This window comes from Dromaius novaehollandiae, chromosome 1 (assembly GCF_036370855.1).
Source record: "Dromaius novaehollandiae isolate bDroNov1 chromosome 1, bDroNov1.hap1, whole genome shotgun sequence".
NCBI lineage: Eukaryota > Metazoa > Chordata > Aves > Casuariiformes > Dromaiidae > Dromaius > Dromaius novaehollandiae.
In genome coordinates this window covers 62,712,976-62,834,871 of record NC_088098.1, presented here as the reverse complement: position 1 = coordinate 62,834,871, position 121,896 = coordinate 62,712,976, and the positions used below count along the sequence as shown (strand labels likewise).

Sequence of the window (121,896 nt, the reverse complement as noted above, 5' to 3'; positions counted from 1 at the left end):
GATAACTTAGTACTATCAGGTCTTTGAAGAAGAACCAGAACAAGTTCAGATAAAGATTTAAATATGCACCAGCGATCTGGAAGAAGATTTTTATCTGAACAAGTTAATGATTGTTCCTGCGCCATGACCTAACCTTCATACACACCCAATTAACTGTTTATATCTCAGTTTACAAGAACTTGTAGCTGTCCTGTTGCAATAAAGTGAGCAGGTACTCATGCAGTTACTCATGCTCTTCATAACATAAGTATATTCATCTTCATACGCCCAAGTCAGCTCAGCTGACTGCAGTCAGGAAATAAATTTATGTCTTTTACCTCCAAGTCACAGCCTTTTTGTTAGTTTGCAGAAGTAAATTCTACTGTTTGAATTCTACTCTTAGAAAGAACACAAATAAAATCCAGGTGGTGATCTGAATACTTCATTTTTAATGGGAAATGAAATGAAAGAGGGGTCTGTAAGACATTGACCTTCTCCTGAAAAAGAACAATATCACAAAAAGACCGAAAGAATGAGAGCCTTGGCACATGGTGGTAGATGGCCTATCTGTAACCATGTTAGTTCACTGCCAGCTCCCACTTAGCTAGCTGCTGACCTCCTTAAAGCAGGAGATCCACTCAGTTAGGTTCCACCTCATCTCATAATTCCTTGCTGCTGCATGTGCTACATGCAGTAGCACCATGGCCTCTCTGCCTTCATGTCTCCCATGGGCCAGACCCCATGTGTGCCCCACACAGTCCCTTGGCATCAGGAGGAGGGGTGTTACTCTGTGGAGTCCTGCACTCCAAGGAAGCCCACTTGAGATGACACAGCAGGAGCCTTACACCATAGCCAAATTACCACCTGATTTGACATCTGGGGGGGAAGGTGATGCCCCGTCACATGATTCAGTGTGCTGCTGTGGCCACATCCCATGCAGGACTCTGTGCACGCTGATGAAAGTTGCAATGCAACAAGATAGTTGCAAAGCCAACAGCTTGCCTGAGCGGTCCATAAATTCATAGTACTGAAGATGTAAGAATGTAGGAATGGGTTAGGTCAAACGGTACAGGTCACACCAAAGGTCTCTCTTGCCCACTTCCTGTCTCTGACAGTGGCCAAGGAAGATATGAGAGCAGTGCAAGTGTAGAGTAATACTTCCCCAGGACAGTCTTGTTCCAGCAATTTCTGCGCTTCACTAAGGGTTGTTGCACTGGACCATCACCAAGAGGAGGACATCCCAGAGTGTACTCTGGCTGCACTCCCTCTCTTTTATCATCAAACGGTTCAAGCTTTGCTGGTGGCAAATGAGGCAGCATGGTACAGAGAAGGGAGTCATCTCTTAAAGAAACTCTAAAATCTGGGTTTTCCAAACCCAGGGAAATCCCAGCAGTGCCAGACCACCGCCTCACAAGTGGTTTACCACTGACTGTATCACATTAGGCTCCCTGATAAATTCACAGGCTCTCATCCTGTACACAGCAGACTGCGGTTTCCAGGTCTCATGGTGGCAAAGGTGCAGATGTCCTGCCTCTAAATATCATGTCTCAATTAAGCAGGTAAATAGGTGCTTTCACAAGCTGTTGCTATGTAAGTCACCCTAATCCCAGGTCCCACAGCAGCATAGCCATCTGATTGCCTTCCTCAGTTAACATTAATTAAAATTTAGAGGGAGAAACAACAGCTCTGGTCTGAAAGAATCATCTTAGCTTGGATTATTATTGATGCAAGTATTGCAGCTCCATCCCTGGCATCAGAACTCACTTTCAAGTGAGCACTTTCAAGTGCTAGGACTCAGACGCCTTTGCGAATTTCCTTGTTGGAAGAGGAGTAGTACGTTACATTCAATTTCTTTTACATAGTCAGATAGATCCTAAAGGAATTTGGCCTCCTTCCAGGGAAGATGCTTCAAGAGGTGAATGATGACAGCAGCATATTGCAAGGAGAAACACACAGATTTAACGTGGGGGTGGGGGGGGGGCGGGGGGAGCCCCTGTTACGGACGTGGGAAGGTGCAGGGGTGAGGCCCTGTGGCGCTCGCCCCTCGCCGGACCGCTCTCTGCCCCTCTGTGAGCGCGGTGGGGCCGCGGCACCCCCGGGCTGCCGGCAGGGAGCGGGGCAGGTACTGCGGCTGCAGCGCCGGCCCCTCCCTCCAGGCTGGGACCGGGACAGAGGCGCGGCCTCCTCCCCACCCGGCCCCGGGCGGCGGGGAGACGCCCGCGCCGCGAGGTGCCTGCGGGGGGAGGAAGGGGCGGGGACGGCCGGGCAGGTGAGGGGACGGCCGGGAGGCGGCCGGAGTCGCAGCGCGGGCCGGGGACAGAGGCGCCGCCGGGCCGCTGCCCTCGGGGCTACGCCAGCCCCAGGCGCGGGGGGCGCTGACGGGCGGCGGGGCCCCAGCGGGTCGGCGCTGACCCCCGTCTCCCTCCGCCGCCCCGAGGATGAGCGGAGCCGAGGGCATCCCGTTAAGGCGGGCGGCCATCCGCAGGAAGTCCAGCCCTAGCCTGCCCGCCGCCCTCGCTGCCCATGGAGCAGCGGGCCCCCCGCCGTGGACCCCCTCAGGAAATGGCCGCCCCCCTGCCCCTTGGGCCCCCACAGGTAATGGCCGCCCCGCGGGCACGCGCACGTTAACAGCCGCCCCGGGGGCGCTGCTAAGAAGTTGCCCCCTCGCCCCGGCCCTTCCCTGGCGTGGGGGCGGCTGGTTTCCCACCACCCCGCCCCCCCCAGCGCCGGGCGCCCGCGGGAGCCGAGGCCGGAGCGGGCCCTTTTCCAGGGTTGTTTGTGTGAACTATAGGGGCGGGCGGTGGCGTTTCCTTCTCCCAGTCCGCCAGGGCAGTTACTTAGGAAGCTCTGGCCAGGCTCGCCCGTGCGGTGCAGCCGGGGGCTTGCCCAAATGCCCCCGCGTTGGCAGGTGGCGGCCGCTCCTCGGGGCGTGCGCCGACCCCCTGACTGGGTAGGAAATGCTGGCGTGATAAACCTGGTTATCCGTGTTTATTACCTAATATTCCCAACAGCTCTTAGGCTCGTGGGAAAGCAGTCTCCCTGCTGTGACAGGCATAACAGTGCCCTATGCCTGTCCCTCCCTGCTGCCTCTTTCCTTGCCTCTTTCTGCAACCAACCTGTGCTAGACTTGTTTGACATGTCATGCTTCAGAAGGCAGCTGCCATAAAGTTGAAGCATTGCTATTAAAAGGTGCAGTCAAGTTGAACCGGTTACGTGTGTTACCTTGGCCACCCTGAAAAATAAGCTATCATAAATTCCAGGCTTACTGTGGTGCCCTGGAGTTTCAGAAAGTTGTTGCTTTGTGAACAAGTTAACCCCCCACCCCATATATGTACATATCTGTAAAAAAAATGTTAAAAATATGTATGTATATAAACCCTCATGATTCTGTGGTATGACAGCAGTGAAAACTCCAGCAAGTATGACGTGCTCTGCTCATGCTTGTGCTATCACAGGAGCTTGGTTTAGTGGATAGAGAAGGAGAAAATGGTAATGATAACGTCTGAAATGTCTGAGGTGTTCTTGTTAAATTGTTGGGAATGAGTACATGCCAAATGAAGGAGAGAGGATGTTTTGCTCTGGGATTGTCTCTTCATGAATTTCCAAGCAAGAGGCACGCTTAATTTAAAGATGGGTATGCACAGATAAGAATATATCCTCATGATGCCATCCATAGTGTGCTTTATTTTAGTGTTAATGTGTAGTGACTTTGGTTCTGTGCATGAATCCACAATTTTTTATTAATGTGTGTCCCCCCCCCCCCCCCAAGGCTTCACTTGCATATTATACAGCTGGAAAGAGGAATGTTCAGCTGTTTTTGTAGTCTGTAGGCTTAACGGATGTCATCCTTGCTCACCAGAGAAGCAGTTAGAACAGGGACCCTGTGTTTGCTGTTACTACTTTTCTCTCATTAGACTTCTGCAGTCGCTCTCCCTTACTCCATACTCCTGGGTAACAGTTTCATGCTCATCCACTGTTCTCTGTTGTAGCCTCCTGTTCTTTGTGCACAATGCACACACCAAACCCGCAAGGTGATTAGTATTTACTAAATGTATATGCAATGCATAGCTTTTCTGTGTGAGCATTCGTTCAGTGTTCTGGCGGCTTTTCGTAGTAGGAAGATGATGATGGCCATGATAAGAGCAACGTGCTGCTTATCAAATGGCTCTGCCCTGCAGTAGCCAACTTCATAGTACTTTCTCGCACTGTGATTGCTAAATATGATTGTAATATGAGAAACGCATACTGAAGATGAAGAAGTCAAGAGATTTGGGAAATAGAAGGGAGACTCAGAGATTATGTTTTGGCTTTTCTCTTGTAGGTACCTAAATTCTTCCCTTTTTTCATTCATAATCCTTTTCTCGTAGAAAATGATGTGTAGAAACTTAATTTTCTCAGAGTAGGGCTCTAGCTCCCTATCTGCTCCTCCCGTTGGCAGTGGCTGCTGTGACATGTGCTTCTGTATCCCGTAACATGAAGATAGCTTCATAGCCTTGCTCTCTCTCCTCTGTAGTCAGCACTTCCTTCTGTTGCTGATAAGTGATTTATGATTCAGACTGCTTCGATTCTGCAAGCATAAACTTAATCCCCAGGTGCAAACTTGGGTGTGCTATTTCTCCTATCATGCAAAAAAAAAAAAAACAAAAAAAAACAAAAAAACAAAAAAAAACCCAAAAAAAAAAAGAAACCTATTTTTCCAGGTGGTTTATGTTTCTGTTTCCGGCTCATGAAATGCTAACTCGGTCTTCTAATGATGGGATATGCCTTTGACCTGTTTGAGTTTATTTCTGGGCGAAGGGAGAAAGCATTAACATAGCCCATGCATCTACAATACTTGTCTCTGACAAGTGTTATGAAATGTGCTAGTTATTTACATTACTGTTTGGGGACAGAACAGCTCTTATGATTGTCTCAGATCTGTATCTGGCAAGCAACTGAAGAAACTAGACATATTATATGACCTATTTTTCCTTAAATATACATTAGAAAAAAATCTGGATTTTGTATATGGCAGGTATATCAGAATTCTTCTTAGACTAGTAAATTGTATATTACTTATGAGAAAACTTAATAAGACCTACTGTAATTTCTGTACATTCAGTAGTTCCCTCACAACCTTTGACATCAGCCTGTTGAATTAGGGAAGACAACAGGTTTTATCTAGGTTGGCAGACATAAGATTGCTGATGGATGTCTAGCAGTCTGGGAGTATTCAGTTCTTGGTGTTGCTTGATATAAACTTGTAATACCGAAATAGGCTACTTCAGGATTATGTTATTGTATCAGTCTTTGCTGTGCACTGGAAACCAGCAGCATGACTCTTAATGGAAAATCTTTCTGCTCGTAAACATACTATAGTCCAAACCATCAGAGTCATTTTCATGTGTAAAATTGCAGTCAAATTCTGTTAATGTTTAAGCATGAAACAGTGTGCTGTGTTTAACTATCTACAGGAACAAGCAGAAATAACTTCCTATTAGAAGCTAATGTTAATTTGAAGGCTTGGACAAAAGAGTGCTTTCAGAGATACTTTGAAATGGCTGGAAAATGTCAGGGCTGGAGACAGTTTAGAGAAGAGATTTCAGTGGAGCAGCATGATTAATCAGTTGTATGAATGGAATAACTAATGAGGACTTGTTTTTCCTGCTGTTAAGTTAGAATTCAGTGTTGATACCAACTCAAGCCCTGTCCATGCATGCAAATCCTTAATTCAAATGCAAGTATGCTCTTTAACTCAAAATTAGCTTGTGTGCCAAGAAGTCGGGGTAGGCTACTTCTTGTTCTGCACCTTTCACAAGCCAATAGCTCTGCAAAGTGTGAGTGCTGACAGTGCTGTGATTCTGCACCAGGTTAATCTATCCTAGAAGGCTGTATCCTCCAACTAGTTGACTTGGTTTAGCTGTGTAGTGAAGGCATCATTCAGGACATGCAGGCACAGTAACTTGCTTTCATAGCAATCAATAAATAGCTTCCTGAACATATAATTATGTTCAACTCTCTCCTTCCTACATGTAGACTGGGTTAACCTTTTGTGAAAAATTCAAACCTTGCAGAGGTTCCTTGGCTTTGTTCCTTTAAAGGCAAGTTACACCCTTTCCAAACTGTTCTCCCCTGCTCCCTTTTTCCCAAATATATGTCTTCTGCCCTTGTACTGTATGTTGGCAGTCTCAGACATTGCAGTGTGGCTTGTAGAGAGTTGAGGTAATTTGCATTCAAGACAGCATTCACTGCAGCAAGGTATCTGCAAACACTAACAGGAAAATAAAATCCCCTCTGCTGCTGCTGCTGCTGCATCTCTGCCTGTTAAATGGATATGATTTTATGGGTTTATGCAAACAGCAGTTTTTTTGGGTTTGCTTCTTGTAGTGGGAGATAAATTAGATTAGACTCTAATACCATGCCTCTGTGGTCTTTGAAAAATGTCTTTATTGTCCAGGATTTTTCTTATTTTTTTGAAACCTTCAACAAGAACTATGCCCTGCCTGTTTTTCTTTGTTGTTGGTGATTTTTTTTTTTTGGTTTGGTTTGGTTTTGGAAATCAGTAAAGTCATTCACTTCAGGGTGTAGCTGTCCTTGTTCCTGGCTTTGCATCACCAGCTGCATTTTGCTGACTGGACCATAGTGATTGAATATCTGATTGCTATATAGTGTATTAGGGGAAAACCTATATGACTATTAGGGCTAATCTAGGCAGCAGTGGGAACCTTGAGATGCAATAGAGACCACTGTGAAAGAAAACTGGTTGCCTTGCTGATTTTCCTAGTGAAGGCAATGTTTTTGATATTTTTCTGAAGTTGCAGTTTATCTAAGAGTGCTGAAACTTGAAAATATTGAGGAAGGAGGCTGAGCATATAGGAACTTACTTCTAAATATTCCTCTCACTTCACAAATGAGGGAATGTAAGGTATAAACAGCTCTTTTATGAGGATCTTGCATGGAAATATATTAGCTGTTAAATTTCCCTGTCTGTTATTATTAGATGATTTACTGTTTCTGTGGGCCAAATTAATCCCATGTGCCTTCTATTGAAACAAATGTGTTGTTGGAAAAATGCCAGGAAATGAAACTTAGCTTTCTGAATATAATTTTTCTATTTCTTTATTCCTTTTTCTCCCTCTTCCAAATATTTAGGATCAAAACAATATCCTTGAAGCCAGTAAGAAGGTACTATTTGGTTCATCGATTATCTAGGAAAGCCCCTTGTGTGTGTATATCTTGGGCTGGCTTGGCTATTTAGCCCTTGTCACACAACATCTGTTTTACCCAATAATTTTCATTGGTCTTGGAACATTGACTCCATGGAGATCAGGATGGTAATTTCCTTAAAGAAATTAGAATTTGTATTCATAACTGCTTGTCTTGCTAATGATAATACACAAAGGGTTACAAAGAAAGGTTACGATCGGACACAGATGTGCCAAAATAGTATAAATATGCTCTTTGCTGAAGAGGCTTCTTTAGAATACCCCACAAGAAAGCAAAAATGCTTTCTGGTGCTGGTAACTGTCATTTCTGAGGTGCTTTTAAGCGTAGCTGAAATTGGACTGTGTGTGCAAGCTGTTACTTTTTCTAATTAGTTTTTATGCAAAATCATAGGAGTAGGTTGCTTTTGCAGATAAATAGGCTTGAGAGATTTTTGGATTGGAGAGAAAGAACATGCTCAGGGAATGTGTCACTTTTGGCAACTAATGAAACACAAATATTGAAAAAGAAAGCTGTTCATGCAAAAAAGTAATGATTTTTCACTTGGGCTCTTATTTGTTCTTTGTCATATGTCCGTCAATATCTGTGTTTCTTAAAATTGCAGTTGTCAGACTTTACCCACTTCTTAAGTCATGGTGATGGACTACTTCATGTCGCACCATTTCAGTCAAAATCCTGTTTATAACTGGGCAGTGTTTTTATCTGATGCTCTTTGTCAGTATGTCTTGAGTACTGTGATAAAATATTTTAACTGCTGTATTTTGCACTGCTATGTCTCTAAGTAGTGGTATATTTCTGGTGTATAAGGCAAATTATCTTCCCAAGAGGAAAGATTTGTCAGAGGGAAAGCAAAAATATGAAGCAAATTTTAAAATGAGATGTTTGGGTTTTGTTCTCTATTAACTCTGGGTAGATTTTCTTCTAGTCTTTGATGTGAGAGAAAAACAGTATTGTCACAGTATTGTCAAATAATTTGATTTGATTAATTTGATTAATCAAATTATTGACTGCAAATCTTGTACGTGGCACTCCTTTTCTATGAGGAAAAAACAGGCATCCTATTTCATTATTAGATACTGTATGTAATATCTCTCCTGACTGTAAGTCGATACAGGGCGTATAGTTACACTTATATGATCATAGTGATCCCTTCCATCATGTAAAATCTATGAATAAACTTTTGCCTCCAGCTCTTGATGGTAGAAACCTTTTAATCACCTGTGTGGCTGTGGACATCTCTATAATTTCAACAAACTTATCAACAAACTTAGATACTTCAGACAACCAGAGGCGGAATTCTGCTTTGAGAGGGCATCCCCAGAGCTGTAGTTTTGTCAATAACCCAAGTGAGTGGAGGAGATTGAAAGAGGAAATTCTAATGGTTTCTTGAACTAGCTGCCTTGCAAGTGCTATTTTTACGGAAATGGCTTTAGCAGAAGAAACTGCTTCTGAAATTATTGTGGAGAGGGAGGATGGGGCTGTGCTGAGTTGTTAATGAATGAAATAAGTAAACCTTAAAATCAGAAATGTCTTCTCTGACACAAATATACAACAGTTAAGGCAATATCAGAAGATATGGAAAAATCTGTAAAAGCAGAAAAGGGAAAAAAAAATTATACAGTAGTTTGCAAAGTGAGACCTCTAAAGAAAAAAAAGATTTAATGCACTTCAAAGCAATTTTGCTGATGCCTTTGATTGCACTGAACGCAATAACATGGAGCATATAATGGATTACAATTGGAGGCAAGAGCAGAGCTATGAAATGGTGTTAGTTACTAGGTATTAATGCTAAGTGTGTCACAGATGTTAATGTAAAATATGTTAAATAGCCTGGAAAGGAGGAAAAATGGGGCGGAACTCAAAATTTCATCTGAGACATGAAATCCTGGGATTTATTCTTGACTTCTGAACAGAATAGACATTAATGCGTCAGACTTACAGGTCTAGCCTTCCCCTCATTAATAATTGCAGGCGCATACCTCCCTTTCAAATTGTTGCCAGCGTGCCCAGATGTAGATGAATACTGGGGAGAGAAAATGTTGGCTGTTGCTAAAGTAATTCTGACTGAATTAGATGCTGGATTTCCTCTGGCCTTTGTGAAGATTCGGCTTTTTGTTAGTTGGACACATGATGTTTTGATGCTAGGCTATTTGATTCTGTTAGTTACAGTTGTGACCAAGTCCTCAGGTTTTGACTTTCAGCTGTTGTAAATAATACCCAGCTTTATAACTGTAATTATGTTGTGACTATATTCCTGCATGCTTCAAACCAGCTGGGTTTGAACTGTCTCTGAGGGCTACCCCTAGTGCTGCAATACTAGGCCTCTCTCGGGGTTGCTGGTGGCCTAGTTGTGGGCAGTTGTCCTAGGCCTGATATTAACAGCGCAACCTCTCCCTTTTAATCTGTACATTAACTTTGTTTGCTTTCTCTGGACCAACTGGATTTTTGTTTGAGCTTCTGTGTGATCTCTTTGAGGACCTTGCAGCAATTTGAAGCAAGAGTTGTCTAAACTAATTTTTGGTGCACATATCCTCTGCCTCTATGAAGCAGGAGAGGTATAGATTTAGACAAATCTGCAAACCTGGGAGCAGTTTTGCACTCCTGACAGCACTCAGTGACTTCTGGAGGTAGAGGGAGGCAGAAGGTATAGCACTCTGCCACTCCTCCTGGTCCTGGCTGCAGGGCCTGTCTGACTACTCTTTAAGCCCCAGCTAGTATGGTGGAGGAAGGGTGGCTTTTTATTCATTTACTTAAGTTAATGATTACACAGGTAGCCTTTATTTGTCTGCTAGGCTGAGGCAGTAGTTAACACTGTTTCAGATTCCTAGGCTTGCTTCCACTGTAAAACAGGTATTTTAAATCCAAAACCAAAGTTTGAGTCTAAAATAGACTTAAAAAAAAATTGCCTATAAATGACCTGAATTGTCACATTGTTAAAGCAGATAATATTACTGTAAGAAAAATTTCTGTTTAAATGCTTTCTCTTGTATCAGAAGGGCTTGATGGTATCTTCTCGAAGTGAGTAATCAGAATATTCTTCCTCTGTGCCCTCGCGTACTGCAGTTCACTGTCTTGTGTGGTGATGCTTCAGTTTATTAATTGAATATTAAGATAGTCATTATTTGTATTAATATTTGTAAATGATTAGGAAATAAAACTATTTGGCTAATTACATTCATCTTCAGAACTGGGGAGAACCATCTTCAGAATCTGAGAATCGCAACAGAGCCACTGATATAGAAAAGTAAATTGTTTTGGATTGAATTGAAACCTTTTTGTAGTTTTATGGAGTTACACTTCTAGACTTTCTTCAGCTGAGTCTTGCCAAAACACCCGTATCTTCATATAGACATACTTTACATTCCCCTTTTTCAGTCTGACATCCCATCACTAAGAAATTACATTTCTGACTGTAAAGGCAGAATCCTTCCTACTTCAGCCGTTCTCCTGTGGACTAGCTGCACTATGGCATTCCAGAAAGCTATGTAGGATGACTGCTACTTGAGGATGGTTTTCAAGATTTGTTGGGGATCCTTTTTATTTGCCCTTTGAATATCTGTAACTTTTTAATTCTAAAAAAGGCTTTTTTTCTGTTTAAAACAAAAGCTCAGAAATTCTCAGGTAAAGACATGTTTGTAGGGGAGGCATTGTGAAACACCAGATTTTGTGGTATATACAATAAAAGGAGAGTTGTTATTGGTGTGTGAGGTCATTCAAGGTTTGTATCTCAGTTTAAACTTTTAAATACAGAACTGTATGAATTTTATTAAAATGCAGATAACTTGCATCTATTTAGCAATGAAAATAATTATCCCTACTAGAAAATAAAGTGGTCATTAATACATAAGGTTTTAAGTTGACTTTCATAAGGTTCTCTTGGTAATCTGAGTCAACTGTTGCTCTATAATTACCTTTGCACTCTCTTGAGTAATGAATGATAATGTAGTAAACAGTGTTCCTTATAATTTATTAATCTATATCTCATCCAGTGAACAAATATGCTCACCAAGCTTACAAATGAAGGACATGCTAACAACTGAGCTCATTGTTAACATGCTGTTTAGAGCTAGGTCAGGTAGCAGAAGCTAGTTACAGTAGGACTCCGTGGTGGTTTTGTGGTCAGGTTGTGTGAAATTCATGTAGGCAAGTCGAAACACAACAGTCTGAGTTTAGTGGTTGGCTGTGCAGGTAGTCTGTTTCTGAAACTTCCTTAAATCCTGTTCTGTATAAAGTATAGAAGATACCTTCAGAATAACATTGCTAACGTGCAATCAAATAGAAGGGGGCGGGGGGAGGGGGGAAGAGAAAAAGAAAAAGTCATCGCATCTGCTGTTAATAGCTAGCAAGAGATCTAGCCATTATGGGCATGAGCTGCTCTTGGTATTCAACTTCAGTGCTGAGAATGCCACTTTAAGTGCTTGTCTTATGTTAGTTTCTGTATAAGGATGTTACTGCTGGTGTGTGAGAGATATTAAAAGCCTTTTTTTCGTGGCAGTGAGAACAATACTCACATTGTGTATATTAATAAGAAATTTAAAGGAACTTCAGAACCCAAATGAACCAGTTACCTTTTCCAAGGACTTTTATATAGCTTAAAGACTTTATCTTGTTCAAGTGCCTGTTCATCTTAATTGTGGAGAATTATAACTTCCTGATTTTAACAACTGGTAACTTTTAATAGTAACTGTATAATCTCTGCTTTTCTTACGTGGCTAATGCCAACTGTGTAGTTAGCTGGTATTATATGCTTTTCTGTTTTCTGCAAATGTAGTTGAGTTGCAACAGAAAAGTAGGCTTACCTTTTGACACTGATTCTCAGCTATATGCTGAAATGTGATACATAAAATGTGAATCTTACCATCATCAATTGCCATCTTCATTATTTCCTAAATACCATTCAGCAGTTGTGTTGGACTGAATCCTGATGGAAGCTAATTTTTTTTTAAATGTCTGACATAACTTACAGAAATGTTGAGGTAGGAAGGTTTTTAGGTACTAAATATGAAAAAGAGAAAAACTTCAGTTTTCTAAATGAGGTAAATATTTAAATCAGCAAGTCATTAAAACCTGTGCAATGACATCACTTAAGCCCTTTTCCTGAATTTGTTTCCTGTGTCTCAAATTATCAGATTATTTTTTTGTTCCCACGCACTTAAACAGTGATGTCAAAGGGCATTTGCCAAGCTCTAATTCATTGCTTCTGTTCTGTTGATTTGGTTAAAGGTGTATGTGTTCAGCATTTATGTGGAATAACATGCGGTTTACGCTGACTGAGAGCAGGACCATGATCCTCTTTAGATGAGACATCAGAAAGCCATCTTAGTCTTCTAGAATTTCTTTGATACATCTAGTTCCGACTCTCATTCTGTAAAACTCACGACTTTCGCTGTTGCTTTGTGGAAGAATATTGAAGTGCTCGTTTCAAAAAGGCAAATGGCTTTAAAGCTGACACTGAGAAAAATTGCCAGACTGGTACTTCATGCTGCTGAAGTATCTGCAGGGGGAAGGGATCTGGGATCTAGCAGTTCAGCATAACTCTTTTCCAGATAATGTGTCTAGGCATAATGTCAAGAATAGTTAAGTATGGTGAAATTGCAGAATCCAAACTCTCACTTGTGGAGAAGTGGATTTACAGCACTGCAAATGAAAACTCAAGTTACGTTGCTCATGCCTAGTTAGTGCCACTTTGCAGCCATCTCTGCCTGGTTTTCTGATTGTTTTCTTTTACCTGGAGGTGCTTAGGAGATGGACTACAGGTCATAAAAACTATAGGAGTTCTCCATTATAGTGACATTTTGGAGAGAGTTTGCTGCAGAAGAAAATTCAGCTTCCCTCTGCTGCCCTGAGGTGTAGAGTACTTTTGCTCACACCAATGCTGGCCTAAAATTAAAACAAAAAACCCCCCAAACCAAAAAGCTTTTTCACTGTTTCCTTCCTTTGGTCCTAAGGAAGGAGATTAGAGAACTGAGCAGAAGTAGATGACTTGCGCTCTTTGTAGGCTATCAAAGTGCTTGTGTTTAGTAGTCTTCTATCTTGCACACTGCTCTGTTCACCTCTGCTAGTTAAAAGTACACCTCAGAAGGAAGAAACATGCCTGCCCCTTCTCTGCTTCCCATACATTTGCTTTTAGGCACACTTTCATGGCACTAGTATTTGGGCTGGCTTTGCACCCGCCTACGACCCTGAATCCGTAGCTTGGGATGGAAAGGGGGGAAGTCCGATTGTATGTCTCCAAGCACCTTTCCTCCTCAAGAAACCCAACAAGGTAGCTGTTCACTGCCAAATGTTACCTTCAGCACAGAGAAGGAAAAAATGCTTAAATATCGAAAGTGCAGGCATGCTATCCTTGCTTAGATTGATTAGTACTGTATACTTTCTCTTACAGTCAGTGAGATGACAGACATCACTAAGTGTGGGTAAGGCCAGCAGAACTGGACATGGAAATACACAGAACTGAAACGTCTAAAATATTGCAGCTGGAAAGGTTTTCTTCTAAGTGTGGAAAAGCAGCTTGTTTGGAGTTAAAACGTAACATTGTTTACAGTGGCAATGGGTGTAGAAGCAGGGTCAGCTTTCTGATAAGGGGATTTTTCCAGGTATACAAGGGGTTAGAAAGCAGGAAGAAAGGAGAGGGGACTGTAAGCTGACTGCATGGTGCTGAAAGAACTCTTTTTATACTGAGAATTTTTTCTTTTTTATTTCTTGGTGCGTGGGTTCACATTTGAAGATATTTCTGAGGGGAGACAGGAGAATTTTGGTAACTGGTAAGCATGTTAAACCTCAAATGTAAGCTATCAAACAGGTTTACAGCAGCTGCTAACAAGCCACACTTACCAAACTAGGTAATCTAGTGCTAGTGAAGAAGAATCTCTGTTTTTACCATAAACTTTTGAATGATGCATATTCAAGTGCATATGAGCAAATGATGCATGTTTCTATGGGCATATATACTCTCAAATCTTTGTACTAGCTTTTAAGTATCTTAACCTTTATCTTGTTCCTTTATATGGATGTTAGAACACTGAATGATCTGCTGTGTAAATCATATTTGAGTGTGATCTTTAACTGTAGCGTGGTTTCTGTTAGTATAAAAAGAATAATTATTCCTGTATATAAAACAATTTTTTTAAAGTTGATTTAAAATCTTTTAGCAAATGGACCTTGCAGGAGCAGAGAATATGCAGCGTAGATGTAGGTAGTACTTTACCATTTTAAGAGAGAGAGAGGTTTAATATATATATATATATAATATATATATATATATATATATATAATATATATATATATATATATAAAAAAAAATAAAGAATACTGTTCTGTAAACACATGCCTTTTGCATGGACACCACTGTGTAGGTTGAAACAAAAGCTTGTGTTTTAGTGGTCCTTGTGTTAAGTGAAATGAAAGCTCCTGCTTTTATTAAAATATATTGCTGAAGCATAGTGAGATTCTATAACATCTTCAGTATTGTATAAAATAAGGCAGTATGATATCTGTATTTTCCCTTAGAAGACTGGAAGTGACTTCCCATGGACACAGAACTACTGTAGACAAAAACCTGTGTTCTTTTTCTTTTTTAAACACTGCATCAGTGTTTAACCATTTGTGATATAAAGGCAATGTACACAGATGTTAGCTAATAACTGTTCCTGGGCAATAAAGAACACCTTTAAAACTTAAAGTAGAAAATAAGGCACTAAAAGCCATGAATAAGAAAATGTGAACCTCTCTGAGGAGAATGTTTCCAATGCTAGGTGTCGGCCAGCGCTCATTGCTCTTATCGCCCAGGCTGCTTCAGCGAGCTGCTGCGCTGCCTTGTTGTAGCAAACGGGGTGATTTCTTAGTGTGCTGCCTTTGTCAAAGGCATTGCAGTTCAGGCAGTTCTTCTAAGCAGCTTTTTTCAGTAATCTGAAAAAATGCCCTGTGTTTAAAATGACAGTGGGCCAATCTAATCCATGCTGTAATTTGGTAGACTAAACTTGACCTAAGCATTTGGATGTGGTGGGATATGGCTACAGTTTAGATTTATGCATTTGGATATGGTTAATACCTTCAAGTATTAACCTTTAAGTGTATAGCATGCGATTTTCGTACATTAATCATGGCTTACTCTCCTTCATATTAACAAGGAAAGATCAGGAGCAATGCTTCTTAGCCACATTTTACATGATCTTAACTGCAGATCGTTCAGAGGCTTTCAGCGAATGCTTTTTGTCTTGTATTGGCTTCTAAAATTAATGTTAAATGTAATCATGTCTGCCATATGTTTATAGAGTAACAGGGAAAAGGGTACAGAGACTGATTGGAATTTTAGGATTATCTGCATTCATGTATGTTTGAGTAATGTTGTCTGTCCACCCTGCTGGCAGTGCGGCTTTCATAAGCATTAGGCCAAAAGTAACAGACAATGTCACAGTGACCTGGATTCTGTTCTAATTCACTCATCAGTTTTTTAGTATAGGCTTTCAAAGATTTTCTGTTGATGACAATGTGAAAGACAGACCAATTTTTCTTTTATGTACCATATTGAATTTGACTAGAAAATGTGTGTGCTTGTCTATGCAATGTAAACAGAATGAATATTGAAGTTAATAGATGATGCGTATCTGATATTGTACGATAACTTACTAGATTTTAGGAAAGTTCCCAGCAGTCAGATTTTTCATGTCTGTTTTGTGGGGTGTGTTTTTTCCACGCACTTTATTAGTAATGTTTGTCATAACTCAGCAGACAGACTTGTATTTATTTATAACTACAGAAATCAAATATAGGAATATTTCTGGAGCCTTTAATGTTGTCCAAAGTTGAAGTTTTCCCATTTTCAAATGATAATTTTAACAGTGCTTTTATCAGCATAGTGCAGTACACAGTATACTCTTTGGCTGTTTTTATGTAGGCGTCCTGAACAGCAGTATCTGCGGGAGCTGTTGCCTTCCCCAGGGTCCCAAGGAAGCAGCACGTGAGGCAGCAGTTCTTTTTTCACCGGAGCCTTGTCCACTGCAATTGGCTTTCTGCCTCATCTTTCTGCTCTGACTGCTCAGCACTATTTAGAAAAAAACCAAGCTCTTTCTGTTCCCAACAAATGGAATGAATAATGAAAACACTGCAGAAAACTCTGCAGAATGATCTCCTCTTACTTTGTTTATATGGTGTGTAGCATGATGAGGTGCAAATCTGTCTGGGTGCAATAGGACATGATCAAAGAATTCACTACTAAGAATTTACTTTAGCAGTAAACTACTACAGGCTGCTTTTGTTGATCCTGGTATTGTTGTTCCTACAATGATTATTATGTAAAATAAATCTGTTGAAGATCTGTACAGCATATCAAGTCAGTGAAAGATTTTCCTTGATGTTACCTTAGACTGGTTTGCTTATTCCTTTAACTGATCACTCCCTGTGGTTACTTTTCCTTAGCAAAAAGCACCATATGAGGAGTAAATCCAACTCTACTCTTTGCTCCTTACTAACCTGGAAAGTGATTTTTTTTCCCCTCTATCCTATTCCTTAGTTAAGACTTGTCAGGGACACTTAGTAATGCACAGACAAAATAACTTTCTGAAAAGATGCATAATGTTTGTTTCCAGATTAGTGGATTGTGGAGAAAGTATGCGTGTCCTTGCAGATTCACTGCTTATTATCTGCATTATCTGCATTATCTGATGCTAAATAGGAGACAGGTATGTACTTGTTCTACTTATTTAGGTGTTTATAAAAACAAAAACTGTGTTTTGTGAATCCTCAGAGCCTAAAATGAAGGTAAGTTTATATTTTAACTTTATGCTTATGACAAAAAATCTGATTTTGAAGTCTGAAGTTGAGTTTTATTCAATTTAAGATTACCAGTTTCTTTCCGAACTTTAACTACTTTGGAAACACATAGAGCTCTATGTTGTTATGCTGAAAATTTGAAAATTCCTTGTTAGTACATAATACCTATGGAGACTTAAAATATGAGCAGTCGAATATTGTTCTTTATTGATGAACATCAATAGAACGTTGTATGAGGTCCAATGATATAAGAGCAAGTTTTGAAAGATAAATATTTAACTCGGATCCAGTACATGGGCATAGGTAGGGATCCTGCACTATTAGACTCAGAACAGGCAGACACAGCTGATAGAATAGTTTCCTCGACTTCATATTTGAATTTAAAACAGCTTTATTTCCCTCACAACAGCTTACTGAATTCTTCACTAACTTCTATAAAAACATTGCTTCCTTATTGAAACTAGAATGCAGAGGCTGTAACCTTTTTTCTTATCTTTTCACTATTTTCACCATAGTGGTTATATACACATGAAAAACAGGAAGGTGAACTTAAAAAGTCATGCTCTTCATATTCTTTAACTTCGTGGCATTACAGGCAGTGGTCCATTCCCATCACTGGGAGACCTGGGAGGGTTGTGCTAAATATTGCCACTAGGGGCTACTGCTGTATTTGCAGCTAGCTCTGATTTAGCAAAGTTGATCTTTTTTTTTTTTTTTTTTTTTACTTCTGCTAGTCTTATGTTCCTGGACTACAGATTGCATTTTGTGTAGTACTGATTTAGCGATTTCTACGGGTGTACTTTAAAAGCCAGAAAAGCTCCTCTGGGGTTATAAGCTTTTCATACCTGGTGGAAAAGGTACAGTGATGACAGTGCTGGTCATATGCAAAGTACTCGTGACTGTACTGAGGAACACATGGACCTGTAGTAATCCATTACAGAATATATCTCTGAGCACTGTGGTCATCCCGTCTGTTTGTTATGAAGGGAGACTGTTTTGCACACTTCCCCATACCTTCTTTTTTCCATGTGTAACAGCCAAGCTCCTTACTCAGTTCAGTTTTAACAAATCAAAAAATTAACTGGCATAGACAAGAGTCATATCCAAGACCGGTATTCATACGTTAAACTATTTTTGAACTCTGAACCTTTTGAGTAGTGATCCACAATGAGTAAATCGAGTTTAGTTTCTCTGCGGTTTAGTTTAACTGTGACTCACTTGCAAATATTCTGTGCCTGGTAATGCTATGATTCTATAGAAATGATTGTGTTGAGTTTGTTGGCCATGTGATATGAAAGGCAAGGGGATTTCTGCTTAATCTGCTGTATATTTATATCTAATCAAACCTGGTCTTTTTTGTGTTCAAGGTGAAAGAAGTGTGAACAAGGTGGAACATAGATCTGTTTCCTAAAGGCTTCTCCCCCCCCTCCCCCCCAAATCCCTCTTTCTAGAGGAATCTGCTTGGACTGCATTTTTGTAAAAGGTTGTAGTTGCATCATAAAATGGTTATACTAAGCTGTTGCTTAGCATGTAGTTTTCTGTCCTTATTTCAAGGGACAGGACAGCAACAAAAATTTGGAATTGAAAATGAACTTTCTGTGGAATTGGATAAAGATAATGACATGCTTGTAAAAGACCCTTAACCTTTTAACATTCGGCATTACTGTACTGTCCTTTTCATGTGTGGATTGCAGTTACCGATGCCAGAATGGTAAAACCTTTCAAAAACTTATTTTTGCTTTCTGCTTCCGTGGCAGTAGATGACTTTACACAAAACTAGTGAGAGCACAACCTTCCTCTCATGTTCCCAGGTTTTAAGTAATTTAGGACTTCCCATGTATTCACTGAAAGTTTTAGTGAACCCTGCTCTGAACTGCTGACGGTTGGTGGAGTGCATTTTTTCACGCAGTCTCAGCAACTCTCTCTCCTGTCCTTCCTTCTTATTGGCGAGCAGCATCGAAAGGAATAACATGCGTGTTAATGGCTGTGTTTTCAACTTAAGAAGCAGATGTTGTGCTTGTCAAGTGGTCTTTCCCCTAAATGAGAATGAATGGTCCATAGGACTGTTTTGTAGGCCAAAACATTGGATCCTTCACTGTATCATGTCCACTGTTAGTAAAAACATCTGGTCACCTGTGGTTTTGAATTAGTTGCTAGCTATGCCACCATACTAAAGCCTCTTAAAAGTAATACTTCATCTTTCCCAACTATATCTTGTTGCTCACTTCAAATCATTGACCTGACTGGGAAAGTCAATCCTAATTTTACTAAATTATTACACTGAGTGATCAGCAGTAGCCCTCTGTACAGTCACCATGATTCTCAAGGTGACATGGAGCTGTGTGAGACATGGTATCACAAGGTACCGTAAGATGGAGGATGTTGTTGGACTGACCATTTCAGAAGACTGAAATCTTATGTCCGCAGAATGTAGATGCAGCTTGAGGTTGTCAGGCTGCTTTTAAATTTCTGGGATTTTAAGTAAACACTATTGGGTATTTTTCAAGTGAAATGTTTTCATGGAAAATGGTAATTTTTTAGTTCTCATTAAAGTAAAAACCTTGATATTTCCAGCAGAAAATGATTCATGTTTTAAGCATTTTTTTCTTTCTTAAAAGAAAAAAACAGTCCAGCCTATTACACAAATTCAGGATTTGGGCCGGATATTGGGTCTGTTTTAAACACTTGTGTTAATAATACAATTTCTAAACTTTGAATATATTTCCAAGCAGCTCTGTATAGCAGATAATACAATTTTGAAAAGATAAAGACTCTTTAGAACTTATGTCTTCAAAAATAGGGTCATTTCCATCTTGAATGTTCTCATTTGTATGTGTATTTTTCATCTCAGAAGCAAGTTACCAGCCTTCAAAGGTTTTGCAAATACTTCTTTTTATAAAATATTCTGACCCATTTACTATAGTATGTATGAAGGGTATTGTTTACCTCCAGAGCTGTCTTCCAAGTCAATGTTATATGAGAGGATCAGATGCAAAGTCTACTTGCTGAAAGAAAAAGCTGAACCTCTCTCTACTCTCAAAAAAACCAGAAATATGTTACTATGTTTCATTTGATTGATACATCCATTTAATTGGACAAATAGGTGCTGAAGCTGCATGTTGCTGCATAAACCACTCCAAAAGAGTATGGTGTACTAGATTAAAGGTGGTGTTTCTCTATACATACATAGCCTGTTTTCACATCACAGACTATAGGTTAGAGAAAACCAGAGCTGCCTAGCTAGTTACTACGCTGAGAGTGCTGCTGGTGTTCAGAACGGTTGGGCAGCGCTTTGGCGAAGGTGTCCTTGAGAAGCAGCTACATTGTGTAACATAAATACAAAATGTTCCAGATGTAGGGCTACACCAGAATGATTTGATATGGTCCTCTTACTCTGTTTGTGAAACTGAGCAGAAACTACTGGAAGCTGTGATGTCTTTTATTATGGATCTCCTACAGAAATGATATCTCCCTCCAGCCAAACAATTTGAGTAAGCTAGAGAGTATTTACACCAATCCTGCATGTATTTTCAGTGTAGACGCCTTGTTTTAAAGATAAACTGGCTATGTATGTTGGCAGCTTAGCATGATGGTTTGCATTTCGCTCATCAGTACTAGTTTTATATACACGTAGGTGGGTTGCCATTTCCAAAAATGTCTTTTTAAGATGTATGATGGCCCTCAGGCATGAGTGACAAAAATTCACCGTTGCTACTGATGTTGAGTCAGGCTTTCGTATAGAAATAATATGGAGTCCTTAGTAGGCAACCACATTACTCTGTAAGGAATGAAGTGCAGTCTAACAGCGTATTCTTCTGGTAGCTGCAATAATGTGCTTTCCATTCATCTAGACAGACTTTTAATATTCACTTGAGTGAATATACTGAATAAGTACTTTCTTGACTGCAATTTAAACATGCAGTATGCAACAGCAGGGATGCAGGGAAAGCAGTCTGATCTCATGTTAAATCTTGCCATCCTGGTACTTGTCCCTGGTAGGAGCAAATTAGTCTGAGAGCACTGGGAGACTAGATCTCTGGGAAATACTAACTGAGTTTGAACATATAAAATTCAGATGTTCGTTCATATCTGACAAAGTCTCTGTTGCTCTATAGGGTGTTAGTCACCTGTTAATCATGTGGTTCACTGTCAGTCAGCTTAACTGTTAACTGAAGGTTAACAAATAGTTGTTCCCTACATGTGTTCTTTAAAATTAGATGGCCACTTTACTGTTACAGATACCAGAAGGTAGAAAAGAGGCCCTCGCTTTACTTGGCTTTTGTGCAAATGTGTTTGGTCAGTTGTTTTATAAATGTGCTGGCTTTTTATAACTGTGGTATTCTGGTGAACAACAGCTCTCCCTCTTTTTTTTTTTTTTTTTTCTTTCTTTTTGGTCTTGCAAGCCTCAAAAGGAAGTGAAAGACAGTTAGCCCTTCAGAACTGCACAGCCTTCTTGGGTGTCAATATTGAGGATATGAACAGGAAGTGAGCTTGTCAAAGAAATAAATATATTTTGGCTTTAAGCAGAAGAAATGAATCCATAGATTTCTTAACAAATGCTTTAGATCTCTTCCCTGGTAAGTTAATAAATTACTTCAGTTAGACAAAAATGCTTCAGAATAATAAGGGAACAGAAGATCACAATTTTCTATAGAGCTTTCTTTTTAAGGTAGATATTTAATGTGGTAAAAATTTAAAAGAAACAGTAGTCAGAGATTTATCTACTTGGGAACATCAATGGGGAAAAACAGAAAAATATTTAAACTGTATTCTATCCTGCCAACAATGTTATTCAGAATTAAAGGCTTTAAATTCCCACCTGTAGTTAATTAGGGTTGAGTGTCTGTTTCTAAATAAGTCATGCATAAGGAAAGCAAAAGTATTGCTCAGTGCGATTAATTAGAGAGTTATGGGAACAAGGCTGAAAGTGCTCACATCTATAGCCAGGATTTTCTTTACAGCTTTAATAGCTAAATAGGCTGGTTTTCCAAGGTACTGAGTTTGCTCACTCTTCTGAAAACCTGTTCACTAATTTGCAAGTCTGAATATTGGATTTGTATTTTCTAACTTTAGGCATGCAAATCAGCAGATTCTGGGAACTTAATTTAATGGGTATCAGTAACTACATTCCTAGGTCTTATGGCTATTTTTGGAAATTTGACAAATATGTATCTTCTAGAAAAAAAGTTTACCTGCTCCTTTTTGGAGTGTTAAATTGTCAGTAAGAGCAAAATCTAACCTGGGCAAGTGGCGTCTGCAGACTGCTGAGTTTCATGGTCCACTAAAATTGTGAAGTCTAGAATGCAGTAATTAGAGAGGGGAGTCAATACTTATTAACAAAGCCAGTGCTTGTGATCTCTCTTTAAAGGGAGCAAAGCAACACCGTCCTTTTGCGGTGCCCTTACTGACCTGCTCCAGCAGCTTCTGTCTGCTTGCATGGCTCATCCAGAAAAGCATTGGCATGCTTCCTTTAAGAATAAATAATCTGTTTTCCAAGAGAGCTATAATTATTTCAGGAAAAATGTAAGACTTTTGTGACTGCATGGGGTAAATCCGGGTATTAATCTGTGTGCACAATTGTGAGGGTTTTTACAGGCTCCAGTGGCTATCTTTTAAGAATAATTTTTACCTTTTTTTGGATGTAGTTTTGTGTTTTGTTCAATAGATCAGTTTAACACAGGGTTTTTATACCTCATAACTTTAGAGAGGGACACAGTCTGTGAACTGCTTGCTGCTGCTGAATGATGAATGACAGATGAGGTCTTTGTCAGACAAATTTTAGAGATTCTTCTTTGAGTGATTTAAAGGCCCTCCCTGCCTCTGGAAGATCCCCTAATTTTATCAACAGTATGGGATGTCTCTGTAGCAGCCAGGCGTGTTATCGCACTTAATTTTGCATTGTGTCCACTCCTTCATTTGTGCAGTTCCCATGAGCTGTTTTACTGCTTTTGCTTGGGATGCCAACTTCTAGGAGGTGATCAGAACAGACAGATGATGGAAGTAACCTCTTTGTTACTGCAGTTGTCAGAGTAAGTTTGCCAGGATCAAAGCTGGTGAATAGTTTTTATTAGAAAATGAGTCTTTGCATAGTGTTTCTGTTAAAGCTCTTCTAAATCATGAAGAACATGTCATTGAGGTCTTTGTTATCCTATTTAATTCCACAGTTACAAGAGAAAGTACCAAAGATAAATAGCCCTTCCTTTTTTCTAAGAGGTAAGCTATTACTTTTTCCTTTTGGAGCCACGTGATGAAATAGAAAGATAACTTTTGGGAATTCCTCTGTGCAACACTAATAGCTCATTTTAATCAGTTTTATTCAAGGTAGGTGCACTGCCATGAGCAAGAAAAACTAGTTCAAAAAAATAATTCTGCTTCTTCAGTTTATCATGTATGTTATGCATGACTTGGAAATGATCAAGGCTGTTCTCAGGAACTCTTGCAGCAGCCTTAAAGCATGCTGAGTAAGCTCATCACGTAGTGCTGTATTCCCAAAGTGGCTACGCAAGAAGGAAAATGTTCCTCGCCTCTGACTCCTGGGCTTACAGTATTCTTGATTCCTGAATCTGGCATTTGCAAGCCTACACTGAAAACACTGAAAACAATGACCATTTAAAATCTTACTAATATTTTAATGGAAAAGACTTTTTGGGTATAACTTCTGTCAGGATTGCTCTAACTTAATAGTTGCAAGATGATAAAGTGACAGACCACTGGTGCTAATGGTGGTCTTTAGATTGTCAGCCTAATCCTACAGACGTTTAAAACTGCTTTGCTGTGGTGTTTTACAAGATGCCTACATAAACTTCCTAGTGGGTCAAGCTGCTGGTAAGTAGAAACCAGTTCTGGATCTGTGTTTATCAGTTGCTTTCTTTGTAGCTGTTTTTTTGTGTTCTAGAGTTTACAATCCGTTATTCTTTCTCTGCTAACCTTAGTGCAGTGTGGTCTTGACTTTAAGGTGGAGGCTATTGCCAGTGATGTTTCCATGTTCATAAACACAAGTTTATGAATCGAACCAGACCTGGTCATAGGAGAGGTAATATCTTTTACACTGATAGTCCCGGGGAAAGAAGAGAGGGCAGGAACTCAAGCTTTTGAGTAGACCTGACTCCACTGAGAGAATCCAAACCAAAGCTGTATGTTGCCATTTAGGCCTATCGTTTTTTCTTTAAATCCTCCTCTCTCTGGTAAAACTTCTCACAGTATGTAACTTGAAATGAAGCTGAGGCCTTTTTTGGAAAAGCTTAATGTCAGAGCATAAGTTTTGTATGCCTAAAGAATGAGCTATATTGGATCTGTCTGTTTGTACTATGTCTGACAGATGAAAGAACTTGTTTAAATTTAGATGCTTCCTCTGTGCTGCATTGATGGAGCCATGAAACATTTTCCTGTAGAAGAAACTGCGTAGGCTTTGAAGTAAGCAAAGAAGAAAATGATGCTTTAAACAAAGTATTTGTGTTCTTGTAGGAGTTCTGGGAACACAGCAGAAAGAACTGATGTTCTGAGTAGGAAATATCCATGCATTTTTTCAAGGGAAAATGTTTGCTTAGAAGAAAATATATTAAAATTATATTGCTAATTCCAGTTCTGTAAATCTTATGGAACCCAGGCACAGGGATAAGAGAGAGAGTTCAGTTTTGCCATTTTAAAATCCAAAGAACAAAGCATAGCTGACTGATATATTTATCATCATTTCTAAATGAAGTGTTGTCTGTCACCCAAAAAACCTTCCAATCTCCCTAAGCTGCTTCTCATGTGTCTAATGTAACCAGGACAAACCAAACCACCTGTGTTCAGAAAACTGCAAAAATGTTAATTTGTACCAGTCCTGTACTCGCTTCTTTCATAAACTTTATCAAATGGGAATTTCAAAATTCCTAATAAAAAGCACCCATTATCTACATATTAGTTTTTGAGAGATAACCAGAAATGTTCAGTTTTGGTATTAACAGATATATGACTCCCAGGGTCTGTAATGGTCTCAATAAAACTGTAAACACCACAGTTGTCAACTGTAATTTGCAGCCATAATATGCCTAAAGGAGGAAAGGGAGAGGGAAGAGGAAAAATGCAAGTTCTTTGCAAAGGCAGATTTCAGGTTTTAAGAAACTAGTAAATTAAGGATGCTGCACTGGATTGGGGGTGGTGCTATCTGTAATCTGCTGAGCAAGGTCTTCCTGAGAGGCTTGAGTGTTGCTTTTTGCCATACTTCTGCCCTTTCTTCCATTGAACTGCTGAGGGTAGAGTAGGAGGGGTGCGTGGGATCATATAGTGCAAGTTGTATATAGTGGGTGTGTGTCCATGTGCATGTATTTGTATGAGACTGACACTCATACAGGCCCATCGTAAGGGTTATTGAGGTAGACTGGGTTGAAGGAAAAGATGAAAGAGGACAGAAGAGGTTGTGAGAGGTGATAGGGTAAGCGCGATGGGTAAGGAGGTGGACAGTATGTCAGAGAAAAAAGTGGGGAAATACCTTTACTTTACAGGAGAATACTAGAAAAAAGAGAAGACATTGCAAAAGTCAAGGAAGAAAGGACATATTTGTGAAAGGGTTTTTTGTTTTGAATTGGCTGTTCTTTATAAAACAAGTTTTCCTCTTTGAAGTTTGGTTTGGATGTGAACATGTCTACCCTGTTTTCACTAAATTGAGCTAAATCAGCTAAATGTTTTTGCACACTGCCACCAGAACCCAAATGACTGTCATGTGGAGTTTAAAAATTCTTATATTTCTAGATAATTTACACCCAATGATAAACATGCCAAGTTTGCTTGGTAATACGAAGTACTGTAGAATTTTGTTTCTAGACTTGCTTACAGCACAAAACCTTTTCAGTTTCCATATCCCCCTCAGCTTTCACTAAGCTTTTCCCCAAACTGTTGCAGAATCCATTAGAGCAGCTTGATTGTTCTTTTGTGCAGCTGAATCACTTGCATAAAGATAGGCCTGGTATCCTATAGGTTTGCATCCTTTGCTGAAAGGTTGTATCCTCTTATGGTCAGTCTACTAAGGCGAAGAGCTTTAGGCCTAAAATATTAATGATTCCTCAGTATGAAAAGACATGAGAAACCAAAATTCTTGAATAGACTCTGACTTGAGTAAAAACAGAACACGATAGTAATACCTTGTAGAATGCGATCTTCTAGATCTTCCAGATTTTTTTCTTTTGATTTCTTTAACAATCTGGTTCAGGGCTGGCCAGACATTGCTTTGTGCAGGGCACTAGCTCACTTAAGGTTACAGTTCTTTCCTGTCATCCTGGGGCTATTAGAAGTTCTTTTACCCAAGTTGCCTGCCATGGTTTGCAAAGTCCCAGCCCTCTCTTGTTTTGCCCATTCCCATGTTACATGAGCCTCCTGTGAATTTTATTCCTTGCTCTTAGGATCCTGTTTGCCTTGAAATAGCTCCTTTTTTTTATTATTTTTTTTTCATTGGACTGCACTGTAACAGTAAGATTTGTGCAGCAGAAAGATTACAATAGTATGCAAAATGGTTCTGATGAAACACACTTCTTTTAAGACTTTTAAAACTGCTGTTGCATTCAGTCCAATGATTCTACACTTTTCAAAATCTTTGTGACAAACCTCTTTGGTCTTCTGTTCACAGTCTTCAGTTTTCCTCTCTCCTACTAAATGTGCTGTGTCCCTTAATGTGATTCTTGAGACTCAAATAGGATTTTGAAGTTCCTGTTTTGTGGGCCAGTTTGTTCTGTAAGCACAAAAATAAATGGCTGTCTGGCTGCTTTTTCAGCAGGAAGTATATGCAACATTAGAGTTTTGTCTGACCGCTGCTGGAAGTATCAGTCATGCTGAGCAATCTGAAAAGGCAGTGAAATCCAATAACCATGGTTTAATTGCTTCTGTTGTGGTGATGGTGGAGAGGAATCCTTTAAAACAATGAAGTGTTGGGTAGCAGACTTCTCCTGCCTTTTTCTTTTAGATAAGGTCGTGTGGTTCTAAGTGTCTTCTTGCTTGTAATACATGTTACATAGATATTTAAGCTTTTATAACAATAACTGAAGCTAGTCATATAGTCTTCCTGGCACATAATTACCTCCTCCCCACCCTTTTATGTCCTAAACATGCGTAGCGGTATGCTCATCACCAACGCTTCCCTAAAATTTCAAGAGATGCATTGCAGTGAGTGCTGAACTAGTGTCATTAATGGAAGGTTTTGCCACTTCTAAAATGCCATGAAGTGTCTTAACATACTAATTACACCACCTGTCTGAAAAATCAGTTGTTGCTATTACTTTACTGAAAAGGAAACGAAAGTGAATAATACTAAAATGTTGAGGGAAAAATTAATATCCATCGTCTTCCCAGCAGCACCATGCATTTCACAGTAAAAACAGGTTTGTGCTGATGTAGTTGTAGCAACATTCTCAGTGTAGAAGTTGTTTCCTTTGGAGTGGAATGTGCAGAAGTAAATTTAGATGGGCATGTGGGGGACTGGCAACCCTGTCAGTAGGGATGTAAGCAAAAAAAAGCAACATTGTTTGGATTTTTGGAATAGCTGTTTTGATGTTGAACCTGGGAAATCTCAAGATGACTCTTAACCAAATTCCCAGTATCCTGTAAATTCAGTCTTCTCCATGGAACTTTTCCTTACAAGGTCAGTACATAACTCCCTAGTGGCCTCTTTCTAGTATACTTTTAGAACAGCTAACTCTATAAACTTGGCAGACACAAGCAGCTGCAACCCAAAAGTGATCCTTGGCAGTTGATTACTGCCTTCCCCAGCTGGCAAGTTTTCCTGTTGTTTTCCTTTTCCCCTTTGTGTCAGCTCCTTGATGATATTTGTTTGTTCTGTAATGGGGAAGCAGTTTCCTCCATCCCATATTAGAACAAAGTCTAATTTTATTTTGATTTCTGGGTCACTTCTTTTTTTTTCTCGTGTAGCTGCTTATAAATACCATGGGTGCCATCCAGAACTGCATGTTTGTTTTCCTTCATTTGTATTCCCTGCTTTAAAATATCTGCATAACCTCAAGTAATTAATGAGTGTTACCTCCTAATACTCTCAAAGTCAGTGAGATTATTAACTCTGTGGTTACCTGTGCAGAAGTCTGCATGGAGAATTAAGGAATGAGTTGAGGCCAAAGAATCCATTGTAGAGTCAGTGAATTTGAACTGAAATGTCTTAAAGGGATTCAGTAGTTCACCATCAGACTGTTCTCCTTCACCATGCAATTTTGGTATGTTAAATCTGTCATTTGGGAGATAACTTAGTAATTCCTTCAGTACTTCCTGTTTCATTACAGTGTTACCCTGTTTCGTCATGGATAACTTTCTGTTTTCTTGATCTAAAGCATCTCTAACACAAATGCAGATTTCCATACGCTGCTTGTGCCCTTGAATAGGAGGAGGACGCAGTGTTGTGGTGAGCTTTCTTCTTAGGGATTAAGATGTCTTATGTTCCACTTTAGTTTTTAAAGGAGCTCACTTAGAGAAAGTGAAGCCACCTTTCTGAATTGATAAGTTCATCAAAGTAACTTTTTTTTTATATATATGGTATGGTCTTGATCTTCTGTGATCTCTTGTTTAGGCTTTAGGTCTATTGCCCCATATTACTCCTAGAAGTTATTTCTCTCTACCCAAAATAAACTATCTAATCATTAGTAGTTAGACATAGGGAAAAATTGCGGAAGTGAAGAAAGGTACAAAAGTAGTTTTTCTTTTTCTTATTTTTTCTTTTTTTTTCCCCCTGAGGTATGAACTGCTATGTTCTGTGGGATATTTTAGCAGATACAGGTATTGCTAGTTTCCAAACTGATGTCACGTGTGTTATCCCAGAGAATTTGCTAGTGACTTTAGCTATGGTCCAAGGTTGTGGTGTATTTCATCCATGGAACTTGTTTGCAAACTCATTTGCTGTGAATAATGATAAATTGGTATTGTTAAATTTACTCTTTCCTGTTTCTTCCTGTTTTCTCCTTCCCCCACCCTACAAATGAACAAAAATGAAAGATCCCAAAACTAAAATGTCAATCTGACCTTTAGCATGGCCATTTACTTGTCATACAGATAGTTGTTGTGTCATGTCTTCATATGTCAAACCTGTAAAAATCCTTGCCCTTCTATAAGGTTACTGAACTCTAAAACTTTTCAAATGACCTTTTGGGAAATAAAACCACCACAACAGTTTTGTAAGGTTCTTCTTCACTCTTTCTTGTTTATCTTTTTCTTCCTGTCACGTACATAAACAGTTCAGGGTAGGGAAAGACTTAGAACCCTTGCAGCTCAGCAGATGAAGGAAGGTAATGCCTAACAGTTGCAGTTGACATTCCTGCGATACTTTAAATTATGCTCAGGGTAAAGCAGTTTGCACAGTGTTAACCTACTGTGGTATTCAAGTTTGGAGAACTCACCTTGTCCTGTTATGTTTTTGAAATGTTGCTTAGGAAGGGAGAAAATGGTCAGCCAGTGATTTCTGGGGATGGTTCTGGCCTCCAAAGCAATTTTATTAATCCTCTGGAGGACACTGGTCAATTGACAGGCCAGCAAAATTATGGTTACTACCTAGGAGCCAGGAGAAGAGGAGGGACTCCATTTTCCTGGGTTGGTACTGGAGTTGATGCTGTTTAATGTTGTCATTAACTACTAGGACAGTGGAATGGAGTGCACCCGAAGCAAGTTCACGGATAATACCAACTGGGAGAAGCAGGTGATATAGGTACAGCAGGGATACTGTTCAGCAGGACCTTGCCAGGCTGGAAAAATGGATCGACCGAAAGCTCATAAAGTTCAACACGAGCAAATCAAAGTTTGGCATCTGAGCTGGAACATCACTATGCAGTGGTACAGGCTGGCAGCTAGAAAGCAAAACTGCAGAGGACGCAGGGAGCTAATAGACGATGTGAGTCAGCAGTGTGCTCTTGTGGTGAAGCAGAACTAACTGCATACTGGGCTGTATTAGCAAAAGTTTAGCCAGCAGGTCAAGGAGAGTGATTATTCTCTCTGTTCTGCACCTGACAGACCACATCTGGGTTACTGAGTTCAGTGCTGGGCTCCCTGGTACAGGCAAGACACTGACAAACTGCAACAAGTCCAGCAGAGGGCCACTAAGATGACTGGGGACTAGAGCATATCACATAAGAGCCTGAGAGATCTGGGTTTGTCCAGAAGGGAAGTCTAAGGGAGACTTCTCTTAGGATGAGGTGGAGAAGTCTTACTACTGTTTTCTCTTATCTAATTGGGAGGGTTTGGAGAAGACAGAGCCAGAAGAGATGCACAATGATAACACAAGAGGCAACAGACATGACTTACCACAAGGGAAATTCCCACTATGAGGAAGAAAACTGTAGCCATGAGGATGATCAAACGCTGGCAGAGGTGCCCAGAGAGGCTGGGGAGTCTCCATCCTTGGGGGTATCAAAACTCAACTGGACGAGGCCCTGAGCAGCTTGATCTAAACTGACCCTATTATGTGGGGGTTGGACCAGATGACCTCCAGAGGGCTCTTCAAACCTAAGTTACTCTAGGAGCTGCTGGAGGGTGGATTGAAGCAGATTTGTTGGATCGGCTGATTTGCAGCCATTCCTGTAACAGTATAGATGCCTGAATGCTTTGGTGGAAATAAAAGTGGCCCTACACATAGAGAAAGTTTCCCCCTCTTTCCCTTTTCTTACTGCACACATTATGCAGTAACACTTTCAGCAATCACTGTCTTATAGCAGTAAGAGAGGAAGAATATGCAATACAATAGGGGCTGGACTGAAATAAAGCTAATCCTGAGATAGTGTTTGCCATTTGGCTGCTGGTTTAGGTAAGATGGATAAAGTAGCTCTATTAACTCCTACCAACAAGAAAGAAGTGCAGACTCCTTTGTCTTGGATTGCAAAGAAATCTTAGAAGAGCATGTGGTCATGGACCAAGGCCCCTTTGATCCAACACCTTAGCTGCCAGAACTTTTCTCCTGTGGATGATGATTTTTTTTTTCCCCTCCCACATCTTCATTTCTAAGAAAGGCATTCAGTGATTATATTTGAAGAGATGTTCCTTGGCTTTTTAATTGGTGTGATCATCCCTCCTGAATGGAACCATAGACTTTTCTTCTTGAAAAATCATTTTTTCATTTTGCCTCCTAGATGTCCAGGTACACAGTAGAATGCTAGACAAGATGATAGCAAGCTCTTCTGTGAGCCAAAATTTGCAAAAGATGATTCCTCAGTGGGGAGCAGCAAATACTCATGTCTGCTAAAATCTTTCTGCTGAATGCCCAGCTATGACTCGATTGCCCAACTACAAGCATCTGCTTTAGAAATCTTTTATGAGTATCATCATACAGGCAAATAATAGAAGTTCTGGAAGAACGTAAAAGTCATCATCTTTTTTTCCCCTCAGACTCCAGTCAGTCATAGTACTTTATAGAAAAGATCAACAATCTGTTCTGACCAATGCCTAGGACATATTGAGTTACCATAAACATATTTGAGTTCCATACAGAAAAGGTTAACGAAATTCTTGAAGAGAGGCAAAGCTGTCATGTTTTTTGTGGGTTGTTTTGGGGTTTTTTTGTTCTTTTTTTGGCATTAGCATAGAAGGTGCAGCTCTTCTAGACTGGAATATTGCTTTTTACATGTACCTGGTTTCAGAGTTATGATGAGATGTCTTAAATCGTAAAGACATGGTAGGAAGTAGCTAAAGAATAAGTAATAATGTTTGTACTCTAAAATAGTGAGTCAGAGTCATGGGTGTATGCGGCTAAGGGCTTGGCAAAAGTTGGGACTTCTGTTTAGAATTTGGAGTAGAGAGGAACCCAAATGAAAGTGTGTGGGTTGGGGGGGGGGGTTGTTATTTTGGGGGCTTTTTGTGGTATTGATCACCTAGATGCTTCTGTATTTAAAAGCAAATTAAAAAAAATCTTCCCAGTATGTATTTACTAAATAGTAGCATGGATAGCATGAAGGTTTTGGCATGAAGTAAACTTTGACAGAGCTTTTGTGCTTGTTCAGCTCTGCAAGCTGTTCTCCAGTTTACTTAGCTCTTGTCACATGAAGAAGTTGTCTTGTGTGGGGCCACTGCTGATAATTTACTGTTTTAATTCAGAAGGACACGTACAGGAGGTAAAAGTCTAAAGACAGGTGTTGGCAACCTGGTGTGATTTGAACATGATTAGTGATATCAGACCTGGCTTGTTTTCAGATTTGGGGGGGGAAATTACCCTCTGAAACAAAAACAAACTTGTGTGCTTACAAGCATGTCAGTGTACCTATACCAGCTGCTCTTCTTCTTTAGCTTTCTCACTTATATTAGCGAAATGGTAGACTGAGTGAATGTCAGTTTTTATATTACCGAAATTTTCTGTTTCACAGAGTTCATATTTTCTTCCTATGGCTATTCTACTTAAATTGGATGTTGAGGAGATGAGTCCATAATTCTGCAAAGCCACTGTTTCCAGAATACCTGAGGCTTTGTCTTCTGGCTGCAGGGTAATGCATGAGCAGCAGAAGCTAAAAAAGGAAATGCTCATTTTTGTTGTTTTTTCCAAAAGATGTTTATTGAATATAATCAAATATGGCTTTTGTTTTGTTATGTGGTATGAACAGGGAAAATTCCACTGAACATTTGTAACTTATTTGTTTGTTTTGTATTAGAGGTTGGTAGTCTTTCTAAAATATAGTTCCTTGGCACACTACAGTTTCGATGTTCAGTGAAGATGTATGCTATCAAAAGGGAGGGGAAAATAGCAGAGATGTACAGTACAGAATGGTAAACTACTTGCATATCCCAAGAGAATTTCCCAGATCTTTCTGCTCGCAAATCTAAATGTATAATCCCTCAAATCTCCTGAGAGATTGTGGAGGAAGATGGTAAGGCTTCTTGTGGTTTACAGTGTCTTCATAGTCTAAGTAACTATGACTAGAGTCCCTTTCAACTATTTCTTTAATATTTCCTGGGTTCTTAGTGAAAACAAAATGGTTGAATTTTCCTCTTTAGAAGAAAATATTGAACAGTCTCTCCCTCTGTTCAACAAGCAATAGAGGCGTTTCCAGCTGCTTGTTTATAGGGATGTGGTAAACGTATGGGATGTATATTGTCTTCAGGGAAATAAACTGATAGTCAATTTGGCAGTACCTTCCACTGCTTTTATATTGCGTCAAGTCAACTGAAGTGTGTATGTGCAATTTTAGCATTGCTTTTGACCAGTCTCAAGTGTAGATGTCTTGGGTTTGACAACTGAGTGTCTTAAATTTTGATGTGCTAAATCTTTGTTGAACTGAGGAGTGAATTCATTTTGGAGATTAGTTTGTTTTGCATTGTGTAGGATTGAATTAAAAATGTAGTTGGGGGTGCTCTGCCTCAGTTTTCTAGCTAGCTTTCAGGTATAAATGTCACAAGTTTAATAAAGTCTCTATTTGTAACAGAATAGACTCACTGATTAATAGGTCAATCTGAAACCTCTAAGACTAGAATTAAAGATTTTGCTACATTGCATCCCATCATAATGTGGGAATGCCTTAAAATTAGATTTTTTTCTTACAGAAGCAATAAAAATGGACTACTTGATGGTCACATCTTACAGTGCAGCCTTAATTATTTAAATGTCATAGAAAGTTTAATATAAGTTTAAATAAAATGTACTAGCAGTGTAATAGATAATGTATTATTACTCTATTCTAGGTAATTGTGGTCCAGATGAGTGAGTGCTCTGTAGATTGTAAGATACAGTCAATCTTCCTGTTACTGATGACAGCAGTCACTCCTAATTGTTAGTGCTGGAATCAACTGCAAAATGAAAAGTGGAATTTTTGTGGTGGTTTCGTTCATATCTCTTCAGATATCACTTCTTTCTATAACTTGAAATTGTAGGAAGGAATAGAGAGTAAACATTCGCTGTCTCTGCTCTATAAGGGGCAGGAGGTTGGCAGAACTAACATGACCAAAATGGTAGTTATAATTCCTACAGTTTTCAAATACTAGCCTTGGGGCTTGAGGGAAAGAGTGGGGGGTGTTTCTAGGTGAGAAACTGGACAGCAATAGGAAAAATAGTCTTTAAACTCCATTTTTCTAGGAGTGCTGTGGATCTTAGCCCAACTAGTAGTAGAGAAAACAAGTTAATGTGTGAACAGCATCAAATGGCTTTCATTGTGAGGAAGCATTAAAAAACAATTTGCAAATTCATCAGCTGAACTGTGTGGTTGTGCTATACTGTTTTTTTTTTCTTCTGTTAGTCTGAGATAAGTACGGTACATGAATGTGGATGTCGTCTTGTCATGGCCATCTTCCCCGGATGGATTAGGTATACCGATTGTGCTTCAGGGCTGACCATTGAATTGTGCAGTCTCCTATGTTCTCTTCCAGTCATTTATTTCTGTAATAGTTGCCGTGTTGATTATGAAATGACAATTTTCTGAGATCTAAATTTTCACACTTAATAGAGCAGTAGTGCAATAGACATGCACTCAGCTTTTTGTTTTAGCTCATGGTGCTGCCTGTTCTCAAAGAACCATTTGAGAAGGAGGTAATGACAGTGGGAATCACTGGAGTCTTCCTAGTTCAGCTTTACCTGAAGTACACTGTTTTGCAGAGACCCTTAGCATGTATAGGGCAATTCGCCTTGAGTTCTCAAGCATTCATCCATTTGGTTTTCTGCTTTGCACTCTGCGTGTATCTTACTGTTGCTAAAGTCAAGGGAACCTTCAGCCCAAAAACAAAAAGAAATGTAAAAGATTTCTTCATATTTGCTTTATGTTGTCACCTTTTTATGATTCCAAACTTTTCCCAACTGTGATGGCTGAGAAACTGTTGTTTTATGTGGAACGTGAGATTTGCTGTTAATTATCCTTCTATTGCCAGGAATTAGGACTGCTGAAAATACTGTCGTTCCCCCCCACCACCACCCCAGTAATTCTTTACTATAGCTATTGCTTTTAAGATGTGCTTGTGAAGAGATTCACACATTACAATTTCAAGGGAAGACGACTGTTTAAAAGAAGCAGTTAGTTACACACAGTGGTTTGTATGACATACCTTACTCCTTATTTATTAAGAGATCTGTTGAAATAGATTTTTCTTTCTGTATGTACTGTACCTAAAAAGAGGTACAGAGTATTTAATAGACTTCTAAAGAAGCTGTATAATGGATAGTGTGATAGATGACTACCTGGCTGCCTAGAACAATTACTAAAGAAAGCTGCTGGCATCATCTCTGCCTAATTCTATAGGATTTTATAAGGGTTTGCTCTTTTAGCATGTCAGGGATACATCAAGTCATTCAGTCTGCTTGAAAATTTTCTAGTACAACTTTAGTAATGTAATAGTCTACACAGAAAAGAGTCAGGAGGTGCTGGCAGTCACTGCTTATTTGTTTCTGTGCTGAGTTTTGTATGACTGGGACATGTAGCAGTAGAGGGTTTGGATGGCTTCCGTTGAAGTTAGGTGCAGCTCTCATACAAATGAAAAGCTAGAATGGAGGAGTACAAAATGCAGATTATACGATTATCATTTTTACAAGTTTCTTGGCATTGAAAGACAACACTTGATTTACTACCAGAGACTTTAATGCTAAAAAAGAGTAGTAAAACTACAAGTGGAAACAACTTGCACAAATTCTTTTTCTGAATTCATTCAGATGTTTCACGTTCTTCACAAACTAAAACACAGAACCACTCTTTTATTCTGAGTGACAGTCACTCTGCGTTGCCGGAGTTGCCCATCATTTTCTTAAGAAATAGAGGCTTTACAGGGCTCTTAAAGATACAGCTAGAATTATAATGTGGAATGGAACATAGCTATTGAATTCTGATTATTGGTGGTACCGAGTCCAGTGAATCTTCTCCTATAAGAATGTATTTTCTCTTTTTAAAGAAACATTTACTTCAGTTTATATGCCCACCCATACAATCTTCTGTTAGTATGTGTTGAAATATTTGTTGCTGCGTATTTCCTGAGATACATCAGTGAGTTATGAAATTCAGAACTTCCTTTTTTTACATGGTGAGTTGATAATGCTCACTCTATGCCCAGTTTAAGGACTACCTAGATGTGCAGAGTTACTTCCCTGAAAACAGTGGTATGTAAGGAGTTCTGCTCACAGTAATGGCATTCCGATATGAGGCATGGGTGGCTGTAAGTAGACCTCTCTTTTTTTTTTGCCTGACTTTTTTAATAGTTCGCTATTTTTGAAGTAAATTAATGACCTGTGGAAGAGTCTCCTAATGATTTGAAAATAAAGATAATAACTGTTTTCTCATCCTGGTCTGTAGCTGATATGCTTATACATCTCAGAGAATTAGAAGAAAGCAAGAGTCAAATAAATTTATTAGCCTGTGGTCAAACTTGTCTATGCAGGAGTGCATTCTGTAGTCTAGATTTAGTTCCTCTGCTATGCCAACAAGAAAAAATGTTTCTTACTGTAGTTGAAGAAGCAGACGTCATCTGTCAGCCCCCAAGGGCTTTGAATATCAAGGCACTTGCACTGAATTGCTTCTTACTGCTTGAATGACCGGCGGAGGAGGTAGGACGTGGGTTCGTTGATCAAAGACAGTTAGCCCTGCAAAGAGAGGTAGAATCTTGAGACTTTTCTCACAACACGCTGGGGATTTGTGTTCAAAATTGAGCCAGTTCTCTGGCATTTTCCTAACTTTTCCTTCCTATTTTTCTGTCACGTACAGTCTGAGAATAGTGATTACCTTTGTTAGACTATGCATGGTGTGGGAGTGGTGCATGTAACTAGAGCACACATCATAAGCTAGCAGTGCCTTCTCAAATATCCTGTATTTTCTTGAAAGTGAAGTTTAGACAATACTTGTATCTACTAGAGAGCCTATATTCTGGCTGTTTAAAATGTAAGCATAGACAGACTGGATGGAGAGTATAACACTACAGTGTATATGGTGTACATACACAACACTTGCACTATACTGTATTACCTGAAGGTCATAGAAATGCTGTTAAATATACATCCCTGTTTGTACTGCACGGTCTTTTGATTCAGTGAGCTCATCAGTGTTACAGTGTTACAGCAAAGAAAATTAACACTCCAGAAATGTTTCAAAAACTGTTTTTAGTGAGTGAAGTCACTATGCAATTTCTCTGAATGTATGTATATGTATGTGTAGTAAGTACTTCTGCTATTAAAGGCAAGCTATAAGAAGTCTAGATCATATGCAATGTTGGAATGGCCCATGTGCTATCTTTTTTTATTTTTCATTTTGTAGCAAAAGAATAAAATCGTTGAAAGCCATGGCTCCCTTTTTGTTGCACTTGCACGTTAATAATAATATAAATCTCCACAATATCCTTTCAAGTAAGCAAAATGCTGTGCTGTAATAGCCTGTACCGAGCCTGTTAGTTGTATTGAAAATAATTTGAAAAAGAGATGACCTGTATTTTCATGCTGTATGCCTCTAATGCTATATATCTATCATGGGTTCTCCTGGAAGTCCCAGCTGTGATCAAGACCCCAAGTATTTATCAGACTTGTCTAAACAGACTTGACCAAAACCTTGATTTTTGCAGCTGTGGAATTGGTTCCTCACCCTCTTGGGAGGAGGTACACTGCAAAGGGAAGTTTGAGCCATTGAAATAAATACAAATTAAAAACATGGAGGTATTTTGGGTGACTCCAATGTAACACATAATTACTGTGTGTATAAACAATACTCTAGAGTGGGGTTTTAAAAAAGCTAACTCACTTGCAGAAACTGGCACAGGATGTAGGTGGAATTTTGAGCATTCATTCATTGGTGTGGCCTTGGCAGCTACCAGTAAATCTTGTGATACTGCTTTTCCTTCTATTCAGCAATAGAGGTAGTATCTGTAGGCATGGATGGGGCACACTCCACAACTGTGTGATCAAATGCCAGAAGCTAGTTTCTTCTACAGCTTACTTCTGGCTGATCTGTTGACCTGAAGGAGCTTCAGGCTAGTGAAAAAGGAAGATGTTTTGCAAAGTTAATCTGTCACTTTGGCAGAGCGCTGTTGTAGACTGCGCAGAAAAGTGTTTGTGTTGGATGTAACACAGGTGTTTATAAATCTTAGAAATATTTGGCAAAGTGGTGCCTGCTGAGCTTGGAGAGGAATGTGAATTGAATCAGTATATAATGTGAGTGGGTCTGCAAAATGCATTTTAAGTATTTTTCTGGGTTCTTTGCCACTAATATGTTAGCCACCTGTAATGGCCTAAGCACAAGGATGCTGAGTTAATATTCAGTGCAACTCAAAATACCACCACTTCTGCTGTACCTTAGATTACCTCTACGAAGTATCAGCTGAAGTTCTTGAGTTACAACAATCTTTTTTTTCCCAAGTTTAAGTTTTAAAGAACATCCCATATCTGCACTGAGGCAACTAGCACACTTAATATTCTTAACATCTTGAATTATTTTACAGTAGCATGGTTTCTCTAGGGTTTCTTGCTCTTTTATGTGTCATGGTTTTTATCAAAGGATATTTTATAGGGAGGCTGTGCGTCTTCCAGCATACCTTTCCGTTTGTATCTTTGCCTACAAATTTTGACTGGAGTTCTCAAAGCCAGAGTAGCATAGAAGTCCTCTGGTTGCCATCCAGACTTCTCAATCTCTTTCGTGAAGCCTGAAGAGAGAGGAAAGCTCCATGGCCATGGTTCCCACCTATGTGCTACTTTGATGTCTGCTCTGCTTTCATTGGGATTTTAACTGGTAAATAAAGAGTACAGGGCAGAGCCCCTGGGGTTCGTCCCTCCCGCAGAACTTGTTTTCCTCTTGCGTTGTTCAGAACAATGTCCAAAGAGCTGTATGTGATCTCTGAGCCTTTTGCCACTGAACGCTGGGTGGATCAGCTGTCAGACATTGAATGTGTCAAACCTAGAAGGCTGCCTCCTTTCCATGGAAACGCTCTGTGCAACTGCAGAAATAATTGAGCATGTCTGGTGGTTGCTGTGCCCTATTGTTGGATGCTTTGAGGCACTGAATTGAATTGTCTTACTTTCATAAGCAGAGGTTTCAACTGAAATCCAACTCTGCTTTTGTCATCCCTCTTGCTTTTTTTGAATGTAAGTGGGTTAACAAATGTATTAGTGTCACAGTTTACCCTGCTATTGGAATGTAAGCCCCTCAGTGTTTACTGTCTCTTTCTCTCTGTTCATGCACATCTTGCAAAGCCAGAGCCAGACCTCTTATTTCTGGGTGCTACCAATATGTGCTGTCTTGTACCTTACAGGCTGTTTGTGCAAGGCCTGAGCTTTGGTGTCCACTTAAGGGAAGCTATGCTATCATGCATCCTCCTTAACACCTCTACATTGCACCACTTTCTGTTGACGTAAAAATAATTCAGTGTTTAAAAATATATGTATATCCTATTAAAGTAACTGTTTCTTTGTGCCCACTATTTCCAAGAGGTTTTCCTTTATCATGGAAAGGAGTTGCAGTTTAGGGCCTTGGACTGATGGATTTTATTCTAATTAAATTTTACTTAATCCACTTCCCATAATATTTTAAAATGACATTAATCAGTACGGTTGGCCAGCTCTGTAGATATGCTCTACTGTTGGCTTTAAACAGAAAGCACTATCTCTCCCTGCAGGCGTTACTAACCTGATGATACTGCTGATACAGCTCAGTAGGAGAGGTACAAGAAAGGATTTGGAAACGGAAGTAATTCCAGTTTATGAAATAAGTGTTTCAGTGTATTGAGGTGGTACTGCTTCTAATTTGAAAATGACTATTTTTGGAGATGTAACAGTGCAAGTCTTATTTTTCTCCTTCTGTAAGGTGTTTAATTCCACTTGAAATTGATTCTGGAGGAGAGCCTACGAAAGAAGAATAACTTTCAGACTTATATACCAAATGTTTGTAACTCTCTAAGACACCTTAGTATGAAATCTGTCCATGTTTCTCTGACAACTATCGTTAAGGGACAACAAAGATGGACATCTACACAGACAGCTGTTTTAATCATTGGAAGAATGATTTGCTGCAAAGAAGAGAGTGTCCATGTCATTGAACTGATGAGAAGGAGATAGCTTATCTTCATATTGTGAATCCTGTTTTTACAAGCGGTAAGACTTTGGAGGGGCTTTTGCTCATAGTGTTAATATCGCTTAATCAAACAGTGGCCTTAAGAACAATAACAAGACAGTCACTCTGCCCCTTCTCCCACACCCAGCATGCACACACTCCCAGCTTACAGGAGCATAGTGTGAAAGGAGAAGTAACTCAGTCTTGTTTCTTGCAAAGGAAGCATCCTTCTTTGAGGAAGTGTCAGTCAGTTGAAGGTCACTGGCTTTGAAACCATGTGGCAAGTCCACCTGCTTCATACCTGCAGAGGTGCTGCTGAGGAGGTTCTTCCTGACTGCAGATTTAATTCATTGCTCTCTCTCTGTGAAGTCACTTAATTTGGGGGAAAAATGGATAGTACTGGAAGAGCACAGCTGTCATACAAAGGGATCTTTGAGGATGAGTGTGGAAGCCTTAACCCCTCTATGGTGATCATGGAAAACTTAAATTCTTGGAAGTTTTTACATTCTAGACAAGTACAAGGAAATGTGATGAGTTTCAGCCCTTGCAGTTGCCTACAGAATGTTTTTTATACTCTTAAAAAATTAGACATCCTGTTTCCCTTGAAGTGAACTTCCTCATTACCAGGTGGTGTCAAGTTACAAGAAATATACACATATTATATTGAAACTGTTACTGATAATAGATTATGAGTCTGTCCCACCTTGTTTATGAAGCCCTGGAGAAATACTTCTCCCCTTTGGAAACAAGCATCTGAATTTAATGTATCCTTATGTCCTATGTCACATTCTGGTATCTTTTTGTTTTGTTTTGTGGGGTCTTTTGGTCCAATGATACAAATGTTAGTGAGATGCACAGCTTTTACACCTGATTAGAAACTTCAACTAAAAACGTAGGCTCATGTTGAAACGTTAATAATGCTTTTCGTTTAGAAAACAAAGGTGATACCATAATAGAACAAAGCAATGGTATATTTTATTGCTATATCTCTGGCAGTAACATACACTTGATATAACTTTCATGAATTACTAGGCTGTTCTAGTAAAACTATAAAAACAGATATGAGAAATTGGCAGAAGTTCAAAACCATGCATATGTGAGGCCTGTTATTTAGATGCTGTTACTGGCTTTATAAATGAAACATTTAAATCTTACACAGAAAATGGAGACTAACTTCTACTGTTTTTCACAGACTAGTAATATGCATTATTCTAAACTCATGTGACTGCTTTTGGATGAATAGATTTTAAGCAGTCACCACAAAAAAAGACTAATTTAAATGGCATACTCTGAAGTCCAGTTTGATAGTATCCATCAACTTGAGCAAAATACCAGAGTCTTAGCTTGTCAGATAGCAGCTGAGGCTGGTAAAAGGTGAAGTATGGTATCATAATTAAAAAAGACATTGCCTTTACTCTTGTAAGGGAATCAAGTCAGGAGATGTCAATGCGTTGTTTATTTTTCATTAATATCTTCCAACTAAAACCAGTTTAGTACTACATTCCCTTCTGGGTCAGTTTAGGCCAAAGAATTAGGGGAGATGGTTAACTTTTCTTTCCCTTTACCATTCCTCTTCAAAAGCATTTTGGATATGCTGTTTTCCTTTCTCCCCTTCAAGAAGGTCTAATAAAATATTTGTGTCTAATATACGTAGGATTCTTTTATAATGTTGCTCCATGTAACGTATCTGTTACTTCTGCCAAAATTTGTAGTGCATCCCGTTCTCCTTTTGTGTGATGGGTGCTGCATGTGGTTTATTAAAAACTGTATGTAGGTATGTATACATGTAAAAAATGAATGTAAAATCAGACTCAAAATTACTCCAAGTAAGAAGCTGAAATTGATGCTAACTGCCACTGCCCTTTATTCTGCTAGCAGTCTTTTTGTAATGAGTACAGCTAGTACCTGTAGAAAAACAGATGGTCTAAGGGTTTTTGTCAGTGTTTGGAACAGGTTTTCTGACGCCAACTTGAATTGTAATATTTCATTAAAGTGCATCATTTTTATACAAAGTTAAAATTAATGTAAATGTAGAAAATTCCTCTGTAGGTGGTCTCTTTCATGAAAGAAAAAGACTGAAACTGAACTTGAATCCCTCTAATTTCGAAGTCAATCTGTTTGCCGAGAATTATAATTGCTACAGACAGTTTGTTCCAGAAACTCATAAATACATAAGATATATAAATATATAAAACTCACTTCTGAGCCATGGTCTTTATTTTTAAGAGACAAAACAAGAAGTGCTATCTGCGTATCTTTCATAATGCTTAAATGCTGAACAGTGGTTTTTTTTATTATTATTATTATTATAAACGTTTGGCAAGTTGAATAGGAAATTGGTTTCCCTCCTTACATTATTTTACCTTTATTGCTGATGGATGATTAGGTTTGGTGTGCATGGTTGTTTAAGAAATTCTCAGTGATGCAAAGATTCCTTATTTGAAGGAAGAAAATATTTTGAGGGTTCCCCCCCCCCCGCCCTTACTAAGAATGTGAGACTAAATGAAAAACTGCATGTACAGAACTGAGTGCACACAGGCATGCTAGGAGACCATGGAAGTAGTGCTCCTTGGTGAGCACTGGGATTGAAATTGGCCCTGTGAGGCAGATTGATCCAACAGCCATAGGGTAGAAGCCCGAAGACCTGAGTTTGCATCCCACCTCTGTCGCTGGTGCGCCCCAGTGCCCTGTGCGAGCTGCGGGTGAGTGCCTTCCTGCACCCGTGTCCCCTTTAGTGGCTGAGGCTGTCTTGTACAACTTGCAGGTGCAGCACCCCAAGCCCTGGGGTGCTGTCAGTGATGATCCAAGGGGCTCCCAGTGCTAAGGAGGTATCAGTTTAATAGTGATGTCTCTTATCAATATGAGATAAACTTAACTGCACTTGCTGTGAAACAAAACTAAGTTGCTAATGTAGTGAGGATGAGGGAAGCTGAAGATTCAGGAGGGAAGAAAGTTGTTGAACCCTATGCACAAATCACCTATGGGTAAAGATGGGCGTTTTTGTGTGGCTAGGTTCCAGTACAGGGTTTTTCATTCTGTTACAGGAGCAGATGCTGCCCTGCAGGACCAGCTACAAGGAGATCAAAGGTGTCATTAAGGGAGAAAGGAAAACGTTTTACCTACCACCAAAAAAAAAAAAAAAAAAAAAAAAAAAAATCCCCAGACTTAAGTTAGCATGTAGGAGCTTGAGCTCCAAATTTGGCTCAGCTTTAAACAAAATTACCCACAGTTTTTTGACACAGTGTTAGACGTGAATGATTCATGGCATTTTGAGAGTAAGGGAGAAAGAGGCTGAATGTGTCAACAGATTCAGGCCATGAAATACTATGCTGTATGATTTTTTTCCCCCCTCCTCACCTCGCAATTTAGTGGGTATTTTGAGAAATGGTCCTGGGCATCTCGTTAGCATTTAAATCCCAAATATGTTATTTCAAAGCTTTTCTGCCAGCAAGCTCGTAAGCAATTGGTGTTGAAGACCACCTTCCTTCTTCTTGTCTCCAGCTGCTGCCTGTGGGAATTGCACTTTGTGCTGGGCTGAGCGGGTGCACCGCAGCGGTGTGGGTGCAGATCTGGGCCGGGGAGAGCTGTGGGTTTGGGCACAGCATCCAGGCGAAAAGCCTTTCCCGACACGCCCCCCCCCCCCCCCCCCCCCCCCGGCAGCCTCCACCTACAGCCCAGAGAAGCAGCAGCTCCTGCCTGCTGAATCAGCAGCAGTCCCAGCAGATGCAGGAACAGATATGCCTAACAAGCTCTAAGAGCAAAGGCAAGGAATTGCAAGATTCTTGTTAGCTAAAACCCTAGATTAGGAGATTATAGTATTGCGAGGGAGGACAATTTGAGGGTACAGGAGCCGGGGAATGTGCAGCAAATGTTCCAGTAGCACTGCAGCAAAGCCCTGTTGGGGGGATAAGCCTGCCTTCAGAAAATCAGTTTGTTGGGGAAAAGCGGTCCTCAGCTAATTTCCCCGCACCCTTTTGTGTGGTATAAGTAAATGAAAATTCCGAATATCTTCGCCTCCATTTTAGAGGGGGTGATTTAAACCCCTTTCTCCCCTCTGTGACGCCGGAGCAGGCAGCGTCAAGGTTAAACCTGGCTGCGAGCTTTTGTGAAGGTGCTCTGCCGGCTGCCACCAGCAAAGCACCTGCTAGGCATGCCCAGTGAGTGCTAGGGGCTGCCTGTCCCCGCGGCAAGGATTTGCGAGGCCGAAGCACAAAGAGCGCTTGTTGCCCAGTCGCGGGTAGCGTCCCAGTGCTGCCAGTAGCCGGGGAGGACTGGTTACCATGGAGCCTGCCATCTGTTCGCTCCCCGCTGGAATGTGATTATCCTGGCGGGGTTGGGAGCCAGCGAAAGCCGGGGAGCGGGTGCTGCCTGCAGGCGTCTGCAATGGAGGGTGGTAATGGAAGGCTGGAATTAGCTGGCTGGAGGAGCACATAAAAGGATTTCACCCAAACTCTTAATGATTTCTAGCGAAGAGGAGCAAACGCGGCTTTCGTAAGGTCAGTACAAAATGCATGATGCACGCAGAATGATTTTTAATTGAAGCGAGGTATTTGTGATTTAAAGACGGTAGTGCCACGGTAATTCATTTCTTAAACCATTGTTAAGGGGGGGGGATTTCATTTTAGAGATTTTGTTTGTTTTAGTTCAAGCAGTTTAATTTGGGATCATTATAGTAGTAAGTCAGAACAATAACTGGCCAAACTGACACAAATGGAGCAATTCAGATCCCTTGTCTCTGTGAAATACCGTTCACTGCCAAATCTATTTGATTTACGTGCCTTTTTGTGTTGATTGCTTTTTATTTGAGTGGGTTTTGGATGTGATACATGTTTGTTTTTCGTACTGGAATGAAGGCTGAGATGAGCTGATAGCGTTCAAACAGACCTAGTGATACAATAGATGCATAAGGTTTTTTTATGCAGTTAGTTCAGAGAAAGCAATATATGGTAGACAGAATGCAGTATCAGGTTTTTCACTCTTCCTTCTCACTCTCTGTCCCTGTTCCCAACTCGCCCACTGACCAAACATTTTGGAATCTTCCTCCTATGTAGCTTAATTGTATACAGACTTTACACAAGTTTTCAGGATGCTGTGTAAATATGGTGAGTGTTTTGATGGCAGGATTTCATTTATAGGGAAGAATAAAATTAGGACTATATACTTGCAAGGCTTTCATGTCCTATAAAAGACATTTTTGTTGTGCTGTACGAGGTAGGATTGTTTAAAAAGATTTCATTACCAATGCATGATTAATGTTTATATGCAATTTGAATTACAGCTGACTTAAATGAGGGGCACTAAAATTTGTTTCTAAAGCACTGTTGTACCCCAAATAGTAAGCTAAAATGTTACTTCTGCAGGTGTTTTCAGTCATGTATGGGCTTTCCCTTTCAAATAAAGCTCTTACGTTGCATCTCTCTTGCCAGGACTGCCATTTTTATTTGGTACAGGGGAAGACAGTGCTAGAGGCTTTTAATTAAAGCTGTGTCAGTCCTAATTCCACCGACCTGCCTTCTGCTTTTATGCACTAAAATGTCAGTATGTAAGAGTCTGGGAGGAAAGTTTGCAAATGTGGTTAATAGGTCACTATTGCAACATATGTGACTATGATAAATTTTTAATCTGCAAGATGTTTTGCAAGCCTTACTGACTAACAAAAGTGTGCATGTGGGTTGAGGGGGTTTTATTTCTTTGAGTACTTAAATTGTCAGTGGTATATGAGCTTTTCTTATGCTTGTGGGAGCCCAGTATACATGCCTGAAGTCTTTTCAGACGTCATGTCACGCTCGCACATTGGTGGAACTGGACGAGTATTCTTAATGGAAGCTTGTATCATCTTTGTAATTAAATACTTTTTTTTTAACCCCTTCCTTCTCCAAAATGTAAATATTCTGTTGCTGTTGAAATGGGTGAGTTATGTGAAGCTTGTTTTTAATGGACTGCAGTGGACTTGTTCACACGTGCCGGTGGCATGTCTGTAGTTGTGCTGTTCGAAGTGCAGGAAACAGATTGGCTCTTGTCCTTGAAAAGCAATTAGACTTTCTCCATTCAGACACCACCTTGAACCTAGCTGAAAGCCACAGCAAAGGAAGGGTAGCCACCCCGAGGTTATTCTGTAGCTCATGTGGGATGTGTGCTGCTCTCTGATCTGTTCCTAGTAAGGCAGCTGTTGACTACAGAATTCATAGTCACTGTGGATGTGAATTACTGTCTTATTGACAAGTCTTGACAGAAAGCAACAATCATATTGACATAAAGGTAATGTCTTGTATACTCCTTCTTCCAGAGGTGATTTCTCCAGATTGCTAGTGGGCATTGTGTTGGGAAGCTTGCTTTTCCGCTGCCTCTGCTAAACCTGTTTCAAGGATAAATAGGGGACTCCACATTTGGCATTCTGCAGCTCTTCTCGTTATATCCCCTAATGAGCACTGTCTATATGTCCAAATAGGCTTTGAACAAACAATTTTTATTGCTTTTTTGAATGATCGATATGTGGCTGTTAAGCACGTATTTATTATTAAATTTTACTTTAGGTCACTGGGTCAGTCTTGATTTACAGATACAGGATTTAAAGGCTAAACACTGTTTAATCCATTTGAGCATCTGGCCATTCATAGTAGACATTTCATTACCATGTAACAGAGGAACTGTTAAATGCCTGTTTGAAATTAATGATTTTTTAAAGATATTTTTTGTCTGTGGTAGAGTATTACAAGTGGCCATGGATCTTATGCTTAATGCACACAAATGAGGGTCAGTGTAATCTTCTACATGATCTCATGAAGAGGATTTATTCTAGAATATTGTCTTTTGGGGGCCAGCAGAGGTGCTTGTTTGTACTGACTGGGTATTCTTTGTATTTTTTTTTTTTTTTAAAGGTAAGCTCAATTTTGGTACTTCATCTCCCAAAAGAGATGCTTTGAATGAACTCCCACTTAAACAGCATCTAGAAATACAAACTTGTATACAGTGGGCTCTTCATTGTCCAGTTTGTAGTATCTGTACATACCGAGCTTTCAGGGGGACATGTCATTAAATGGTAAAATCCTGAGTTAATGTATAGAAGACTGGCTTGCATATGAATGAACACAATTGTTTTCTTCAAACAGACAAGTCTTTTTGCTTTTCATTTGACACATTACTGTGGAATGCTGTTTGACATTACTTGGATTTATTTATACATTGTGTTCAGGCTACTAGCTTGCAGAGCTTATAAACATGCTAAGTTTTAGATACACTTTTTTCCTGCAATCTACTGCTGTATTTTGAATTAAAAATACCAAATAAAAACAAAAGCAAGCCCAGCTTCTGTACTGTGTCCTTAGAGAAGCATGGCTGTTTTGAGGTGAAAAGCTCTAGTTCACCCTGAACAGCTAACTGGTTTGGAAAGTCTGGCTGCCTGTTTACAAACTGTTCTGCTTGCAACTCGCATGAAATAATGGAGTCCTCGGGACACTGGATGTGGGAGGATAAACCTGCTGACACAGGCGCCGCTACTGATGGTCTGTTTGCAAGGCCTTGGTAATGTAAAATTGCTTGTGTCTTTTATGCTTTGTATGGGCGTGGACAAATGCAGGCCTTAACACTTTTTTCGATGGTACTAGAAATTGCTGTACCAGATTTTAGAAAACGTGAAATTGTTTAATGTGTTTTAAAGCAGATCGCTGTGTTAAACTGGTGCAGTGAGATTATGCATAATTAAATGTGAGGAAGTGGCAATATAAAGATTAATGATTTATCTATGAATTGTGACAGGTTTCTTTTAGTCTTTTCCAGAGGGGGTTACATTTAGTAGAGAAGTGCTTTTGTCCTTCATTATTGCAATGTCTAGCTGAGGAATCTGAAGACTCAGAGCTGTTCTGCAAATGAATTCAGAAAACATTCCTCCAAGGTGATCATTGTTCAGGCTTCACAGTTAGGAGAAGAATAGAGTGGGGGTAAATGACTTAAAGGAGCTAGCAGCAGGATATCTTGAAGTGCAATTATTTTTAAGAAGTTTTCCATTTCCTCCGGTTGCTCTTATTATACACAATAATTACCTGTTATTTTAAGTATAGGAGTATTACTCGGACTGGTAGAGACATGGGAATTGTTTACTTTGTCATGAATATATGAGCAAAGCAAGAACTTGGGTACATTTGGGAAAGTGGAACTTGGGATTGGAAGGAGCTATTTGGTCACTGAGTTTCCTTCTCACAGCAGAGATATTTATGTCTCATTTAGATGTTCAGTGGACTTTTCTTTTGGCACACTGAGAAACACAGATTGTTACAAGCTATTGGAAACAAACTTTAAACTATAGTAAATGACCCAAAGCCAATGTTAGTGTGCTTCAGAAACTGAGCAAGAGAGACTGAAGTCATTGCCTGTGTCATGAGCTTGCTGTTAGCAGGATATGTAAGCAGGCACTTGAGAAATGAATTCCACTAGCTGCATGATGCTTACCTGAAGTCAGTAGCCATGGCCAGTCTCCAGTGCTTCAGAGGAAAAGGTGCCCAAAACAGCTGAATTTTGGATCAGAGGGAAAAAAGTCCTCAAGTCCTGAAAGACGCCTAGTAGAAGCCCTGAGGCATGGGCTCTGCTGACTTTTGCCAGCACCTGCGCAAAGTTTTCATTGTATGGTCCTGCTACCGTTGGGGAGGAGGGAAGGGTGTATTTGCAGGCCAAGGGTACTGCTTAAAGTTTTTGTGTCGAGGTTAAAGAATGCCTTTATAAGCCACATGCACTGCAAATACTGTTTGTGAGGTGATTGCTTTCCTATTGATCAGTGTTGTACATTATGAACAACTGATGTCGTGTCTTTTGACTGGATCTGGTTAACTTGTAACAAGAGAACTGAAAATACAAATAAATTCAATAGAGAAATTCGCTGTCTCATTAGTGTAACTGTTAAATATTTGAGATACATTTAGGTAAGTTGCTTATGAATATTTCTATTTGCGATGTACAGTTCTCCCTTGGTATTGCTGCTGACTGACTGGATGGCCAAAGTCTATCGTCAAACTGAAGAGAGTCTAGCAGAGGGTCGCGTCAGTAGTTGGAAGGGCCAGAGCATACGATGTCCTCAAAGAGAGACTGAGAACTGAGCTTGTTTAGCCTGTAGAAGAGAAGGCTATGGGGGCATTTAATTACAATCTTCAAGTATCTATTGGAGGCTTTAAAGAAGACAGAGCTGGAGTCTTCTTGGAGTCAGACAAAGGAAGGGCAAGAAGCAACAGGAACAAGCTGCAATTGGGAAAATTTTTTTTGGACAAAAGGAAAAAAAGTCTTCCCTCTAAGATTGGTGCAACATGGGAAAAGGTGCCCAGAGAGGTTGGGGAATCTCGATCTGCAGAGATATTTAACACTTGACAAGATCCAGATCCAACTTTGAAGTTAGCTCCACTTTGGGTAAGGGGTTCAAGTAGATAACCTTCAGAGCTCCCAAACTAATTTTTTGTTTTTGTTTTTGTTTTTGTTTTTAATCAGTGGGGGTTTTCTGACACAGTACTGGGTTGTAAAAAATCAGGGTCTTGAGACTGTTTCTGTGAAGTCTTGGTATTTATCTTAAAACTTTTGAATAATTAATACTATAACTCTACACACAGCAGGAAATATAATTGAGTTAGTTCACAAATCTAAGTGTGTCCGTTATTGGACATGCATACTTTATGGACGTTTTGCTAGAGGGCGAGTAATTTTATTAACTCGAGCGGTAAAGTGTGAGACAATTTTTTTTGTTCCAGATTTGATTAAAGCTACCATCTTGTGTGTTACTAGTTAATAACTAGGAGTAAAGGAGTAGTTCTTTATATTAGGCATCCACTTTTACAAAGGAATTCTTGTGGAACATTTTTGCAAGACATGTCTGTGCTTTCAGGCAAGAGATTTGTACTTAAATTGTAAATGCTTTTCCAGCTACTGATCTTCTGAGAATCCTTTGCTGCAATTTTTTATGCTTCTTGTTGTTGTTTATGCACTGTGTGGACATCTGCTGGCTTGTGCATGCTTTTGACTAGTGCTTTGATTCTGTGGCTTTCTAGGGAGCAGCACTCACCTTCATGAAGACTTCATATAGATGCAGCTAACCTTGGTGTTAAAGTATTCCAGCTTGTTGGTTCCATTTGTACTTGTAATAACACTTTTTGAAAAAGATCCATATTCAACTGCCCAAATAAGTAGAAGTTGTGGCTGTGGCTCTGAGTATCTGGTTTACTTGGACTTCATAGATTTGGTAGCTAAGATTGAAACAAAGTACCCAAGCAGACCTTCTCAACAAAGGCTCCTGAACTCTGCCTGAAATGGGGATGGGGCTTCGGAAGACCTGAATTCCAGTCTCTTCTACAGTTAGGATTTTTGTTTTGCATGCTTAAGGTAGTGTGATGTGCCGTTCCCAGGAGTTCGGTAGATCACAGCTGCTGTTTGAATGGTAGAGAAAATAGGCTCAAGACCTTCTGATACTCTTTCCAAGAACAAGTTGATCTTGTAATGAGGCATTCCTGCAGGGCAGGACTTGAACTTCTAACTTGAATTTTTCCTTCTTAGTGTTTCTTCCTCAGTCCCTGCATCTCTTTTGTGCTTCTGTCCCATCTCCTACAGATGAGTTAATCTTTTTGTCTTTGTCATCTTAAAAAGGTCACTGATGAGTGAAAGCACAAAATATCTTACCTATAATTCAGCATAGCTAGTGAAGGTCTCCCATGTCATGCTTGCAGCAGTTACACTGAGACTGAGACAAATGTATTACCTGGAAGAAATATTTTGATGCTGTTCTTACCTGCGTTCAACATGGTGAACAACCAAAGGTAGCTAAAACATCAGAAGGCTTCACAGGTTAGATGAGATTACCTTTTTAATTTTTTAAAGTTCCTGTGCCACTTTTCTTTACAGCTCTAATAGTTCTTTGGCAACTGTGGGCACCAAATCAGTTTCCATGAGTATTTTCCATGAGTATATTTTATGTCAGTTCTCTTCAGTAACTCTTACTCATGTCATTGCTTGGAGCCATATTTTGCTGTTATGACTTGGACGCCCACTGTAAGGCATCTGGCAGGTCTTTTTGTCCTTTGGCTTGTCAAGATTTCTGTGTGACTCAGTTTTAAATGTGTAAGCTGCTACAAACAAGCTCTTAGAGATGAAGATAGTTACTAAGTCAAACTAAAATAGAAGACTTAGTGGTAGAGCTTTATCTAAGAACTGAAACTCAACACTTAAATTCTAATAAGGATGAAATATTCACATTTAGCAATGTGAGCATTGTCTGCACTCATTAATAGAGTTGGCAATACTGTACTGCTGTCTGTTAGCATCTTGTTGCTTTGGTAAGTCAACTTGTTTTAAAACCTGGTCCAAGACACTATAGTTAAAAACCCTGCACACCAATTTTTCCTCATTTAACTGCATGTTCTGCAAACTGGTCTGGCTTCTGGCATAACAGGATGTTTACTTGAGTTTTGATTTTTGTGTGGACATGTATGAAGGTGCTTTTATCAAGTATAAAATCTAGTCCTTCTAGACAATAGACTTTTCTAGACTTGTCTTATTGTTGATGTTATTTTGGTATGACTGGAAATTTCAGAATTTTCCAACAGGAAAATTTTGGAATAACTGTGGAATGCTTTTTGCTTGCTATTTAACAAAGACTAAAACTTCCTTTGGTAGCTGAGATTTTTGTATGTGCGTATGTCTTCTATTTAATGCCCTTTGCTTGTGTGAATCATCCATGAAGCTAAAAGAAATGTGATGTTACTGCCATTTAGTATTAGATCTCTTTCAGTGCAAATGTTAACGTTAGAACTAAGCAGCCAGGAACCAATACTGTATGATACAGAAAAACAATGCACAGGACACAGTCATTATGAAAAGGAAAAGCTGCTCAATCTAACATGTTTTACCTGTAGTACTTCAATATTGTAGTCTATTCATCATGTTTCAATGTATGAAGATTCTTTTCTTTGTAGGTCACTGAAACTGCTTTAGTCCGGCTTTTCTCAAAATCATGTGGAATTTTAAAATCTTTTTCCATAAGAAAGACAACAGTGAAATTTAACTGTGTGTCTTGTTGCTGGCACCTTTTCTAATTCTAGGTGTTTAGACTTCATAGATAGCAGTAAAATAACTGTAGGGAAAAGCTTATTGATTGCTTTCGTATTAAAGTAAATGATGAACAGCTATTACTGGCTGGCTTATGAGGGCTGGGGTGTGAATAGCAGTAATTTAAAGGAAATTATAGTTTCATTAGTTCTGATGGGGTCTCTGAGAAGGCTGTGTTTAACCATCAGTGTAACATTTTTTTGTAAGTAAAAAGTCAAAGCTGTCTTTTGTCTTGCACCTTCATGGCACCAAGAGGTGAAATACGCTTCTTAAACTTCTGTTATTTGTTGCCACACTCATTACCACTTATTACCTTCCCCTTCTGAAAGGATTTGACCTGCGGAATTCCTTCTGATGATTTTTCTCTAGACACTTGAGTTTAGCAAGGTTAGATGGACTGGAGGAAAACAGTAATATGTATTAATGGCAGGCCTAAAGGCTCTGTAAAGAAGGTCCCAGTTTGCTGACTATCCTGGAAATACCAAATTATATTGGTCCTAATAGCGCCAAGCCAAAAGACTAAAGCTGTTTGTATATTTGAGGCAAGAGGAAATAGGCACAAACAGATAGTGGATTTTTTTTTTTTTTCCTGTTATGAAACATTTTTAGGAGCTGATGTGCTTTGGAGAAGGTTAGTCTGAGACTTTTTATAAAGTGATGGAGACAGTGCTGAAGGGTAGAAGGGGAAGGGCAACAGCATTGTGCCATCAAGTTTCTCTTCCCCAAAAAGCATACAATCAGAGTTAAGGTAGCATAGGTTAAAAAAAAAAAAAGCTTATGTTGTCCCATATTATGTGCCAGAAATATAAATGGGATTGAGGAAGAGATTAAACTAATTCATGCAGAATATGTCAGCGGCTGGTAGACACAGTGGCACAAATGCATCTGTTGACTCAGGTGATCCCTAAAGAGCTGGTGCTGGAAGTTGTGGGACAGAGGGAAGGATCACCATGTATTTGCTGCCTTCTGCCATAGGTTATCTAAGCATTTGCTGCTGATTCTTTTCAGACACAGAATATTTTATTGGATGGTCATTTTTCTAACCCTGTTTAATAGTTCATGTGCTCTGGAGCTGTACTCTGGAAATGTACTGATGTGTCCCACTGGTGTTTGTTTTTTCATGCTGTTTTTTAATTAACTCAAAGCAAGAATAATTTGCTCCTTATTTTTAATATCTGTCACTGCACAAACTTGCTTTTTCATTAATATTTGTATATGGAAAGAAAATCATTGTCACTGTGTTCTGACCTGTTTCACTTTCGAGTCTTTCTGCCATCTTTGATTTCCAGCATGGCACATGTAATTTTTAAGTTGTGGAGGCAGCCATTCACTAAACTGCATTTAAGTAAAATCCTAATTCTTTTTGGTGACCAAAAGCAAAATTAACTGGAAAGTGGCAGTCTGTGTTCTTAAGCTGTTTTGTGAAGATGTTAAATAAGCAATATATTGAATCTGTGAAGGTGAATAAAGATGGGTGGCACAACACTATTAGTAGGTCATAGCTTTCCTTTTTTCTTTCTTTTTTTTTTTCTTTTGCCTTCTGTTTCTTCTTTTTTTCCCCACCCCCCTTTAAAATGTATGGGTCTTTTTGTGGTGACAACTGAAACCTTGCTCCCTACTGGGGAGGCACCAGAGCTGCTCTACTGGCCTAGCTCCACTGGGCTTTATTAGTTTAGCCTTATATCCTGGCTGGCAGGAGAGTGCAGTGTCAAGGGGGAGCATCACTGTTAGTAATGCTGTAATACAGTAATACTGCCGCCTGGGAGGAGGCAGCAGCTGTGGAGGAGGCAGGAGGCAGCCTGAAGAAGCAGCTGTCTTGAGGGGGAAGGAATGCGGGGGAGAAAGCAGTAGAGACAACATGAGACGAGGCAGAGCTACTGGGTCATGGGTTCTTCTCTTTGGGTTTATTTGCAAAATGTGTGTGAGTGCAATAGGATGGACAGCACTATAAATAGTAATTTCCTTTTTGGTAAATCATGACAGCATGAAGCTTTTCTCTCAATTCTGTAAAAGCTAGAAAAATGTGACTTTAAAAAAAAAGTAAGCATAAGACATGTTGAACTTCTAAGGCTTTTTTTTAAACGGGAAATTGGCAAGTCAAGCCCAAGCTGATAAAGGCAAAGTCAGTGAATACATCCCACATTAAAAATAAAAATCCTTTAACAATTGCCGATCTTTCTTTGTTAGAGAAGATTAGTTAACAAATGAACCACAGGCTCCTGGATATTCTTTCGAGCACTGGAAATAGTTTAAGCTACAAAAAAACAGCTTTGTAAAGTTAGACTAAATCATATAGTTGCAATCACAAGTGCACCCCTTCTGTAAATGCTAATAGTTTATATGTCACTGACTTGGCATGCAGAGGTGTTTAGTATAGTTCTTTGATTTTGTAGAGCTATGACCATTGAATTATTCGTTTGGAGGGTTTTTTAATTGCTTGTATTGCTGTAATGCTGGGACGAAATTACAGACCAAGATTCTACAGTGACAAGTGCTGCACAAACCTAGGACAAGAAGGTAGACTTTTCCCCAGAGAACTGCCATTACAAGTCTTCTGGGTTTTTGCACCGCTAGTGTGGTTGTCTCTTTGGGGCACATGATACGGTGCTTAACAGCTGAGCTGGAAAGAAACAAACAAAACAATGCGATGCAAAAATACTGCTCTTTGCTTTGTAATTATGGCATAGTAATTGTACATCACACCTGCCTGGAGACTGCTTGTCTTAAAGCCTTGCATGTGAACCAGGAGAGCTGAGGAAAGAATAGTTTTTGATTTCAGACCTGGGAGGGAAATGTCCTTATAACAAACTTGTTTCTGACTGGGCTTCAGATCTGGGATCTCTCCTCTGTTTCTCACCTAGATGGGAGCTAGTAACCCTTTTTTAAAAGGCTCTGTTGTAACTCTGACTTTCGTTGTTGTAACAGTACCTGAATTCCCATTCCTAAACTTTTTTTTTTTCCCCTCCTGCTATTCCGTCTGGTTGTTGTACCTTGAGTTGTACCACTGCTTCTTCCTTTCTCTCTTATATGCCTGTGTGGCAAAGCTTGAAGGATGGAGCTTAATGAGACAGCAAACAACTTGCTCTGCTGTTGGAAGGGATCCTTCTCTCTCTGCTGACACTGATGCTCCTCTGAGCTCGTGGGTCAGTTCAGCTTGCTAGATTAACAGAATAATCTAAAAGAAAATGGATACGTTTCTGGCAGGTTAGTGAGCTGGACTGGCTTGCTGCACTGCCAGACAAGACCCATGGTGAGGAGAGGAGGAGCAGGGTGTTCCTGCACCGGCAGCCAGCCAGCAGCTTGGCAAGGCTGTCCTGTTGGGCTGCACGCCGATTCTCACGCCTTGCTTCTCTTCAGGATGTTGGGCAACGGAGTGACTGTCATCCTTCATGTACCCATGCAAGAGCCCTTGTCAACGCCTCGCAGCTACCGCGGTCAATCACCATTAACCTCTTCAGTGGTCAGGGTGTGCCCCGTTGCCATCCCTGGGTGTGGTGTCAGAGCTGAGCTGACCCGACCGTCTGGCAGGGGGACGGGCGGTTGTGCTCTGAGCTGAGCAGCCCTGCAGTCCCCACTGCACACCTGGAGCTTGTCATTTCCTACAAAACACTGGCGCAGCTTGCTAGCCCAAGAGAAAACTGCTCACTTTGCCTGCGGGAGGTGTTCCTGCTGGGCTAGCAGCTTGCGTTAGCTTATCATGGGCTGGACGTTTTTTTAAGGGAGGACATGACTGTAGCTGGAAGGGGGAAATGATGGAAGTGGGATCTGATGCGTTTTGGTAGTGGAGGCATTAAACTGACATGCAACTGTAACATTAACCACATCCTTGGTGCTGTCATCTCCCTCCCTTCCTTGGCAGAAAGGGAAACTACTGAATACTCATGTGGTTTTCTTCATTTGTAGTGCATGGTGGTTGGCTGTCTGATTTTTTTTTCCACTTTTTTATTATTATTATCTTTTTAGCCATTTGCTTTGTTGCCATATTTAGGCTCTGCAGTTTTACTCTCTGTCTTTGGTGATCAAAGGCAGGAAGCTCCCATCGTGTCCTCTGTTGCAATCAAAGAAACCACAAAGCACCAGTGGTAGGACTTGCTTGGGCTCTTGCACATGGCTGAGGTCTCAGTATTCTTGGCAGTGCTCTAAAACGAAGTAGATGATAGTCACCGCTTTAGTACAGCCAGAAGATGCAGGCAGGAGGGACAGTAACAGCAAAGCCACTGACCCTCTTTGTCCAGCAGGCCTGGATCAGTGCAGCGTTCTCCCAAATTTTGATCTAGGCCAGAAAACACTCCTGCCTACCTGCAGCACCGAAGGTGTCCTCGGGGTGGGGATGGGGTGGGGAAATGTGTGTGTGTGCGTGCACACACGTGCACATGCATGTGCCTTCCCCAGGGGGATTTGCAGATTTTATTTTGCCTTTTTCTGGGAGCATCTGTTCAAAACAACAGTATATTTGTAGGTCCACTCCTAGGCAAGTTTAAGTTGTGTGTGTGTGTGTTTTTTTTTTAATTTTTATTTTTTAAGATATGGTTCATATTCAGATATGGTTCATATTCAGCCTTCTGCAGAAAATCACTTGTTACTGATTTGAGATTATCCCAAGAATCAAGAAAAGGGCAGGATATAGAAGGCGGTACAGAACGGGGGGTCAGAGTGGGACAAGGGTGTGTGGTGTCTCGCTAACTAATTCCAAACTGAACCCCTCCGCACACTAGTGCAGGGCTTCTGGGGCAGGCTTTTAGCAGTACCTTGAAAACTATTTGGGGATAGGGACAAAGCATGTTTTCATTTCTGCCCAGGACCAGACTACTGTGTTTTTGAAGTACTGGGGTGTAAAAAAAAAAAAGGAAAGAGGTTAGGTAACAGTGTGAGCCAACTACACCTGCCTTATAGGAGCCCTGTGAAAGGTGCCTTTTAGTTGTTGCTTTTTGCCTTTTTCAGAGTAATAGAGCTGCTTAAAGGTCTGTCACTGGGGAAAAAGGGAGGGGGGGAGGAACTTTCAATGCAGAGCCCTGCTAAGTTGAAGTTCACAAGTGCTCCTGCTGCATTCCATCTGCCAGAGCGACATTTGGGGTTACCAAGCCTTTGGATGGGACAAAAATCACTGTTTCACCATCACTGTCTAGCAGAAACTTCGTATCATGTCCTGATACAGCATCCTCAGCAAAGCTATTCAAGCACTCTGTGTCATGCTTTCTTTCAAAGGAGTTTGCAGTAACAAGCCAGTTGAAGGCAAACATGCTGAATGTTAGTTTGTGATTCACTGTCACATGAGCTAATTTATTTTTGGGGGTGTGTGTCAGTATGCAAGATTGTCCGAGTAGCTCTTGAATACTTTGTTCAGTCTTTTTAGATTTCGTAACAGCACTCATAGTCACACAACTTGTTTCTCAAATCCGGCTTCATCAGATTTGCAGATAAGAATATTCAAAAGATTCAAGTAAATAATTTGAGTTTCCTTATCTGCAAAGTGGGGAAAATAGAGAGAGGGCTTGTGAAATTAGTTTAAAGAGTGCTTGGAGGTGGAAAGCAGAGTAAGTGCTGTATATTTATCATGAGACACTTGTATAAACTCTCAATTACTGGAATGATGGAGTCATACAATGAGCCAATAATTTCAATGTGAGGTAAATTAGTTTCATAGAATCTAACTAGTCTATTATGCATGTCTCTGGACCAAAAACATGCTGGTTTTAGTTTGAATAGTCATTTTATTCATACTATAATCATATTATTCATATATATTCATATTGTATATTCATACTATATACCAGCAAGTACTTAATAGCATGATATTAATTGCCGACAAATGAGAACATTTTATTTTAAATAGTTATTCTCTATGCCTCTTCATCTGCTTGTAGAGCAATTTAATAAAAGTAACTTTATTCTTTAATCAACTTTTCTTTAAAGTTCGCAGGTATGTTGTAATGGCAGGTAAAACAATAGCTGCATCTCTTGTCAAGGAAGTTGCAACTAATATTTGACAATATAACATTAGTGTGCAATTTGTGCTTTGTACTGTTTCTGCTTCTACCCAGAGTAAGCAAAGCTGGATATAAAACTCATGTGTGACCGGGGGAATAGGTTAACGGGATGTCCTCACTGTATCTTTTCTAATCTCCCCCAAATCCCCTTATCTGCTAGCTAATCAAATAGAGATAAACAATTTTTTTACCTTTTTTGAAAAGGAGTTAAGTACGTATTTTGCAGTTGGGATTTGGAAGCTTCTTTGTACCTGTTTTAATGTTAGTGCTTTTGAAAGTGAAATAAAATTCCCAATTGCCTTCATGTTTGTAAAATTCCCTCTCTTTCCTTGAGCAGCAGAGGAGCCGAGGTTGCGAGTTACAGGAGTGCCTGAGAAGTAGGAAGACGTGGGCACGTAGGGGCTGCCCAGAGCTGTGCTCTGTGGCTGTCCTCTGTCTCATGCCTGTCGTGAATGTCAGTGAGCGTGGTGGAGAGCAGCGCTCGGCTAGCTCAAATGTCATCCCTCCCACACATACCATGTTACAATGTTTGTAGCAGTTATTATGTGTATTTCCCAAAAAGGGAGACTCGGTAGGTTGTTTTCATTCCCCCTCCCCGCCCGGCTCCCCCTTCTGTAGTTCGCCTTGTGGGACCCCTTATTCTCTCTCTTCTTGTGAAGGTTGGTAACTAGTATTTACGTGACTGCTTATCTGAACTGTCTGCTTTTTTATTATTTATTTATTTATTAATTTTGCAGCCATTTCTGTTACAGTTTAGTAGCCTACTATGTTGCTCGTCAGAGAATTGAAAACTTAAATTCAGATGGGATCAGCAATAAAAATCTGTCACGTGCTTCCTATGACTTGCCTTCTCTGTGCAAACTCAGGGTAGTCCTTTAAGTCCCTGTCCTGTTCAGATATGATAGTAGCGTACAGTAAGAGTGATGATGTGTCTGCGACTGTCAACAAACTAATCGCTGTACAGGTGTGGACTGTGCTAATAGGGCTATAGTGGTACTCCAATCTGACCCAGTGCTACGCTGTTGCACAGGTATATGTTGCTTGCTTGCATGCACTCAGGTGTCTGTGCCCTGCCTTTTCTCAGGGTCCCATGTGAGATTGCCTGGAAAGCTCCTGGCAGGGCAGGACGGCAGCCATCCATCTTCCAGCCCACGACACCATCCGCTCCTAAGGGCGGTATGTGGTGCAGAGTAGCAGTGCAGTTTTGAAGTTGAGTCAAGCTTATTTGGCTCTTTAGAATGAAAGAATGGGTCATTTGATCTCCCTTCCTTCCCATTTCCTACGTGTGGACTTTGGAGAGGGCATGTGGCAAGGAATTCAGATTATTTTAGCAGATGCTTTTTTCCCTCCTCTGTCTGGGTAGAGGGGTAACCGGAATTTAGAAAATTGAGGCCATATGTTTTTTCTGGGTTATGAGTAGTAGGGCATCAGAGTGAACAAAGACTGACAAAGTCTCGCTGGCAGGCCACTGGGAAAGCAGTTTGTCTGAAATACAGGAAACTGAGAATAAAATTTATCTTCACTGCAGAGGCTTCTTAGGAGAGCAGAGGTGTTCTGCTGTGTGTTTACTCCATCTAGAAGCTCAAGTGCAAGGCAATCTTTGAATTCTTGGAGGTGAACTTCAAAATGGAAGTGTAACCTGTGCATTGGAGTTCCCTTAGTCTGGTTATAAAATATGCTTGATTTAATCATTTACTCAATTACTGTTACTTTTTGTCTTAATTTCCAGCGTTGATCACCTGGGTGAATGGGATTTGTATGTGCCTTTAAGAAGATGGGAGTTGCTTGCTAGGAGTGTTAAGGATGGGGAATTGCAATCTCCTATCATAGCAGTTTAAAAATAAAAACCCAAAGCAAAAACAACAAACACAAATCTGGGTCTTAAGTGCTAAGTATGGGTTTCGTCTAGATTTCAAATCCATATGTATGGACCTTGCATCTGTTCATCTCAAGAAGAAATATGCACTAAATTTTTAAAATAACAGAAGGATAATAGTTGTTTTTACTGTTTTTGGCAAAACCCCCTTTGTTCAACATCTGTAATAGACAGGAAATAATTAGCGGCCCTACTTCCAGAGAGCTGTCTCCTCAGTGAAAACTGTAAACAAATATTCATAACAATGGATTGTTTTGCAAGTGTATTCCCTGTAACCCTTGGTACTTGTCCTTCAAAGCAGTCCTGCAGAGGCATACTTGTGCATAGCCTTGGACGTGAGGTTTATTAGTTTGCTGCTTGGTGGAAGGGGCTGTAGAGAGATGTGGTTTGGAACAGTGGTTGCAGATGACTTCAGCTGCAGTGAATTAAAAGCTGCCTGCTATGTTCAGATTCATATTATCCAAATTGACAGGGCTGGATTTAAATCCCAGATTCTTTCTCCTGTTGGTATAAGCGTATGCCAGCAAGGGATCTTTGAGAGTTCACATGTGAATAGAAAAAATTTTACTTGCAGTAACTTCTCTTTTCAGTTATTCCTTTCACTTTTTTAAAATCTACATTTTCACAGTTCAGAATTCACTCTAATTAATGTCTTTGTATTCTACCCTTGAGCACAATATCTAGCTTGTGCTATTTTAAAATGGATTTAAAATGTTTCTAATTAATTTAACCTGGGAATTCTGTGCCAAATAAGTTAGTATTTTCAGGACAATTTCTTAATAGTCTTTTTCAGTCACTGCTCTAGTATTCTTCTGTCATGTTTACTTCATTCTAAAAAGAACTTTAAATACACATTATACAATGAAAAAGATCATTAGAAATGAGCACCATGTAATAGAAATGGAGAACTAAGTAGCAACCAGAGAAATGGACTAATCTCTCAGTTAACCTTGATACTGCTTTATTTTCAAAGAGCAGTGCAATCGGTAGTAACAAAACTTTCAGGGTAGCTAAAGCATTAGACAAAACAAATTACAGTATTCCCTCCTCCTCCCCCTCCTCCTCCTCCTCCTTTCTCCAGCAGTTTGTAGGTTACATAAGCTGATTTTTTTGTTTTTCCTCTTTAATAGTGAACAGACTTTACTCTTCCCTCTAAGCTGACTGGTTTGCATGCTTACGTTTTTCCTCTCAAAACAGGCTTGCCTTCAAAGAGGAGGAGCATATTATAATTGAAAGACCCAGCATGTAGACTGTCAGCACATATTGAACATCTGGTGAGGAGTCTTCTCTGGCAGTTTATAGGTCTTGTAAATAGGATATATGCAAGTCTGTCATGGGATTATTACCCTTGTGAAATCAATTCCTTGTGCAGTGGAATGTATTTAAAAATGTCTTCTGAACCAGGTAAGATTGAATGGGATGCTTCTGTTAAATCTTAATCTCTTCAAGACTTGGGGGTATTTGTGTCCAGAGATGCACAGAGTTAAACTTTATAGTATGGTGCCTTGAAGCAAATGAACACATTAAAAATTCAGCTGCTTCCTGATGTAATACAGTTGGAATGTCATGGTGTCTTTTTGCTCCTGCTTTAAGTAAATTAGCTTGCAGTTTCTTGAACTGCTTGCCTAATAAACCTACTGTGCAGCGAACCATGTTACTTTTGGCTCGTTTTGCCACTGCTTTCACCAGCTCAAGACTTTCTAAAGCAAATCAGTTTTGTGATATTTATAAGTGTTTTCTATTTCTGGCTTATTTGCCGTGTTCATAGAGCTCAGTTTATAGCTGCAAGGTTTCTATAGTACAGTTCTATAAAGCAGCCCTGGCCCTAAGAGATTACATCTCTTACTGTTTTAGGAAATAGGTGTGTACTCCTGGCTTATGCTCAGCTTTTCTTGTATAGTTCTGCAATAATACATTTAGCTTCAATTTACACTACTTTAAGGTATAGAATTGTCTTTCAGAATAAAAGAATATCTTCTTACTTTTCTTCTATTCAGTGAAAGGTTTGTTTTTTTGCATTGCAAATATGTTTCTAACTTAATTTTTAGGCATACTGCTGAAAATATTACTTTACTGATAAGTGACTGTATTTTTCAGTTTTGAGAGAAGCTCAACTTAAAGTAAATTAAATTAAAAGGTTTACCCAGCCCTAACAGCTTAATATAAGAAAACAAATATTTTGAACTACATTTTTTCCACGGAGCTGGAGATGAAATAGGTCTGTGAAAGGTTTGGGTTCAGAAGGCCTGTCTCTTCTTGGAAAGCCCACTGAGACTAAATAGAGTGAAGGGAGTTACTGTATGAGTGTGTTTGAGAAATCTGTCAGAGAAGCTTGAAGTAGACGCATGCAAGTATCTCTACCCAGCTCTTCTGTTTTTAGTATTTGTGGGCATCTACTTTCTCCTGGGTAGAAAGAATACTTGTTTTGAAATCATTCCGTTGGCTTCTTATCTGTTTTATGATCCAATTTGAAATTGCTCTTCTTCTAGATTTTGTTAATCAACCTGCAGAATGGGAAGATCAACCTTCCTCCAGCTCTTTAAGTATCGTTTTTCTGTATCCTGAGAAAATCTGTGTGTGGATGTAGGAAACTTTCCTTCATCAATCTTGCTCTTTGAAGCTGTTTTCTAGGATCTGTAATGCATCCGTTCTTCCTACAAATGTATAAAACCCTCATGGATTTTCAGGAAGCTCAGAGTGATGCTGTAACTACTATTTCCATACTACAGCTCATCTTCCCTCTCGCCCTTTGGCTTCCTTGTGGGTTTTTCTGTTTGCAGAGGCCTATAGTGCATACTTGCAGAACAGTGGCAGTCTGAATGTAACATTTACTGTGAAGCTGTGAGCTCTGATTTTGAGAGATGAAACATGAAATACAAATGTATTTGTAGGTGCCATAAGGTGGTATAGGTTATACCCTTATGGTATTTTTCAGGCAGTCACTTTTCCGAGACTCCAGTTAGAAGCTGTATCAATGCAGTTAGTGCGATAATGGACTATCTAGCAAACAGCTGGCTTGAAGGGCAAAAAACCTGAGCTGCTGTCTGCCTGCAGAGTAGCATGTAGATGCCTTATCATGTGACCTTTTCACAGTGGTATCAGGAGACCTTGATACCATATAGACAGTATGCATAGAAAAGATGACACCAAGTAGTTCCAGTTTGTGCAGGTTTGAAATTGAGTGGGCAGATATCCCTTGACACTCCTACATAGGAGCTGAAAGAAACTCTGAGTTACTGCTTTCTCTATCACTTGCCTAAGTGCTGGCTGCTTACAGTCAGAAATAGGAAGAATTCCTTTCAGTGTTGACTACTGGAATTGCACACCCGAAGGGACCAGCATAGGGTACTCATACAAGGATATAAATTCACATGTCAGTTTATTCATTGTTCAGCCATGCAATTGAGGCTGTGTCCAGGTGCCTGAGCAAAGCAGTTTTTCAAGTACCAAAGGCTTGTAACAAATAAGGAAAACACTAGAAACATGTACATTTTCTGCGGCTCTACCCGTTTTTGAAGATAGGAACTTTACAGATTTTGGAGGTGGGGGGTCCCTATAAAAAGCATCACTGAAAAACTGGTTTCAAGCAATGTAGGGTTAAGAGGCTTGATGATACCTTGACCCAGAAGTCAACAGAGAGCTAATTGTTCTCATTCGTACCATCAGTACTCTTGGCCGTAGGACTGCAGCACTCAAGAGTCTTCTGTTAGTCTTTTCAGTGATAGATGCTATATGGACAGAGAGTGTCTAATAGCTTAGGCCAGTGCTTGTAAATCTGGAGAAGCTGTTGAGTGTTTACTCAAAATTCAAAGCACTTACGGAATGCTCATTTTCCCCCACTCCCCTCCTCATTTATGTTTATTGTAAAAGAAAAGGTTAAGTCCCTTAAGATTACAGGTTGGGAAATTTAGTGCCTGTGTGTATCCTTAGAGTTTGACAGGCAACACTTGACCTTGAGAAAGACAGAAAGGGTAGGTAGTTAGGAAACATAATCTTTGCTTTAGATTGTCATAAAATATTCAACATATTGTAGCTTCTCCTGCTTGCTTGCGAAGAAGCCCTTACAGTTATGACCTGCTCACTTAAGAAACAAATCAAAAAACCCCAAAAGCCAAAATAAAAAAAAATAATCCCACCTGAGTGAGATGGTATCAGGTGGAGAGGAATCATAGTATTGCTAAACCTTGCCTCAAACAAATGGAATTTTATTTATTTATTTATTAAGAATAATTTCACAGATTTTATTTGCTCACTGTTTTGGAAGACTTTCCTTCCCAATATGAAAGCTGCTGGGTTTTTTAATGAATATTTTGATGTTCTTTCTACTGATGCCAGAAACAGAGGCTTTACGAACAACAGTAAATATTGCACAGAGTCAGCAACATTGTGCTGGGCTGTAGTTCCATGAAGAGCTCAAATGATCTAATGGGTAATCACTGCCAAAAGGCTGCCCAGGCCCTCCCTGGGACTTTCCCAGACTTTTGGTCTCTTCCACGAGCCAATGCAGCTTGCTCACACAGCAGAAAAATACTGTGGTAAAAATGATGTACCTTTTTCTGCTGTGTGCAGGAGTAATGTTGGCCTAGAGACAAATCCAGCAAGCATTAGAGCTGGCAAGAAGTAACCAATGGGAACTAAAGGAGTGTTAAGGGGAGGAGGGGAGGAAACCTCCTGTTCTTGGTGGGGGCTGTCTCACGCTGTCTTGTGTCACTGCATTTTGGTTTTGACCAGACTTTTTTCTCTGCCGGAGAACCTTAAACATTTTCATTTTCAAAGTGGAAGTACAGTGCTTGCAAAGTGAAAGGATGCAAATGTTGAGAGCCTCCTTCAGACATGTTGGACAGCAGTTGAGTTATAAAATTATTTCTTTTCATGAGATGTTAGTGATTTTAACGTATTTTTACACTGTGACCTTTTAAAAGAATTTCCTATCCGTTTGCATGCTCAAAGACAGGGAAGCTTTTGAAAAGTTCATGTGACTGTTAAGCTTTTTGGAACAGTGTGGCAAATATCCGTTCAAGTCTGCATCAAGAATTATTTTAATTTCCCAAATTAAGAAGCTGTATGAAATGACATTTTAAATTCATCATACGGGGTTTTTTTAGGAATATATTTTAAATATGTTTTGGAAAAGAGAGAAGAGAACTTTATAGAACTGTTGTGAATTTGTATCTCCTAGACAGTTCGTAGCATAGAATGTGAAGCTCCATCAATGCATATTATGTTCAAGGGCTGAATGTACTGATGTGCAACTCTGTTAATCTGAAGTTACTTCCGTAAACAGCACAAACAGTAATCTCTGGCAATTTAGGGCTAGGGTTTTTTTTCCCCCCTTTTGATTCCAGGGCAACATGTGTTTGACTTTCTTTCATAAGGTTGGTTATAGACTGATGAGTAGCATGAAATGGTTGTCTCTATCTTGTTCTTTACAGGCAAAAGAGCACATAAAAACTGGCATAGTAACGGCAGGTTTTGAAGTGCCTGGATAAGGAAGATCCTTCTTGAATAATTTCACAGGAAGGCCCTTAATGTACTTAAACCAAGCTTTTTGTGGCCATTCTTATGTTTTTTTTCAACCAGGTCAAAAGCAGGAAGCTCTTGAATTCTTGTGAAGAGTCCAGCTTTGGGTTCTTTATATTTCTGTTTTGGTGCAGTAAACATTCCCAGGGAGCCGCTTGTTTTTCTGTGTTTTGTAGATGATGGTTGTTAATTACTTGGCAGAGAGCGGGAAGCGCTCGGGGAGCCTGACGACGGGCTGCGTGCCCCTGACTTGGGGAGGAAAAGTGTTGGGAACTGAGCAGCTGGGGTGCTGCACAGCTGCACTGCTCATACTTACTTAAGGGACTAGTAACCACATGCTTCTCTCCACCCGCTCTTTGTTCTTTATCAAATTCATACTTCTAAACTTACCTTTAATCTTTTAAATAGCAGAAAGCGGTGCCTGGTATCCTGTTGTAATGCTGTTGTGTGGTGCGGGCCCTGTGGCTGATTCTTTAATTAAGGCATATTATTTTAAATCTCAATTCACCTTTTTTAGAGAAGAGGGATTTTTTTTTTCCCTACTGTTTGTGCCAACACTGACTGTTCAGGTATTATGTGGTAAAACTAACATGATCTAGTGGCTCCTTGCTTCTGAAAAGGCAGTCCTGCCACCCCACACACACACATTGGCACTTTTGCCCAAGCTCGGTGCATCCAACCCCATAGTAAAATGAATGAATGAGTGAAATTGGGAGAGAGCTCTTTGCTTTTTTTGGTGGGGTTATGTTTCCCCAGCTTGGATACATCACAGCACTGATGGGAAGAAAGTGGTGGGAGCAGGCACCCGGGAAGACGGAGGGGAGCGGGTGAAGTGCCCGTGCCGTGCTGGCTGGCTCTTGCATGGGCTCAGGCTGCCGAGCTGCGCCCGCTCTCAGTGCTGGCCGGGCACACGTTCCTGCTTCAGTAGTTGGACGTGGGAAGCGGTTTCCGTCTATCAGTGATTATTTTATTGGCTTGTATTGGACACTTGGCTTCTATTTGGATCTTTGGCTGTTCTGCATTTCAGATATATTCTAAATTTATGTATATCTTTAAATTACTTGGATACTTTCTGTATGTGTGTGTATATATATAAAATAATATATATATATAAAACTTGTGTTCAGATCTTCTGAAATAATAGTTGTGAGTTACAGTTCAATCCTTCTGTAATTAGATAATTTTTTCCTTGTGTCTGTGGTACTTTTTTTTTTCTCTGCATCCTGTTTCTAAACATATTTGCTCTTAGTAATCTATCTTCTATTAATAGAAGTAGCTGAATTCAAAGTAGCTGTAGTAACTGTCTCAAAGCATATGTATGTTTTCTAAAATAGCTGTAAGGTGAGATGAGAGGAATCTGAAAAAACTGCGTAGATAACTGGTCAGAATGGAAAATCAAGATGTCAGCAATTGCCCTGTTAGAGAAGTCATCTTATGTAGTTGCAGTGCGTAGTGAGCAAAGGGATGAAATTCATATTTAGTTCATATTTCTCAATGTGTTTTGAAAACCTGTTACGGAGTACTTGCCTAAAATTGAAATACAATATTGTTTCCTAACAGGCTCTAAATTATAGAAGGGGAAGACTTCTTTCATTCTCTGAATTATCACTGCACTCACATAGTAATTATATTTTAATATGTCAATTTGAATAATTACAGTTTTTTGGATATGAGACAATTATCAGCATTTTTTTCTTAGCATGACCCAAGTGCTGGAGGTGCTCACCTTGATGTGAAATGTTAGGCTGAGTTGATGGGTACAGTGTCATGCTTGATTATCCTGTATATGATACAATGGAAAAAAAAGAATCATCTTAGGACCTGACAAATAAAGTGAAAGAAACAGGGCTGAGTGCCACAAGCTTTGTTCAGGCAAGGGATTCTTCCGTGATCAGTGAGTCTGCATACATGAATGGGGTGTCTTGCTTACAAATAGGAGCTCAGGATGTTTAGAAAATGATGGTTGGCCTCTGCGCAAAATATGCTGAAGTCACTTGAAAACTCAATGAAAAATTTTCAGCGTTAAGTAACATAATCATGGAGGCGACGTTTTGCACCTTACACAGTTCTACCAAGAAAACTAAAAGGAGAAATTACTTTAGGGAAAACTCTGCAGAGGTGCTTGCAGTTAATCTTTTCTCATGGTCTTGGGCTTCATAAAATAGCTATTAATGCGGTAGGAACTTAAGAAAGCCGCACAAACCTTACTCAACCCCTTCCTTCATCAAATGCGCAGGAAGCCATAAAAAGCTCACAAGGACAGGGAGGGAGGAAATGACCCTCAGAAACAATTCTCGCTAAATTTACCATGATTGCTATAGGGGAAGAGACTGAAATATGTGGTCAGTACTTGCCTGTGGCTTTGTAAAACATGGTCATGCGAGAAGCAGTTCTTGGTGAAGGTGGCTGTCATGTGTTATGGGACTGGCAAAAGGCTGTGTAGACAGGGACAGAGTTAAATTACTTGGATCTCTGGGTGGGGTAGAAAAGAGACATTTAAGAGCAGGGTAGCTGACTTTCTTAGGTTTCTTATCCTGCAGTGAGGAAAGTGTTGCCATTTCCTATACCCGTTTTCTTTTTTGGTAATTTTTTGAGGTAAGCTTTTGAGGTAAGTTCTTGGCTCATGGCTGTAGGATCAGAAACCTTGGTCACCCTTAAGTTGTGGAGGTTGGCTTAATAAAAAGGAAGACAGTTCTGGCCAAAGCTGCTTAAACAGGTATTGATATTATTTATGGAAAACAAGCTATAAAAAGTCTCCACAGGTAAAAGAACACGATTGCGTATTTGCTTTTTAGATCTTGGGCTTGCTAGTGATTGTTCAGAGACCAAAGTATAAACAGGAGTTGGAGGGAATGTTTTGTGATACAGGAACTAAGTGTGTGAAAGAATAGTTCTTGATCCTGTAAACAGAATTTGTTTTACTTGGAGCTCTCTCTTTAATTGTGCGTATTCTGGAGATGCGGCTTGAAAGCTACTTGACCCTGTTCCCATAAGAAACCGCCAGTATTCAATAAATAGCTGATTAACCACTGTCATCAGCAAATCCATTGTCACAGTGTATGAGAGTGTAGGCGACTCGGAAGAGCCTTCATGTGGTAGATTGTGTGTTTCTGGTTGAGGACTTCAGCCATAAGCTGCTACTTTCAAACCAGAAACTGAGCATTGGCAGCTGATTTGAAATCCGTGGCTCCCAGTCAGGGGAGACGCAGGCGCATTTCAGCCGAGCTACGCTACTGAGCTAGCTACTGCTGCCTGCTCCCTCAAGCTCCCTGGCTCTCCTTTGGAGGGAAGAGCAGCAATGACACATCTCTGGAGGTCCTGCCATCTCCAGCAGAGGCTCGGGCAGTAGCAAGGCCCAAAAGCTTGCTGCCTCCCCTCCCTGTGTTGTGTTGCATACGGTGAGGGAAGAAGGTGGGAATGAAAAATGAAAGCAGCAGTGGTCAGGAATAAGGTGGTCACATGTCATCTCAGTGGCTTATGGCCTCCGCAACCTGGCTAGTGTGCTCTTCACCCCACTGTAAGTCCATCCCAGTGGCTGTCGGTATCCCCCAGCTCTTGCCGGGAATGTCCCTGGCTAGTCGTCCTCCACCCCTGCAGTCCCCAGCATCATCTCCCCACTTGTATCCTCCAAGAACTGGGTGACTAGACGGCTGTGGCACTGCTAGACTCTGCAGGCAGAGACAAAAGCAGTGGTCCAGCGGGGGAAGGCTGTCGAAGATGATGACAGCAGGGAGGCTTGTTTCCAGAAGGCTTAAAAAAGTGTGGCTTTAATCCAGTTTTAAAAAGCTGTTTACTCTCTCCTTTTCTGTTTGATTTTTATACGACTAGTTAACACTGATTGTATATACCACTTGGACTTCTGTTTCTTATCAAATTAACTTTGTTTTTAAAGGCTCTGCATGTTTAAGATGTTGGTTTTCAACCTGCTTTGCATTTTTTACCCTCTTGTTGCATTTCCATATTTCTGAGTCCAGAATGTGTCCCTTCTGGTGAGCAATATATTGTAACCAATTTATGTTGCATGGAGAAACTGTAATTTCTGCTAAGGAAATCATTTTTTGATCAGTCTGGCAAAGTGCCATTTCAAGTCTTGTACAGTGCTTTTCTTTCATTGAAACAGCATCAGCAGCACATGTTATGTTATTGTGCTAATCCAAAATTTAGACAAATGTTGGAAGATAAGCCTGTTAATTGCTGACTTACTCATTTTAGCAAGAGTAAGAGGAGACGCAGAGGTTTGCCTGCATGGAAAAGGCTGTTAGATGAGAGCCAAAAGAACAAAGATCACAGCCAGACAGGGAAATGGACTGAGATACAGCGAGTCTCCTGCTGTATACAAGTTAACCAGTGTTGGCAGGACATTTGTAGTGAAATCTGAAATTCACAGTTCAGTCCTTACTTTGCATGATGTGCAGTATACTGAGGCTGAGATCAGAAGATTATTGGTGTTAAATCTTACTTTGTTAATATTAAAGTGCTTCCTTTTAAAGCTCAGACTTTGTGATCCTGCTAACCTGCTAACCTATTTAAATGTGGTGGCATCAATAGCTGGTAACTTGGCAAATTGTAGCTCTTTAGTAGCAGCTACTGTGAGCACTGTTTCAGTCTAACAGTGATCGGTTTCTTCTAGCCAGAGCAACCATGAAGCTTGACAAAACTGTGGACAGGCAGCATTTAGCACTCAAGTCTCATGAATACCCACAAACCAGACCAGTGCAATAGTGTCTCATCAGAGGCTGAGCAGATATGGCTGTGCACACACTTTGAATTCAATTCTGTCACTAACGCTCTGCATAACCTACCTGAGCTTATTAGATGTGAAATTGTTTCAAAAGTCAAAGCTGTTTCTCTTTTGCGTGTCTTGCATGGTTAAACTTGCTGAACTTTGTTTTAGTTCTGCTTTTGTGTTGTCCCTCTGTGTATTGTTAGAAGTAACTTGTGTGCTCAGTATTATGCGTGGCATAGTTTGGGAGCCTCTCTTCTGCAGTACTGCATGAACCAACTTACCTACCCAGGAGTTGATTTTTTTTCTTGTTCCCAGAAAGTACTGGGTGGCAAGTATTTGGCCTTCCACTCCAGTTTTAAGTTCAATATTGTTTCATCTATTTAACTTCACCATCACTGAAGTGCGGTCATTGAACAAAGAGGGAGCAGTATCAATAAACATTTTGCTGTCTACAGTTAATATGTACCATATCTACTTGAAGATTGATTTACTGCTTCCAATAAATCCTATGAAAGGGAGGATGAGATTTGTTTGGTAATCCTAGGAATGTTACCGTACCATGATATTAGAAATAACAGCCTTTTATGCATTGCACCCACATTATTCCCAGCAAGTGGTCTATCTCCTTCTGTTGAACTTTAAAATGATTTCTTTTTGCCTGCGTCGGAATAATAGCTTTGCAAGAGAAGACGTACATTTTTGCATTTTGCTTGTGTGTGTATCTGAACTAATCACTTACCAGCACTTGATCTGTATCCCAGGTTTTGCCAAGGTTCCACTCTTCAAACATAATTCTAAACCTTTGTATATTTGCCTTTATTTTTTTGGCCAGCAGCTTCTTGTCCAGAAGCAAACAAGTTTCTTTTTCAGGAAGACATCCTTCCTGACTTCAGCGAAAGTTATTTTTCTCTTTTTACAGCATTGCTTTATCAGCTGTTTGCAGTATTTCAGCAGCGAGTCACCACAATAAATGCAGACTTGACATTTAGTCTTTAGAGCTCATCTGCACGGAACAGAATAGTAGTATGAAGTTTTTGTACTGTTTTGATTCTCCAAAGCATTCACAACTCTGTCATCACCATGATGGTAGAGGGGAAAATATGTCAAAACACAAATGTGTAATTAATTTGAGAGGATAGACTTTAACAGAGTGTGGAGGAAGATTTTTTTTTCATGTGAAAAATTTGGACCTCCATCCAAACTTCCCACTCTCTTTCACCATACCCCTAATTTCTAAGATATTTTTGGATTAGTCCAGAAAGTTATTCTTGAAACATGTTTGATTTTGTATTAGTAGCTTGAACCTCATAGTATCATATGGTTTCCTCGCAGAAACAGGACAATCCTGTGAACAGTACTAAATTGCTGGAAACTTAGTTTTGAGGGCAGGTTTGGACATAGGTATGGACAAAGTACATGACCTAATTTACTAGGTCTCCTGCTCAGGCCTCAGCAAATCTGTATTGTAACTGTATAAGAGTCCCCTGGCTGCTTTCTCGTTTGTGCTGAAGGAACTGCTCATTCTTGTCCTGGCCTTGCTATAGTTCTTGTAGTGTCTAGGGAATGAGTGGATGGGTTGAATTAATCTCTTTATGTGTCAGCACTACTTTATGCTGGTTTAAGCTGATCAGCACATTGTATTGCTAGATTACTGTGGCTAAACCAGTGCTTTAGTTACAGGTTTTGATAGATGGGAAACCAGCTGAGCCTCCATTAAGGTTAAGGCATAAGTAGGAAGGGTGAATTTTGCATTGATGGAGAGTTATATGCAACAGTCTAGCAATGTAACAGCAAGACCACAATCATTATGCAGGTGTTCTTGGGATTTAACGCACTGGGTAGATATAGTTACGTAATTTTAAGAGAAGTAAGGCTGATTTTAAGATTTAATTTTTGCTTCCTGGAGTCAGAGAACAACCGTTTTCCCTTAGGCTTTGGTTACATCCAGAAATTCTGCACTTCTTTCATTCAGAACGTACAATCAAGAGTAGGGTCACCATAGCCATAAAAATGAAACACTCTTGGAACAGCATAGATACACTATGTGCTGTAAGCAGGACTAAAAATACATCTGACAGAAAACCTAACGATGTTGAGTGTCATCCTCAAGCTCATAGAGCTGCTGGTAAGGATCTGTCCCATGCTAAAAAAAATCAGTTTTACCTTTTGCAAATGTAAACAAGCCACTTTTTCATGCTATTGGCATTCCAATCTGACTGATTGTCTAAATCATCATGGCTCCAAGTTATTCCTAATTAAAATGTTCTGAAAAATTAGATAATGCATCTCAGCTTTTAGCATCTGCTAGCTTCAAACATCTCCTAATTTTCATGTAGATGATAAGCAAAACAATTATGTGCTTACCAAATTTACAGTGTTTGTTTTCTTTTCTGTTAGTTAATTATTACCTCCTCTTTCTCTCTTACATTCTTGCATCCTCCAGTTTAAATTTTTTAAAACTTTACCTTCTTTTCTCTCCCTTTCAGTGAATTTTAATCATCCCCAATTATAAGAGGTGGTATTAATCGTATACTAGTGAACACAGAAGCTGACTAGTAGTATTTTGTAGCTCATTGCAGTTCTGCATTGAAGTAAAATCAGTTTTATAATGCATAAGAAAAGAATTGAAGTCATAAACAAGTTTTTCTTTAATTAGATTAGAAACAATTATAATGGGAATCCATTTCAGCCCAGTAGAAGCTGCAGGTTTTTGCAGCCTGTCTGGCTTTTTGCATATGCAATAAGATTTCAAGTAATACTTGCTGGGCAGCATTTGAATTTCTAAAAAGTAGACTGTATTACTGATACTTAAATGGATAACATTAAGCAGCCCTATTGAAATGCATGCCACTGAGTGTGGAGCAAGTATCTGGCTTTTTGTAATGTACTGAAAATTATGCATGTTGGGCTTTTCTTGTAATACAGTTGCAAGTTGTAGTGTTACTAGATACAAATCTGTAGTGAAAATTCTTGCATTACTGCCACAATTTTCTTGTCTACATCATCTGGAAGGTAGTATCTTTCACTGGCTGGAAATCAAGGCTTACATTTCCAGGGATGCTAATTTATGCTTTTTATCAAGAGAACTTGACTACTCAATATTGTATAAGAGTACGGTATAACTATATTTCCTTTGCCTCTTGCCATTCCAGCTTTACATCTAGTGAAAGCTGAACATAACTTGTTCATCTTTATGTGCCTCTGTTATTCTTTGTAACAGGTGCCTTGAGAATGTAGCTTGATTAACGGAGTTACTAGTTTGAAATGTAGATTAAATGTCTGTAATGTTTTCAGTCTCCAGCAAATGTGGCTTCCAGATAGGATGAATAATTTGTATAATGGCTTGTACAACAGTGATAAATTTGAAAACCCCTCTTCCCCCCTGTTTTGTTGAATTATTATGCGTGTTAAACTCCGAGTATGGGTTAGGTCAGAATGCCTCTTGGAGCTTTCATTTTATGTAAGCAGTTGCAAAAGATCCCACTGCAAAGAAGCAGTTTTTTTTGTTGCTTGTATTACCGTGGAGACACTTATAACATGGCTTTTGGCCACTGAGTGCAGCTGGTACCCTGTCCATCTAGCAGAGGGGGAACACAGAAAAAATCTATTCTTAAAGCAGCCTAATGTTTTTGCATTAAATATCTGTTTTCAGGCCCTTGCCAGCCTTTGTATTAAAGCTGGATTTTTTTGTATGTTAACCAGGTACAACCCACGTTTGAATACTTGAGGGACCAGGGTTGCATTTAAGTAATTGCTTTAAGCTGATCTGAGTAAAGGCGGCTGCTGAGAGGAGCTGGATTGCTCCCTGCCAGCTGTACTCCTGACTTGTCCCTTGTGCCGGCCATCGTGCTGGAGCGGCCCAGAGCTCGGAGGGTTCGTTGAACTGGTCTGCTTAAAATCTAGTCTGGCTTGAAAACAGGGTTTTCAGCAGCTCGGCTCACTGTGTGTTTGAACAAATGCTAGCGCTAGCACTAGCACTAGTACAGGGGTAGTGGAAAGGTGAAGCTGGAATAGGCAGAGACAAGGCGGGAGGAGGAGCAGCAGGCGATAGACCTGCCCTGTTCAGCAGCAGCCCCAAATCTGTGTTGGCTTGAAGCAAACAGGGGTCATAACCTTAAACAGGAGAAAGTGTGTTGATAAAGTTATATGTGTAAAATACCTTACTATGTCGACGTTGACTGTGCCTTATTTTCTTAGGGAATCCTTTTAATAGAGAATAACCTATCATTTTGATGGAGATTTCCAGGCTTGGTCTGAGCAGTTGACAGCAGTGACACCCCTTATTGGGTTGCAGTTGTAGAGATGGAGAACTTTAAGATGTGTATTAACTGTCAAATCTGCAGTCAAAATAGTTTTCAGAAAGCTCTTAGGCAAGCCTGTGCTTTTATACCTTTGCGATGGAAGTGGAAGCATGATCATGGTGTGGATTTCTGATCTATATTTAAATCCCTGCCTGACTTGTGTGACCCTCTGATCCCGTCAGGAGCTGCTGTTTCTTAAAATTGCTTCTGAGTTGGAAATTCCCAAACTGAAATATGAACTGTTACGATGCAGCGTGGGGGAGGGGGAAATGCAGCCCGTCAGCTCTTTGAGGGAGATGGGGACAATTTGCTAGAACAACCCTCTGTGCCATCGCCTTGGCCTGTCCGAGAGCTTTCAGTACTCCCATCTTGGCAGGAAAGGCAGAGCTGGCGTTTCAGGCTCGTTCTTACGTCCTCAGGAACGGTCTGGGACAGAGCTCCCGCTGCTGTGGTACAAGCCAGCTTTTTGCGTAGGGGTGACATCCAAGCAAATTAAGTGGAAGAATTTCTACTTAAGATCCCAAATGTCTGAGAAGCTTCTTTACATGGCAGGCATCATTAAATCAGTGGCATCGCCCTAGGCCTCGTCACCTTTATGCTCTTGGAAGCTCCCCTGTTAATTGAGTGAAAGAGAAGAGGGGACGATGGGGTCCTGCAGTCTCAGGGGTCCTGCACGCCCTGTGCTCTGGGTGCTGGCGCCACGGGAGGGTGGCATTGACCACGGCATGGAATGGCGCAAGGCTCCCTGTTTGCCAAGGCAGCTCCTTGATGCTGGGCTCCCTCAATGTTCAAAAGAAGAAAATAACCTCCTAAGAAATAAAGCATGAATACTTCAAAATATTGTTGGAAGCCACAAAGTGTTGAAGGGGTTTTAAACAGTGTTAAGCAATAGCTTTCTCTCTCTCTCTTTCTCTGCTGCTGTTACAGGAATAGGCTAGGTCATTGTTAGGAATGGCTTGATATAGTGGATTTTGCCTTGGGATAGGAAGATGGATTAGATTAGAGCTTCCAAGCTGTGCAGCCCAGTTGTTCAAAAGACATCAGGGGATTGTCCTGTGAAATGGCTGACTGGGTTTTGGATTTGCTTTTTTGAAAACAATAACAACAAAAAACCCCACTTATGCTTGCATTTCTACCAGTGGAAGCAAGAACTAGGAAAAATGATGGCAAATAAAGATAATAAATTTAAGTGTTCAAACTCTCCCCTAAATTTTATTTGGTTATGTATGTAAATCATTATGACAACACTGCAATAAATGATAGATGGATATTCTTCCCTTCCCTTGCTCCTTCCTGCAAAAGAAGTTGTAGGAATTTTTGATTCGGAGATGGAAAAATACTGACTTAACTGAGATCTCAAGGTCCTTCATAGCATTATTTGCTTTAACTCTTTGATTATGTTCACAGAACCAATTACTTCTACACTCCCCAAAGCGATTGCATACAGATTAGGTTTTTGTGACTGCATTGTAACAATAGATGCTTTTGAAGCAGTTTCTTTTTTGGGGGGTATATTTTGCTTCATTTTTTCATCAGTTTCTAAAGGAAAAAACAGCATATTGATCTCTTAATTAGAATATATTGCATTCTGCCAGGAAGAAATGTAATAGAAGTGTCAGCTTGCTTTGCGCTTTTCTCTCTTTTTTAGTACTTTACAATAGGAGCTCTTTCCTCTCAGATCGAAGTATATTTAGCTAATTTTGAATGCTACTTTCCATAATAAAAGAAACATTTTTGAATGTGTGACTTTTTTGTGAACACTTTGGATGCACAAATAGAATGGCTGAACAAGAATGCTCTTTTTTATAGTTTTGTTGAACGAACACATTGACAATTCAGATAAGAAAAAGTCTAGTAAAGATTGTGGTCTTCCTGTGGGAGAGCCAAGGCTAATCATAGTGGAAATCTTTCTTTTTTTTATATCCAGCTCTTCACAATTTAAGCAATATAACAAATTCTAGTGAAAGGCAAAGCATGTTTCAGTATGAGACACTGTTCAAGGGTGAAGGCAAGTATTTTAAACTCTCTGAAGTGTTAGCACTTAACAGGTATACTTATAATCATTCTACCTTTTATTTAATCCTGTTTGTAACTCTTGATTTTTTTGTACATACTTGTTTTTCAGGCAGCAGCATCTGTCCAAAGTTATTAATATCGTCTCAGTCTTGTCCAGCGAGTGCCACAACCAGGCTAATTGAGCAGAATGTACACAATGAAGCGGCTCAGGGAATAAATGGAAGTGTGCCAGTCAAACAGTCCCCACGTACAGCTTCAAATCCAAAGCCACAAGGTAAGTAGTCTCAAATACATCAGTTAGGTAAATTGCTTTTCAGCTTATGCTTCAAGGCAATTGCTGAAACAAAGTAGAGCACCTTGAAAAAACTATACCTCTCAGAGAGAAAAGATAAAGAAGATAAATAGGTTTCTTACCTACAGGTTGAGATTACGTATCTAAACCTCAAACCATCTTTTTGTGTGGCCTTCTCAGTAATGTTGATGATCCTGCTGAGGCTGGACAGAAGCAGAAGTCAGCATTTTCTGGAAATCTTGAATTCAAAGAGGACCTGGGCTTCATGTCTGTCCATCCAAGAACTTACTGTTTGGAATGACGTAAATAGGAACTTCGTTCATCTCAACAGAAAAAAGAACGAGTTTTGAAGACTATTATCATCCTGTTCAATAAATTAGTTTATACTGGTGATATGATAGAAACTAGGATCACTGTTGCCTGTAGTGAATTTAATGATCTGTGTATCAATCCATGGAAAGCTGCATCCTGAAGAATTTTGCATCAGTGCTTAATTCATCTTAGAATTAAGGGGGAAAGAAACTTGTTGGGGTGCCAAGAAAGCTTAGTTTATTTAGGGAGTCTAAGAGCAAAATAAAGCTGTATTTTTTGTTTTTTTTGTTTTTTTTTGTCTAGAACTTCTGGTAAAATATCTTAGTTTAGTGAACCATACTGGCTGCCATATGTAAACATCACTCATCTGAGTGGCCTTTCTGCACCAGTTCCTGGGGCTCTGAAAAACATTCTCTGAAGCCAGATTAACAAAAGAGCAGATGTTGTTCCCAAGAAAAATATTTTAGAGATCTGTTAATGGATAAAGAGAATGAGCAATCAATAAAAAGATTTAAAACTTTCAAAAGCAAAACCAGCCTGCTTATTGTAATTATAGCTGTTAGATAAATTAGGAGTTGGATAACATTGAACCACATTCATTCAAGTAGTTATGCAGCTGCTGTTGCTCTTTCCTAGCCATGATTTCTATGTTTATCTCAAAAGTGCTTGCTCCAAAAAGTGGCATAGCCAGGAATAATGTTGTAGTCTAAGAAATGCAGCTGTGCAGATTACATGCAATAACACTGTTGTAAATAGTATTTTGTGCATGCTCTGTTCATGAGCCTGCCTGTGTCTTTCTCCATCTATTCCTCTTAAATATATGTGTCATATCAAAGTTATAAAGCATACTTTTTTTGGCTTTCTTTGTTCAAAAGAAACAAAGCAAAACAGAATGAAGGAGATGAGTATTTGGGAGTCCGAATGATCCCGGCAAAATAAATTACTTTAGTTTATTGATTTAAACGTGGTTGTTAAACGTTTTTTAGCAGCTTTTAGTGTACATGTACAGAACAATTTTTGTTTGATAGTAGTAGGATTGTTTTTTCCAAGTTGTTGCTCTAGCCATGCAAATACTGAATGTCCTTTTGTAATGAAAGAAAGTAGGATCACAAACCTGAATCGTAATGCCAGTGTGTTTGGTTTTTGATGAATTAACCACCAAATGACCTTCATCTAACTTACCAGAATGTATACAATTCAAATTGAGAGATATGAGGTGGGGTAAGTCTATTTTTAGTAAGCTTAGCTTTAAAATACAATAAAAATGTCCCAAAATCTTGCACTTGAAGTGAACCGTGGGCTCTGAACCTGTTTTGTTCTTTACTTAGTCTCCGAGAAGTAGTTTATGTCTTTGGAACCTAATCACTCAGGGCAGCCAGATTGAGTGAATAAATTTCTGCATAGCATCCAATATAAAATTCTTTCCCCTCAATTTCATTTTTTTCCTGGCATTTCAAGGAGAAAGCAAACTATCTGTCTGATATACTGAAAATAAAAGAGCAGTTTTTGTTCCCCAGTAATTCCTTCCATCAACAATTTAGCAATTCATATGTCAGAATTCTGTGTCAAGTGTAGTTTGATTCATGAAAGTCTTTGCAATTTTGGAATAAAGCCTGAAACTGACTGCAAGCCAGCGAGGGAGTTAAGCAGGACAATCTGGCCTGCAGAGAAAGCAGGCAGTCACAGTCTGTACCAGCTGTGAGGGACAGTGCTTTGCCTTTGTGTTAATACAGTGTGTGCTCTAACAAAGTGGAGTAATCCAGATTGGAGGCACTCGGTGGAAATAGCAAAATGCATTAATGAGTTGCAAATCAAATATGATGCTCAAGAGATGGAGCAAATTGTTAGATAATTTGGAATTTGCTCTTACGTACAAATATTTGGGCAGTGATCTGGGCCTAGCACTAACAGAGTGCATGCAGAGTGAAATGAAAAAATTGACTGTTTTTTTTTTTAGGTTCTGCTTCTCCCTGTCCTTTGAACTGAGTTAACTGTTGCATGAGTTTTATATAATGCCTAATTATTAAATATGAGGCATGGAAATTTGTAGAGTAGTGACAGTGGACTAGGAACACTGGTGCAATATAGAGCACTGACCTCAGCTGTGTTTGACCTTAATGAGATTCTGGAATGAAACTTTGCTGTTTTGAGAAAGCATTGACATTTCAACATTTTTACCCTCCTACAAAAATAGTGCCATGGAAATCTTTTGAAGTTTTCTTTAGAAAGAGCTTCCTTTTACCAAAATAGCCAGCAAAGTTTCTTGTCTATGTATCAGTCTTGACTGTACACATCAGTTGCTCATTTAGACTTTCCTAATGAGTGCTTAGGACTACTTGTGAATCTCCTGCTGTTGCCGAAGAGGCATCCTTGATTGGGTTGGAGATGGCGTTCCACCTTCGAAGATGGCCAGGCTTCAGTCTGTGCTACTGTGAGATGGCACAGACACCAAGCATTCAACACTCAGTCAGCTACAACTGAATGCTCAAGTAGCATCAGGCTTGTTCTCCTTTTTCTGTTAACTATAGTTTAGTCGATGACTTTGTAAGTATTCAGTGGCTTGGGCCCAGAACAGCTGAAAGACATCTTTAAAGGCCTGGGATGTTGACTGATGTTGACTGTGCTTGTCTAGCGAAATTAGACTTTTGCAGTTAAAGTTGAATTGAACTAAAACTGAGGGTTATTTCTAGCTACTCTCCTCCAACTGTATGGTACTTTCAGAAACCCGTAGCAATGTCTCTTTTATCAACAAAATTGCTAAAGCCCAGACATTATCTTCAGAAAGGGGAGGGATGAGAGAACAAAGCATACTTGATAATTATTGGTGTTATCTCTTCATGTATTATTGAAAGACACTTGTTTTGATGTGATATAAAAAAATGGAAATATTCATTTTGAAAAAAGAAAAGATGACTTTTTCTCCTTTTGCTGAGTCCAAGTTACTTGTTATTTTGTACTGTTCTTGCTAGTATAAATCTTGGGTATCTATCCAGCTGTGCTCATTTGATCTTCCTGAAGGTGATGGAGCATGTAAGGAGATGATGAAGGATGACTCAGGCAAGGGAGCTTTAGTTGCTGACTGCAGGAACTTTTATATTTTCATTGAATCAAAATGTAGCAGAATTTTTTACCAGCAGGAGTTAAACGGGTAGAGGGGGAATCAGTTCATTAAACTTCAAGAGCAGTGATAAAAGACCTTTGCTAATATGCCTTGGACTCATTAGTGGTTGTTGCACCTATTTTATCTGCTTGTAGCATTATCTCCCATTTTCTTTTGCTTCTATAAAGTTGAATGCACAGCCATAGGCTACAGCTTAAATTCTGATTGTATGTTTTGGCTAGCAATATACAATAGCAGTTATCCAGTTACCTGAGTATTCTGAGGGTTTTTCTTTGGGCAGTATATGCAGTTCAAATCTTCTAATGTAGTCATAATTCTACAGTATAGAAACAAGAGTATTTATTGAGTTGAACAGAGCTCTGTATTGTGCAGTATATAACAATGAGCCAGTCTTCCCATTTTTTCTTTAAGAACTTTGCTGTGTGCACATCAAAAAATAATCTGATTAAAATGAAACACTTCAAAAGTACACTGAGGGAAAAATTAATGGAATTTGTTTTCCATAATCCCTATTAACAAGGCTGACCTTACAGGAAGGTTTGCAGGCTGTTTTATACTGCTGCTTCTTTCCTTTTCATGGATCTTGTGACTGCCCTTTTCCCATTGTGCTGTTTCTAAAGCTTCCAGTAGCCACCAGAGCACCTGATTAGGGGAAATGCTGCCTCTTAGATGCTAATGAAACTAGTTTGCATTAATGAATTGGTGTAGCTGTTTGGTTTGTGGTTCTCCTCTGAAGACACTACAGAGATTTTGAACACATTGGGGTTGTCTAGTTTGACAGGAGGTTCCTGGTGCTGGTACTTGCCCTACTGAAATGCTGCTATGGCGCTTTTATTTTATTTTTTTCTTTAAACCACTGCAAAAGTGTGACACCTCCACAGAATGTCCTAGATTTGATTTTTGTCCCAGAAGGCTCCAGTATAAATAGCTTCCAGCTAACTATTTTGCTTTATCAGCAGACATTAACTCCCTCAAGTTTAATAGTGTTAATATATCCTTGTGTGGATATTAACTTTTCATGAAACGTACAAAAGAGAATTCACCGGGCCGTAAGTTGCACAAAGTGTATTGCAAGAGCAAGAAGTGTTTCTATAAGCTAGCTTAACGCTGGACAGTAAATCCATGCCGTGTCCTCTTTCCTTTCTATCTCCTCCCCTAGGGAAATTGCAATGCCCACGCTCAATTATGTGTCCTGCTTTTTCCCAGCCCGCTTGTCTCACATTTTTCAGCTGTTTCATCGCCTTTGTCAGCGCAGTAAGCTATTCAGCTCTTCGACAATTATCTGATGCTCGTTGGCCTAAATCTGCCAGGCCTTCTCAAAACTCCCTGAGAAGACAGAAAATAGGGGAAACTGCTCCACAGCACTACAAACGTGGATGAGCAAATGTATGCAGCTTCTCAAGAAAGACTTCAGTTAGTACATATACACAGATAGTTACACAGTTTGCCTTCTGCTTGTTTCAGGATTGATTGTAACCATTTGAAAATGATAGTGTTTTAAGTTGTCCTTTCTGTGCTGTATCCTTCCACAAACTTCCTTTTTTGCTTAAGCTATTCCTAATCATAGATATGTTAGTAAATATAAATAAAGCTCGAAAGGACCAAAGATGTATGTATGCTCAGTAAAAGTCCCTGATCTACCTTAATTCTTTTCTTTCTCCCTCCGTTTTTTATTTCATTTGTCATCATTTGTAGTTGATGTGATTGAAGTCTTAGGCATTTTGTGGTAAAGTCATATCTTCATAGCATCCCTCATAGTACTTTTTGGACTACTACTGACACTACAGTGTGGCTATTGGAAGCAGAGTTAAATATTGCCTACTATAAATTTAATGCAATGCAGAGATGGAAAGTTATCCTGTATCAGCTCCTCCTTCAGATCTATGATATTCTATGACAGTATATTTGCAAGAATTTTTTCAACATGATTTTCAAATGTTGGTTCATAGGATTTAAGCTAATTTCTGTGGTGCACAGGTTTTCCAGGTTTAGTCACTAAACTGTTCTGGAGTCAAAGATGCTATGAACATGGCTTTTACCTATCCATGGATTGTATATCCAATACTAACGCTTATTCTTCTGCCTCATGGGATGCACATACTTCTTAATGCCAGCTCCTGTCCCTCTTTCCTTAATGATTGCTCCCTAGGGAGTCTTGTGTACTTGGTTAAAGGCCAATATCCGTGGTACACCCGAATATGGTGCCTGTGGGGCAGTGACCTAGGTCATGAAGGGGTTGGTTTCACTGGCAGGGAATACTCTACTCCTGACAATTTATCCATTCCTTTTATTAAAGGACAAATGCAGTCTCTATTTTTTCACTTCCGTATCAAACATTTTCACTTCTCCCCACATTTTTGGGGAGTGTGGGGGGACTGAGAAGGATTGTGTTTTGGGACATAAGGACTTTTCTTGTCTCTCCTCTTAATGCAGCAGGAGGTGTGCTGCTCGAGCAGGATAGTGGAACATATTTGGGTCCATGCTGAAATGCTTTTACTTCTGACAAGTGCTGCAGGGTAGTCTCTTAAAGGGATAAAAGTTAATTAAAAAATCATTGACACCTATGACTTTAGTTGCTGTATGTTTCATCTTGTCTTTTGGCTTCTGGTCATTGCTGTATTAAACACTGGCTGATCATTGACAATCTAGTAAGAAGGGCAGATGGTAGGGATGAGGAATAAAGAGAAGAGTACAAAATATTTATTTTGGGTCAGATTTTCAGCAGTTTATATAGGCACAGGTTCAGTGAGTAAATAAAGCTAAAAATTGAAGCTAAATATCTTCCACTGGCTGTTGTTTTTGAAGTAGTTGAAGAGAAGGGAGAACAGAGTTTTGAGTCAGCACTTTGTCTCCCTTGGGGAAAGGCAGCTGAAGGGTTTTTGAGCTCCACAGCACAGCTAGACTCTCTGATTACTCAAATTCTTATTTAGGATAAAATCTGCAGTTATGGAGGCCACAAATGGTGTTTACTATAGTACATTATATAAAACTACTTTTCTAGCTTGTTAAAATAGCACGTGGTTTGGCTTATATCCAAAAAAGGTAATAGGATGCCTGATACCCTGCAGTAAATAGGAGCCTATAGGAAATCCCTATATTAATAAGGCAAATTTAAGGTTAAGTAAAGCAAAGAACCTCTTACTTTTAATTTCTGTGATGAGTTCTTATGTGAAATTCTCATATATGGTCTGGCAGATAGGAAAAGGTCATGCGTGATTGATTGCTGTTTTTGTTGTTTGCAGTGCCTCCAAAGCCAATACATCTACAGAATTTATCATCTGTTACGTACCAAACCCCTAGGCATAAAGCTTTATCAAATCAGAAACCAAGAATGGAGGAAGATGTACCTACCACTGCTTCTAGTGTCACAAAGGAAAAGTCCAGTAAAGTGTCAGATCTCATCAATCGTTTTGAAGGAGGAAGGTATGTAATACGCTATCCTTTCAAAGAAATGGTGAACAGGACAAGATTTTAATTGTTTTGTAATTCTGTTGTGTGCAGATTAGTGGAAGTTGCACATGTGAGGAGGAATGTTGATGTTGTAGTAGTGCTCAAACCTATCCTTGCCCGAGGAGCTGATAACAGAACTGCACATTTTGAAATGGAGGAAGCTAATAGTATACTGGCCTGTACAGTGTGTGCTTTTTTATAAGGTGCTAGTCTTAATTTTTCTTGTACAAACCTGTAGCATTTTTAAAACACCCTGAAAAATTGTCAGTAATTTGAAACCAGTGCTGTATTTAGAATGAAACTTTGGAGTTGATTTTAAATTCTTTTGTAATTACAGGAAAAGCTTTTAACTTTTTATAAACAAATGGAGAAAACTGAAAACCAGATTTTCCTTCTACGTTGACTTAATCTCTTCAGATCATTCACATGAAGAGGGTGAACTGTATGAGTTTTTTGTATTGATATGGTATACATTCACTTAACTATTTCCTTTCTAGTTCTTGGTGATTTTAGTGAAATATGTTGATGTTTTTGAGTTTTGATACTGCATTTTATAAGAAACACTTAGAGCCCTGAGAAACATGAGCCATGATGAAGTTCACTTTGACAAACCAGTGTCTCTTGTGTCTTTTAATTAGATGTGTGTGACAGGCATTATAAGCTCTGAAAGGGTTGGAGGTCTGCTTCGTATAAAAAGAGAGTCCTTTCAGAAAGCCCAGGAGCAGCTCAAGAAACAGTCAAATGACAGTTGAGTTTTACAAGTTTTGGATACGGCTTTCTGCTGTTTCCTGAGAGAACTGATATTCTGAAGGAGTGCTACCTACAGGAATGAATGTGTGATGTACAACAGAGTTTATCCAAAGGAGCCAGTGTATTAAAGACCTTCAATTAAAGAATTTTGGCCTCAAGATGAGGGGAAATTAATCCTTATGCAGAAACAGCCAAGAATTACAGAAGTAACGTGTCTAGTGGAAGAGGAGTGATGTCAGAGCTTCGTCTGCAAGAAACTTCTATCATTTGGGGGAGACTGACTCACACCTCTGTCATGACAACTGTCAAGAAAGGGGGAAAAAGAAACCAGTGCAGTGCTAGAGGTCTTATGAATTCTTCTGTTTCAGGTCTCCCATCCTGATATCACTTCGTTTCCCAGTCTTCCTTCAAAGCATTATTCCAAGTCTTTTTTACAGTGTAGTATCCCTAGAAAAACAATTTCATCTCTTTCATAGTTCTCCCTAGTGGCTGTGAACTATTAAAAAGTTCTAGAATAAGATACAACACTGCATGAGTGGTTTTTTTGTTTTTTTTTTTTTTTTTTTTAACTCCTCTTTAAAACTGAGCAGTTACATTTTGGATGTATTTGTGGAGGTGGAAAATAAGAGTCATATAAAAGAGTTCCCCCAGAATTCTGCCTTCAAGCCTTGTGAAGTAATCTCCTGAAGGATCTAAGCCGCTTTTGGGCATTTTCTTATCCTTCAAAGAGCTCTACAAAGCTATTTAAATACCCTTTGATATCATTATTTTTTCTGAAAGGGAACCCTTCAAGCATCAGTGAGCCCTACCATTTCTTTCTGCTAGTTATGCCTGCTGAGTTTTACAGAAACTCTTTCTATATTATACAAATAAAGGAAGCTATAAATAAAGCAGTGAAAACTTCCTTATTTGCTGACTTTTAAAAAAAAGAGTGGGGGAGGGGGCTAGGGGAAGTTAACTAGCTTTTTAGCCAAAGTTATTCATTAAAGTCAGTAATGTCTGTCCAGTGGTAAATTCCCTTCAAATCTGTGATCTCTGCTATTGCAAATTCTATGTCTGCATAAAAATAAGAGACTTCCCTAATCAGTATGCCCAGTTCTGGAATGTCCTCCTGTGGCTGTGGAAGCTCAGCTTATAGCATGTCTTCTATGAAGGTGATTTTCACTTGTAATTACTGGTCTTCAAATAATTGAGCAGCATGTTTATCAACTGCAAATTATGATTATCAATTATGATAACATTTTCATTAGCCTGTGTCACCCAAAAACACATGGATATGGGAAAAAGTTAAATAAACCTGCACTGCATGCAGCAATGGAAAAAGGTAAAAACATTTTGGAGTTAAATTTCTCAGAGTTTGAGAGATTATTTTAAAAAAGCATGATGTTCACACAACAAAATCACACAAAAAACAATTTAGTTCTTTTGTTATGTGATGGAAGCAAACAGAAGCTAGCGTAAGATATTCTTCAAGCTACACGTACTAAAGTTCAGAATATGGTTCTGACATTTATGTAAACTGTCCTGTAAATAAGGAGTAAACATACAGTTGATAGCCACTCTTCATCTTTCAGGAAGATTAATGTTCAGTATTAGGAACAATATGGTGAAGGACACTAATGGTATCTTTCTGCAGGTTGAATGTGGTTTGATAAACATAGTTCAAACAAAATTGAAGTGTATATGTTTTATTTTGGTTGTAACAATTTTTACAGTAATGAAGCCAAAATTTTTTTATAGAATATGCTAATGTTTATGTTATCCTAAAATTCAAGCTCTCCAAATATAACAGAGAAAGAAATAGCAAAAGGTATGAACAAAGGGTAAAATATCTTTAAAGCTGAGATAAAATACGGAGGAAAAGAATCTTCAGGAAAGATGCAGCATAATGAAAGGATAGTGCTGAACAAGGAAATGGGGGTAAGAAAGGGGAAAAGCAACGTTAAGAATCTCAAGCTCCTCCAGCAATATGCTAAATTAAGAAAAGGGGTAAAAAAATTTCTTGGATATGTTTCACACATTCTGTGTAATTAGAGTGCCATTAGGGAATAGTTTGCCAGTTGGTTTAAGCATTGGACTGGGACTTCACAGACCCAGATATTTTCCCCACTTCTGCTAATAGTCTTCTGGGAGACTTTGGGCAAAGTGCTTCATTTATCAGTGCCTCAGTTTCCTTATCTTTATATGTTGCTAATGATCCTGCCTTCTGTTTAAAAAAATGAGATTCAAGAGAAATGGGGATGTAATGAATGGACATCACTCTAGGTTTCCAGTAAGAGATGCATGTTTATATGTGTCCTAATGAAATAATGCAGTTTAAGTCTTGATAGCCTGAAGTTTCTAATATTAACAAAGAAAAAATGGTTTGGGAGAAATCAATTATACAGTGTAACTGCTTTACTCTTAACAACAGGGCTTTTCTCTAATGCCATGTTTAACTTTTCTCTCATCTGTGTGTTGTTTGTTTTTTAGCCCCTTGAATCATAGTGAATTGAAGAAAGAATCCTCCATTCTCAGCATTTCTAAATCTCAAGGAAGATATGGGTCAACACCATCACCTCAGCCAAAACTCCCCTTCCAACACCCACTACAAAAACAGGGAAATGGTAATACCGACAAAACTCAGGTTGCACAGATACAAACGGCCAATGGAGTAGTAGCACAAGACCAGGTGGAAGTTGAGGACAGGAGATTACCTGATCATAGCTCCACTCTGTCCACCCTGGTTCCAGATAATTCAATCAGCACTAGCTTGGTCAATGGGGAAAGAGAAAGCACTACCAGAGAGTCATTGCAGACTACAACTGCCTGTGAAGGACAGATGCTTAACAGCTGCTACAGGACTCCAAGCAGTGATACACTGCTCCCATCTGAAAAAGAAACTCTAGAAATTAATGCTAGTGTGAAGGAAGAACCAAATGAGGAAATCAGTAAGCAAGATCAACCTGTAGAAACAAAGGTAAAAAGAGAAGTTATGTCCTTCTTGCTGTATTGCTACTCTGGATATTTTCTGTAGGCTTTTATATAGAAAAATAAGCTTCTTAAAGCTGGTCAGAAAGTAGAAAATCTTCTGTGTTCTTTTTGCTAGAACTTGAAAATTTGTTATCATTTGCCCTACTATTAAAAAAGGTTCTTTAAAAGAAATCAGGAATTTTGTCTTAAAACACAATGTGGAGCTAAAAGCTTGACCATCCAGTTGCAATTCAGTGACATGCTTCTGAAACTAGCAAGCAAAAAATTAGAAATTGGCTTTGGGAAGTCTTTTTGGTGTTGATCATTTTATACTGTGAAATGACAGATTCTAGAGCAGGTGCTGTGGCACTGCAAGTGGTATTGGTATGTTTCTAATGTATTCTCCGAGTTTAAACTTCAACAAAAAATTTGGTCATACCTTTTCCTCCCCCCTTCACTGAGTTAGGTATCTGAGGGTTTAAAAAAAAAAAAAAAAAAAGTGAAACTGAAATGTCTGTATTTAGCAGTATGCTTGTGCTGTGACAAACTACAAGGAACACGCATAAAAGATAAAATTCCATGTGTAGTGAACTGCAGAAACAGGGCTGAAGGCAGAACTATCATGTGAATCCTTAACTTTGATGTAGGCAGTTGTCAAGGCAAAACTAGAAAGGCAGTAGCCATCTGCTAGCTATCAGCTAGACACAAGTATCAGAGTATACTAAATATATGCTTGTTAGCGAGAACTATATGATGATGAATTTGATCTTCCTAGTAAGGAGGGCTTTAAATAATTAAAGGAAATGAGTGGGTGGAAGAAAATCTGTCTTGGAAAAATTAATTGCAGAAAAATTGTGCACATTTCCCCTTTTAAAAGTTTCATCATGTTGTTTGCCTCCTTGTACTGAAGCATTTATGCCCAGTGAATTTATTAATAGTTGTAGCCCTATTATGCTATATATGAGCCATTGCAGAGGGGGCTGGGCTAGACCCTCCGGGCTCTTCTCTGCACATCTAAGGCAAAAGGGAAAGGGTCTGGCAGGAGGGGCAGCTGTGTGTAGCTGAGCACTGTTAAAGCTGTTCACTAGTTGTCAGGAGCACACTTACATCACTTAGCTACAAAGCTTCAGGGTGGTTCTGGAGTTTGAAATGGAGGATTTCATAGCTCTAGTCTGCATTTTTGTATCTTGTTCTTATACAGCTAACTCTGGGTTTTCACTCCCAAAGCAAAGGCATCTCTCCAAGCCCTTGAGCTTGGATAGCTAGGCATCTCCTGTACACACATGAGGATAAATTCTGTATGTGGGAAAGGTGGGTCACAATTTTTGCACATGACAGGATAAAATATCTTAGCTAATGACCAGAAATAAGGTGGTTGGGTTTTTTTCCCCTCTTCTGGTAATGAACATTGTGATCCTGTCTATATGTAAGTCTGGTAAAAATCCAGGGCATCTTTAACCTGTCACACTTCTTTCATTATGTTTCCATCTCCTGTTCGGTAATGACTGTTTCCCCTCTCCATGCCAATAAAACACACTGAATGCTCCACAGGCAATGTTAAGCTTGAATGCAAATTACACAGTAAGATGCTGGCAGCATTTTCAGGAAAAGGAAGAAATCGGAGGCTGTTGTGGTGTAAAATCCAGGAAGGAACTCAGCAAATGCTTGGAGAAAATGCTAATGGGAGCAATCTCATTGAAGTCAGTCGTTGGCCAGCTGGGTGACGTGGCTTGTTCTCTGGCTTTTACCAATCAAAAGTTAAAGTGTGAGGTCTGATATAACTGCAATTAGATGTATTATTTGATGGTGCTAGAAAGATTTTAAAAAGTGTGCAGGATGACTTTTAAAGAGAACATCAGTGGAGAACTGAATCTGTGAAATTAACATCGCCTTTAGTCTAGTGAGATTAAGAAGCACATATACCATAGGCTGATCTAAGTGCCACTCTTTACAAGTGGCACTGATTTAGATGAGTTTGATCCTACCTATAGACTGAAATCAGCCCTGTGGAACTTTAAGTTGCTGTTGCCATGCAGGAAAAGGAGAAGAGGGTGCTGAGGAGCAAGAAAGGTCTAATAGAGCTTAGCTAGTACTATGTGCAAGTAAGCATTGGCATAAAGCTAGAGCATCTGGACAGTCTGTGGTTTTGCTATGCACCCACATAGTTGGTCGAAGATCTTAAAACTTGGATGCAACCCAGTTAAAGTTGCCATGAATTGAGCAACAATACTCTTATGTCCTTTTTAGTTAAGCAAGTGTAGGTACAATTGAGTAACAGAAATTGGAGCAAATGCCTGTGAGTCATAGGCAAACTTTAAGTTTTGCATCTGATTATATAATTTGATACTGATGCAATGCATCTTCTTTGTCTCCTGCATGCCATACTTTTTAATACAGGGAAGAGGAAAAGGTGGTGCTATTGCCTTGTAAATGTGTGCCTGTACAGCAGAAGTAAATTAAATCCATTGCTGGAAAGCTGGGTGAATTGAACTGGGAAGTGGTGCAAAACCAAAGCACAAGTTGCTTTTAGACTTGGAAAAGAAACTTCATTTTGAAACAATGCTGCTCTTTGAGGGTTTTTTCCCTCTCATCACTGTAGATCTGACTCAGGTCAGATTCTTACAGATTCTGAAAGGGTTTAGGCAAAACTTAGTAAATTTGGCAGTGTTGTTCTGAAATGTTCTCCCCAAAACATCAAAGAATAGAGCATGCTTTGTTTCTCTTATTGACTGTATTAGGTAGTCTGAAAGTCATAAACTGCAAATATCTCAAGGAAAAAGACAATTAAAAGCTAAGAATCTTCTTCCCTGTGGCGGAAGCACCTTCTGTCATAAGATTTGGTTTCCTAAAATGTGGAGGCTGAATAGTACAAGAACATCCCAATCAATTAAGTTCCTGAGGAACATCTTGTGAGAAATCTGCCACAAGAGTTGACTGAAGACAAGAAGACAAATCCTTCTGTGTTTGTTTTGAGCTTGGTAGGAAATATGGATAGAGACTGCGTGCATTCCACAGATGGAGAAGAATCCATTGTGCGTCTTTTAATAAAGCCTTTACTTGATGTGTTCTTTTAATGGCAGTGTTGGATCCAGTGCTGCAGATGCAAAACTTCCTGGCGATTACGTATTTCTAAATGTGGATGTGGAGATATTTAGAAGCGGGAAGAAACTTTCTTGCTAAATTAACTTCCTGTCAAGAAACGATTTACTTTTGCAGCACTTGAGAAACAGAGATGGAGTAAAATCCTGATATTACAAATTGACATTCTTCCTCAGCAGTAAATCGTGAACAAAGCTGTATGTCTTCAGCATCCTATATAAATATGTGTAAATCCTCATGAGAAGAATCACTTCTTTAGTGATACCAGATTCTTTACTTTACTGTCTTGGTTGCTGTGCAAGAAACTTGTCAATCATGTGTTTAATGGACATATCATTGATATATATTCCATATATAGTTAATATATAGTAACTATATATAGTCCATGGACTATATGATCCGTGTATTAACTATGTAGTTAATAAGTAAGAAGGTGGTGGTAGCACTCAGGATTTTCACTGCAAGTCTTGCAAGATTCAGTGCTTTTTTTAATTTCAGAAACTAGGGGCTCAAGCGATGAAAGGAAATCTTAAGTTTTCACAGAAATTTACATTTCTATTCCTAATGCTTACAGAAGAAAGCTTTGGATCACGAAGCATTTATGACATAAACAGCTTAAAAGAAAAACAACCAAACCTAGTCTGTCACTTTAGACCAAACTCAGCATTAAAACAAAATAAAACATATACTGAATGCTATTTGTTTGTATTCTACAGCTCTTCTCCTATCTGTGTTGCTCGATATGTTACTGCAAAGTCCTTGGGGCAAGGACTGCACCTAAAAGGGAGTGAATCATATACTCTATCGCTATTATGTTGGGAAATGTAGATGTTTTCTTGATAGAAGATGGCTCTTGTCTGGCTGGGGTAATGAGTTATTGTAGAAACTGGTCCAGGATATTGGAATGTTGGTTTACATAAGGCCTACTTTAAATTCATGTACTTCGTGAAAGTTTAGGACTATGGAAAAACAATGTTAGGAAACACGAACCCAGAAGCAAAAAGTTCATACCCTCACCAGCGGTTTTCATACCTCATCTTAACTTCAGAGGTCAAGAACAATTTAAAAATTATTTGCTTTAATTTTTTAAGCATGCATAGTGATGAAATGATTCTAATGGCGTGCAAATTTGTACTAAGTAGTATGTAATTAAGCCTAAGTGAAATGTTTACTTTTAGGCCTCTGTTATAGAAATACGTTTGCAGTCCTACCTGCATAAACTTTGCCAAATGTTTGGATGGAATGGAAAGTATGGTATCATCAAGATTATGAATTTTGAAATACTTTAGCTGATAAATGATTGATATCTATTTCAGTTCTTTAGAGAGTTTCTTAGGTCACAACTGACTTAAGTTACTTTCATAGCTTGTCTTTACTAAGCAATACATTTGTTTATTGTTCATATATTCATGCTTAAGATAAGAATTGCTCATTCACGAAAAGAAATAAAAAGTTACAGCATTTGGAATAGTTAGGTACCTTGCTGAAATGTATATACTTATAGTTTAAAAAAATATGTAACTAAATGTCTAAAATTGCAGGTTTTTATAATTACTTTCCACAAGACAATGCTGCAGCCATGGAATTAATAGTAATATTTTATTCAACTTTCTCTCTTTTTTTTTCCTGGAAAAGATTAGAGGTGCATTTTTTAAATTGCTTAAGTGTTTAAAAAACTGCGTAGGCATTTTTTACATGATTGCATTCTGTTTTGAAGTGGAGCTTAGGTACTTAGAAATGTTACCTCACACTTCTGATATTTTGATCAGCAATTGAAATCCTAAACTTTTAATGGCAACATTCTGTGTATATCAAAGTAATCATTCCTGATTGTTTTTATGTTTTGAGTCATGATGTGTTATGGACTGTCACATTAGTTTGAAAAGTTCCCTGAAATCAATGAAAAGTTGTGCTTAAAATCCAGGTATATCTTATAGTAAATTTTTGTCTCAGTATTTTAATTAACTTCAAAGAATGCAATATCCGTACTGATTTACTGCATAAAGAAATCCTAGGATATAAATATAAAACTTTCAGAAAAATGTTTCTATTTCTTTAGTTTCTATTTCTTTAATTTCTATTGTCTTATTGTCCTACGTGTGAAAAGAGGTGTGCATTTGTGAGTGTATATATATATAGAAGATGTCAGTATAGCTCCATAGTAGAGCTTGACTTGTATCTTAAAACAGAATTAATATTCCCTTTTGCTGTTTTGATTTGATTTATTCATCAGAGCAGTAGATTTTTAGCGAAGCATTGAAGTTTTCAGAAGTTGAATACTGACCTCATGTTTTTAAAGTTTCTTTTAAGAATTTTCCCCGTGACCTCTAAACGGGTTTTTCAAGGGTGTTTTGTTGAACGGCTGTAGCAACGAATGGCTCTGTGTCATTTTCACTGTCACAAAATATCCTTCAGGATTTATTTCCGAATCATGTTGTAAGAGTTATTGCCCGCTGCTTCAGAGTAGACAAATGCAGGTGTGCAGGGACCTGAGCCACTTGCCCCATCGTGCTTGCCCCGAGCCCGGAGCTGGCGGCTGCCCGCTCCCAGGAGGGCCGCTCAGCGCTGCCAGAGGACTGCCACGGGGCCTGGGAATACGCAACTTCCCTGTGAGTCCTTCCCAGCAAACGTGCCTTGTGGTGTGATGTGGGCTACCAGGATATACACGTATATACGCCTTCTGTAGCCTCTTTCACCTCCTCTTCTCAGAACAGATGAAGGAGACGAAGGACCTCTTCTGGCTTTGTAGTTCTCTCTATAAACATTTCCTGTATAACTGGCATCACTTTCAATATCAGCCAACTTGCTGCCAAGATGTGGCTGCCACTTCCATGAAAAAAACCTTTGTAGGAGATGGACACCACTAGCACAATAGCCCGTGATGTATTGTTTTTAATAAAAGGGAAACTAGAGTGAGCTCAGGGAAACCAGGTGCTTTTCTTTGGATGGGATGCTGGAGAAGACACTGAAGTAGGAGTATGAGCAGGGAGGAGGATGGAGCTAGCAGTAAAAAACACACCTAGGAGTTCATGGAAAATGGGGAGAAAATTTTGGGATGCTGTGGTGGGAAACTGAGAATTTCCCTAAAAGAAGGCTAGCAGTATAATTTCCTGTTGTTCTTGCACTGATCTAACCCTCTTGCTGAGCGTTCTTATGCTTGAATAGGAATATGCCACTGTGATTAAGTGATAATTCATCCATGGTGTGTATTTTTCCCATGTATAAGATTCCTGGGTGAGGTACTGTGATTGACGTAGAAAGGAGACCGAGGTTCAAGAATAAGGAAGATACATAAGGGCGATACTGAGCTGAGGGTCAGAGTATAGTGAGACAAATCCCTGACTCAGGAGTGATGCTTAAATACCTCTTTCAATTGGTCATTTTGTGTGATGTTTTTAAGTCTGCTGTGCATGGTTTTTCCCTCTCTTAATTAGTTCCAATAATCTTTAGATAGTTGTAGCTTGGTTCCTATAGAGCATTACTTGAGGGGAAAGCTCATGTTTTAGCCAAAAAGAAAAAAATATGCAGAGGAACCAGCAGCACCCACAGTTTGGTGCCTCAAGTCCACATGTGAGATTGCTTGTAAATGACTTAACTAACTAGCGTGCTGTAGCTGTAATAGCTAATCCTGCAAATCTCTGCAGTGTCTCTTGACAGCACTTTAAATGCAGTTCTGTGGGTTACCATCGTTGCTATGCTGATTTCTAGGGATTTAATGAACAGCTTTGAAATCAGTATTTGAAACCTGTATTTAGAGAGGAGGCTAACATTGAAGATCAGGATCAAAATGGGTTTGAATTTGGAATACTTAGTGAATACTGAAAGGAGAAAAAAGCCACTGAAGCCCTTTAAATGAAAGCTCTGTACTTCAGCATTCTGCAGACAATGGTTATAAATGTACTCACAAATGTTTGTCTTAGTCTTGTGGAAAATGGTGTGTGGATTGTAATCAGAAATAACTTTTTAAAGCACTCTATTTTTTAATGAAGGGATCCATGGTTTGTCTAGAAAATTATCACCTTCCTATAAGCTCAATAGTAAGATTGCCATTTACTCAGGAAAGGCTCAGATGTCTTTAAATGTGAACATTTTTCAGCACTAGCAGTAAATCTGAAAGAAAATCTTGTAATAGAAGTGTCATTTTGTTGAATTTGACATTTGGGAAAATGAGGCATTTGCCAAATGTTTTAACCTTTTAGAATAGAGTGCTTTCATTTTTCTGTTTTGAAGTGACTTCTCAAAGCAACTCATAATTTCATATTCTAACATATATTTAATATAAAACTGAAATTTGAATGACCATTTTCAGTTTCAGGTTTAGGAGAAGAACTGAAAAATTATTTTGTCGAATGAAAGACTTCGATGTCAAAACTTCCCTTCAGAAGGACAAATAACTTGTGTAAATGCCTAGTAAAAGAGTAATCTAATTGCAGTCAACAAATTATCATCATGAGTATATTCATGAACATAAAATGTTTTCTACAGTATTTTTCAATAATTCCATTATGCAAAGAACAGTCAGTTCAAATAACTTTCAGAACGGAGGTGGAGGGGAACACCAACAAATCCCATCTGTTACACTGTACTCTGCAAATTAGTTCCTCCAGCTCTGAAATGTTAGTGGTACTTGATTGCCAGGATGTGAGGGAGTTTGGTGCTTCAGTAAAAATTCCTTTACAAACTGCAAAATATTAAATGTTTTAGGCTCTGAGTTTTGCTCTGCAATGTTGCTGATTCTTACTCACCTTTTGAATTGTTGATTAAATTGCTGAAAAGCTCATATTTTAAGAAACAGAGTGAATATTGCTAAATGTGAAACTTAGACTTCAGTTATTTTTTGGAATATAAAGTAAACATGTGTCTCTTCAACTTTTTTTTTTAGTATTAAATTATGTTTCCTCCAGTATTCTAAGAGATTTTATTTTTCTCCAGGAGACGGATGAACAGAAACGTCACAAAATTGCCAATGAACTTCTGCATACAGAAAAAGCCTATGTTAGCCGACTTGACCTCCTAGATCGGGTAAATTTTCCTTGAATTTGTTTTTATTTTCTTACCTCAAGTTCACTTGAACAGCTATGTGTGTGTGTGTGTGTGCGCGCATGATATAAATTACATAGAAGGGGTGGTGTGGTTTGAGCGTTCTGCTGACCCTGCCAGCCAGTTGTTTGCGGTTGCCACATAAATTTGCTTTTTTTAAAAAAAATTTAAGAACACTAAATTTTAAAAAGTGTTTTAGAATTGTATGGGTAGTAACAGAGTATCATTTGTGAGTGTGTGCATGTGTAGACTTTACCATGAGCAACAGTAGTGCAAGCTTTATACCAGTGGCCCTTCCAATAAAGGGGATGGATAATGTTATGCTCACTCATTTCTTGACTTGACAAGGAAGGTATCATATTTTATAACATTGAAATCACCTGCCCACTAGGGATTCACTAAATCTTTCACATTTGAGCCACCTGCACAGCATTTTTTCATTAGTGTCAAAGAACCTGGAAGGTGGCCCATTCGAAACTGCCTATGCCCTATTTTCCCACCGTACATTTGGACTAAATCCTATTAAAGTGAGCAGAAATTGCTCTTCCTGCAAAGAAAGGGTTGAATTCTGGTGCTCTGAAATCAAACTGCCATTTCTTAAGTGTGAAGCAGTCTGTAGTTTTTGAATATCCTTTCAAGTCTTCTTCACTTTCTCATGTAATACCTATATCCATTTTACTTAGATACCTAGCATACATTGCCTTACTCCATGACAGTTTTCTCAGGCATCACTTTTTATTTAAATTTCTCATGTCTAATGCATAAAGTATGTATGCAGGAGTTGAGAAAGAAATAAAAAGTCTCAGCCACTGTATTAATTGTTCAGACTGCTTGGGGATCTCAGTAATGGTCTTTATGAAAGTGGATTTACCAGGCTGACCCACATTGGGATGAATATGTGTATTTTAAAAGACCAAGTATTGCAAACAAGAGCTTTGCTTTAGAGACATAAAAAGATATCAGTTATGATGGAAAATGTTTACTTCACTTATAGGTTTTTCTAATAGGCAACATGGAAGTATTGTCCTTGATTCAATCGTAAGTGCATTAGTGTATGCCTGTTTTTCAAATATTAGCTGGACAGAGTTCTGAGATATTAGTTTCAAGCACAGCTACTCAGTTGCTGATAGTGAGAGAAAATCAGGAGACTGGGAATGGACTGTTCTGTTTCTAAACTGGGTAAAAAAGCTATGTAACCTTTCTGGTTTTCAAAGTAATTTGTCAAAATTAACTAATAATCCTCTCAGAGCCACAGCAAAGGAAGCATGTCTTAAAGTATATATGAAGGTGGTGACTTTTTTCTTCTAAAAGGGGAATACTATCTCAGCTGGGATTATCAAAGCACCTGACTTCAATTTCTTTTCTTTTTTCTCCCAAACCCTTACCCAAGCTTCTGACTGCTCTTCAAGGAAGATACAGTCTGTTGCCCATTAAAGCATGGGAGAGGGAGACGGAGGGGCTATAGCTTCCCATTAGCACTGTTTTATGTGATGTGCCTATTGACAGCTGCCCAGGTCTCCAGTCATTTTGTAGTTGCATCTACTCTGGGTTTAGTTCATTGGTTGAGAAATACACAAACACACACACACACACACACACACACACACACACTTTTAAACAGAGTACAGAAATACTAAAGAGCCCAATCAGACCTGGAACCCTTTTGTGTTTTGAATGGTATATGGGGACTGGTCATAGACTTTAGTTTTAAAAGGATAAGGGGTTACAGCATACAAGCAGAGTAGTCAGACTAATGATGATCAGACATCGGGCTAATGGAGGGAAAGCAAGAGTGGAAAATGAGGGTGGGAGACCATAAGAACTGTGATCTAGCTGTTGAAACAGACAGCATGCCTGGGCTCAAACCAAAATGGTATTGCTTTAGTTTGGCGTCCCTTAGTCTGCTCATCCTGTAGCACTTTTCTGACTCAAAAAAAAAAAAAAAAAGTTTGGTACCAGGGGAGGAGAGGCAGTCTTTTGCTTCAGGTTAGGGGAAGATGATAAATAATTTGTCATTGTCTGCTTTTACTATTGGCATATTAATTATGTCCCAGTTGGAGTAGGAGGGAAGGATAGGTCTTAATCCATCAATGGAATATAGTAGGCTGATAGGTTTTGGGTTCTTTTTCTGTATTGCAGGTATTCTACTCCAGACTCCTAGAAGAAGCTAATAGAGGCTCATTTCCAGCTGAAGTGGTTAACAAAATCTTTTCTAATATCTCATCAATAAATGCCTTCCACAGTAAATTCTTACTTCCAGAACTTGAAAAAAGAATGCAAGAATGGTAAGAGGTGATTTACTGGTTAATATACTAATGAAACAGTGTCTGTAGAAATTCTGTTACAGGGTTGGGGTAGGGAAGGTACCTTCGTAATTAAATGCTCCAGTCCCAGGAAGTACCGTGGGTAGAAGAACATCTGCTCTTCTACTGTTCATCAGGATCTGATTCAGCAGAGGATTTGCGTCCTTTGCTTAAAGTAAAGGACATCTATCTCACTGAAGCCAATGAGATTACTTATGATTAAATGCTTTGCTGAATTAGGGGCTCAAATTAAAATTACATGCTGATGATTTTTTTGGACAGAATACAAAAATTGAGATAAATAGCATGTATGTTAGTTTGCCTCACTCTCATAGGACATAACTTTTGCCATTACTGCTTTCATGTCTGTAATAAAGTGGGATTCATTTTCACTTTTCTGTGTTTGAGTTTTATCAGTTTAAAATTAAAATCCAGACTAGGTATATGTTTTGGTCATTTTCTTCCTCTAGCTTTTCCTGATAAGAGTTCCATTTGGTCAAGCGAGAAGGATAGGCTAGGTATAAATATGCTGTGTAATGATCATGTATTATTGCAGTATCTTTATTCTTCCTTGGTGTACATGATTACAAATATCTTCAGGCTGTGAAAAGTATGGAATATTTACATATAACCATATGGTTTTGATTTCTCTTATGTAATTGTCAAATACCTTACTAAAAAAAAGTATTTTTTTTTAGTAAGGTATTCCCTTTTCTCAAATGAGATAGGGAAGCAGCAATGGGTTGGGGTTATTTTCTGCTTTGTTCGTTTCGTTTGTTTCTTTGTTTTGACAATCTAGATTCTGTAAGAGGATTTCCCAGTGGTATTTAAAATAGAAGAATGGATGTCGTGTGTAAAAATAGGGTATCCCCAAATCTTCCATAATGCAAAAAAATAAATAAAACCTAAGCAGCATGAAATGTAGCAAAGCTTAAACCTTAAGCTTACATTCCTTGCACCCTGACAGTGTAAGGTCCATTCATCCTCTTGTATTAATTTATTTTAAAAAGTGATGGTAAGTATCAAACTAGGCATTAAAATAGAGTGCATATTCATGAGAAGTGGAATATAACTTATTATAATGATGCTTAAAAGCTGTTTGAACTACATTATGTCAGTGCTTCATATATATGAACTGAAATTTATAGTGCAGCCTGTCTTCTGTGAGTGCATACTATTTTGTCTATTTGCAAAACGCACTGATAACGTGTAAAATTACATAGTTTTAGAGGCTGAAGAGTGCTTCTTTAGGTGAGCTTTGACTATTGATGCAAAGCTAATAGATTGCATCCTAAGGATATTACCTTTCCCACACTGCTTGGAAATAACCTCTCTGCTTTATCTGAGACAGCTTGTTAAATGTCCTTAAAAGAGTGTGCCTTTGGGAGGAGCTGGATGAAAGGGTGCAGAGGAGGGAAACAATTCCGCATTACTGCTGAAGGAAAGAACACAGGGATAATTTCACCACTCCACCCCCAGTCTTTGAAGTGTCTGGCACAACTGCCTCTGCCAGAGTTCACTTTCCTTATCAGTTCCCTTATTTAGATAGAGAAACTACTTGAATATGTTCTGTTGGTAGTTGTGTACACTTTTTCTGTTACTAGGTAAAAGTTGCTGGATAAAGCTTTCTCCGACACTTTCTCTGAGTTGTGGTTGGTTTTCAACAATAGATTTTGAAACTGGGAAAGCAGATCAGAGGTAATTGTCCTCATTTTGCCTTGTTTCATTGCGGTTGAAATAGCCCTGAAATGGAGGTTTCACATCTAGCATCTTTTGTCTGTTGTCTCACGGTATAGATGATGCTCAGTAAGTTCAACTCATAGTACTGTTGCCATATATGGATTTGTTTGAGCTGAGCTATTGGCATAATTGGTCACTCTGAATTGCCCCTTGCTCTTTAAATGTTCAGTAAAATCTTTGGTAAATGTCTTGATAAATATTAGTAAATGATCAGCCTTTTTTAGAAGAAAAAGCAGTGGGAGCCTAAACTTACCAAGTGGAAATGAAATTCTGGCTGGTAATTGCACCTTGAATGAGTTCAGCAACAGCTGGAGCTGAGTATCTCTCATACAATGTATGGCTTGAAAACAGTAGGAAAAACCTCACTGCAGTATTTTTCCCATGGAAAGCAGAGGACAATAGCCCAAATCAAACAAAATGTCCATCTAGCTCAGTTTTTTGTACCCAAGGATGACCAATACCAGATGCCTGGGGAAGAATGTAAGAAAAAGAGTCATAGCCCGTGTGTGTGTGTGTAGAAATTGCTATATTTCACTCTGACCACGAAGTTTTAGAATCCATAGTGTCCTGTAGCAGTTTCAGAGCTGACCTACTCCTTTTGTTTCCTTTTGTTTTGAGTCTACAACTTAAAATTTCGTTTGATGTCTGCAGGCTTTTATATTGGAAGAGGGATCAAACAGTTGTTCTGAAGTCACCTTTGCTGTGCCATGATTTCGTAGACCTTTGCTTCAGCTGTTTTCTTGCTACCCTGCAGATTGAAATGAGATATTACACATCATGATCAGGAGCTCAGCTCTTTCATCCTTGGGGTTTTTGGAATGCTTTAGTGAATACCGTGTCTAGTAACATAGAAACAGGAAGTGTTTCTGTGCACACAGAACGTGAAGGCCTGTTCCTTGAGCCATATAATGATGCTGTCTTTGTTGCCAGGTGACAGTGCAGCACTGATTCGGGTCTATAGTAAGTTCTCTTTCCAGCCTTTCTAGACAAGAAGATGATAACTGTCCTGGAGTGATGGCAATTAATAAAATTTCATGTTTTGGTTCATGGTGCATGCTGTTTGAATAAGAAATGGGCTAGTTATCTGTAGTCGTAAGTCCATCAAGGGAAGAATATATGATGATATCAGAAGACTCTGACTTCCCCTGTCCTTCATATTCTTCCAGAGCTCTTTGTACTCTATGGACCTTGTCCTGCTTATCTGAAATCATAATGGATTTTTGTTTTTCCAGCCTCAGAGTGTTTGGACACATAAAGGCCTTGCACTAAAGGTAGCTGTGAAAATTTAGTATCTCCATAATGGGTAAAATTGCAGTGTTCTGTGTAAATTAGCTGCCATGGGTATCCAAGCAGCAGGCACAGCAAGCTGTTCCTGCTTCCTGGTTTATAAAACTTCTGACATTTGCTTGTAACATCTGTCTATTAATAGCTGTGAAACAGTTAAGCACAAGTATTTATTTTTTTGTACTGGTTTCTTTAGATACAAAGCAATGCTACAATCTTTTCTACTTTAAGCTTTTTAATTGCAAAAACCTTACAATGACTTAACTATGAAATTTATTTTAAAACTTTAATATCTGTTTTTTTCCAGTGACCTTTAAAAAAGAATTCATGCTTTCTTCAGTTCTGTTGGCATGATTTATATTTTATTTTAAGTTCAAAAATATGCTGCTACATTGAAATAAAATGGCAACCCAGAGAAATAGCATTCAGTGAATAGAAGTAATGGGTTTTTGTTTTAAATTGCTAGCTTGTCTTTGAAAGTATGTGTGTGTGTTCCATGTCCAATCTGGTTTAGCAAATACCTGGACCTAATTAAGGGTGGCGAACCTTGGTGATTGCAGAGGCACCTCCCATCCTGCCTGCTCCCCTTGCCTCCTCACCAGGCACAGCAGGAGCTCACACCTCGGCCAGCTCTCACATAGGTACTGCCAGCTCCCCATGGGCAGCTGGATGGGGGCCAGCCTTTTGCAGCCCTGGGCTGAGACACTCGGCTCTTTGGGCAATACTCATCCAAATAGCTTTCCCTTCTGCCCACCTTTTCTCCTGGAGAAGTAGTGTTTTGGAGCGGATGGCTGAAGTAAATGCCTCACTTTTCCTTCAATGATTAAACCCCCCCCCCAAACCTAAAACGTTGTATATAAGGTATATATGTGGTATATATGGTATACGGTATGTTAAACTACAATTAGACCACTACCACAACGTTGATCTTTGAGAAATTCAGCAATACAGAGTTTCAGAATATGTTCTTGAATATGAAATGTGAACCACGTATTTCACACTGCATTTCTAAGAGATGCATATGTACTGTTCTTGCTTTCTTTCTGGGCATCAAGAGGTGCAGCTTCTCCACATGTCCTCCCCCCTCCATCAGTTAGTTTGTCTTTTCTATTCTGTTTTGTTGGAAGATGCTATCAATAATTGGGAAGGCTGTGGGGAAGTTAGCACAAAAGGCTAGAATCCAAGGGATTCTCACTGCTTCATAGGTATAATATATATATTTTTATATTATATATAAAATAGATATATTATTTACAATAATAATTATAAAAGGCTGTAAATACCTGTACTTATATAAGGCATGGAAAGGAAGCTCTTTATAGTATGGATTTAGACCTCAAACAAAATCACAAGTTAGGTGTTTATAGGGTGGAGTATGGTCAAAAGAAGGTAATGTAGTTTAAGGAACTGTAAATGAAATAAATGACGGTGAGTTTTTTAAAAAAAAGCCTTTTGTGGTTTTCATTATAGATCACTTCCTTTAGTGCTCTACATGACCTGTAAGCATTATAGATCATCAAAGAGGATACAAACAATCTTTCCATGGTCATTTCACTCAGTTTTAATCATTATGCTAGAACTCTATATGAGGTGATCCCAAACGGAAAGGATCTCTATTAAACAAAGCTCTCTGAAGTGTTTTATAACCTTGTGTGACTTTTTTCTTTCCTGTTTGCTCTGAGATTCCGCCCTCTTACTTTGCAGGACCACCACCCCCAGAATTGGAGATATTCTGCAAAAGTTAGCTCCTTTCCTCAAGATGTATGGAGAGTATGTGAAGAATTTTGATAACGCAATGGAATTGGTGAAAATGTGGACTGAACGGTCACCTGTGTTCAAGTTCATTATTCAAGACATTCAGGTAATGGGGAGAGTAATGTCATGCTCCAAGTAATATGAGCGTTTGTAAAAATGTATATGTTTGTGGGGGGAACAAAAAGATTGAAGAGAAAATTAAATATCAAATCTCTTAGAATTAGGGGTTGTTTCTGTCCGCTTCATACTGTATTCTGTTTCTTCTCCTTCTCCCTGCATACACAAATACATATGCAAATCCACATGCAAATCCAGGCTTTCCATTGCAACCCAGAGGACCAAAGTATAAAGGTTGAAACAGGAGATTGAAAAATACTACATTTTGTCATAGATACCAAAAGTAAACACTGTTTGAGGAAAAAAATATATATATCAGTGCAGAACTGTAGATCCTTGCACTGATTTTGTAAATATTGTATTGGCTTACAGCAGTGCAGTTATCCAGAACACTAAGCTTTGGAAGTAAGTGTACAATCCTAAATGCTGAGCCACAAAAGATGAAGCTTAACAGTTGTGGCAGTGCAGCATTCTTTTCAAAAGTGCTTTTTATTCCCTCTAGTGCTCCCTGTAGGTTTCTCTGCAAATTGGCAGGTATGTTATCTTCTGACTGCAGACTTAGCATCTAGAAAAAGAGTAAGATACTTCTACTTAAATTTTACTGTGCTATAGGTTATTGTGATTCTAAGCGAAGGATGCTGGTTATATGTATTTTAATGGAACCTTGTGATTCCATCTAAGAATGTGGAAGTGAATATGTATCTTAAAATACTTCTGGGGGGGTTACATTATGAATAAAACTGAAGGCATTCCCTCATCAGATAACAGATAAAATATACTCTATAGCCCCTTGAAAAATGACTTTCTGCTAACACATGGTCGCGAGCTGCTCCTACTAATTCAGTTGTTAGTTCTCTTGTTTTCTGAGTTACTACAAAGCTAAGTTCAAATACTTTGGAGTTTGGGAGGGTTTTTCTGGTGGGATTTCTATTTATGAATTCTACTGGTTACTTAAAGAATTTTTTTTACAATAACTTTTAGGAAAGAATTTCTAATTATATGGTTTGGTAAAGTAGCTTTCTGTTTTCTTTCAGAAGGGCTATAATGCATGTTTTAAAATACATTATTTATGCTTCATCAATCACAATTTTTATTTTATTGTATCCTGGGAAAGTAATATTTTTTGCCTACTACATTTAAGTATATTTACAATTTCTTAGAAAGAAAAAGTGTGTGGAAATTTGACATTGCAACATCACATGCTAGAACCAGTACAACGCATTCCACGCTATGAGATGCTTCTAAAGGACTACCTACGGAAATTGCCTCAGGATTCCCTAGACTGGAAAGATGCTGAAAGTAAATATTTTCTAGAATTTAAAATAATCATAATAAGACATTAGTAAGAGAATACTATAAATTAAAGCTATTTTCAGGAAATATAAGGTGAAAAAGCCAAGCCATTGTGAAAAGTACGATAGAATTTCTTCAGCAAAGTTGTAGGATTTTAAAAAAATCTCTTTGGATAAATGGGTGAAGTTAGTATAAAAACTGTCTTTAGTATTCTTCTCTTGGAGTACATAATTTTGCTTTAGTTTTGAAATTGCATGAGGGTTTGGATTATTTTGCTTTTCTGTTTTGCTTTATGCACATATGACGTATGTCTTTTTGTTTTAAATGGGGTATAGTGCTTTATGCACATATGACATGTATGTCTTTTTGTTTTAAATGGGGTATAGTGCGATTTTCTTTATAGGGAACTGATCTTTGTTTTTTTTAAAAAAAAAGTGGAGCTAGGCTCAGTATTGTATTTTTAAGCTCCTGTAGGGAAAAGAAAACCAGCCCATTTTTTAAATGTTTTCCTCTCTATGTTTACACAAGAACAGTTAACAATCATTCCCACACATCATTCAGAATTACTTGCCAGATAATTTTTGGAAATAATTCGTTACTGAAAGTCTTTTCCTAAATATTTGTAATATGAGCTGTTTTGACAATAAACATAGTTTGACGTTCTGGACTACCTTCTGAAAAGAGGGGAGAGAACTATGAGTGTTCACATCACAAAAATGTGGTTCTAAGTATTGAAGCTCACTTTAAAGTAATCTGCAATAATTCCCTTCTGATCTTTCTAGATTATTATTTCAGTTTGGTAGCTGACTTTCTTGTGCTTTGCACTTTACCTTGGTTACTTTTGACTGATAATTTAAGAAATGTATTGAGTATATAATTTACATAAAAATTACAAACATCATTTTGTAGAATGATCCAATTGTCTATGTAATACATAAATATGTAAAAATGCAGGGTTTTGTTTTTCATATTTTTTTTCTTCCATCTAGAATCCCTGGAAATTATATCCACTGCAGCAAGTCACTCTAATAGTGCAATAAGAAAAATGGTAAGCAATTCTTGTTTCCCTGTTCATTTTTTAATACTGTATTTGAGTATTTAGCAAAGCTAGGAAATTCTGTTGGTTGAATTTTGCCAGGAGTGGGAATTGCAGATCTTCCCTAAAATGGCAAAAATTGTTTTCCTGGGTCCAAATGGTTGCTGCTACTTACTGTATTTTTACAGCTCCTGGGAATGATAGACAAAATTTGGTGTTGCACCTAACTCTCTCAAGTGGAAACCAGGCAAGCTAAGTTCCTTTCCTGGCTTAAATTAGCTGACAGCATATAGGACTCTTGACCTTGTTGCATCTGTTTCTGTAAATGGAAAGATAATGTTCGTGAAGAGTAGTTAATGTTTCTCTACTGTGTGCGGTTGGCATGACTGGTGTTTCACTAAGTATGTGAGATGTTTTGTACAAGAAATAATGTATGCTGTATGTATAAATGCATTTTTAAAAATTATCATGGAGATAACATTTCTAAAAGTATTTGTTAACATATCAACTAGATCAATCAATCTGCATGGCTGACTGTATATACTGAGCATAAATGTTTTTCAAAGCTAACATTCCTCAGGCTTGCACAAGGTCCAGACATTTCATTTGAACACTGGTAAAGATCTCTATGTTATTAAGTTTTCTAACTGTATTTTCACTGAAAAGGAGAACCTAAAGAAATTGTTAGAGATATATGAGATGCTGGGAGAAGAGGAAGACATTGTCAACCCTTCGAATGAGCTGATAAAAGAAGGACAGATCCTTAAACTCGCTGCTCGCAATACATCTGCTCAAGAACGATATCTTTTCTTAGTAAGTATGGTGGCCTGTATTTGCAGGAATGGCTTTATATTTTTCTAGACTTCAAAGAACTACCTAAGAGAGAGGGGATATCCTCTTCTGGTTGATGTTAATGAGCAGCCTTTCCACTGATGATACTAGAGCTCAAGCAAACTCTCTGCTGCTTGTAGACAGTCTCCAGAACACCACTTAGAACAGAATACATGGTTTTAAATACACAGACCAATGTCCAGCAACTAACACTTAAATAATTGGCTGCTGGCTTTAAATGCTGATCTGAAGTGTGAGAACTGGGCCTTTCTCATGATCCTGAAATGTAAAAGCTTAGGATTTTAGTCCTGATAGGTTGTGTGTGTTGGGGTGCAAGTGAGCCTCATGGCCCTGTAAGAACTCAGTATTATGGTAACTCATCCTCTTTTCAGATGCCCGTGTCTTGTCTTAGAACTTACAGACTACAGTAGTGCACTGACTTTTTTTTTTGTATGTGGTCTTTTTTTGTTTTACTTTTAATCTCTAGCTCCCTTACGAAAGGCTTGATATAGTTCATTGCTTCCCATACATTAAAAACTGCTAGTATCGAGTTTTGATTTTTGCTCATGGGCCTTCAGCATTGCATATCTTCTAGTTAATAGAGGCCTGTTGAGTTCTTTACTAATAATGAATCATGGAGGCAGAATTTGTATTTATCTGTGCTTCAAATAAAAGAAGAAATGATTGAATCATTAGACTTCGAATGGGGCTAGGCAGCTGATTAAAATGCCATGCACTTTATATGAAAGGTGACAAGTTCAAGTGTGTTGTATCTGTGATACAGACTAGACAATAGGCTAGACAGTTTTTCTATGAAATACAATTTAAATGAAGTGAGCTTCTCTTTTTAGTAGTTAATTGTAAGAAAATGTGTTAACCTCTGTAGAGCTCATTTTATAACTGCTTCCAGGCTGAGGCTATAGGCATTTAAATGTTATTTAAAAATCTAATTTTAAGAAAGGAATATATCTTTGTCCTGCCTGTGTATTTTTTTCCTCTAATTTTGAAGGTTTCAATAAAAATAAAACATAAGATAGGTTTTTTTTGTTTTTTGGAATAAATATCGTGAAGATAATCCCCTCAAATAATAGTAGTTACAATTCCTACAAAGCCAAGTGCTTTTGGTGCAGGGTAAATATCAATGTATACACTGCACAAAAAAGTTTTTATTCTGCAGTTCAGAATAGTTTCTACAGAATTGAGACATGAGAATTCTTTTAACAAGAGATTTACAGTGTTACAAAATATCCACTCTAATATCAACTCTAATATCAAAATATCCACTAAAATATCAACTCTGTAGTTGATAATAAATGTTAGGAAGACTGCTGTATATATAGAACAACTATCCTTACATGCATTGAGACGGACCTTTAATTTTATTTCTAAAACTCAGGAACAAATAAGAAAAATAACTTGTCCTGAATTTCAGCTTTGGTTTTCTTGTCTATCAACTGAGCAGAACAGAATCTGCTTTCTCACCCGCTGAGTTTAGCTTTGTGATATTGTCCAACTCAGTAGAAACTGTGGCTGTATCTGTGTTTTTGTTAATGCAAAGCCATATGCTTTTTTTTCCCCCCAGTTTAACAACATGTTGCTCTACTGCGTCCCCAAATTCAGCTTGGTAGGATCAAAATTCTCAGTTCGAACCAGAGTTGGCATAGATGGTATGAAGATTATAGAGACTCATAATGAGGAATATCCACACACTTTTCAAGTGTCTGGAAAAGAGCGAACACTGGAGTTGCAGGCCAGGTAAGGGAAGTCTGTTATCTAGTTTTTGGAGGATTAAATGTATGCAAACACAAGATTGGACTGACAGATTTGGAGACAGATAGGATGGGTTTCATCTTAATATCAATGCTTTGAAAATAGCCCAGGCTGCTATTTTCAAAGGATAAATTATCACTGCTTATTTATTTATTTATTAATGAGTTAGTGGCACAGAATCTCTTGGAATATAAGATACACCTACAATGTGTAGTGCGTTGCCTTGCAGAAATACCTAAGATGGCTGTGAATGGAGCTGGCTGGAAAACTGCAAGCAGCGCACCTAGCTGCTGCCAACGCAATCCAGCCAAGTTAATCAAGTGCTCTGGGAAACTGTGTGTGTGAGTCCGGGCAGCACTGCTGCTTCTGGTACCTGAACTACCTCGGTACCGATGGCTCTGTTCACCTGAGGGCACTTCCACCCAAAAAACTCTCCCCCCACTCCGGTGGAGATAAGTCCACAGAATGTAGCTGTCTACAGTGGAAGAAGTGGAAAGCACGGGCTTTCCTCTGTTCCTTAGGCCTCCTTCCAGTCTGCTTTTTTTTCCCCCTGGTCCTAGGTATCACCTTCACCTTGGAAGGAAGTTCTTCATTTAGTTCTTGGATCCTTTCCTCCATTTGCACTCTTCTGAATGGTATTTTTCTGCTGTCCTTATTAGTCCTTTTATCCTCTTGCTGCTGGGTTATCTTCTGTTGCTTCTTTTTGGGTTGTCTAGATTCAGCTTTTCATGTCAAGACCAGCCCACTTCAAATAAAAGTAGGGTGCACTTTTATCTCCACCTCTCCTGCTGGACCTGCTTTAAGACCCTGCTCTCAGCAGTTAAGATTTCATTACAGAGAGGCAAGGATTAAATAAGCACAAAGATGTCTGTGGTGGATGTAGTTCTGTGGTGAAAGCATGTATTTGGGGATAAGCAAGGGCTTGCAAGCTATTTTTCTTTATGGAAAAAAAATTACAATATTTAATGAGAGTAGCAGAAATGTAACAGCATACAAAAATTTAAACACACTATGATTGAATTTGAAATTATATGTAATAATATATACATACTTTGGAAAATGACAGAAAAAGCTTTACGTTAAGGTCTGCAAAACTTCTTGGACATGTTTTGGGCTATCAGTCACTACTAGAAATTGCTGTATGATGTTTTGCCAAGTATTTGGCGAGCTGTTTTGCCACACGTCCATTTCAATGGGGAAAGATGGCATCTCGCTGTACCATTTGTAAATAACTTTGTAATTGGAGGAAAACATCACACAAAAAAAGTTTATTTTATAAACTTTCCGGAATTATCATTACTTTAAAGGGTATTGCATTAGTTTATTTAGGTGTGAGAAGAACATGTATTCAGGTTTTATTTTATGAACTTTTTTGGAATACATTAAGTCTGTTCAAAGTTTTGAAGGAGTAAGTATCAAGCTAAATCTTACTTAATTAGATTAGAATAATCCTGGTTAATGCATGAGTATTTAATGCAACCTATACCTTAATGGTCTTAATTCATGAGCTGGTATTAACTTTGTTGCAACGTTTAGTTTCTCCTTGGGGTCTTCTTTACTGGGATACTTCTATTTATTTATTTTTTTCAGAATGTCTTTCGAGAGTATTTTCAGCTAGTGGTTTTAAATAGCTGGTAGATAACTTCTTTAAGAGACTGCTGATTTTGTATGATGTTTAACAACTCAGTTGTTTTTTATGTAAGTTGGTAGGGTAGGTATTTCACAAGTTTTTTCTGCCTCAGATACAGATGGCAGATGGGAAGGGGAAACAGGTATTTAGGATTATAATTTTATTACAAGTTGCTGTAATATTGCAAAACAACATTTGAGAAGACATTTTTATTGAGGTATTGTAAGAGTTTGCTTTTACATCCTTCTCAGCAATCTGTAGAGAAATAAAATTTTGCACGTCAGATTTTTTTCACATTATTGAAAGTATCCCCCTATTTGAATAGAGAGCCAGATATACTGTCATGCTAGTTCTCATATTCCTGATTTAAAGTTTACAGATAAACTGTGTTTGTTACCAGCATTGACTGGTAGAGTGAAACAGTACTGTTACTTGTAGTATAAGGTGCTTTCCTAAAGATTTGAATGTTGAAGTCCTAGTGATATATTCTAAAGATAAATCTGTCATACAAGATCCGAATAGAAAATACTTGACTTCTCATCGCTGTCTTATCTATAAATACCTCATGTACTTATTGATAAATCATCCATATCTGCCCTAATGCATAAAAGGGAAAATCTTGCTGTTTGGTTTATAATAAATACTAAAGCAGAGTTTTCCTTGTTTTAATTGGATACTCTTCTTGCCACTATCAAAAAATTTAAACAGCTAAAAACAGCAATAAGGAAATAATTTCTGTTGGGGAGAGAGGAAGATTTGAGAGAGGCACAGGAGAAATGGGTGTCAGTATGTGAACTTAGTAGTTTATGAAATGAGGGAAGAAGAAAGCACCTGCACCTAAATTATGAGATGTCCTCCTTTCTTTTCTATACTATTCTCAAAAAATGTCTGACAGTGAAAATATTATTACTACTTTTAAGTGCATTTGCATTTATCTTTCAACGTGAATTCAGTGCTTAGTGATTGGAGACTTGTGAAACCTGAAGTCATGCTTTTAATTTATTTATTTTTATTTCTGATAGACAGTTAATGAGCACTAGTGTTTTACTTTGTGTACATGAGAATTGGTTCAGAACCGTGGCTTTTGCAGCAAGTTGTTGATAGTGAGATAATGTTTCCTGAACTAGCTTTGGACTAATGTGTCAAATGTTTCTTTTAGTTCTGAACAAGATAAGGAAGAATGGATAAAGGTAAATTTATCTACATTCTTAACTCTATTCTTTAAATGCATTTTCACTGAAGCAATCAAAAAGTAATATTCATATTTTCTGGCTGTGGCTTCCCTCTGTTAATCACTAAATGGTCAGAATGTAGACAGTCTGTTGTAAATGTAGTATGTTTGAGGAGTTTCTCCATTCTTTCCCTAGGCACTTCAGAACACTATAGAAGCTTTTCAGCAGAGGAATGAAACCTTCAGAAATGCTATTGCTAAAGAATATGAAGATATGCCTGCTGAAGTTTCTGTAAGTTGTTATCATACCATTGTAACCTTCTTAGTACCCATTTTGTTCTTATATAACTGGAAGTAGTATATCGCAAAAGTTTGGTGGAAACTTCTTTTTCAAGGTCATCATCCTCATAGCAGAGGAACTGCAAAGCAGTCATCTTGTTAGTAACTATTTTTCGTCATAATGCCAAATCTTAATAACAGGCCTCTTTTTCCTGAAATGCATAATAGAGTACTCTTTCAGTGGTGTGTAATGATTTTTGACTGGGTTCTTTGTTATTTCTTGCATAGATTTCAAAATGCATCTTGAGCTGCACTTTGCCATTTCCTTTCTAGAGGAAGAGAATAATTATTTTCTCTATTGAAAATACTGAACAACTGGCTCTTTTTCTTGTCCTCTCCCTCCTCCCCCCAGAACGCTGAGCTTGGGAAGAGAGCACCAAGGTGGATACGCGACAATGAAGTAACCATGTGCATGAAATGCAAAGAGCCCTTCAATGCACTGACGAGGAGAAGGCACCACTGTCGAGCGTGCGGACATGTAAGTGCAAAACCCCAGCTGCTGTAGCTTGTGAGCAGGCCCTGGAGGGGTCTAAGCACATAGCTGCCTTCTGCTGGCTGCTTGTTATGCTGCAGTTTGCTGAGCTTATGGCTGCAAAGGAGCTGTGTATAGCAAACCACAGTGGGGTCCTCTGTCTGGTTTGGCTGGCAAAACCTGTGGTAAATCAGGAAGTAATTTGCAGTAGCGGAAGATGCATATTTGTGTAAAGAGTCCCAAACACCTGGACAAACTACACAGTTTCCAGACTGGCCAGTCTGACCTCACTGATCTCATGGTTGCAAGACCATGTCAAACTAGCATAAGCCAGCATTATCCCTGACAGCACTGGCTGCTCCCTGCTCCCATTTGATCACCCCCTCTCCTCTTTGCAAGGAGACCATGAAGCCATGTGGTTCATCCTTTTTTGTGGGATTAACCTGGATCTGTTCCCAGCTGGGCTCAGTGTATAGATGTGTCAACATATGTGAAGCATCAGGGAAAAAGCGGGCTGGGATGGGAAGAGAGCGTGACTGTTGTTTTCAGCATGTGATGGTACAATGACGTATGCCACCTTTAAGTGACCATGAAATAGTGATCTGACTTGAGAGTTTTCAGAAGTTAATGGCGATAGAGCCATATATATACTGTGCTTCCTTTTCTTGCCACCAAGCAGCTATTGCCTTTCTCCAGTAGATGGTAGTGCAGCCCAGCTTTCACTTTTGTCTCACTGGTTACCTGGTATGACTTCTTTCTAATGAAATGTGATATATGGTGTGAAAGGTTATGTCCTTACAGCATTCCCAACTCTGCTTTTGGGCTTTGCAGAACACTAGAGACTTTTTCAGAAGCTCTGAATTATTGCTAATTCAGTTGTCATATGTTTTGTTCAGATTTTTCTGTCTTTAAAATCCTCCATTATTCTTAAGGTCATACCTTTCCCTTTTTTTCCTTCTGGCAATTTGGATTCCTAACTACTTCCCTCTATTGTGTTCTATCACATCTCCTTCCATTTTAATTTTAAAATGTTGTTTCATGGGAATTAATTTGGGTCAGTGATGGTGTCTTTCCAGAAGTTAATAATTGGAGATACTTAACTCATATTCTCTAGAGATATTGTTTGAAGGTAGTGATCTAAATCAGTACTACAAATCCCCGGTCCACAATAAGATTTTGTTTAGATGTCCAAGTGGTTCCAGTCTACTTGTCTACCTTTCTTTCATGAAATAGCTACGCTTATGTTTTTCATGCAGGGCATCTCTTTCACCTGAAAGAATGTTCCTGTGGAAAAATAATTCTAAGGGAAGAACTTTCTCAGACCTTCTTAGCATTTCAGCTTTCTTATATATTTTGCAAAAAGAAAAATCAACAGTGTGAAACTGGCTTAATTATTCTGTGTACTAATCAACAGGTTCTGAAACCGTGAATTTAGTTTTTATTAGCAGGTTAAAAAGTTGGCCATTTCTGATGGAATTAAAATTTTATCTTTCAATTATACATTTCTGGGATTACGTAGGAAACAAAAAGGTAAGTGTACCTTTCGACGTTGGCCTTTAGAAAAACTGAAAGATTTTCTTCCTGCGTCATGGCATATGCTATGTTCTAATTCTATTCCTAACTTTAACCTACAGACCTAATCGAAAGCCTAATGTGGTTTGTGTAAGATACAAAATTTCCACCAGTTAAAATAGTAAAAAACACTTCTAGTTAAGAAACAGTGGCACGAATTTGAGAAAATCATGATTTTCATTTAAGTCATGATGGACATAAGAGTGTCATAAAGTAGTTATCTTTCTTGGTCTGTATAATTAAAGAATATGTTAATAAATATAAAAAATAAATTTTAATTAAATTCTATTTTATAAATTTGCTTACCTTTTTTTGTTTTTAAGGTGGTTTGCTGGAAATGTTCTGATTATAAGGCTCATCTCGAATATGATGGCAATAAATTGAACAAAGTCTGTAAGGACTGCTATCATGTTATAATAGGTTGTACAGATAGTGAAGAAAAGAAGAAGAAAGGCATCTTGGAGGTATGTCATTTTAAAAATACCAAATGTGCATTGTTGCAAATAGTCTGGGCTCATCAGTAGATGAAAAATGGTAGGATTTTTGTGGGACTTTTTTTCTACTTTAGAAATAAATGGGAATAATAAATGGACCAAGGTCAGCCCATCCAATGGATTCTGTTTTTCCATTCATCTTTCATAATACTACTTTATTTCTTAAATCTTTTTTTGAAGTAGGAATTACGAGCCTTAGAAGTGGTTTGCTTTTTTCCAATTACATTAGCTAATGTGATAAAATATTCCCTTTCTTATAAATCCTGTTTTTTTTCCTTCTATGCTGAAGCCACCATAGCAACAAAAAACACTGCTACTATGATCAATTATTCTTGAAAACATACACTAAACTTAAAGAGTTGGGGACTGGAGAGAGGACATTGGGAGGAATTTCACTATCTAGAGTCTAAGTAGGATACTGTTTTGATCAGTGTATACAACTGTACCCCTTTAAGTCACCAAGTTACTCTTAGCTTTTAACACCTAAAAACTTGAGGGACCAATACGAGCTTAGATACCTATATTTCTCTTATGATCGGGGTGAGGGGAAGTAGGCATCTTTAAATTGCAATCAACCTTGACTTTTCTTAAATCTCCCTTTTTAGGCCCCTTTTAAATACCTGATTTAGAGCAGAGAAATTTTACTGTAAATCTGTGAATACGTACACATATGTTTATCTTGGGGGTGCAGTAAAGACAGATTGGCCCTTGAGGTGAATACTGACAGAAAAAATAAGAAACAGATTGTAATTCCATATACAATTCATAATGCATAGTGGCTTGCCTCCATCAGATATTACAAATGCGTAAGTTTAAAAAATGATCCCCATATGAAACACTTGCTTCTCTGAAACATGAGCTTTCCTCCAAGCTTTTGACAAAGGCTTAATATGTTAGATGAGAAAGAGTAAAGAGCACAGGATTCAATCAGCTTATCTTAGAGCCAAAAAGCTGTTTCTTGGCGTGGTGACTTTAATAAGGTAGCTGGAGAGCAACAGAGCCCCTTAGAAACATCCATCTGCATGATGGATCTCAAAACAGAGTGGTTGGCTATCCTGTGGCAGCATCCAGCCAGCACTACTACTGGAAAAAATTCATGTCAAGAAAATTCAAACACAGAATCGTCTTGTGTTCTTTCTGTTCTTCTCAGGATCACTATTTAACCTCAGTAGCATGTCATTCTGTCTTCCAATTTTAAGCAATTCACCTCATCTTTTCTCTAGAATTAGTGATTGCGTTCTTATGTTATCGTTAGAAATGTGTTTGCATTTTATTCTGTCATAATATTTTGACTGGTGAAATAGAGTAGTTGTCACGTTGGATAGTTAGTAGCACTTGAATGCCTAACATCAGGTTACCTTAGAAATAAGACATTGTTACAGATGCTAAGCTATAGAGAATGGCTGGCCATCTGTGGTGGCAGAATGACATCTGGAGTGATCTAGAAGCATATAATCCAAAAATACCGGTGTATGAAGGAGCAGATTGCACGTGTGTTAAGACTGTATGTATGTAATTTATAAATATTCTTCACAAATCCAGTCCTTCATCATCTTAATTGTGTATTTGCCCAAGCTCTTATGTAGATGTTAACCAAGATTTGGTAAGAGTGGTGTTGTATTTCAGCTTTGCTGTTTTGTGCATTCTTAGTCTTTATTTAAGAAAAGTTTATTTTCTTTTTTATGCTTTGTACTGTCTCCTAGATTGAATCTGCTGAAGTCTCCGGAAATAGTGTCATATGTAGCTTTCTTCAATATATGGAAAAATCAAAGCCCTGGCAGAAAGCATGGTGTGTTATACCTAAACAGGAAGCTCTTGTGCTGTACATGTATGGTGCTCCACAGGTATGTGAAGAGGAAAATGAAAAGATTTTAATAATTACTTGTCATTGACACCTGAGGAAGAGAAGTCAAATAGCTTGGGAATGGAGAAAAAAAAACAAGTTTTTACAAACCTATACAGTAAACCAAATGTAGCAGGCAGATAAGTAGGTTGTTCTTTTTTTTAAATGAGGAATTATTCCTTCTTTTCAGGATGTTAGAGCTCTGGCTACAATTCCACTTCTGGGCTATACAGTAGATGACACTCCAAGAAGTGCTGACCTCCCACACAGCTTCAAACTGACCCAGTCTAAATCTGTACATAGCTTTGCTGCGGACAATGAGGAACTAAAACAGAAATGGCTAAAAGTTATCCATTTAGCTGTCAAAGGTGAGACACCAGAATGTCAAAATGAACTGCAGGTGAATTTAGAAGAGCAGCCTGAATCTTCTAAAAAATCTGAATGCTGAAGCTCAAGAGCATATGGTATTTTAAAAGATTTCAATTGAATTTGTGGTTAACTTCTTTGCGTTAACCTTCCTTTGCTCAATCAAAAAAAAAAAAACCTTATAACTACCATACACATCTTAGCACTTTATGTTTGGGAAAAATTCTGGTCTTTTTAGGGATCTTTTTCTTATATTTATGTTCTGTCAATAAAGGTGATGTACAGGTCCATTTTGGAGACTTTTTAAAAAATGTGAATGCTATTAAAAATACCTTCTAACCTTAGCGTACTACTTGTTTGTCGTGATGCAAATTTTTTTGAAAATTCCAATTGCTATTTGATTAAAGTTTGCTACTTTCACGAAGAATGAAAATATTGACGCTTCCTACTTACATGTTAGGACTTGCAACAGGATAAAAGATATACCTCCACATTACCAAAATAGATCTGTAGTTAAATATGCAGGGACAGTTTGGTTTAATGTATGTAATTTATAGATCTAATTCCGCAGAGCTGTACATATGTCGTATTCATTTGTTTCTTTTTTTAATTAAAGTATTGCAAATTGCTTTTACATGTGTATTGGCTTTTAAAGTTTCAATTGATCAAGAACACAATCTAATGATTTTCAATCTAGAATATCTAAAATATGAAAAACTATATAATATATGTACAGTATTAAAAATGTACAATACTTGATTTTTGCTTTGATTTCATGATACTGGGTTCCTATTAGTAAATAATTTATTTAAAAGCATGTTTTCTATTTGAAATTAAGCAGAGTCCTAAATTAACAAATACTGTTCAGTGATTTGTTTTAATAGCTGACATGTAATGATCTTGATATTTTTATGCATTAAAAAGACAGCAGTAACTGAAGTGGCATGCAATGGGCAAGTAAGTTCCAGTTGTGTTTAAAAGAGTAGTCGCTTTTCTTCAGTGTTCTATCACTGTTACCTTTTAAGAGTGCAGTAGTCCATTACTAAAAAGCAGTATGTGGTTTGAGAAAGTGAACAAATTCTGGTAATCTTCTCGGTTCATGTAGTTTTGCTATTATGGTTATTGGAACATTTTGAACTTTCAAAAATATTTTAACTTTTGCAGAGGGCTAGATATTGCAATACTTATTTATGACAATAATTTTCAAGGATTATTGTTGTAATGTGGAGCCTGCTTTATATGAATTCTAGTATGAAGTCCGAGCCTGCAAATCTCAAGTTGCATTAACAGACCTTATTTGCATTCCACTTCTGGGAATAGAGACTTGTGGGCCTTATGATTTTAAGTCCATTGTGAACTTCCATTCTTATTAGGCTTTTTATATGTAGAGGCAAATGACTTCCCCAGTTCAGAATTTTCACTGTAACATCCTTGGATGAAATACAGTAAATACAGAGGTAGTGATTGACTGTCAGGTAGATAATTGAAATTGTTTCCATCTTTTTTTTTCTCACTCCTCAAAGGAAGGAAAATATTTAACTTCTACAATCAACTTTTCATGAAAATATTCAGCAATCTTACTTCTCAAATATAACTGCTGATTTTAGAACATCTCAAGCTAAACAGTTCAGGTAAAGTCCAGTTTTGTAAGTAACACTAGGGCAGACTTAAACTGGACCCTTTTTATAATGAGTTTTCAAAACAAAGCATTCACTAAACTCCCACTTTATTCTTTTTGTGACACTTGAAAAGTTACTCCATTTATTTAGCAGTCACCTCCTTTTTTAGTGTTGTGTGTACCTGAGTGCAAAGAGTCTGTTGTTCTCTTCTACAAATTCCATGCAACTTAATGTTAGTGGGCTGGGTTTTGCTCTCACTCACACAAATCCAAAATCTACCATGGCCTTTAGACCTCAAAGCTTTACGCTAGCGTTGGTAATAAAAGAACATGGCTTTGTAGAGTAGGAACTCCACAACTGACACTGTAGGTGGTAGTTCTGAATTTTTCCCTGGGTGTTCCGTGTGTCTAGATTATTCTGCATGTAACCCAGGTTGGTATTACTTTAATGTTATCTGATATGCAAGCTCTTCTGTAATTCTCTGAGTATGAGTTACTTCTACAGCAAGCTTATATTTACCTTTAGCTATAGGCAGCTCAAGCCCTTTTTGATTCATGCTGGTGGGTACAAACAATCTGCATCTGGGTCTCCCCAGCTGTTATGATGTGTCATGTGTACACCTTGGTTAGGGATGGGGGAACATTCAGGTAAGCAAGAACATTATGTTTATGGCTGTATTATTTTTCCATGGCCATCTCCTGAAAGTGGGCATCTTCTAAAAGATCCTCAAATACACCTGTGGGCTCTGCAGGGCCTTCTTACTACATCCTAATGTATTATAACTTTGCTTCCCACATTCAACTAGTTCAATGTAAGAGGATAAGTTGCCTTAAGGAAGACCCTAAATTAGATGGATTGAGCTATATTCAAAATAATGTGATGGTATGACTGCAATCATGTAGCACATTATGTTTCTAAGCTCTTGCCAACTTCCTTCTGAGCCAAGTAGGAAGACCTGTTCCAGCTAAATGATTAGCGAAAACTAAGAAGCAGCAACTTTTGGGCTACCTTATTGCTATGGTGGTACTGAGCAGAATCTGAGGCTGCTTGATTGGTTTCAGCGTCTCTCAAATGAAGCCCTGTAGGTGGGCATAAATGGTTTGGGATAAAACTAACGTTAGGAGTTATTTATTTGGACATTAGCCTCATGTTTGCTTTCAGCTATTAAAGTTTATATAGCAGGGTATTTTATTTACCCTAGTGAGATTTATTTCATGTTCTCATAATTAATTGCATGCTCAGAATTGTTCTCCTCTGAGTCAGAATGTAACGATACTCAAATGTATGGTTCTATGTGTATTTTGTAGGAAAAGTGTATACCACCAATTTTAAAGGAAATACAGAAGATGGAGAAGTTGCTTCTAGATTTAAGCACCCCTCTAAGTGTTTTACTCCATTCTCCACAGACTAACCCACATACAGCATCCAAAACTTTTTCTTTAGTTTTAAATTTTCAATTATTACTGCAAAGGGACAAGTTCAAAGTAATAGCTGCTATGGCTTAATTATCATTACTAAAACAGCCAAGTGCTGGATTAAAATCATAATTCTAACATGGTATACGTTGTTCTCATTTCAGCTGTTAAACTCTAAAGAAAGCATTAATTTTGCTAGCATAAAGCTGGGTGTGTAGGGAATAAACTATAACTGAGCATTCATTCATAATATATGAACATACGTGAATGGCTCTGCTGCATTATTTAAGCTTTGTGATTCCTGTGTTCAAGAAATGCTTGTTTCTCACTTTAAACAATAATCACTCTCTTCTGTGCAATTTAAAGCTGATCAAACTTAATTTTGTGCATTTTTGTCCATGTTCAAACAGGATAATGGCTTAATTTTATCCTGATGTTTGTTTGAAACATATTAATATATATTTCAATATGACTTAATATTTTTTCCCTAAGAGTAGAAATATAGTGTACCTTGACATCAGCATGTCTGTACCATTCTTCCAAATCTTCAAAAATTGTTTTCTCATATCAGGTACTCCTACTTGGCTGAGGAACTGCTGTAAAATCTCTAGCATCTAATAGTTTCAAACCCCTTTACTTTGAGTAGTTCTGTTCACTCCAAAAGATATTTCATTTTTGGTGTGCAAAATAAATCTTGAGAACAGCAAATATTCTCTTCTCTTTGGAGTAGAATATTAAACTACTTTAAAAGCATGTAAAACATAATGACACCATTTTATAAAAAAAAATCAAAGTTATATATCTCTTTATATATCTCTTCAAAGATTCTAAATCCCTTTTGTAGGACAGTTTAAAAAAAAATGCACGAAGCTGATTCACTGATTAAATGTAGGACAAACCACCACCACATGCGTAAGCTTTAGAAGAAGTTATAGAATAGATATGGTCTAAAGAGTTCCAAGTGGAGTCAGGAAAAAAAAATATATATATATGTATGAATATATACACGCATATGTATATATATGTATTTGTCAGTGGGAAAGATGCAAAAACACTTCACAGGTTCTTGGGGTGGTGGTGGTGGTTTTTTTCTAGTTGTAACTACATAGCTGGTATGAAAACTGGTCAGCTCTTCATTTCGAGACCAAGATAAATTAAATGAACAAAGGGAGAATTTCAGAAGCAATAGCCCAGCTTTTTCTGAGACTCCAATTTTTGGAGTTTCTTGTATTAAAGGAAGGACTTTCAAGAAAAACAAACATTCCATGTACAAGCAATTCTAAGCAATAAAAATGGAGCTTTCTCTGTAAAAAAATATTTAGAGGTCTTGACCTGGTGTAAACTGGCATAGCCCTGTTAGAGCTACTATAGCTGCAATGATTTAAATTCATGTAGGATCTGCCTTATATTATGTAAAGACATTTGCAGAAAATCGAGATCTCTCCAAATTAAGACCAGTTGACTTACTGTCTCATCTGGAATCACAGTGCTCAGCTGAACTTTGGACCAGTTTCAGCTGGACATAATTGATAAAGGGGTGAGTGTAAACAGCTGGAAATGTATCATCTGAAAACAAATAAATGATTGGAGAGAGAATTGATTTGTTGACTGTCCTTCAAATAAATCCATTAGTGATACGAGGTCAGTCTTGGTTTGTAGTGTACTGTTGTATTTGAAAGCTAAAATGAAATATATGGAGTTATGTTTTTCCTCCAGTCTGTGCCCTATTGGTACGAGGAATTTACCTAGCTGATTCTGACCCATAGGACTGTAGTGAAGTATATCCTTTGGATAGGACTTTTAATCTGCTAGTCAAATTGTTTCCTAAATCTTTCTCCTGTAATAGAACATAATGGTAACTTAATGCATATGTATATATTTGAGACTATTATAATATACAGATGACCTGCTTTGGGCAGTATGGCAGTATTTTACAATCAAAAATACACTGTGATGCATTTAAAATATAATCTATATTGACAATGTTGAGTATACTTTTCAGGAGTAAAAAATCAACAGAAGTGGACCTACTTTTGTAGCGTGTTTACTATTTCCAACTAATTTAAAAAATAAGCTAAAATTCAGTAAGGCATTCAGTCTGCTTTCTGTAAAACCTCTTGATTAAATTTATCCCCAAACTTATCCATGGCATTCCACTTTCATCCCTTCCTCTTCCTAGCGCAAGTGAATGTAGACTGTGTTTTTTCTCTACTAAAATCTTCAAGCAGATTTCTATGAATAAAACATGTTTTCAGCCAGTGTGTAACACCAACCTACTTCAGTTTATAGTTCATCCTTGTAGATTCATTAACTATTTATGGTGAATTTTTACAGAAAAGGAGGGAACTGTGTCAAAGTGCTTTTGCATGTATGCGCCCTAGTATTATTAAGAAAGGCAAATTTGTTGCATACAGGGAATTTGCAATAGAAATTTTGCATTTTCTACTCATATATTCTCCATTCTGCAGCCCTCAAGGAGGATTAATACTTTAATTGTAGTGGGAGCTGGATCAGATGTAGTGTGTGACATCAGAATTGTAGGCTATGCACTGTAATTCCCCTTCATTATGGAAGCATTACTTCTGGTTTTAATTTGAGAAAACATATTTTTTGTTTGTAAAAATACTAATATTTTGAAGAGCTGTAAATTTGTTCTGGTTTTGCAATAAACTGAAGAATATTAAAAACGTGAAATTTAAATGCCATTGTAAGTTGTGCAAATCTAAGTGGTAATTTTTATGGTCAAGAAATATATGAATGTAAAATATTTGCAGATACTGTATATATTTTCTGTAATATATGTATATTTGGGCATAAGGTAGGAGTTGGGGAATTGTAAAAATTAAGCACTTTAATTTCTGTTGAGTACTTAAAAAAAAAAAATTTTGTATCCTGTAAAATAAAAGCATCATTAAATAAGTATTGCTGGCTCACTTTTTTGTTAGTTATTTACTTTCCACATTGATGAACTCTAAAATGTATTTTTAATTGTGTAAGTGGCTTTAAGGACCAATCTGTCTTGGAACTCTGGTGTCTAATTTGCTGAAGTGCTGGCTACTCACAGGTACCACTAAGTCAGTGAAGGATATATTCTGAATATATGAAGGCCTATATGTAATGCCATGAGCTATACGTAATGCTGTATATCCTGAAATTAAGGTTTGGGACATCTCAAATTGGGCAGACAAAACATGGAGTTACTGTAATCCTTCACAATTTAGATCCAGATTTCTGTAATGGGAACAATAATGTTCTGTCACTTGACCAGGGTGTTTGAAACAAATTGGCTTCTACATTGCAAGCGCCATAGAAAAGCCCATGAGGAAATGAATGTTTTCAGTGTAGCCAGTCCCACATCTTTCTTACTGTTACTCAAGCCCTTCTCTGAACAAAAAGAAAACAAAGCATTGAGCAGTTGCTCAGTCTAAGTAAGCGCTTG

General features: G+C 38.7%; 1 protein-coding gene across 5 annotated transcripts; it reads left to right on the top strand.

Annotated features, from left to right (window-relative positions):
- The first annotated feature begins 2,260 nt into the window (after positions 1-2,260).
- Positions 2,261-121,379, top strand: FGD4 (FYVE, RhoGEF and PH domain containing 4). 5 transcript variants are annotated; one of them, XM_026119742.2, is made up of 17 exons: positions 2,261-2,574; positions 76,501-76,665; positions 83,359-83,539; positions 86,789-87,275; positions 95,300-95,389; positions 97,547-97,692; positions 102,439-102,595; positions 103,767-103,905; positions 104,889-104,947; positions 105,602-105,748; positions 107,349-107,521; positions 110,326-110,356; positions 110,534-110,629; positions 111,029-111,154; positions 113,044-113,184; positions 114,918-115,058; positions 115,248-121,379. In XM_026119742.2, the coding sequence occupies exons 1-17, from the start codon at positions 2,418-2,420 to the stop codon at positions 115,503-115,505; spliced, it is 2,694 nt and encodes an 897-aa protein (XP_025975527.1). In that variant the 5' UTR covers positions 2,261-2,417; the 3' UTR covers positions 115,506-121,379. The 5 variants fall into 5 exon arrangements, with proteins under 5 accessions (XP_025975527.1, XP_064370530.1, XP_064370523.1 ...); XM_064514460.1 differs by lacking the exon at positions 2,261-2,574 and adding an exon at positions 13,926-13,946; XM_064514453.1 differs by lacking the exon at positions 2,261-2,574 and adding an exon at positions 16,843-16,862.
- The last annotated feature ends 517 nt before the right edge of the window (positions 121,380-121,896 follow it).

What these genes read in the sequence shown, in the direction of transcription:
- FGD4 (XM_026119742.2), top strand. Translation starts at nt 2,418, where the DNA reads ATGAGCGGAGCCGAGGGCATCCCGTTAAGGCGGGCGGCCATCCGCAGG. An exon ending in ATCAACCTGTAGAAACAAAG is followed by an intron (nt 87,276 to 95,299) that starts GTAAAAAGAGAA and finishes ATTTTTCTCCAG; the next exon opens with GAGACGGATGAACAGAAACG. An exon ending in AGACTGGAAAGATGCTGAAA is followed by an intron (nt 103,906 to 104,888) that starts GTAAATATTTTC and finishes TCTTCCATCTAG; the next exon opens with AATCCCTGGAAATTATATCC.